The sequence below is a fragment of the Rhinopithecus roxellana genome, chromosome 3 (genome assembly GCF_007565055.1).
Source record: "Rhinopithecus roxellana isolate Shanxi Qingling chromosome 3, ASM756505v1, whole genome shotgun sequence".
NCBI classification, from domain to species: domain Eukaryota; kingdom Metazoa; phylum Chordata; class Mammalia; order Primates; family Cercopithecidae; genus Rhinopithecus; species Rhinopithecus roxellana.
In genome coordinates this window covers 33570493-33714671 of record NC_044551.1, presented here as the reverse complement: position 1 = coordinate 33714671, position 144179 = coordinate 33570493, and the positions used below count along the sequence as shown (strand labels likewise).

The 144179-nt window shown below is 42.6% G+C and overlaps 2 protein-coding genes, 1 long non-coding RNA gene and 1 other non-coding gene across 4 annotated transcripts; 1 reads left to right on the top strand and 3 right to left on the bottom strand.

The window, feature by feature from the left end:
* Positions 1 to 82214: 82214 nt before the first annotated feature.
* LOC104669103 lies at positions 82215 to 113657 on the bottom strand. The gene is made up of 5 exons (XR_748935.2): positions 113153 to 113657; positions 112172 to 112393; positions 97560 to 97649; positions 90674 to 90791; positions 82215 to 82842 (listed from the first exon to the last, which is right to left on the bottom strand). It is a non-coding gene; the product is annotated as an uncharacterized LOC104669103 (long non-coding RNA).
* LOC115896337 (40S ribosomal protein S27-like) lies at positions 101535 to 101751 on the bottom strand. Its single transcript, XM_030926645.1, has one exon. The coding sequence runs from the start codon at positions 101747 to 101749 to the stop codon at positions 101591 to 101593; it is 159 nt and encodes a 52-aa protein (XP_030782505.1). The 5' UTR covers positions 101750 to 101751; the 3' UTR covers positions 101535 to 101590.
* A 4668-nt stretch (positions 113658 to 118325) lies between the features above and the next one.
* Positions 118326 to 130404, top strand: IL12B (interleukin 12B). Its single transcript, XM_030926644.1, has 7 exons — positions 118326 to 118512; positions 121854 to 122129; positions 122677 to 122794; positions 124668 to 124882; positions 126293 to 126450; positions 128375 to 128506; positions 129089 to 130404. The coding sequence occupies exons 1-6, from the start codon at positions 118425 to 118427 to the stop codon at positions 128504 to 128506; spliced, it is 987 nt and encodes a 328-aa protein (XP_030782504.1). The 5' UTR covers positions 118326 to 118424; the 3' UTR covers positions 129089 to 130404.
* On the bottom strand, positions 127021 to 127146 carry LOC115896705. Its single transcript, XR_004056607.1, has one exon. It is a non-coding gene; the product is annotated as a U4atac minor spliceosomal RNA (small nuclear RNA).
* Positions 130405 to 144179: the final 13775 nt, after the last annotated feature.

Below are 144179 nucleotides of genomic sequence, written 5' to 3'. Positions count from 1 at the left end.
TTTTGAGGCACAAAATCCAATCTTCCTGACGATAAGTTCTTTCCTTTCCACAGAACTGGTGGGGTGTGGCGAGAGGGGGTGATGGTACTTCATCTGGGGACCCTGAAGGGACCAGGATATGAGCTGGCTAGAAAAGGGGCAGGTAAGTATGGGGCTTTCCCACCCACAATAGTCCTGCTTCATGTTCTTCTTTCACAATTATTTGACAGGGCGCCCCATGAAATCAAGTGGCTAAGTCAGATTTAGGAAATGGTTTTGAAATTGATAGGTGCAGGGAAGTACCCTTGAGTCAAAATCAGAAGAAAGTGAGTATTGCTGATTAAAGGCACTCCTCTAACCTTGAGATGGGAAGCAGCCATGGGAGGTGACACAGCAGCAGGAGGGCCACACTCAGAACTGTGCCTCACATACATCGGGCACATAGTTGGTGAATGAGTGAATGAATGAAAGAATGAATGCTTCCAGATGGGCATTCTGCACTTCATGTTTTTTGTTTGTTTTGTTTTGTTTTGTTTTGTTTTGAGATGGGGTCTTGCTCTGTCACCCAGGCTGGAGTACAGTGGCGCAATCTCGGCTCACTGCAACCTCTGCCTCCCAGGTTCAAGCAATTCTCCCTGCCTCAGCCTCCTGAGTAGATGAGATTACAGATGCCCACCACCACGCCTGGCTAATTTTTGTATTTTTAGCAAAGATGGGGTTTTGCCATGTTGGCCAGGCTGGTCTTGAACTCCTGACCTCAGGTGATGTGCCTGCCTTGGTCTCCCAGTGCTGAGATTACAAGTGTGAGCCACCGTGCCTGGCCTAAACCTCACGTTTGATTCCCCTTTGTTCTGAGGGTCACCCTGGTGTATGTTACTGGACAACACCTTGGCTATCTGAGCTTCCAAAATGGATGCAGATAGAACAGCAAATGCCCTTGGTGCTCCTGTCGCCCAAGCAGTAGTCTTTGCCCACTATGTAGTATTTCATCCCTCACCCCCCTCCCTCCCTTCCCCCTGAGTCTCCGAAGTCCATTATATCATTATGCTTTTGCATCCTCATAGCTTAGCTCTCACTTATAAGTGAGAACATACGGTATTTGGTTTTCCATTCCTGAGTTACAGCAAGTTCTGTTTTACAGCAGAGTAGAGTAACTATAATTAACAACAATGTATTATATATTTCAAAATAGCTAGAAGAGAGGAATTAAAATGCTCCCAATATACAGGAATGACAAATACTCAAGGTGATGGAAACCCTAAATACCCTGACTCGATTATTACACATTCAATGCATGAAACAAAATATCACATGTCCCCCATTATATATCAATAAAAAATTCAAAAAATATTTTTAAAAAAACAGCAAATGCCCAAAAGAGCATTATTCATTATTGCACATACATGAACAAATCCCTGGCACACCACACTTCAGCCCAACAGCAAATTAAACAAAAGCTAGCCACCTCAGGATGTCTTATAGTCTACTCAGTGTGGGCATCTGAGATGTGTAAGAACCAGTAATCAGAGCTTTGTGGCAGGGATGTAGGAATAAAATGTAATTCCTGCCATCAAGATACTTGTAACCTAGTAGGGAGAAAAAATAAACACAGAGATATAGATCTATTCATACTAGGAAATATGTTTTGAAATTACATTTGGTTGATATACTCATTTCATGCTACAGGTTCCCAAAATAGAAGGTGATATCTTTGAGGATCACAGAGGTGAGGAGAGACTTTCTGGAAGAGATGAGATGGGCTGAGTCATGAGCATGACTCAGATTCAGACAGGAGGTAGCTGGTGGCAGGGGGAGTCCCTGAACACTGAGGAGGCTGCGTTTACATTTGTCACCTTGCTGGAGGATCCTCTGAGAAGACAATGGGGAGAGTCCCAACTAATAATAATAGTTACCACATGTCAGGCATTGGGCCAAGAGTTTGGCATGAATTATCTCAGGGAATCTCTTCAACAACTCTGCCAGTATCATGTGGCAGATACTGCTGGAGTCTCTTCTTCCTCCTTTGTGACAGGACTTCAATTTTGTTTAAGGCAGCTATATGTTCAGGTAAAATATTTGATATCCCAGCTTTTCTTTTTTTTTTTTTTTTTTTGCAAGTAGTGTTGGTCATCTTGGCATAGTGTGTCCAAAAAGTATAAGATGCAGTCAGTGAGTGGGGCTTTCCAGAAAGCTCTCCAAAGGGGAACAGATGTGGCTGGCTCATGTCTTCAGCTTCCTGCCATTTCGTCCATTCCCCTTTATCTTGCCTGCAACCAGGGCAGCCACCCTGTGGCTCTGGAAGATTTTGGGAGCCTGTGTCCTTGATGAGTCCCTGGAACAATGGTACCAACCCTGGCTTGCCCACTTTTGAACTATTTATTACATGAGAAAAACAAACTCCTATTTGGTTAAGTCACTGCCATCTGACCTCTGCGATTTCCAGCAGATGCAATCTTAACACATACAGATAGGTGATGTTCGTACCTTGTTCACAGACTAGGAAACCAAGGCTCAGTAAGTGTCACCACTCATAAGCAGCAAATCCAGTCTTTAAATCCAGACCAATGCGGAACAAGGCTGGTTGGCTCCAAAGCTAGACTGAGAACATGTGAAACTACTCCAGAGTCACATTAAACATGAAAGAAAGAAAGCAAAGCAACCTGTAGCAACTTTCTAACCTCTCACATAACCTTTTCACAACACACCTTTTATTAGATACTGGTAGGTGTCTCTCACCCCCGAAACACTGTTTTAGAATCTCCTAGAAGGCAGGACCAGGACTACAGCTTTAATCATGCTTATAGCACCAACTTCTTCCCCATTTCCCCATGCCCAGCTCTGGCAATGTGGGTACCCAAAAATACTAGATAGGTTTAGTTTTTTAAAAAATCACTCGGGATAACACTCAGGTAAAAAAATCACTCAGGATAACCATCTCTAGGAAAGCCATCCCTTTAGGTATGGGTGTGTGTGGTTGTGCAGGTATGTGCCTGAGGGAGTGTGTCACATTGTGCACATGTGTGTAAATGTGTATCCAAGTGTCTGAGACCAGAGAATTTTTTATTGCTGTCAAATTCAATCCTTCCACTCAGCTCCTGCAGACCTACAGTGACAGCACCAATGATTATATTAGCGATAACTAAACTTTTGTGCAGGACCTGAAAATTTAATTTCCTTGTGGGAAGCGGTAGAGAACTAAGCTTATTTGGGGCCAAGAACTCATGAACTTTCCCAGAAAAGAAAGAGAGAACAGCACATAGAGCCTCTGATTTTTTTTGAAAAATATAAAGGCACAAGCTCATTTTTAAATGCCCCCTTTAGAAACAGCTCCAGATTCTTTTTTCTCTGTACATACCCCACATCAGAGTGGGTAGAAAGACATAGCAGTCCTTGAAAACTCATTGAATTCATTCCAATTTATTCAGTGATTTGTGATTTTTTTTCTTTTTTGTTTAAAGAAGTATAATTCCATCATATTTTTTTCTTCTCAAGTTGCTTGGATGGTCAAGACCCTGTGATATATACTGCATGTTTACCATGTACTAGAAACTGTTTTAAGAGTATTTGCATGCTTTATCTCAGCTAATGTTTCCACTTTGAAGATCATAAATCTGAGGCACAGAGAACATAAGTAACTTGCCTAGGGTCACACAGCCAAAAAATGGCAGAACTGGGATTCAAGCCCAAGCAATGTAGCTGCAATGCCCAAGACCTTAACCATGCCACTGTATAGGCTGATAAGTCTGGAACTCTCCTCCTAGTGTCTGAGTAGATGAGTTCTTTGAATACAAGCAACAAATGCCACCTCTGCTTAACTTAAGCCACAAAAAAAAAAAAGAAAGAAAGAAAGAAAGAAAGAAAGAAAGAAAGAAAGAAAGAAAGAAAGAAAGAAAGAAAGAAAGAAAGAAAGAAAGAAAGTGGAAGGAGAGGAGAGGAACATGATCCATGGTTTGAGAGGCAAAATCCCAGGAGAGCCTCCTTGTCCCCATCTTAGTTGAAGCTCTGGCTGGGCTGGGGACCTAAGCTAACCATCCCAGGTTGCATGTGAAGAAATGGAAGGTGTGCCACCAGACCAAGAGGATATGGATATAAGGCAGGAGAAAATGAGGCATGTATATGCTGCCATGTCACCGAGAAAGGAACAGATCTGGAATGGAAGTTAGTTAATTTGAGGTTGAGTTCTGATATAAACTTTGTGCCATGAGATTGACATTCAGGTATTTTAAAAGTGATCCACCCTTAGAATTCATCCATTCACTCAATCGTGAATGTTCTTTCACTAAATAGTCCTTACTGTTTCCAAGTAAAGTGCTGGGAGATTCACTGTCCCCAAAGGGCTCCCAAAGAATGGTCACGTGGAGACATCAGACATATGTGCCCATTCACGTTCCCAGCTCCATTACACATCATTGATAATCAGATGCAGGGATAGGTTCTGGGCATACAGCAATAACAAGTCAGATACAGTCCTTAACTTCCATGAGGCATATGCTCTGCATGCCTAGTCTTTCAGCAGATAGGACACACTAGGATGAGCATTGTGATAGTGCAATACAGTGGTGTGGGAAGGCCTATAGCAGAGGAAGGCAATTTGGAACATCCTGGACATTTTCCATTTAGCCACTCCCAGATCCACTTTCCACCTATTTCTATCCTTTTTTGTACCCCAGGAGGATCACATTTATGGATCCCAAACAGGATCTTTTTTCCACTGCCTCCCAGCTAGGTTCAACTTGTGGAGGCACTGGCAGGAGACTGGAGAGAAGAAGGAGGAGAACAAGGTGGAGGCATTTATTTGCCCAGCTCCCTCCCTGATAGGTGGCTACAGATTGGCTGCCTCCCTCTGCATGAGGCCACAGATCCCGTGAGGTGCCCTGTCCTACATCCCTACAGCTACCACCACCTTCTCCTGCCCCCCATAACTGCTCCCTTCCTGCCTGTTCTAGCTTAGCAGGGGAATGGCTGCCAGACCTTTTTAGCTCCTACTTTTCTTGTCGGATTCCCTTAAATCTGCCCACACCTTCAGGAAAGCCCCTTTATTTACTTTGTTTGAGTGAACCATGTTTCCTACAGGGGGAAGTAAGGTTTACCTTGGAAGTGACATAAAAGCGGATACATACAATTCAAGCAACAACAGCAGATGATAATGCATTAGGCAACCTGCAGAGCAGTTAGTCCCAAAAGCAACTACCACATGTGTTCTGTCAAAGAACTTTTATTCCTAGTCTTATTAATTCAATATTGTAAATGATATGTTAAAAATAGTGGGGGAATGCCAAAGAAATACCCAGAGTTAATGCAATGAATCCCCCTACATGAGCATTGTGGGATGTCTGCCCAACCCACACAGCCAAGATACGCTCCTTCGGGCATGTCCTGCCCCCGACCACAGCTGACTGAACCACAGGTAGGCAGACACTGGGCCTAAGCTGGGCCAATGTGTTTCTCCTTCTTTGGGGACTGAGACTCAAGCACGTTCCTCCTCCTCTGCTGCCCGCTTCTGAGGATAAGCAGAGGCCAGAGTTCTGGGTCCCACTTGCCATCACTGCACACAAACGTGCAGCAGCAGTCCATTGAGCATGTACAGTCCTCGCTTATTTGTGTGTTTTTAACTCAGTCTCCTGGCAGATGGCAATTACAATATTTCTTGAAGGGGCAGTTTTTCTAATTGGTACAATTGGGCTATGGGCAATTGGGCCATGGGCAAGCCTGGGTATCCTCATGTCATACATCCACCAATGCAGTGAAAGCCAGCCCAGAGAGAGAAGAGACGAGGTAGACATTCAGAGGAGCCAGAGATGAGAGACTGTAGCACCCGAAGAAGTAAGAACCTGTGACAGCACGTCCCCCAGGTGCCTGTGCCACTTCTGGTTCAATCAGCCATTTCCACCCCGGCTTCCCTAAGCTGCCGCTTACAATCAGTTCCCATAATTTGCTGAGGCGAGCTTGAGCAACTTTCTATTACTTATCTAGGGGCATAACGTTTCTAAGCTATTAACCAATGTGCTCTTTATTCTAGAATTTCCTTATACCCCTGGGCTGCTCCCCTTTTTGTGTTCAGCCTGGAAGTCTGCCTTCATTCCCTCAAGGAAGAGCTCACATAAAAGAAAGCAAAGGAGGACCAAAAAAAAGAAGTTAATGATCAACTTTGAGCTTCAAGAGCTTAAGCATAGGCAAATAGGAAGGCTTCATGCACAGACAACATATTTGAGAGAATATGAGTGGAGTAAAGGTAAGGCATCCTATTCCCAGACTAGAAAGATGTCTCTAGGCTGGAGAGTAAGGGGGCAGGAAGAATAGAGATCAATTAGGACCTAATTTGTAGGACTCAAGGACAAGGTGGAAAAGTGTCTAGAGATGGCTCAGGCTCTGCTTGAGTCAGCACTGTCCTTCCATATAGCCCAGGAGCTATGCAGAGAACTGGAGACATACCAGGGTCCATTCTACTGAGCACCATATGTTTCCTGAGCTAAGGCACCTGGGAAAATCCCCCTCCCGTGGGAGCCAGCACCTCACCACTGACTGCAGAAGTGATGTCCATCAGACTCTGGTACTTTCTTTAATCCACTCTGAGCCACCCACCTTCTGTGGCACCTACCGACCAGTGACCAGTTCAGCAAGCACCATGCATAGCATCACCGTACATAGTAGCAGGATCAAGTGATGTGGCCACTTAGAGAACTTGTAGTTCAGCAAGAAATGAGACTTGATAAAAATGTTATTTTATCTTTGTGGGCAAGCTGAGAAAATGAGGGTGAGATGGCAGCACATTTTGGGGAATTGGGAACCATCCAAACAACCAATGTGCTTGAAGCCTGATTCATTACGCCAGGGTCCACTTTGAAAGCAGTCTCTGTCCTCAGCTCTGTCCTCTGTCCTCAGTTCTGTCCTGTTCAGGTGGCAGCTAATCAAAGTAGAGGCCATTTCCTGACTCAGCAGAAAAGAGAGTCACGATCAACGGCAAGGTCTGCCACAGCTCAGACGTGGCACCTGGCACACGCTCCTGCCATTTGCTTTCTCTGCCCTCTACCACAGCACCCTGCCACACCTCTTTTCCTCCTGCACATGGACCACCCAGAAGTCACTCTATGGCTTACTTTTTGTGTTGCGAGTACCAGTAAAGCCACTCAAATGGACTTCAGAAAAAAAGGAAAGGTATATTAAAAGGATACAGGGTATCTCCGAGAAGCCTGGAGATGAGTTCATCTGGATTCTTTCCTAGGCACGCTACCACGCTGAGAAAAATCTAATAAACTAGACAATTCTGTAGTTGGATTTTTAAAAACTCCAACTGCACCAATCCTAGATGGGAAGGAATGCAGCTTGATGCTAGCACATGTGATAAAAACACTTAGGATTTTGACTGCCAGCTCAGAATGAGTCAACAATGTGATGTGACTGCCAAAAAAGCCAGTGTAATCTCAGGCTGCACTGAACAGAGAGCAGTGATGGTGCGACCTTCAGTTCAGAGAATCATGTATCAATGCCCAATGAACAGAGAAGGGCGGCCAAGGAGGACTCAGAATCATGCCCTATGGGGGAAAAATGGGAGTACCTGGGATATTGCTGTCTGGCCTCCTTTTTGGGGATTGGTGGGCATGTTCCGGACCTGAGCTTAGCGGTAAAGAGTCTAGGGTTAGACCACCTGAATTGAAACCCCAACCCAGCTACTTATTAGCTTTTTCCTACATGCCAAGAATGAAATATTTATTCCTCATCACTACCTTCTGAAGAAATGCCATCTTCATCTCTATCATACAGGTGAGAAAACTGAGGCACAGAGAGGTTTAGTAGCTTGCCAAAGGTCACACTGCAAGCAAACTGAAGAACTAGACTTCGAATGCAAGGAGAGTGTGCTTTCTTTGTTCTTCCCCTAGGCAGCAATACAACCTTGAATTTTGTCACTTCTCACTATACTTCAGTTAACCGTAGGGCTACATGACCAAGTACCCCAAAGCATAGAGGCTTCCAGTAAAAACTTATTTGTTCACAAATCTGCCATCTGGGCAGGACTTGGTGGGGACAGCTCATCTCTGCTCTAGTGGCATCAGCTGGGGTGGCTCAAAGGTGGGGTTGGAAGCCTCACTCATGCTCCATTTGGTACCAAACATCTGGAGGCTGGAACAGCAGAGGATCCCTGGACATCACTCTCTATGGAGTCTCTCCACATGCTGTCTCCAGCACAGCACCTGCAGGGTAACCAGACATTTCACATGTTGGCTTGTGGTTCCCTGGCATACATCCTGAGACAGACTGAGAGAGCCAGGTAGATGCTTTCATGTCCTAGCCTCAGAAGTCACATCGTGTGACTTCTATCATATCCTTAATACGATTGGAATAACCACAGTGCTTGCCTATGAGGATGAATTGAGACAATGCAGGTAAAATGCTTAGCACATTGTCTGGAAGCTGGAGAGGATTCTATAAATGTCAGCTGTTGTTATTTAAAAAGTGGCTCAAAAAAGACATCTTAAAAAGACAAATCTGCCACTACTACCAAAAATACACATCACGCACACTTAAGTCCGGCAAATACCTTTTGTCCACTGGTGTCTTTCCTTGCCCTGTGTAGTCAGACACTGCAGCTCGCTGCTCTGGGAGGTCACACCCCACCCTCTCATCCCATCCCTCTGATAAACAAGGCCGGTAAGTGGAACTGCCTGGGTTGGTGCTTCCCAGGAGGTGTACCTTGGCTGACTCAGCTGTGAAGGCATTCAGTGACTCATCAAGTATCAAAAATTGATTAAATGTCCTCATGTCTTGGGAAGGGAGCAAATGCCCAGGAGACCCAAGATCCTCTCTTACCCCAGGACCCCAGTGGTTCCTCCGAGACGAAAACATGGGCTTGAAGATTAACTGGGCCTTCATATGAGTGGAGGTGTTAGTCATTCTGGGCACACACACATCTCCAGCATTAGTAAGAAGTGTTGCCAGCTCCCTTCTGAATATTCAAACTCATGGCTAGTCCCCCTCCCACATCCATTCCCATGGCTTCAATTACCATCTTGAATGAGTCCTAAATCCATATCTCCAATCCAGAATTATTTCCAGAGCTTGAGACCTGCCCTACTCAGATATCCCAAAGGGCCCTGAAACTCAGCATGCCCCCCTAATGTTGGACTCATCTCCTTTCCCTCACCCAGACCACGACTGTCAATGAAGATTTCCATGGTGCACCCAGTGGCCCAAACCAGAAATCCAGCTCACCTTGACACTCCGCTGACCTGTCCCCCATCACAGGTCCTGCAGTTTCCACCTCCTAATCTCCCTCTGCCAAGAGTTTTCTTAGACAACATCCTTGTAGCTTCTGAACCCAACACTATCCTTCTGCAATTTTCCCCTCGCTGCTGTAAGATCTCTGCCAAGTGCAAACATGAGCATTGCCCCTCTGTGTAAGACTCTTCAGTGACTCCCCTTTGCCTTCCAGATAAAGTCCATCTTTTTTAACATGGTTCCAGGGCCTTGCTTGATCCAGCGACTATGCACCCATTACAGGCTGAATTGTGTCCCACAAAATTCATACACTGAAGCCCCAGCCTCCAGTAATTTAGAACATGACTGTATTTGGAGATAGAATCTTTAACGAGGTAATTAAGTTAAAATGAGGTCATGTTTGGGGGCCCTTAATTCAATATGCCTGACGTCTTTATACAAAAAGGAGATAAGGACACAGACATGCACAGAGGGACGCCCGTGTGAAGACAAGGAGGAAAATGGCCATTACCACCCAAGGAGAGAGGCCTCAGGAGAAACCAACCCAGCCAACACCTGGATCTCAAACTGCCTGCCTCTAGAATGATGAGAACATAAATTTCTGTTGTTTTAACCACCCAGTCGGTGATACTTTGCTCTGGCAGCCCTAGCAGAGATGCTAGAGAGAGACTCCTTCACCTCCCTAAACCACTCTCTCCAGGTTATGACACTCTGCGTGCTCAATGCCCTCTCCACTCCAGGCTGGCCCCACTCTCATCTGGGCATCTATGCTGTTCCCATGACTCCTCATCCAGCCAACTCCTTCCTCCATGAAGCCATCCCTGACCTTGATATTTAAGAATCTTCTAAGATACCCGCTTCCTTCCCCTCTCAGAGCCCCGTGTTATGACTATCCATTTACTCTGTGTCAACACCAGACTGTGTGCTACATGAGGACAGGGACCATGTGTATCTTGCTCACACCTGTGCCTAGAACAGTGTCTGGTGCCTAAAAGGTGCTCAGTAAATTCTTTTGGATGACTGGCAATTAATGAAAATAAATCAAATAATTCAAAGTTGATCATATTTACTATTTCTTTTTAAAAATGAAGTTCATAAATATCTTAATAGAGATTCCCCAAATTCCCTTTTCAGGGCTTAAGTTTACAAAGCAAAGCCACTCTCTCATAAATTTGTGTTTCTTTGGCCACCAGAGACTTTGAAAGGAGAGGATGTTTATAAGCCCTAAACAGAAGGCAGCTGATTCAAATTTAGTTCAGGCGCCAAGACCACGCTTTAACATGTAACAACATGGTGAGCTGAAGTCACACTCTGGGTCCTTATCTTTGTTTCAGGAAAACTGAGCCTCAGAAGGCCCAGCTGCTTCCACAACAGACAGCAAGAAGCCCTGCACCTCTACAGGCAACCCGTGGCACAGGGACACATATTCATTTCGGTCTGTTTAAAAAGTTGATGCATAATGATTGTGCACATTTATGGGGTACCATGTGATGTTTTGATACATGTATGCATGTGTAATAATCAGCTCAGGGTAAATAGTATACCCATCCCTGCCAGCATCTATCGCTTCTTTGTAGCGAGAACATTCAAAATTTTCACTTCTAACTATTTTGACATATAAAACACCTTACTGTTGACGTAGTCACCCTACTGTGTGATAGGGCACTATAACATTCTGGTCTTCACCGACACCTGCTCCTGGAAGTGCTGCTCCCATCCCCACCTGGAGAATGGGTCCAGGCTTCTGGGTACAAACCACCTCCCTTACCCCATCAGCTGAGAGAGCACTGATGCTGTGAGTAGCCGAGAGAAACTTCACTCTCATGTCATTTTGGCTCCAAGCATTCCCCTCTGAGGTGTTGGAGCTTTGCCTGCAGTTTACCCCTGAGGAGTGAATCTGGATTCTCTAAATTAAGACCCATTCATTTACAAGAAAAAGAACCAAATTCTAGCTCCTTTTGGAGTGAGAATGATGGTCCATTCCAAACAAATCCTACCCACCTGACCTCCCAGCCCCTTCCCTGGTTTGTTTCCATCCATGTCACTTTCCCCCATCACGTAACTTAGGTATTTGATTTATGTGCTCATCGATTGTTCCCCTTCCCCAATGCCCGTCACCACCAGTCCAGCGAGGGGGCTCTATGAGGGTAAGGATTTACTCTGTTCTGTACCCTGCCATTTCTCTGATGCCTAGCACATTCCTTGGTACATAATAGGTTCCCCACGTGTGTCTGTTGAGTGAATAATATGAATAAATGAATGAATGAATAAAGACACATACTCCCTTCCTCCAAAAACACAAGCAGATGAGTCTCCACTCTCATCACTACCTTGGTGATTTCCCTTCATTCCATGGCAGGGGATCCCCTCTGGGGCACTTTATACCTTACCTTTCTCCAAACAGGACTTCTGTGTGTGTGCCAACATCAGCATCTGGTCCATCTGTGGATATTGCCTGGGGCCCTATAAATGTCTCTCTAGGGTCAAGGCAGTTTCTGGCCATAGAATGAAACCAGTCATGACTCCATTGATTCTAAAACCCACATAAATAGAACTACCAGTGGCCTGGGGTCCTTGTCCCCTGCAGGCAGAAGTTCTCAGGTAACAAGAGCCTGAGGCCAGGACCTTGGCTGTGGTGGTGTTGGGGACACCAGGGGTCCACAAGCAACCGAGGCCTTAGGACAGACTGGAGGAGAGGTGGTGGCCTGGAGACTTCAAGGGCAGCTGCGTGTGGGGCAGCAGGGAGGGTCAGGATCTGGCCTCCTGTTTTGGCTCCACCATCCCTGGTAAACCATTCAGAGCTCCTGAGCCTCACCTATGACCAGCTGCTTTGTGGAGCCATTAGGAGAAACAGTATGGGCTTCCCAAGAGCCCAGCTCTTCATCTGTTCCCCACTCTTTGCCCCAAGAGAGGGAAACAGCACTGCAGTGAGCAGCCCAGGCTGAGACTGAATCCTCCATCTACCACTTGCTCACTACGTGACCTCCCACAGGTTTCTAAACCAACCTCATGCCTCAATATTGTTTAAGGGTCTGGCACATGGTTAATGAACAGTTATTATGAAATATAAAAGAATGCAAGAGATTAATCTGATCCCAAAGTGGGAGTGAGAAGAAAGCTGGGTGTTGTGCAAAGGTAGATTCTTACTGTTGGTGTCTTAGAACTTGAACATTGTCCTGTCCTCACTATCCTTCCCCCTACATTTCCAGGTGGGGAGCATATTGGTGTGCGAACCTCTGGCATGGCTGGGCTGCTGACCCTGGGATCCCCCCAGAAGCCGCAGGTACTAAAGCCTTTCTCTTAGTTGTGACTGAGTTGAGATCCGTATGTGCTCTCTACACTATGGAAGTGGAGTCAGAGAGATGGCAGTTTAAATTACAGCCCTGCCACTTGGCTGTGTGACCTTGGCCAAATCAGTTACCCTCTCTGTGCCTCATTTTCCTAATGTGTAAAATGCAAATAATGATAGGTAGCACCCACCTCATATGGTGGCACATTACTGGATACATCCCCATCCCCAAAGCAAACCCCATGCTCTCCAGTCTCCTTGTCTTTGCATTTGGTGGTTCCTCTAATATTCTCTTCCCTCCTCCTCTCTGCCTGCCAGAACCCAGACTAATCCTCAGAGCCCTGCTCAAATGACCCCGCTTCCAGGAAGTGTTTCCAAGTGTTTCTATCATGTGGGGCCTCCTCTTCCTTCCAGTATCCTGGACAGACAACCTTTCTATGGAAGTCACCCTGGCACGGGGTGAATGATACACATACGTTATTTCTAGCCCCCTTCTTGACTATAAGCATTGGGATCAGATCTGGGTTTGACTCCAGCTTTGCCACTTAATAGCTGTGTGACCTCAGCTAGGTTACTTAGGTTCTCTGATCCTCAGTTTCCCCATCTGTAAAAAAGATGTAACAAAACACCTACCTCATAAGGTTTGTGGCAAAGATTAAGGGAGGTAATGCCTATAAAACCTTCAGCACAATGCTTAGCACATCATATGTGCTCAATAGGAGTTATTATCATTGTAATGATTAGTAGCACAGGTAGGTGTTGAGTCTGAAAGGCTTTCACTTGAAATTCATTCCTTAGGGGCCCCTCCAATTCAGAGAGCTTCTAAAATGCACATCTTGGGGTCAGTGATAGTTGCCAGGGAGGGGCAACTGGTGAATTCTCAGTGAAGACTTAACTGCTCTTTTGACATCAGAACTTTTGGTGCTTAATGGAAGAGCAGAGAAGAGAAGACAAAGAAACAGGAGCCTGAAAGGAGTTCCAAGGAGACCCACATGTTCTGTGTTTAAACCTCAGGACAAACTTTCTATGTCACCATCGATGACTCGAGATTCAGAAGAATTAAGTGACTTACTCAAGGCCACACAACCAGTGGAGGCATACCCAGATCGCTTTTACTCTAGGGGTCACGGAGAGAAGAGGCGGTAGGTGGAGGAAGAGGAGAGAATGCTCATCCACCAAGAGGATGCACTCCCATGACACAGCAGGTAAAGCAATCTGTGGAAATGTGTGGTCTTATTTATGGAAAATTAATTCAGCATACAACTTTATCATAATACCATTTCTCGAAACATTAACTCCCATCAATGTTGTAAAAATCTGGGAAGTTACAAAATGTCTTTTTCTAAAACCTCCTATTATCTATAAACACCCACATTTCAGGCCAAACAAGATTTCCCTCCTCTCCCCTTTGCCCTGTTGGTTTTAAGTCTACAAAGGTCTGGAGTGGCCCCATGTGTTAATGGGGCTTGAGAAAGGTTCTCATCAGCCTGCAAGCCCAGGGGAAAGCAAAGCTCACTTTAACTGCTCTGTAAATTAGAGTCTCCCTTTTTGGTTTAAATCCACGGCCACAGATGTCTTATCTTCACCAGTCCTAGAAACGGTGGTGAAGAATTCTTCTTTCTCTTGTCCGATATCGCCCTCTAGTGATCCAACTCTACTTGAAAACTAGAATGAATCCATGAAATAGCCAAAAGACTCCTTCACTCCCTCACTGGTTCACCCACTCACCTAGCCAGCCTTCCCACCACTCATTTCTCATCATCGGTTATGGGCCTATTAGGCACCAATCAACATGGATTCCGGGATGCCCTAGGTGTTGAATGATTCACTTGCAAAACCTGAGAGTCTGGAGAAAATGGCCCTCATCTGGAATCCCAGCTCTGCCTCTTAAAGCCCCAAAGACCCTGGGAGTGGGAGTTAGTTCACCAAGCTGGACCTGTTTCCTCACCATAGAATGGAAATATCAACTTCTCCATCTTCAAAATACACAATATTACATGTATATCCTCTTAATCTTATCTTTTTTATTATTTGATGGGGGTGGGGTCTTACTAGGTTATGATGCCCAGGCTGGTCTCAAACTCCTGAGCTTAAGCGATCCTCCCACCTTGGTCTCCTAAAGTGCTGGGATTACAGGCATGAACCACTGCACCTAACCTTATCTTTATTTTATTTTCACCACCAGCTCCTGGAGCACTTAGATTTTTTTGTCACAAAGAAAAAGCAGAGAAGCGCCAGGTGCAGTGGCTCACGTCTGTAATCCCAGCACTTTGGGAGGCCAAGGAGGCCAGATCATGAGGTAAGGAGTTAGAGACCAGCCTGAACAACATGGTGAAACACTATTGCTACTAAAAATACAAAAATTAACTGGGTGTGGTGGCATGCCTCTGTAATCCCAGCTACTCAGGAGGCTGAGGTAGGAGAATCGCTTGAACCCAGGAGGCGGAGGTTGCAGTGAGCTGAGATCGCACCACTGCACTCCAGCCTGGGCCACAGAGTGAGGCTCCATCTTAAAAAAACAAAAACAAAAAGAAAAAGCAGAGACGCTATTAGGTAAGCTCAGAAGCCTTAGGTTCAAATCCTGGTTCTGCCAGTTACCTACTTTGTTACCTTGGCAAACTACTTAACCTCTCTCTGTCTCTTTTTTCCTGTCTGTAAAATGAATAGGATTGAGAATAGTTTAGGTTTGCAAACTTTGGCATAAGCAAAATTCCCTGGGGAACTTACTAACAGGCCAGACCCTCCTTCCCAAATTTAACAATCTGGAAAATCTGAAAATGGCCCTGGGCCTTCTGAGCAGTTAACAAGCTGCCTAACAACGTGCAACAGCCACTGAGAGCAAGTGTGAATGAGCCAGTGCACTGGTCCTCAAACTTGGCTGCACACTGAAATCAGCTGGGGAGCTTGAAAATGCTGCTGGCCCCTCACACACCCCCACTAGATCCTGACATAACTGGTCCAAAGTAAAGCCTGGCAGTGAGATTTTTAAGAATTGCTGGGGCAATTCCCCTGTGCAGCCAGGGCTGAAACCCCATTTCCTTAGCCCAATGCCAAAAAACCGTAATAAATGTTGAAGGAAGTCCTACCAATACATCTACATCATGACTCAAATACTATGCTTTTATTCAACATCAACAACAAAATAGTAAGCCTGTATCAGGTGCCAGGCACTGAAGATAGAGCCATCATCAAGCCAAAACAAAAAGACAGAAATCTCTGTGCTCAGGGAGATGGCAATAATGCTGCAGGCCAATTTGTCATTTTGCACTGGGCCCCCAAAATTATGTAGCCAACCCAGTGAGTTGGGGCTGATATCACAGATGGCCTTCCAGCTCACAGCGAGAACTCTTTCTCTCTTTGAGATGGGAAGGATTACAACTCCCACAGTTTTCTGTCTTGGAAAAGAAGAGATTTAGAGATGTCACTGCAGCTTTCAGAAAAGTTACTGCCTGATGATAAGATTTCAGGCAGAGAGACCTGGGTGAGAGAAGACATATGTGAGGCAGTGGGACCGGTCCTGACTCACCGCATCCCTTATGTCTGTCAAGTCCCCTCTGAGTAAGACTGAGCAGGAGATGAACAATCACGGCCAGAAGCTGGTGGCTCCTGCTTCCTCCCCTCCCCCACCTGCTGTCCTTCAGCGTGCAGCCTCCTCCCATCCCAGACTCAGCGGCCAGCTGCTTCCAGCTGTAGAGGCGAAAATACTTACTCACAATCAGGATTTGGGCTTTGCACCTGCTCCCTTTGCTGGGGCTGAGGCTAATTCCAAGGCCAGGGATGTAGAGGGTAGAAGGGAAACCCTTTTGGATTACTGTAGCTACTCAGTCAACCCCCAGCTCTCATTAGCACCTATGAACGAGGCCCAGGAAACCTGGTGAAATCTTGTTAAGCTGCTGAGAGCACGGAAGGAGGGAGGATACAGAGACCTCTCCTGGTCGTTCAATCAAAAATAAATGCCTCCATCACTCTCTCTCCCCTTGACCCTGCATTATCTTTATTCATAGCACCTACTGCGAGCTGACATTTTACTCTGTTTGTTCACTTCTGGTGGTCTTCTTCAAGATGAAAGATGGGTTAGCTGAGCTTACAGGACCCTTTCCCACAGAGTCAAATGGTCTTCTCCATCCCCACCCCAGAAGGGGAAGGGCAGGGACCTGTCTGGAGCCCCCAGATGGGGCATCAAATAAGACCACAAAAGAGCAGCCCAGGCCCAGTCATCAGACCTGTCCTGTTTGGCCTGCAGAGGTGGTGGTGTTGTTTGGTTGGTTGGTTTTTGTTTTTCTGCAAATGGCATGATTCCACGTTTAAAACCCAGGACGAACAACCTCTCTGGAAAAGCTGGATAGCGACGGTGGGTGCCACATCCTCACACAGCACCAGCTGCTTGTTTCTGAGGTGCTTCTGCCCTTTTAACTGGGCTAGGATCTTCGAGACCCCATCCCCTCTGCCCAGTTCTTTCCATTTCCTGCCCAGCCCCGAAGGCCTGGATTGCACACCCCTCCCCTCCCTGTCGTGCTGGGTTTGCCCCTTCTCCCAGGCCTGGGGGCGTCTTTGTCCCCTCTTAGTGGTGGAGCTCAGGTTGAGCTGGGCAGCATAATTTGCCTGGTGGACCAAGCACCAGCTTCACCGTCCCCACCAGTAGCTGCCAGCCTCCCCGACCTCAGAGCCACAGCCCTGATCAGCCAAGGTCACCTGGGAGTTGCCCAGCATCTCTCTTATGCCACCACATGGTGAGCCAAGGAGTTTATTCCTTTCTCTCCTTCCCTGTGCGGTTTCTAAGAATTTGGCCATGAGAGTGATTTTATTCAGGTCACCAACAGCCCCACCTTTTGCTCAGCCTGATAGATATAAACCCCCAGCCATTACTGTCTCTGGTCCCCTCCACCCTTCATTTCCCAACTCTCCCCTTAAATATTTCTCAACCAATCTCATTTCTTTTCATTTTTCTCTGTGGCCTCAATCCTCCAGCCCTGCAAATCTACTCAACTATCTCTGGCACGCAGCCTGTTCCTTCTTATTATTAATAAGACTGAGAATAATGGAGAATAAATAAGACCTTGCTATCAAAGACTCTCATGCCATCGACCCAGAGCCTCACAATTGGTGACATGCAGAGTGTAAGTGACTTGTCTATGATCAGCAGCTAGTTAGTGGCTGAGCCAAGTCAGGAATCTATTTTAAGTGGTATTACTTATGGCTTATCAGGAAATTATCATTTTTAAAAATAAGCCAGTGAAAAAGACAGCTGAGATTTTAAAGTATGCTTTTATTACATTTCAAGGGCAAGATTTATTCCACTCCTTAGTATTGTAATTAAAGTAAATGAAGTAGGATTTGGTATTATATTTGCCTTTCCAACAACCTTTTGGAGACACCTGCATTGCTCTACAAAAGGAAAGCCATCTGCTCATGTATTCATTGCATTAAATACCCACTCACTCACTCAGTCCACAATTATGTGTTGCCTTCCTACTGTGTGCCAGGCCCTGGGCTCAATACAAGACACACACTGGTGAGCAAAACAGGTTTGCCCCTGCCCCCGTGTGCTTAGAGTCTAGTGATAAAGTCAGGTGTTAAACTAAGATGTGCACCAAGAATGTATGACCAGAAACATGCTAAGTGCCAGGAAGGAGAGGCACAGGGGCTCTGGTAGCCTCTAAGAAAGGAATCGACCTGGTCCAGAAGTTCAGGAAAGACTTTCTGGGGAAGTAGCCACTGCCCCAGGAGACAAGAAGAAATGAACACAGGGAAGAGGACAGGGAAGGGAGTGTGTAGGGGAGGTAACAGAATGTGCAGCGCCCCACAGCGCATGGACCAAGCACAGTGCCATCGGGGAACTGAGAGTCATTGGGGAAGTATGGTGTGTGACCAGGCAGCACAGGTAGGTGGAACCAGACTACCCAGTCTTGTGAGCCCGGGTCATTTTATATTGCTTCCCAGGGAGCAACATAAAACTGCTCAGAACAGGGATTGACCTGACTGGATTAAATCTACTTAGGTGCTGGACATTTGGGGTGGCACAGGGAAAAGAATGTCTCAACCCTCAAAGAATTTTCCACCAGATTCCCAGGCATTAATAAAGCTCTGCTCAAAATTAGATCATTGATTTTTCTCAGAAATATGGGTATCACTCTTACACTAATAATGGTTTTAAAAATATATAAACATTAAAATAATAAGCCAGGCATTGACTCATGCCTGTAATCTCAGCACTTTGGTAGGCCAAGGCAGGAGGATCACTTGAGGCCAGGAGATCAAGACCAGCCTGGGCAACATGGTGAGACCCCCATCTCTACTAAAAACAAAAAAGTCTCCAGGCGTGGTGGTTCATGCCTGTAGTTCCAGCTACTCAGGTGGCTGAGGCAGGAGGATCACTTGAGCCCAGGAGGTCAAGGCTGCAGTGAACTATGATCATATCACTGCATTCTGGCCTGGATGATAGAGTGAGATCCTGTCTTTATTCTTAAAATAAAAATAATAAAAATATCTAGTACCTCCTAAGCATTTGCTGCTTTATGTTTTACTTATTATTTCATTCAATCCTTGCCTCAAGTTGTAAGCATTATCACTCCCATTCCATAGATGAGGAAAATGAAGTTCAAGAAGGGATAGTAACTGCCCAAGGTCACACAGCTACTGGCAGATCCGAGGTTCAAACCTGGAACTGTCTGAATGTTGACTCTGCCATCTCTAGGCTTCATAATCTTGGGAATTCCTGCCCAGAAATTCAAGGACAGCCAACATGACAGGTCTAAAGCATTCGTTCCTCCTGAAATGTCAAAGTCAACAATGGGCTATACTTTGCCAAAGCCACTGGCCAACTCTCTCCTTGTCTTACTTGACCTTCAGTGTCAGTGAGCAGATGACCACTGCTCCTTCTTAAAACATGGTTCCTCTTTGATCAGGACCTGGTTGTCCTCCTACCTGCTGCTATTCCTTCTCAGTCTCCCCTGCCTGCTACCCCTCCTCAACTTGACCTTTAATTGTTAGGCTCTACAAAGCTCTGCCCATGGCTATTTTTCTATTTATAATCCTCCATTTGATTATCTCATCCACCCCAGGACTTTAAATTGGATCCGTAAACTGGCGACAAATCCACACCTCCTTCCTCCACCTCTCCCCTGATCATGTCTCCACACGGTTGTCTAATTGACCCACCAAGTTAACTCTGGACACCCACCACCAAACTCTCTCCTGCCCTTAGCAACTCCATCTCACTAAATGGCACCTCCTTGTACTTTGTTGCTGAGGCCAAAAGTCTAGGTCTTATCCTTGATTCATCTCTTTCCCATATGGCTCACCTCCGCTCCATTGACAAGCCCTGTTGTTTTGCCTTTCTTTCAACTATATTCTGAATTCAACCACTTCTTACTACTTCCACAGTGCTATCTTAGTCCAAGCAACTGTTTTGTCTTACCAGGACTATTGCAGTTGCCTCCCAACTGGTCTCTCTGTATCCACTTTTGCTCTCCTACATTCTATGTTTCACACAGTAGTCAGAGATACAAGTGTTCAATTTGTACACTTGAGTCTGACCTGGATCCAAATCTTGCCTCAGCCAGGGGCAAGTCACTTAGCCGCTCGGTTTCCCCATCTCTCAACCAGGGGTAATGAAATCTGTGACAGCGCTGTTTGAGTACTAAGTGAGATGGTGTGTATATCATGCTTAATATAGTTCCTGGCTTGTAATGAGTGCTCAGATGTGTTATTACTACACGCTGCTCAGATTTCCTCAAGGGCAGCCTTGCTAGATGAGCATCAGTTGAAGGTGATGCTGATCAGAAAATGAAGCAGTGCCTAATTCATTATATGTCAGCTTCCCAGTTCCTATCTGACCTATGGTGGCCACGGAGCATCACTTCCCGCCCCATCCCTGGATGCCTGTTGACAATCACGGATGCGCACACACACTGGCCTATGAGCAGAGTTTTGAAATGTGAAGTGAGATGGGATTTGAATAGCACTTTTCTTTGCTCATAAAGAAACCACTCCCTGAAACCACTATCTTCCAGACCCAGATGGGAGCCCTGACATTTACAAGCTCCAGCTCTGAGACAGGGTTTTGCTGTCACAACTTGAAAGAGCCAAAGGCCTGGCCAAGAGAAGAGGTGGATGTGGCCAAGGGTAGAGTCATGATGTTTGTGCCCTACTGTGGAATTTCCAAATTATGAAAACAAAAAATCTCATTCTTATGGAGACACGAGACCCAAACATCATAGGCTGGAGGATGCTTGCCCTCTGGTGAGGAATCACAAGGCAGGCCCCTGCATTCACCTTCTCTCCTCTTTCCTCACCCCTTCCTGGAAAACAGGAGTGAGGCTACAAAGTCAGACAGACCTTGGTTCAAGTTCTAGCTCAGCCACTTTCTGGCTGTGTAACCTGGGATAACTATGAATACTATGAATCCTCTTTGAACCTTGGTTTATTCATCTATAAACTGAAAAGTAATGGTATTACCTATTTCATAAGGAGCTGTGATTGTTGTAGAAATAATAAGTATCATATCTAAAAAGGGAGAGGCAATATAAGATAGCAGTTAAGACTGTGGGCTCTGGAGTTTGAATCCAGCTCTTCCACTCACTGGCTGTGTGAACTTCAGTGAGTTACTTAACCTATCTGATTGTCTAACCTATAAAATGGGGATAACAATTGCTCCTCCCTCCAAGACACATTGTGGGAATTAAAGTTGTTAACCCATTTCAAGAGCCTTGAACAGTGGCTGACACTTAGCAGGTGCCCACTTGCTGTTATTTCTGCCTGCTTCCTAGGGCCCACAAATGACTTGCTGTACAAGAGCTTGGGTGGAAGGGAAGTCCTAAGATCAGGTGGAAGATAATTCCATTACATGCTCCATTATATGTAGACTCATTGTAATTTTGCATGATTCCCAGAAAGCATTGCACCTATTAGCGAACTAACTCCTGAAAATGAGGCTTCTGGGACCTACATGGGACAAGTCTTTCCATGGAGCTGTAAGGGAAGACATGCAGACAGACATAGTTCTTTTGCCATCTACTCCTAATGCTCACTTACCATAAGCACACAAAATGAACTGGCTTCAAACAGCATCTGGCCTCCTGCTTCCAACTGGTTCTCCACTAAACAGCCAAAACAGACTTGGCAGCATTCAGCAATGCCCATCATATCCCTGCTCCTCAGGGACCCCAGAGAGAGTCCAAGCCCCTTACCTGGCCTTCAGATTTTCATACAGTCTGCCTCCAGCCCCCTTCCCTGATGCTTTCTCTCCATAAGATGTTCCCTCCGTCCGCCCACCTCAAACACACATGCCACTGCCACTCTGGACTACTTACTGCCCCAAATGTAAACCATGGGTTTACATCTTTGTGCATTTTTCCATTTGGTTTGCTCAGTCTGGATTGCCCGTTGTATCAGTCCATTCTCTCTATGCTATAAAGAAATGCCTAAGACTGGGTAATTTATAAAGAAAAGAGCTTTAATTGGCTCATGGTTCTGCAGGCTGTACAGGAAACATAGTTGCTTCTACTGCTGGGGAGGTCTCAGGAAGCTTCCAATCATGGTGGAAGGCAAAGGGGGCGTGAGGCATCTCACATGGTGGGAGTGGGAACAAGAGAGAGGGAGGAGTTGCTACACACTTTCAAACAACCAGATCTCAGGAGAACTCACTCACTATCGTGATGACAGTACAAGGGAGATGGTGCTAAACCATTTGTAAAGGACCACCCCCATGATTCAATCATGCCCACCAGGCCACTCCTCCAACACAGGGAATGCTCACTCACCTGTGCACTCATTGCCACATCATAGGTACAGAGGGTGGTCCCGCCACCTGATGAAGGAGATGCACGGGCAAGATATGGCTGGATGCATGGGCAGGACATGTCTAGATGCACAGACAATATGTGGCCAAATGCTCCATGGTACTAGACACAGACAATGAGTTTTCCAAATCCTGGAGGGCTGGGGCCACCTGCTTTTAGGAACTGGGGCCTCAGAATCGAAGGGACCTGGTTTAGTGTCACCCTGTGTTGGCAGGACCCCCAGTCCCCTTTTCTCTGTGTTCTGTGATGGTGGTGAAGAGCACAAGTGTCATGTCAGACAGAACTGGGAAAAAAAACAGCTCTGTAACCCTGGGGGCATAATTTTATCTGTCTGAGCTTTAATTTCCTCTATCTGTCAAATAGAGTTAATGGTGGGACTGATGTCATAGGTTGTTAGAATTAAATGAATCACTCCATATAATGTGCTTAGAATGATGCCAGGCACAACATGTGAATCCAATAAGTGGTCACTGCCATTGTGGTTGGAAATACTTTGGCCATTTTTATTCTCCAGATTCCACCACACATCCAGCCTCTCCATCAGCTGGCATGTGTGGCATGCATTCTCTCGGTGAGCCTCAGAGTCACTGAATAACTGCCCAGAGAGACAAGGCAAGGTGAAAATTACATCCAATCTTATGTTCACAGGGACCAGATGAGCAGATTCAGGGTTGGATTGGATTTGGTCATTCGTTTATTCACTCATTTAATTATCCACAATTATGTGTTGAGAAATTCTTGCGTATCAGGCCCTGCTCTGGCTCTTGGACCCACAGTCAACAGCACAGAGACGGTGGTCCCTACCTTCAAAGAACTCACATTCCAGAGCAGTGCTGTTCAATAGAAATCCCACGGGCACATATGTGACTATAATTTTCTTGTGGCCGCTTTTTTAAAAAGGTGCAAGGAAGCTTAATGATATATTTTATTTAGCCCAGTGTATCCAAAATATAATCATTCTGATATGTCATCAATATTAAAAATTAGTAATTGGATACTTTACATTCTTTTCTGTGCTAGGTCTTCTAAACCCAGTATGTATTTTTCACACACAGCCCCTTCCAGTGTAGACCGGCCACAGTTCAGGCACTCAGTAGCCACAAGGTCTCTGTATTGGACAGAGCTGCTCTCTTGTGTGTGTGAGGGAGCACTATCTAGTTTATTAAATTTTTCATTTTAATCAGTATAGTGAAGAGATACTTTCACTTCTATGCTTCTTGCAGCACACTATGCATAATAGCCAAGATTTAGAAGCAACCTAAGTGTCCAATAACAGACGAATGGATAAAGAAAATGTGGTACATATACACAGAGGCAGCTATTCAGCCATAAAAAAGAACGAGGTCCCGTCATTTCCAACAACATGGAAGGAACCAGAGGTCATCATGTTAACCGAAACAAGCCAGATACGGAAAGACACACATCACATGTTCTCACTTATCTGTGGGAGCTAAGAAAGAAAACAATTGAACTCATGGAGATAGAGGTAGAAGGATGATTACCAGAGGCTGGGAAGGGTAGTCAGCGGAGATGGTTAATGGGTACAAAAAAATAGAAAGAATAAATAAGACCTAGTATTTGCTAGCACGACAGAGTGACTATAGTAAAATAATAATAATAATAATAATTGTTCATTTTTAAATAACTATAGAGTAGAATTGGATTATTTCAACACAAAGGATAAATGTTTGAGGTGATGGATACCCCATTTACCCTGATGTGATTGTTATGCATTGCATGCCTGTATCAAAACATCTCATGTACCTCATAAATATATACACCTACAATTTACCCACAGACATGAACACGCTTTGGTCTCCCCAATCCCACCCCTGCAAAGCTTTCACTGTTTTTCGAATCAAATCTAGGCAAGAGGCAAACCTGGCTTCAGACCCCAGCTCTTCTAATTATTAGCTGTGAAAAAGTGAGCAAGAGCCTTGTTTCATTTGATTTCCTAGGGCTGCTGTTACAAAGTACCATAAAGGGTGGGGGTGCTTAAAATAACAGAAATGTATTCTCTGACACTTCTAAAACCAAAAGTCCAAAATCAAGGTGTTGGCAGGGCCATGCTCTCTCTAGAGGCTTGCAGAGAGAACCCATTTCACACCGTTCTCTTAGCTTCTGGTGTTGACAGAGGTCCTTGGCATTCCTTGGCTTGTACATGCGCCCCTGCGGTCTCTGTCTCCATCATCACAGAGCATTCACCTGTGCGTCTGTGTCCTCCTGTGGCATTCTCCTCTCTATGTGCACTGTCTCTGTATCTCTTCTCTTCTTAAAGGATAACATTCATATCAGATTAAAGGCCTGCCCTACTCCAGTATGACCTCATCTTAAATCACATCTTGATTACATCTGCAAAGACTCTATTTCTAAACGGGGTCACATTCACAGGTACCAGGGGTTAGGACTTCAACCTATCTTTTCGGGGTGCACAATTCAATGAACAACACAGGGTCATTGTGAGAATTCGACAATCCACTGTGTACAAATGCTCTGACATCTCAAAGAGGCTCCTTTTATAGGCTACCTTGGATTTTCTCAGCTGGCATCTTGGCCGCTAGATCTGTGCTTGCCCTTACGGCTGACACCAGCCACCTCTGGCAGCTCCCATCACCCCCAGACTTGCCAGCTGCAGGGCATGTGACTCAAACTAGAAATGCACAAGAGATGACTCCCCATGGAGCAAGCTTAGCTATTGGGGGACTCAAAATGGGAAAGAAGCAGAAGAGGTGTTTGCCCTCCTGTAGAGCCCTGCTCAGGGGGCAGAGGTCCGTAAGACCTCTTTGGGACTGTCCAGCAGGATGGAGCAACCTACAGGGCTGCTGCAGAACTGTGGTCACAACAAGAATGCATTCCTTCACATTACTCTTCTCCGTCACCACCGCACGCCCTTTCCCTAGCGCCTTCCTCCCTGAGGTCACAATGCCACCCTGGCTTGAGCACACGATCCCTCAGGTTTGCTTGTCGAGAGTACCTGGACTAAGATATTCAATAAAGGGAAATTCTATTACCTTTCCAGATTCCGTCAAATGACATCACCTCCACCCCCATTCTGACCCCAGTTCCTTCATGCTCCCAGGGCACCCTGAACACTTACATCTATAGTAGCACTTAGCAGATCATAATTACTTGCTTCCTTGCCTGTCTCCCCCACCAGTCTGTGGCCCCTGCCATGAACTGCACTCTCTTCATGCTGTATCCCAGCACCTGGATGGACTGTATTTTATTCATCACTCTGTCCCAGGCATCTAGCACTCAGATATTTGATAATGACTTGCTGTGATTCAAGTAGCTGGGATCTGCTGACACAAGAGGAGGATGTCTATAAAATCTCTCCCATTCATTCCCACCCTGCCCCTGAGATAACGCTTTTCTATCAGCTTACTGATGCCAGAAACCATTTTTTCCTGGAGACAAAAATCATAATAAGAGATAAGATTTAAATGCAAATATTGCTAAGAGAGAAAGCATAACTCCTTAAATTCTAAAGAAGGTGTAAATGACTGATAGAATGGTTCTTTTCCGATAGGTAATGGGGAGTCATGGGGTGGTAGAGGTAGGGGGACAAAGGTGGGGCAGAGGTGGCCAGCCCAGGACATTTTATTCTCACATAGAATCAACACCATGCTGCCAGTCAAAGAGACAGCTACCTTCTGGGGGCAATCTCAGGGGTGAAAAGTGCCTCTCCCCCAAGTTAGCTCTGCCACTGATCTGCTGTGTGTCCCAAACTCCCACTCCTCCATGGATCAAGTATGCAATGCAATGAAAGAAAACTCACGAAGCCAGAATACTTGTTTTCCCGCTGGCATTTCCACCTGCTACTGTGTGACCTTGGGTGAAGCCTTTATTCACCCTCTCAGTTTCTTTAAACATAACATTAAGATGATGATGACGACGACACATTCTTTGGCTTATTTACAGGGTCACTGGAAAAATAAAAAAAAGTCACATGTACGAACCTGCCTCCCAGTATGTGAAGTGATTTACACATATAAGGCATGTATGTATGTGTTGAATGTATGTATTTGAGACATGGTCGCTCTCTGTTGCCCCGGCTGAAGGGCAGTTGTGTGGTCATAGCTCACTGTAACCTTCAACTCCTGGGCTCAAGCAATCATCCTGCCTCAGCCTTCTGAGTAGCTGGGACTACAGGTGGGAGCCACCACGCTTGGCTAAGTTTTTTGTATTTTTTGTAGAGACAGGATCTCACTGTGTTTCCCAGGCTGGTCTCCAACTCCTGGGCTCAAGCAAACCTCCCACCTCAGCCTCCCAAAGTGCTGGGATTACAGGTGTGAGCCGCTGTGCCCAGCCAAGATAGTTATTATTTTTAGAACTGTGGTGAGGACCTTCTTTCTTAGAAACCTGGAACTCTCAGGGAGGGGAAAGTCAAGGGGCAGAAATCCAGATCTGTCTGTGTGCCTCTCGACCACTCACCCCCATGGGCACCATTCTGCCTCTAGGGTTCTGGGCGCTAGGAGTCCATCTGCCCCTCAGGCGAAGGGAAGCTGTCACTATTCCCCTATGTACTGTCACTCAAAGCTCCTGTTCCCAGCCCCCACAACCCCAGGAGAATCTGAGCTCCAGGCCTTTCTCCCAGAGTCAACAGGCTCCCTCAAAATGACTAAAATTCTGCCTGAATTGGAAGCTATGGAGCACTCAGTTCTCACCTCAGCTTTAACTTGTCAGGGTGTTTGCTAGACACAGGCTTTCCTCTTTGGGGGCAAGTTTTAATGAAGAAATCTGAAAAGTGAATAGGGCCACAGTGTAAAACCAGAAAAGTAAAAGCCACGGCAGTGTCTCCTCCCAGGGAGGGTTTCTGTTCTCTACAGGAAACACCCCAAAACCTAGACTTTTCCTGTCTAACTCTGCATTCCTCCTTGCACACTGACATTTCTGGACTTTCAGTGAGTCGAGGCAGTTACAAAAGCCTGCCCAGGTTCAAGGGGAGGGAACACAGACCCCCGCTTCAACGCAGGTGTGTCTCATAAAAATGTCCCCAGTGTAAGAGCAGCATGGAGGATGGGCTATATGTTGATGTGGCTATCTCTGGAAAATACTAACTGCCACACTAGCTCTTTAATGAGGGGGAAGAAATGTTCATTAAAAACTATTAACTCAGGCTAAAATATAAAACAGAAAATAGTGAATTATTATAAACATTCATACTGCAAGAAAACAGCATGTTTGCCCAAGCATCCCCTTAGAATACATCTTGATAATGACAATAACAATTTGCTAAGAGCTTCCCAGCTATCAAATGTCTCCCCATCATTACCTCCTTCCATCCAGCAATGCTGTGAAGCAAGTACATCCACTTCCCTGTTAGGGAGATGGCAGTCCACAGCAGTACCTCACCCTGACTCACACATTTGTTAGTGTGAGTTTTGGAGACTGAACCCAAGGCTTCTGACTCTAATTATGGTTTTCTGTCCACATCTGACTAGCAACCAGTTTGAGTGATATTTAGGATCCGTTTCATAGAGTTTAAAAGTCAATACGAAATGTCCAGTCTAGTGATCTGGCTGTGGCTTTACCACAGTTTGAGTCTGAGCAAATCACTTTCCTCTCTGAGTGTCAGTTTCACCATCTGTAAATGCAGAAGATTGCACTAAAGGAATTGAAACTTTTTCCATTTAAAGAAAAATGTAAGCAATCACACCCTTTCTCCAGGCGAAATCTTATATGAGGATTCCTACTGTATGAAACATCTGTTCAAAAATAGAGCTTCCCTACCCACCAAAGCTAAACATGCAGCCACCCAGGAACCTTGCAATACCACCCTGGGTATACACCCAACAGAAATATGTTCATTTTTCCCCAAAAAGCCTTTGCAAGAGTGTTCATAGCAGCTATGTTCACAACACCAAAATGTGGAAACAACCCGAATGCCTGTCGAAAGCAGAAAAGCTAAATAAATTCTGGTATAGTCACACAACAGAATACTACACAGCAATGAAAAAGGGTGGACTGCTCCTACAGGCAAGAAAATGGATGAATCTCCCAGACATCATTTTGAACAAAAGAAGTTAGACACAATGAATGCATGCTCTATGATTCCATTTATATGAGTTCAAAAATAGATAATATGAAAATGGTGGTTCTCTTTCATGAGAGCACTGATGGGAAAGAACCAGAGAGAGCTTACTGAGACTTTGGAAAGATTCTTGATCTGTGGTTACATGGATGCATAAGTTTACAGAAACTCATCAGGCTTTATTTTATCTCATGTATCTTTTGAGACAGGGCCTCACTCTGTCACCCAGGCTGGAGTGCAGTGACACAATCAAAGCTCACTGCAGCCTCAACCTCATGGGCTCAAGCAATCCACCCACCTCAGCCTCCTGAGTAGCTGAGACTACAGGCATGAGCCAGCATGCCCAACTAATTTTTGTATTTCTTGTAGAGATGGGTTTTCACCATGTTGCCCAGACTGGTCTTGAACTCCTGAGCTCAAGCTATCTGCCCACCTCAGCTTCCCAAAGTGCTGGGATTACAGGCATGCACCACCATGTCTAGCCTCATCACATGAATTGAGATTCACGTGCTTTATTATACATAAGTTGTACCTCAACAACAACAACAACAAAATGGGTAAAAAGAGAAATGGAAAGACTTTGGTTGATGCAAACCAGAAGGTCTTGAAGACCCCTTTGCTCAGCCTCCCTCCCACTGCCTCTATCCATTCACACCCTTGAAGGACTCTACTAAGCTTCCATGGGTACAGTTTAAAAGGCCATCAGACTAGACCATGTCCAAGGAACTCCCAGCCCTGACAGTCTGTGATTCACCTTTGGGATTCAGATCCAAATGCCTTTCCCTAGAAACCATCTGATATGGTTTGGATCTGTGTCCCCACAAATCTCAGGTTGAATTGTCATCTCCAATGTTGAAGGTGGGGCCTGATGGGAGGTGATTGGATCACGGGAGCAGTTTCTCATGAATGGTTTAGCACCATCCCCGTGGTGATGTTCTCATGAGAGTAAGTGAGCTTTCACAAGATCTGTTTGTTTAAAAGCATGCAGCACCTCCTCCCCTCACTCTATTTTGCTCCTGCTCCTGCTCCATGAAACATCTCGCTCCCCCTTTGCCCTCTGCCATGATTGAAAGCTTCCAAAGGCCTCCCCAGAAGCAGAAGCTGCTTTGCTTCCTGTACAGCCTGCAGAACTGTGAGCCAATTAAACTTCTTTTCTTTATAAATAACCCAGTCTCAGGTGTGCCTTTATACCAGTGCAAGAACGGACTAAGACATTGTCCTATAGGTGACAACTGTTTCAAATGTCCAAATCCCCACTCCATGGTTACCTTATCTCACCCTGTTCTTGTCACCTTCTTCCCTACCCTCCAATGCCCAAAACCCACACACTGACCCCAGGACCACAGCCTCCTACTCAACCCTCCTTAAGCATCACCATCTGCTCCCAAAGTCCCACAGGGGCCCTGCAAGCTTACCTCCTGGTGTGAGCACAGGCTCCAGAGTTCACCCACCTAGATCCAGATCCTGGCTCCTCTACTTGTAGCTGGATGTGCTTTTTATTTACACATTGAGGTTGACTAATGGTACACATCGTTGAACTGTTAGGAAGATTAAGATAGTACCATGGAAAGCACTTCGCACAGTGTCTGATGCATCCTAAGTACTCAAGAAGTGTTAGCTAGTGTTTTGATCATTGTTATCTGTCCCCCTCCTGTTCTATTATCACACACGCATGGCTCGAAGACAGACAACAGCTTTTTAAAAATTAACAACAGGCCAGACGTGGTGGCTCACACTTGTAATCTCAGGACTTTAGGAGGCTTAGGTGAGAGCATCGCTTCTTGAGCCCAGGAATTTGAGACCAGCCTGGGCAACATAGTGAAACTCTATCTCTATTAAAAAAAAAAAAATTAGCCAGGCATGGTGGCATGCACCTGTCATCCCAGCTACTTGGGAAGCTGAGGTAGGAGAATGGCTTGAGCCCAGGAGGTTGAGGCTGCAGTGAACCAAGTTCATGTCACTGCACTCCAGCTTGGGCAACAGAGAGAGTCCCTGTCTAAAAATAATAATAATAACAATAACAATAATCTAGTAGAGTGTTTACCACAGTTTCGCTGGACATCCTCCTCACAGCTTTTTTGAGTAGACTTTGAGTTGTGTGCCCAAAGTCACACAAATGATCAAGGCTGGAGTCAAAATTTAAATTCAAGCCCTATTGACTCCAAAGCCCTAGTCTGAGCCTCCATGCTATTTGCTTAAGAAACTGTGTAACGCAGTTGATGGAGAGGGTACTTAATCTAAAGGAGTGAACATCTGCTGGGGCCTCTGGTGTGATAGAAAGAATTTAGAATCAGACAGATCTAGGTCCAAATCCTGGGCTGTGTGCTTCACCATCTGCGTGGACTTGCACTAACTGCCTTAACTGCTCCAAGCCTCAGTTAGCTCACCTGTAAATTGAGATGCCATTGTGGAAGGCATTAAATGAACTTCATAATGTAGCCAAAAAATTTAAAAAGCTAACCCTGGGGATTTCCAGCATCAGGTGATGCAGATGGAGAGTGATTTGAGGAAGGGAATATATACTTCATCCATGCTTCACCCAGATCTCCCTCCAGTTCAAAACAGAACCCTTCACCCAAGGACAGCCCCTCCTAAGATTGGGGACTTTTTTTAAAAATCAAAAGATGCCTAAGTTGCAAATGCTAACTTTGTGGTTCTGGTCTCTCTTCCTCTGTTGCCAGTTTTAAACAGTTGCTAAAAACTAACATCCCCTCTCACCCTATCTTCCTCTTCTTGTTTGCAAGACAGAGCCTATTAGAGAATTCAAGGCAGTTTTGCTTTCAAATGGTCCATCTTTCTGATTCCCTCTTCTCTCTCAGTCTGAGCTCAGCATGACTTTCCCTCCCTACCTCTTTCTGCTCTACACACACAGCTATGCTGTATGTGAGAGCAATTCGGATGACACCCTAGACTCCACTCCCAGTTTGCAGCAAGAAGCAGGTAGCAGAAGCGGATTCTCAAAGGGAATCAGAAGGGGAAAAGAATTTGGCCGTCAATATGGGTAAAAAAACCCAGACACTTATATACACCCCATCTAAACATAATCCTTCGCCACCCCCAATAGGTAAGTGAGGCAGTCCTGTTCTCTTGCTCACTTCCACATAACTTGCTACAAAGTCTTTTGGCAACACTCCCTTTGTTGTCTTTAATGTGTTTCCTTTAATGACCCACATAATGAGATTGTACCTCTCCAGGCCTGAATAAATGTCATCCTGTGAAGTGGGCATCCTCAAGGAGCTGGGAAGAGCACAGCCTTTCTGGAAGGGCATTTTGGCTAAGAATTAAGTCTTTAAAAGGCTGATACCCAATAACTACAATTGTACCTAGTTTATCAAGGACTCTCAGCTTACCACTGTTTCAAACACAAAATTGCCACCAACTGTGTGTTCTCAAATCCTCTTTAATGGTGCTTGACATCATCTTAGTGCAATTCCATTTATTTCCAGTTATTAAGGGTTATTCAGTGACGTTTTTGTTTCTGTAGGACTCAGTTCCATGCATTTAGAAACTTGAAACTTGTTTTCACATAATGACTCTCTTTTCCTCACCACGCCTAAACACATACACAAACCTAGACTTGAGTTTCTAAGCTGCTTAAAGGTTGTAGGGGAAAGAGTATGGTCTCTTCTCACCATGCCATCTCCTATGCACATACCCTCTGATGTTAGGGCAGGATGGAAAGAAGGAAGGACAGAGATGTCTCCTCATTTAACTGCTTATGATGAGGAGCTGATCCTTTTTATTTCAGTGGTTACTGGTTCCTAGATAATGCAGACTGGGCTTTGACTCCTGCTGTGTGGCTCCTTCATGGGGCTTATCCATTGGGTTCTTTGGAGAACGTTGTAGGGCCGTCCCCTGCATGTTCACCTAAATGGATGGCCTGGATAGGGCTCCAGCTGCTTCCTTTCCTTTTCCTCCCCAACCAGTCTTCCCCATACTTTCCTTCTGCTAGGGGTATCTCATCCAGTGGGCAACCCACTTGGGGAATAATGGCAGAACAGCTCAAGTCTCACTTTCCAAGGTGTTCCCTCGACCCAGGGGAAATGTATGTGTCCTTGACACACCTGAGAAGCCACAGACCCCTATATCCATGTCCTGAGCAGCATCAGGTGCTCCTGCTGGTACAAGACTCAAAAGCCATCAAAGGAAAGATAACAGACCCCAAATTAATGGAGTCGACACTGGAGGAATAGGAATCCCACTTGCCAAATAATTCTCTTTGGGCCTCTCTTGGTTTTAGGGAAGGAAAATGCCCATACCTCCTTCTTCTCTCTTATGGAGAAGTGATGAGAAAAGTCCTATACTAAGGAATTAGTAAATGAATAAGTTCTACGGATGTATTCACAGAGTTGATGGATTATTTTAATGGTATGATATGTTAAACAAAAAGACCAGTGTAGCAGATTGCATTTTCCAACATGGCAGAAACATGGCTACCCATCACACAGGCTCTCATTATAATGTGACCTTGACAATTCTCCTACGAAATGATGGGGTCTTTGTCACCTCCCCTTGAAGCTGGGCAGATCTTAGTGTCTGCCTCAACCAAGAATAGTGCAGAACTAACATTATGTGACTTTCAAGGCTGACTCATTAAAATGCCATAAACTTTCATCTTGCTCTCTTGAGATGCTCACTCTTGGGACCCAGGCACCATGCTGTGACGAGGCCCAAGGCACCAAGTAGACAGGCCATGAGTAGGTGTTTCAGAGGATGTCCCCAGCTGACATCTCAGCTGATGACTTACATCAGCTGCCAGGCGTGTAAGTGATAACCCTCTTAATAATTCTAGCCCTCACCCACGAAGCCATCCCCAACCTCTGTATCTCCCCATTTGAGGCCCCAGACATCATGGAACAGAAACAAGTGATTATACCATGATCCTCTCAAATCCCTGATCTGCAGAACCTGTGGCCATAATAAATTGTTGTTGATTAACCTGTAAGTTTGGAATGATTTGTTATGCAGCAATAGTAACGGAAACAAACAAGATACCAAATTGTCCACAGAACATAATCCATGTATTTCATATAATATATATGGTAGGGTGGGAAATATTTGACACCAACTGCAGATGCCTCTGTCTTCTAAGAGGAGAAGCATAGTTAATATCAATGAGAAAATAAATCTCTATCAGACTCTATTTCACTTGCAGACTGGTGGAGAGACATGAAGAAAATATGGGAATTTCAAAGCCTCCACTTTCTCTCCTTCATTAACAACGGTTGAAACTCAGAGTAGGTGACCCTTGGTGTGAATGGTACTTAATAGTAGATATAGAAAAGAGGTCTAGGACTGTGTAGGGGCTGTAGATCTAAATTGCCTTCTAGGATAAATGAGAGAATTTGAATGTTTTATGGACAGAGAAGGCAAACAACAAGGTAGAAGGCTGGAATCTTCCAAGAAAAGTGGTTGGTGAGAAAAACATTCCCTACAGCAAGGTTGTTAAGGGACTTTTCAGGAGAGAGATATATAAGATCTAATTTTATCTCTTCTTTTAATTTTTAAACTTTTTTCTTCCTTCTAAGGAAAGCAACACTAATACGATCTAATTTTAAACTCGGCATTTTTATGATTTTTAAAAAATCCCTCCTGAGTCCCCACACTGAGTAAAGTTTGCCACGTGTACCTTTCTTGGGAGAAGGGCCTGGTGGGAACAAAACACAAACTTCATGCCAAGTTTGACATGAAGCTCACTCAGTGCCTTGCATAGGGAGAGCATGGTGCCGTCCCTTCATGTGAGACCATGAATTCAGAGCTCCTTGGGGGTGGACATCCAGAACAAACCACGGGACTGTCAGCCCCAGAGACGGCGGGACTCTCAGTGAGCATGCTGGACTTCCCACAGAAAACAGGAGAAAGAGCTTAAGTCACTATTGTTTAAACCTCAAAGTACAGGGCCACCTCAACTGCTGTCTTAATTATAAACAACAGAGTGGCTTCTTGAGTGGCATCTTGCCCAGGGGTTAGCTCGCCAAGTCAGCACACCAGGTAAAAAAGTCAAAAGTCAAAATGCCCTTGAAATCCCTTAGCAGAATGCTACATGGGAGGTGGCCATTTCTCAGTAAGTTTTGCCATGGCTACTGTGTCCCTAACTGTTCAGTTAATCCTTGACTCTTAGTCTGACCATCAGCTGAAGCAGCTAGTTTCAGTGACAGATTATGTCAAACCAAAAATACATCTTTTTAAATCGAAACCCAGAATGTCCATGGTAAGACATTTACACACTGAAAAGTTCACTGGAACTGAGGTCCAAGGGAAGAACAGAAGATTCCTCCCACTCCCTTCTCACACTCACTCCCAGGCAGCCACTTACTCTGTGGGATGGTAAACAGAATCACACACTTTAGATTCTCTCCTCTCCTTCCTCTTCTCTCTCTTGCTTGCAGAGTTGAACTTTATTGGATGTACGACATGGCACTCTAGAAAAATATTAAAAATGCTTATGTTAGGCAAAAATACTGGAAGGGAATACACCACCATCTTAGCAGTGGCAGTCTTTAGATACTCTGTTATTCACATTTTTTACAATATGCACATAAAATTTCTATCATGGTGAGTACCCCATTGGGTAGTTATAGGGATTAGTAGTACTTAAAACAGCGCATGCACAAACAGCAGGCCCTCAATATACTTTATCTTATTATTATTATCAGGAAAGAACAAAGTTTACCTCACTCCTGTGAGTAAGAAAGTGAGGTGGAGGAGATGGCGGTCTACCTGCCAGGGAGTCCCCTCCCCACCCTATAAACCTGTGGGAGGCTTTCATTACCCGCCCCACTCCTGACTGGGATGTTTTGTTGAGTGAAAATCCTGCAGGGTTATATTGGCCAGGTGTCAAGAAGGAGAAAACCCCAACAAAGACTGAGAAAATTAGGAGAAAATGGGAAGGTAGAAAGTGGAGACTAGGAAGTAACACAAATTTCCAGGAGTCTTATCAATGCTGTCACACAGGGCCAGGAAGAGTTCTGGGTAGGACTCCTCCTTGGAGCAACAGAAGGAAGCCTGGCTGGGATTGGATTTGACAGACCTGGGATCTGAATTCCAGCTCTGCCCCTTGAACAAATGACTTAATTTTCCTTTGCCTCAGTTTCCACATCTGGAAAATGAAGGCTGATCGTAACATCCACCCTATCAGAATGCTGTAATAATAGGTACTACATCTGCAGAGTGCTTTAGCACAGTGCCCGGCACATAACGAGATCTCAACGAATGTTAACGGTTGTTATTATCTGCACCCTGAAATTCCCAAATAATTGCATGTGGTTTCTGGGCACTTGAATTGATTCTGTGTGTTTCTATTTACAGACATAGACTACTCCGCTGTTTAGGAGCATATCTTTGCAATGCAAATTGAGATATGCTACCATCTATCTAACTGGCTAATAATGGTGCCTGAAATTGGTTAAAATGTGGCCAAATGGACACATCCTGCTCTGCTAACAGGAATGCAAATGGCTTAATCTCTGGGAAGACTGGTATGACAACATGTGTCAGTCCCTTAAAGATGACCACGTGGGGCCAAGTAGGTGGGCAGAGGGAACCAGGTAGTGGCAAGGGGTTGAGCAGAGGTGGGGACAGGATGGCTGGGAGAGGTGAAATGCAGAAACTAGGATGGACCCCATGGAATCAATATATCTCCAAGGAGTCCCAGAAATTCCGGGGGTTGAGGGGATATTATAAAACACGTGGTCAAACAAATCAAGGCTGGAATTATTATATGAGTGTTAGAGAGATGCTAATTCTTTAAGACTGGAGACACCAAAGAAAAGTACTTCCACATGTTGACTGCATATCCTTACCTGGAGTCTCAGAGGCATCTCCAATCTAGCACACCCACGATAGACCTACCAACTTACCACACCTCCCACTCAAACTGTTCATCTCTCAACATTCCGCTCAAAAAAAAAAAAAAAAAAAAAAAAAAAAAAAAAAAAAAAAGGCACCACCGTCAACCTGGTTGCTCAAGCTCCAACTTAAGAAGCCACCCTTGATTTCTGCTTTCATTTTACCACCACTACCAAGGACATCACATCCAGTCCCTCAACAGGTCCTGTTTCTTCTGCTTCCAGAACAGATCCCGAATCCAGCCACTTCTCTCAGTCTCCATTCTGTCACCCAGGCAGGGGTGCAGTGGTGTGATCATAGCTCAATGAAGCCTTGAACTCCTAGGCTCAAGCGATCCTCCCACCTCAGTTTCCTGAGTAGCTGGGATGAAAGGCACGTGCCACCACATTTGGCTATTTTTGTGTGTGTTTTTTTAGAGACAAGAGTCTTGCTGTTTTGCTCAGGCTCATCTTGAACTCCTGGCAAAAAGTGATCCTCCTGCCTCGACCTCCCAAGTAGCTGGGATTATATTCACAAGCCACTGTGCCTGACAATTTTGCCTATCATTTTACCTGTTGTACTCTTATCCCTTTCAAACCATTCTACAGGTAACAGCTTGAATGCTCTTTTAAAAATAGAAACTATATTGAGTCACTCAATTGACCAGATTAAAACTCATCGATTTCTTCATGTTGTCTACCTCTTTCTCTTTGCCTACCATGCATTTCCCCTTGACTACTAACCCACAGTCAAGTCAACAGGTCTTCTCTCTGTATCCCCAACACAGCATACTCAGGGTTCTCTAGCTGGAGTACTTCTTCTTTGGCTCTTCTCCAGGTCTCTCCTCAAAGAGGTCTTCCTTCACTAGAATAGCCACAGACACCCCTCTAGTCACTATCACGATAATTTGTTATACTTTGTTCGTAGCACTTATCTCCATCTGAAATTCTTTCATTTGTTTACTTATATATTGTTTACATTTCCCCCACCAACACACATATGCAGGACTAGAATATGAGCTTTGTGAGGGCAGAAGCCTGCTTGCCTTGCTCACTTTATCCTCAGCACTTGTTACATGGCAAATGCTCACTAATTAATTGAGAAAAAAATTAATAAATGAATACCTGGGTCATACAAGTTTCTGGACCTCACACTCCAGCTCCCTCTAGTCTTTTATGACTTCAGTGTTGGCGGAGAACAAAAGCAGAGAAGGGAGAGAGGAGCAGGCCACTGGTTCTGATGGAGAGATGAAGATAAATGTTTCTTGTTTAAGCAAAGAGAAAGCCAGAGGGAAGTTCAGGGTTTGGTCTGGGCTTGCAGAGCAAGTTGTTGGCAGATTGAGATGCTAAGGCTTCTAATACTTGGTACTTGTCTAGTTGCCTACTCCAGATGTGTCTTGTCACCATCACTACAGTGCTACGTCACAATGGTGCACAAAGAACTAACTTCATCCCAAAGGAACTCCTCTTGTGACATCTGATCACATGGCATACAGGAAGTTGGTTAATTAATAAGCATTCAAATGATGAAGTGTTCAAATATTACGAGGCTGCCCAACAAAGCTGAAACTTCCTTAACATAGTATCTGCTATAGTTTGAATGTGTCCCTGAAAAAGCATGTGTTGGAAATTTAATACCCAGCTCAACAGTGTTAGGAGGTGGAGCTTAACGAGAGGTGAGTAGGCCATGACAGCAATACCCTCATGAATGAATTAATGCCTTTATTGCAGGAGCGGGTTCTTTATAAAAGAGTACCTTTGGTCCCCTTTTCTCTCTCTTTCTCTCTCTTGCTCTCTCTCTCTGCCCTTCTGCCATAGGAAAACGCAGCAAGACCCTCACCACGTGCAGCCCCTTGATCTTGGACTTTCCAGCCTCCAGAACCATGAGCTGACTGATTTATGTTTATTATAAATTACCCAGTTTGTGGTATTCTGTTGCAGCACCACAAAACAGACTAAGAAAGAAAATTGGCAATAAGAAGTGGAACTGTTACTGTAACAAACACCTGAAAATGTGGAAGCAGCTTCAGAATTATGCAATTGAACAGAAGCTGAAAGACTTTGGAGGAGCAGGCTACAAAATGCCAAAATTACTATAAATGGACCTTGAGGATGATGCTGGTAAAGGCTCAAAAGAAGAGGAGAGCTATAGAAGAAGTCTGAAACTTTACTTAAGTGATCATAATCAGAATGTTCATAAATATATGAGCAGTAAAGGCCATACTGATTGGGCCTCAGATGGAAATTGAAGAATACTTTATTGAAAACTGAAGTCATGGCCATCCTTGTTGTGAAGTGGCAAAGAACTTGGCTAAATTATGTGCATGGTCAAGAGCTTTACGGAAGGCAGAATTTAAGAGCAATGAACTAGGGTGTCTGGTGGAAGAAATATCTAAGCAAAATACTGAAGGAGCAGCATGGCTTCTCTTAACTGCATAAAGTAAAATGCAAGAAAAAGAAATCATTTAAAGACAGAATTTAAAATTAAAAGAGAAATAGAGATTTGGAGGACTCTCAGACTGGCGATATAGTAGAGAATAAAAGAAGCTTTTTTTTTTTTAAGAGAAAAAAATGTTTTAGGAAACCAAGGGTGTGGCCAAGGGACTATTTGACAAGGAGATTAGCATGGATAGAATAAAGCTGGAGGTTATTCATCAGGACAAGGGGAGAAGGACCCCAACGGCACATAAGAGATTACTGATGCAGACCTTCCTATTCCAGGCTCAGAATGACAAGGTCGGGGAAAAGAAAATACATTAAAAGAGAGGCCTGGGGCATCCACGGGGCCTTGGCTCCAGGCCAGGTCAAGTCTCTGCTCTCTGAATTCTGGCACAGCACCCCAAGTGGCAAATCTTAGCAGTATCCATGTGGTGTTGAGTCTGCAGGTACACAGAATGCAAGAGTTGTGGGGACATGGCTTCTTCTACCTAGATTTCAAAAGATGTCTCAGATAGCCTGGAAGCCCAGGTGGAACTTTTCTCTTGGGCAGAGTCACTGCAGACAGCCCCCACTGGGGCAATGGGATCAGAGCTGCTGCATAAAGTCCCTACTAGTCCTTGTGGAGCCATAAGGGTAAGGCCACTCCCAAGACCCCAGAACTGTAGAGCCACCACCACGAGGTAACAGCCTGGGGGAGCTGCAGGCATGAAATTTCAACTCCTGAGAGCTGCTGTACAGGCCTAGCTCTCCCTAACCACCCATAAAGCCATAGGGGCAGGGTTGCCCAAGGCATTGAGGGACCAACTCCCATCCCACTATACCCAAAGGTAGGACACTGAGTCCAAAAATACTATTCTTAAGCCTTAGGATTCAGTATTATTCACCTTATTGGGTTTTGAACTTGCCTGGGACTTGTTTCTCCATTCTTCTTTCCTATTTCTTCCATTTGGAAACGGGATGTCTATCTTATGATTGTTCAACTAATATATTTTGGAAGTAATCTGTTTGATTTCACAGGCTGACAGTTGGTGCGGTTTTAACTCAGGATAAATTGTGCTTTGAGTCTCACCCATGTCTAATTTAAATGAGACTCTAAACTTTGAACTTTTAAATTGGTGCTGAAACAGTTAAAACGTTGGGCCTATTGGAATGGAATGAATGTAGTTTGCATGTGAAAAGGACATGAGTTTTGGGGGCCAGGTACAGAATGCCATGGTCTAAATGTGCCCTCCAAAATTATTTGTTGGAAAATTAATCTCCAATGCGACAGTATTTGGAGGCGGGGCCTAACGAGAGATGATTGGGCCATGAGGGATCCACCTTTCATGAACAGATTAATGCCATTATCACAAGAATGTGTTTGCCATAAAAGGGTAAGTTTGGTCCACTTTTCTCTCTCTCCCTTCCTCTCTTTGCCCTTCCACCTTGGGATGATGCAGCAAAAAGGCCGTTGCCAGATGTTGCCCCTCAAACAGGGACTTCCTGACCTCCAGAAAAGAGTCAACACATTTCTGTTCATTATAAGTACCCATCTCGGGCACGCTGTTATAGCAGCACAAAATGAACTAAGGCAGTATTCGAGGCATGCCACTTTTTATTCTCTTTCCAGATCTGAAATAGCCCACATTAATTTCCCCATCTGTACAATGAAAAGCAAATAATCAGCAAAGTCTCGTCTAGCCCTGATGATTTAGAATGTTTCTCTTTGACATAAGTTCCTTCCTTCAGTCAAACTGATCTACTTACTGTCCTCCCTGTCCCCCAGTCCCATCTACAAATAAGCCTCAAGACATCTGCCTTTGCTTATACTGGTTCTCTACCGATAATGCTGACATTTCCTCTCTGCTGTTTGAAATACTATGCGGCCTTCAATAACCAATAGAATTTCCACTTCCACACTTCTTATTTTTTCCAGCTGAAAAAAACTTGCCTTTTTTAAAATTATTATTAGTTTTAGATGGAGTCTCGCTCTGTCGCCAGGCTGGAGTGTAGTGGTGTGATCTCAGCTCACTGCAATCTCTGCCTCCCGTGTTCAAGCCATTCTCCTGACTCAGGCTCCCAAGTAGCTGGGATTACTGGCGTGTGCCCCCACATCTAGCTAACTTTTGTATTTTTGGTAGAGACAGGGTTTCACCATGTTGGCCAGGATGGTCTCGATCTGCTGACCTCAAGATCTTCCCGCCTCAGCCTCCCAAAGTGCTGGGATTACAGGCATGAGCCACCACACCTGGCCAAAAACTTCCCTTTTATAAACTCCTGGGGCATTTTCTAATCCAGGGATTGGTAAACTACAGCCTACAGGCCAAATGCAGGCCGTTGGCCAAATCTGTTTGTTTTTATAAGCAAAGTTTACTGGAACACACTCATGCCAACTCACATATTATCTCTGGCCGTTTTTTTGCTATGATGGCTGGGTTGAGGGCATGTAACAGAAATAGTGTTGTGTCAGGCCAGGTCTCCATTAGCCACCAGAGCAGTCAGCCTTCACCAATACCTTATTGTCATTCTGATGAACATATACGTAAAACATTAAAGAACTGGAGAAACTGGTGCCTTAGTACAAAGGTTAGAATGTAAAAACAAGTTCATTAAGACTCCACCTGGGCTTTCTCAGACCTTAGAGTTTAATTAAAATAATGGAGGTGCTCTTGCACACCTTGTGCCATGACCTACTTTAGATTAAGTAATTGTTCCAAGCCTCTGAAGTAATTTTCCAGACCCCAGGCCCCACATGTAGGCGTATCAGAGGCATTTAAGCCAGAGCAACTCCATCTTGAATAGGGACTAGATAAAATAAGTTGAAGGCCTGCTGTGCTGCACTCCCAGGAGGTTAAGGCATTCTTAGTCACAGGATAAGATAGGAGATCCACAGAAGATATAGGTCATCAAGACCTTGCCGATAAAACAGGCTGCAGTAAAGAAGCCAGCCCAAACCCACCAAAACCAAGATGGCAATGTGAGTGACCTCTGGTCGTCCTCACTGCTACACTCCCACCAGCACCAGGACAGTTTTCAAACATCATGACAACGTCAGGACATTACCCTACATGGTCTAAAATGGGGAGGCATGAATAATCCATCCCTTGTTTAGCAAGTCATCAAGAAATAACTATAAAAATGGGCAACCAGTCGCCCTCAGGGCTGCTCTACTTATGGAGTAGCCATTCTTTATTCCTTTACTTTCTTAATAAACTTGCTTTTACTTTACCCTATGGATTCGCCTCAAATTCTTTCTTCTATGAAATCCAAGAACCCTCTCTTGGGGTCTGGATTGGGACCTCCTTCCAGTAACATAAGCACTGGAGATAAACCTCTAATTTTGAGTTGGTCTGGTGAGTTACTCTGACCTTCTCTCTGTAACCAGTTGCAGAAATAAACTCCCTTCTTTCCCAGTCTGTCAGTATCTCGTTACTGGACCACAAGAACAGGCAGCAGGACCTCGTTCTGTCCGGGAACAGTGTGGCTCATATACTGTTTAAATATTTACTATCTGGCCCTTACAAAAAAGTTTACCAACCTGTAGCTAATCTATGCTTCTCAAACAAGATCCAGGCTGAGATCCAAGCAGGAGACATCTGAATCCACATGGTCAACATTGTGTATCTTCTTGGAGCATCAATTTTACTAGAAGACTAGGAAGAAAAAAATAGTTAATAGACTATACATGTAAGACATTTAATAGACATTAAAGCAAACACATTTATATTATGGAGTAGAATCCAATATTTTGAATGAAATGATGAGTTAAAATTCCAAATGTGATCAAAATTTCAAGCATGGGGGCGGTCTCTACACATTGTTTCTGTTCCTTTACTGTTATAAATATTTTTGTTAGCCGGGCACGGTGGCTCACACCTGTAATCCCAGCACTTTGGGAGGCCAAGGCAGGCATGGATCACCTGAGGTCAGGAGTTTCAGACCAGCTTGGCCAACATGATGAAACCCCGTCTCTACTAAAAATACAAAAATTAGCCAGTTGTATTGGCGGGCGCCTGTAATCCCAGCTACTGGGGAGGCTGAGGCAGGAGAATCGAACCTGGGAGGCAGAGGTTGCAATGAGCTGAGATTGCGTCATTGCACTCCAGCCTGGCGTACAAAAGGAAGACTTCTGTCTCAAAAATAATAATAATAATCATCATCATCATCATCATCATCATAAAGTAAATGAAATATTTTTGTATAAAATTTTAGAAAACACCCATGTATGTATGCTATTTAATTTGTGATGGAAGTGTTGCAGAATTTTGCTTCTTAATTCAACTAACACCAGGTTCTTGTCACACAACCAGGAAGGATGAGGCGCGCAGACACACTGAAGAGTGCTTAGAGAGGAATTTATTGGGCAAAAAGGAAAAAAAAAAAAAAAGAAACTCTCAGCAAAGCAAGAAGGGATCCTGCCAGTGGGCTCCCATCTCACGGACTGAACACGAGGCCACCACACAGAAACTGAATAGGCCAGGTTCCTCCCTCCTGCAAACGGTGTGAACTTCCCCTGGCTCCACCCCGTTTTCCCAGTGCGCAGGCCAGTCGGAGATTCTCCGGGGACCCCTTTTTCTCTGCCTAGGAACTTGGCCATCTCAGAAGTGCATTTCTTCTGAGTCTTTGTATTCTTGCCACTCTGGCACAGTGCTTGACTATGAGAACTCCAGAAGGGCTGGCATTTATTAACATAAATCCTAAAAGGTCTTTACCTGTTAGAACGGCTTAGAGGAGTTCTGCATGTAGGTGGAGGGATACACCAGATGACTCTGCCTGCAGAGGTCTCATACACTGTGGCTTATGAGTGCCTGTACTGTCACTATGGCAACAAAAAGTCTAATAAGATCTAGTTACATTGATAATATTCACAGCAATGTCATCACTAATATAAAATTCAAATTAGTTCTTCCTGAGTTGAAAACAGAAACAATCTTTATATGAATGAGCTAGTGATAACCTCGTTGTTTTGTTTTTTATTTGCCTTTTTCTTTTCCTTTAAATGATTTATGTATTTTGTAGGGGAATGGAGGTATTAGAAGGTTTTCCGTGTCCCTGACTACCGGCCCAAGCACTATTACCATCCCACTCCATATTCCTCATCCCAAAGCATCTCCCTGACTTCTGAGGTCTGAACAATCACTATTGCATAAAACAGTGACCGCTGGGTTTTGTTGTCTGTTGTTATCTTTGTTTTGTTTTTGAATGCAAATGTGCCTAGGAAAGGATAACATGTAAAGATACCAATCTCTTCTGAAGACTCCGCAGATGGCTTTGGCACTGGTTGGGGGTAGGGTGAAGAAAGGCAGTCCCAGCCTCTGAATCAGAGTCAGATCTGAGGCCAAACCCCAATTCTGCCATTGACTTGCAAAGCTACTCTCAGTAATTACTCGCCACTGATGCACCTTCATTTTTCTTTCCTGTAATATGAAAGCTGGAAACTGGGTGTTCTCCAAGAGCTTTTCCAGCTGTAAAATTCTACAGTTCAAGGCAGCATAATTAATGGAAAAATCAAGGGCACAACCACACGGATAGAAATTAAAAAAGATAAACCTTTGGGAGGGTGAGGCAGGTGAATCATGAGGTCAAGAGATGGAGATCATCCCGGCTAACACAGTGAAACCCCGTCTCTACAAAAATACAAAAAATTAGCGGGGCGTGGTGGCGAGTGCCTGTAGTCCCAGCTACCTGGGAGGCTGAGGCAGGAGAATGGTGTGAACCTGGGAGGCAGAGCTTGCAGTGAGCCGAGATGATGCCACTGCCCCCTAGCCTGGGCGACAGAGCAAGACTCTGTCTCAAAAAAAAAAAAAAAAAGATAAACATGATTGGAAAAGGTTAATTACAGAATGACTTGTATTGCATAAAACCACTTTAACTTTTTAATTTAATTTTTGGAATAGGTAACATAGTCCATCCACATTGGCTACCTCAAAAAAAAAAATAAGAAATATATTTAAAAGTCTTCTCGCATACCTCATCCCACCCCTCTTTCCACATCCCACATGCAAAACTGCTATTAGGTTTTGCATGTAAACTTTCAGTTTCTTTGTGCACATGCAAACAAAAATTAATACATAGGCTTATTTTCCCCTTCATTAGCACAAAAGATAGCATGCTATATATATCCTTCTGCACCTTGCTTTTCTTTCCACTTGATATGTATTTGAAAACTTTCCATATTAGTACAGATAGTGCCTTCATACGATTCCATTACAAGGATGCACCATACTTACTTAATCACTCCCTGTTAATGAATATGTGGACTGTTTCTGGTCTTCTTATTACAAGCAATACTGCAATGAATAACCTTGAACACATGCACTTTTCAACATGTGTAAACATATACTTATCTATAGATAAATTATAAGAAATGGGATTTCTTTTATAATTTTGTGCATTTGCTTTATTTTTAGAGGCAGGTTCTCACTCTGTTGCCAAGGCTAGAGTGCGGTGGATCAATCATAGGTCATTGCAGGCTCAAATTCCTGGATTCAATCAATCCTCCCATCTCAGCCTCCCAAAAGTGCTAGGACTATAGGCATAAGCCACCACACCTAGACTTGTGTATTTGCATTTTTCATATATATTGTCAAATTGCCCTCTACAGAGATTATACCAGTTTACTTACCCACAATCAAAGTTTAAGTGCCTCTTTTCCCTCAGCCTCTTCTATACACTGTTATCAAATCTTGGGTATGGACCTATTTGACAGATTTTTGAAATGCTATCTCAATGTGAAGGGGGTTTTTTAGTGATTAAAAAAAAAATTTTTTTTATTGTAGAGATGGAGTCTCACTATGTTGCCCAGGCTGGCCTCTAACTCCTGGGCTCAAGTCATCCTCCCACCTCAGCCTCCTAAGTAGCTACGGCTACAGGAATGCACCACTGCACCCACCTTCAATGTGGTTTGAATTTTTATTACTCTTTTTTTAATGAATGAGGTGGTGAATCTTTTCTGATGGTTAATAGCCATTTGCATTTTTTTCTCTGTAAATTAATACTTTAAGCTCTTTCTCATCTATATAAATTTTTAAAACATGCATACTTAGTGTTTATAGCCATGAACGTGCATGATGAAGGGTGGGAGGGAAACTCTAACCTCAATTGAGAGGCTGCTGCTGGCAAGGATGGCAGGCGGGTGGGACATGGCAGACAGCAGAGACACAAAAGGATTATCGATGAGGGGGTAACATTTTATTTCTTAAAAAAAAAGAAATCACATGAAGCAAGAAAGAAAATTGAAAAAAAAAAAAGGAAGCAAGGTAGGGAAAGAGAAGACAAGCTTTAAAATCAGTAAAGCTGGGCTTGAATCTCAGCCACAACACATGCTCTGTAGCCTTTCAAAGCTCTCATAACCTCTCTCGTTCTCAATTTGCGCATCTCTAGAATGTAGAGAATTTAATGACTAAAGATAATCCATGTAAAATCATGATTAGCACATCATTGTTGCTCAACAGTCATATTACATTGTTAATTTGATTATTATTCAAATGTATATGATGCCTCAAGCCAAGAGAAAGGGTCTGGTGGCTTTTCCTGGCTCAACTATCTTTTTCCTGTTAGGTTTCCCCAGGTTGTAGACTCTTGTTGGTGACATCAGGCCAGGGGTTTCATCCTCTCTTGACTATTTTCCAAATGTCCTCCCCAGAGCTGCCCCTGTTGGTGTAACTGGCGTGACTGAGAGAAGCAAGGATGTGCTTGAGGTAGGGCTGGGAGGGGGAGTTTCCCCTGTGTCGCAACCACTGTTTCCAAAAGCTGTGACCTCTGTTAGCTGTGAGATTTTGGCTTCCCCTTGTGGCAACATCTGTGGAACCACATCCATAGTTTACCTGCAGCCTGAAACGCCCTGACCTCAGAGGAAGCCAACGCCTCTTTCTCCTTAGTTTGCATTACCTCAACAAGCAGTAGGCTGCCCCACCACACCCTCCACAACCCCCCAGGCTTCTTGATGCCTTGTTTTTCCAAAGCCTAAGAGACCCAGAAAAGTTATTTCTTTGCTATAAACTCCTTTTATCAGAACAGAAATGATTAGAGCAGTGAACTTGGTATACACCTTTTTCCATCTTTGGATTATTTTCTGAGTTGAAACGGTTTCTATTCTTTTTCATTGTTTTGATCCTAAAACATCACAACACTAGAAAGGAGAGAAGAGAAAAAGGAAGAAAAAGAGAAAAAGAAGATTGCCAAGGCAGAAAGAAGAAAAAAAAATAGGGTTGAAACAGATGGCGTCCTGGCAGGGTCACTTCTTAGGCCCTGGAGAGAAGCTCCAGAAGTGATCTAAAGGCCCTACGTTGGACACCACCACGTCCTTCCCTAGTGGCTGAACTTTTGCTCTCATAGGCCAAATAGCTCTTGTATAGCTAATGCCCAGCTATAAGTGAGAGAATGCTGGGTGAGCTTAAAGGAACACCCCCTCTGATAACATCTGGAAGCTTCACCAAACCAGCAAAGACAATGTCCTTCAATTATAATTGCAGCAATGAACCATTAACCCATCAACCAAATCATGAAAATCATGGAGAAAGGAATTACTATTTTTCACAGCAGATGAAGATCGCTTTATCTTTGGCAGAACTGATCTGAAGGGAAATTGTAAGACACATGAAATTTAACTTTTCTGGCATTTGTGAATATTTCTTCTTTTAATGACCTGGATTCCATGAAACCAGGAACCTCTTTCTGTAGCACCCCTCACAGGCCTGCCAGCACATTTACTGCCAGTACCTCACCTCTCTTGCCTTCATCCAAATTTCCCTTTCATTGGCCTAGTTTTCTGGAGCTCTTTGCTGGAAGACAGACAACTGTCTGTTCTGAGAAACCATTCCATTCTAAAGTGATAATGGATGCTGCAATAGGTAGAACAATAACCCCTCCGAATATATCCACGACCTAATCCCCAGAATCTTTGAATATGTTACGACATAGCAAAGGAGACTGTGCAAATGAGATTAAGGTTAAGTACCTTGAGATTATCCCGCATTACCCAGGACAGCCTAAACCAATCATATGAATCCTTAAAAACAGGGTCACTTTTCTTAAAAATGAGTCAGAGAGGTGACAGGAAATAAGAGCTTCTGACTTTGAAGATGGAAGAATTGAGCATGAGTCAAAGAATTCGAGTGGCTTCTAGAAGCTGGGAATGTCCCTCAGTGATAGCCAGCAAGGAAACATCATCTCAGTCCTACAACCAGAGGAACTGAATTTTGCCAGAGACCTGAATGCGCAAGAAAGAGATCCTCCCCTAGAGCCTTCAGTAAGGCACATACCCCTGCTGACACTTTGATTTTAGCCCAGCGAGACCACATCAGACCCAAAGAACTGTAAGAGAATAACTTTGCTTTGTTTAAACTACAATATTTGTGGAAATCTGTTGCGTGTGTGTGTGTGTGTGTGTTTTTTTTTCTAGCAACAGTACTAACATGTGACTCAGTCAGTAGGGATTTCAGCTGGTTTTCTAAAGCAACCATGAAACATGAGGTTTCATGGAAACATGAGGTACAACATGAGGGGAAATAATGTGTGCATTTTGGAGCAAGCAAGTTGTTTTGCCACAATTTGTGGGCAGGTGTGTATACATTCACCTGTTCCATAAATATTGATGGAATGCCTACTATGTACCAGGCACACAGCTCCCTATACATGCTTCCTTTTAGATCATGTCTACATAAGTGGATTCAGTCAGCCAGCAAGTCAACAAATGTTCACTGAGCATCTACTATGTACTAGGTACAAGGACAACTTAATTGGGATTCATTGAAAGGTTCTTTAAGCTGTGTGCCTGGGAAGCCTGAGATTCCAAATTATGCAAAGGAAGACTGGAACCAGACAGCATTGAAGTCTGTTTTCACAACAGCTATGAGATATTGTTGTCTTCCTTTTATAAACAAGAAAACTCATGCATAGAAGGACTAATTGACCAAGTCACACCACCAGTAAGTGATGGAGATGTAATTTTTAAATTAAAAATGAGTAACAGGGCCTGGTGCAGTGGCTCACACCTGTAATCCCAGCATTTTTGAAGGCTCGAGTCCAGGAGTTCGAGACCAGCCTAGGCAACATGGTAAAACCCGGTCTCTACAAAAAGTACAAAAATTAGCTGGGCATAACATAAACGCGTAACACAAAATGTACCATCTTAACCACTAACCACTTTAAGCACACATTTAACTAATGTAAAGTACGTTCACATTATTGTGCAACCAATCTCCAGAACTCTTCTTATCTGGCAAAACTGAAAGTCTATACTCATTAAACAACTACTCTTTCCTCCCTCCCCACAGCCCCTTCTAACCGCCGTTCTACTTTTGGTCTCTATGAATTTGACTTTTCTAGGTACCTCATATAAGTGAAATCATACAGTATTTGTCTTTTAGGGACTGGCATATTTCACTTAACATGTCCATGTTGTAGCAGGTCAGAATTTCCCTTGTTTTTAAGGCTGAAAAATATTCCATTTTGTACATATACCATTTTCTTTTTTTTAGACAGGGTCTTACTATGTCACCCGGATAGAGTGCAATGGCACCATCTTTTTTTTTTTTTTTTTGATTTTTCAAATTATGTATTAAATACTATACCAATTTAAATATGATTTGATAATATTAAATATCACACATATATGACAAATTTTATTTTATTTTTTCTATTCTAACCTACTTCCTTTTTTTTAACTATACTTTATGTTCTAGGGTATATGTGCACAACATGCAGGTTTGTTACATATGTATACATGAATGGCACCATCTTGGCTCACTACAGCCTCAACCTCCTGGCTCAAGTGATCCTCTCATCCAGCCTCCCAGGTAGCTGGGACTATAGGTATGCATTACCATACCCTAATTTTTGTGTGCTTATGCTAATTTTTGTGTTTTTTGTAGAGACAAGGTTTCACCATGTTGTCCAGGCTGGTCTCAAGCTCCTGAGCTCAAGCAACTCACCTGCCTTGGCCTCAACTGGGATTATGAGCATAAGCTACCATGCCCATCCTATATACCACATTTGTTTATCATTCTTCTGTCAATGAACACTTGGACTGCTTCCATTTGGGGGTTCCATTTTGTCAACAGTGCTGCTATGAACATGGTGTACAAATATGAGACTCTGCTTTCAATTATTTGGGGTGTATACCAATGGAGCTGGCATTTGAAAGCAGATCTCTCTGGCTCCGACACCCATTCTCTTTCCAGGGTACCACACAGCCTACAGGGAAATTATGGATTTCCATGCTGCAGCTAACCAGAAACAAAGCATTTTTTGCTCATATTCCATTCTACATGGATCAGATCAAGCTAGTTTTACTCTATGATTATCCAGTGATAAAAATACAACCTGATATACTGTACTAAGAATAAAATTCAAACTCCTTGGTCCTAGTGATCGGGCCCATGCCACCTTTTCCAACCCCATTTCACACCACTTGCTATACTTGCCATGCTGTGTGTATTTCTATCCCTCAACACACCAAGCTCATGCTATCCATTCTCCTTAGGACTTTGCTTAACTGACCCCTTCTCTTCATTCAGGTCTCAGATCAAATATCACCACCTTGAAGTAGAGGCCTTCCAGATGATCATTTGTAAAGTAGTCCCTCCTATCACCATCTATCAAATTATTCAATTTTATTTTCTTAATAACTAGCTAAAAACAATTTATTTGCTTTTGATGTTTTCTAGTTCATTATCTGACTCCCTCAGAAGAATGTACTTTCCACACAAATGTTACCTGTCTTATTTTCCTAATATCCCCAAGCATAGAACCATGGCTGGCACACAGTGGTGCTTATTAGAATATTTGTTAAGTAAAGGAATGTAAAAGAATCTTCATTGTGATGTTGTTTATCATATCCCAAAAAAACCCAAAATAGTATGAATGTCCACCAGTGAGGAATGGTTAAATAAATGAAGGTACATAATGTGGAAATTTCTACAGTCATTCAAAAGTTGAGATGGGCTGGGCACGGTGGCTCAAGCCTGTAATCCCAGCACTTTGGGAGGCCGAGGCGGGCGGATCACGAGGTCAGGAGATCGAGACCATCCTGGCTAACACGGTGAAACCCCGTCTCTACTAAAAAATGCAAAAAAGCTAGCCAGGTGAGGTGGTGGGCGCCTGTAGTCCCAGCTACTCGGGAGGCTGAGGCAGGAGAATGGTGTGAACCCAGGGGGCGGAACTTGCAGTAAGCCGAGATCATGCCACTGCACTCCAGCCTGGGTGACAGAGCAAGATTCCATCTCAAAAAAAAAAAAAAAAAAAAAAAAAAACCACACACACACACACAAAGTTGAGATAACCCATTATTATTAAGAAGCAAGAATGTTTTCAAGGTATGGTTGATTTTCTAAAAGGAAGGTGCGGAACAATAAGTATGCTATAATTCAAGTTTTGTAAGATATCAAAAATACAGGTGTACATTAATGTTTTGGACTATCCCATGTAACGGTGAAAGGGAGGGCTCCCCTTGGCCCTCTGAGGATTTGCTGAAATACCAACTCGCAAAAGGCAGGTTAATTGGAGAAAAGGCATACAAATTTATTTAATGTGCATACACAGGGGACTTCAGGATGAAGAACAAGGATACAGGGGAAATTGTCCATTTTTATGCTTAGGTTCAACAAAGTATGAACAGCCATGTAGAAATAGGATTAGACAAAAAAGAAAAGAAAAGAAAAGAAAAAAAGTCTAATCTAATGCTAATAGACTGAGCAGAGAAACCCAGCGAGACCTGTTGGTTGAAGTTCTTCTTGGCCTCTCTGAGCAGCATTCCTTCCTCCTGGGAATGGGGTGGGACCCCTTTCTGGAATGGAGGTCAAACAAGGTAGATCAGATAATTTCCTCATGGCCAGTTTTTACACAGAAAAGCAGAGGGGTAAGTTGGAGTAATAATTCTAGATTTTATGTCTGTCTTTGGGGAAAAGGGGTTCTGGTTCCTATGACCTACCTTGGGAAAAAGGGATTCTAGTTTCTCTGGATAGCCTTGGGGGAGAAAGGGGCTGAAAGACAGGAGAGCAGAGGTCAGAGAAAAACTTTTTGACTTCTGAGGCCTTTATTTTGGAATATTGTTTTCTGAGTACCAACACCCACCAGCAGTTGTGCCTGGGGAATGAGATTAGAGAAAGTAGAGAAGAGAGATATTTTCCATTTTTCACTTCATACACCTTGTATTGTCAGTATGTTTCACTATTAGCTTCAATTGATTTTGTAATGAAAACAATTCTATTATATTTGCTGAAGTGTTTAGAGAAGGAATATACTGATGTTTGCAATTAACTTTGAAATACAATATATAAACAATAGGATGGGTTGAGAGATGGATAGAGGATTAGGTAGATGAATATGTGATAAAGCAAGCACAGAAAAGTATTCATTGGAGAGTTGAGATGACAAATAGATGGGTGTTCATGGTGTAAGTCTTTCAACTTTCTGATTGTTCAAAAATGTTCATAATAAAATCTGGGGGTGGAAATCTTACTATTCTCGAATGCCTACCATGCATCAGACATGCACCGTAAGTTTCTTGAGTTCATGTCCATGTCGCTGCAATGGCACCTAAATGGCATCACAGGCCACTGTCATGACCCCCCCACCAATTCATGCTGCCAGTTATGCCACAGGCCCCTTGCATCCTACAAAACCAAGACTCAGCAGCACAGCTGCCTACATTTGGATGTGGTGTCCCTGTATTGGACAGCCCAGTGCCTCAAGGGAAGATTGGGTCAGAGGGTAAAAGAATCTGTATTTGTCCAAGTTCTAGCAGAAAACAAGGAGCATCCTCAAAACAGTCAACTGGAGACAGTTTGTTGAAAGTACTAAATTCAGAGGTGTGGCAGAACTAGGGAGTGGCTGGGGATGGAAACGCATGCCGGGAAGCCATTACTACCCCTAGGCCTAAAGGGCTGGGAAAGTGTAAGGTTTCTAGAGCTCAGCCAATGGAAGCCATGGGCACAGGAAACAGATACTTTCCAGGATGCAGTAAAGGGGGCACTGAGGGATTAATGACCCCGCTTCTTTCTTTTCCCACACTCCTTTCTTCTGCTAGTGCTTTCCATCACCAAACCTCACAAGAATCCAGAGAGTGGGAGTGGCCTAGTGACAGTGGCTTTGGTGGTCAGCATTCCAGAGAGCAAGCTGGACAGAGCATGAATCTGGGGACAGAGTAGGAGCAGGGATGGGCAGTCAGAAAAAAACAATAATAATAATAAGGACAATAATATTACAACTGGCAGAGACTTGCATCAAACTAATCTTACAATTCATCATCCAATACAAGTCATTTAGAGAAATGAGCTGGGCACAGTGGCTTACACATGTAATCCCAGCACTTTGGAAGGTCAAGGTGGGCAGATCACTTGAGGTCAGAAGTTCGACACCAGCCTGGCCAGTATGGCAAAACCCCATCTCTGCTAAAAATGCAAAAATTAGCCTGGTGTGGTGGTGCACGCTGTAATCCCACCTACTCGGGAGGCTGAGGCAGGAGAATCTCTTGAACCAGGGAGGCGGAGGTTGCAGTGAGCTGAGATCACACCACTACACTCCAGCCTGGGCTACAGAACAAGACTCCATCTCAAAAAAAGAAAAGAAGAATGAAAGAGGTTGTTATTAATCATTACACCAAGTCTACAGGCAAAGCCAGAACTGCATGGCTACTCTACTTTCGTCATCTATTTCAATCCCTCAGTTTGCAGATAGGGTCACTGAAGAGACCCAGACAGGTAAGGTGACTTGAAAAAGGTTGCACAGCAGGTCAGGGGCAGAGGTGGAAAAAGTCTCAACCGCTGACACGCAGGCTGGGCCCCTTGATTTTTCACCACTTGGTCACAATGATCATGCTCAGCAAAACACCCCTCAGGCTACTACAATATGCTCACATGACTCCAGGGAAAGGACAGCTCATCTGTCTGTCCCAAGAAGCATGTGGTTTGAAGCTTCTTTTTTTCTCATATTTTTTCTTCCCCCTTTTTGTGGTCAAATACTGGGCTGGCTAGAGGGGAAGCACTCAGGTATCAGTGGGGTTTCACTGCTATTTCATTACATAAGTGAAAGCCTGCAACCAGGAGAATGAAATGCAAAACAGGGCCATCTGACAAGCTCCCTGGCTCTTCCCCGAGGGTCTGCAGGGCTGCCTCAGTCACTCCTCATGGTGTCTTCTTGTCTCTGGGGACAGGCTGTTGAGACTTCTGGGAAATACCCGTTCAGTGAATTCCTCATCCAACAACTATGACTTGAGCATTTTTTAAGTCTCTGACACTGTGCTATACAAGGATGATGAGAAAGACATGGTCACTGACCTCATTAAGATCCCATTATGGAAGATAATAGGATATTATGGGTGTTGGTTAATAGACATATATACAAATAAATTAATTACAGATCACAGCGCTAGAAGAGAGTGTTCTGAAAAACAGTAATAATGGCCAATTGTTAATGTCATCCTTTCTCCACAACTGCTCCGTAAGGTACAAACAATTATTACTTCCATCTTATGGAAGTGGGAACTGAGGCAGAGAAGTCAGGTGATTGCCCAAGGTCAATTCACTGGTATGTATCAGAGCCAAACTTGAACCTGTGAGTGGTGTTTCAGAGTCTGGGTCTTAACCACTGTCTACGTTGGGGAGCATATACTTAGAAGGCATGGAAGGCCCTTCCAAGGAGGGGGCAGAAGAATGTTCTAGGCAGAAAAAGGAGCAATGGTCAATGTACAAAGTGGAAAAAGAGCCTGGGGTGCTCTGTAGTTTGTCAGAAGGCCTGGGAGATTGGGGTGGGGGTGGGGTGCACTCTAGGTGCACTTTACAAAGTGTCTTTGCAGACATACATTTTCCTAGGTTACCATCAGAGAGCCTGGTAATCCCAAGTGGGTATGTATTATCCATGTTTTACAGAACAGCGTACATTGTTTTTGGCAACTCAAGGCAAAGGTGAGACTGGCCCCTGTGACTTTGGACTCAAGTCTAGTGCTCTATGTGACCTCTGCTCAGGAACAAGCTGCCCCTATGGTTCCTTAAGTACAACGCACCATGGTAATGCCAGCTCCTCTTGTTCCCTTCTCTGCCTTCTCCCACTCCAGAATTCACCTCTCCAGCTGCCTCAACAACCTAATTTCTAGGGGAATCTGATAAACAAATCTGTGCTCATTTGCTAATAGGTAATAAAAAAAAAAAACCCTGTTGGAAACCTGGAGACAACTTGTCTTTACATCCCTGTGAGAACTTACAACAGCCTTTCCATTTTTCCAGTCATAAGATCAGCCTCAAGCTATTAGACATTTCCTTCTCTGCCAAAGAGGAAGTCATTTGTTGATTAATAGCCTATTCCCAGAGGAATCTAGCCAGAGTTTGAGCCCAGGCTTCTGGTTAACAGGTGGCAGTTTGCAGATGCCAATAAAATAAGCATTGTTCAAAGTAGTTAATCTCTTGTCTGTGAATATGATCTCCTCAGTCTCAGAAACCTCAGTCCCAGGAGATCAGAGCAGCAGGCTCCACACCCCCAGGGCTCTCAGCCCCTCAGCATGGCCCCAAACACTGCCTTCCTCTCTGCCTCAACTTGTACCAAGTCCTACCTTGAACTTGGGGCCCAGATGCCCCAGACCCTTCACAGCTCCCAGAGCACAATATGTGACAGCCTTCCCCAACTCCTTCCCAGGCTGTCTCCTTTACACCTGTGAAACACAACCCAGAGATGCCTCATCCAGGAAGCCTTCCCTGACCGTCCCACCTCTTCTCGGTGCTTCCATAATCATAATTCTCTGAGTGCCTACGATGTGCTGCACACTCTGTTACACACACCCCAGGGATTATCTCAATCTGATAGCAATTTAGAGACACAGAATCTCCCATCCTACTGTTTTATCATCGAAGAAACAGAATCACAAGGCTGTGCCCATGGCCGGGCAGGGAGTGCTGGAGGGGGAATACAAACCCAGGATCATCACCCTCTGCCATGTCACCATCATGACTAACATTTATTGGGCACTTACAGAATACCTCCCATAGCCCTAAGCCCTTGACATACATTTTCCTCATCAAATCTTCACAGTAATCCTACACAGTTTAGTCACTATGTGTTATTAATATATCCATTTTGAAGATGAGAGAGGTTTAATTATTTAGCTAAATCACACATTCAGCAGAGTACACCACAATGCACTGAAATAGCCCAGATTAGCTGACACTGCTAGTAATTTACCCAACATCCCTTCTTCTCCTCTTTCATAAAACAAAGACTATATTGTTAGAGATGACAATGTGCCCAGCTTAAAAAAGAAAAAAATAAAGACTAAACAAATGATCTCCTATCCTCCTTTGCAGATAGGGTTAGGCAATGAAATGTCAGTCAACATCATGGGATAGGGGGCCCTAGGAAAGTGATTTAAAGAGGGTGTACTCTGGCCAGGCACCATGGCTCATGCCTGTAATCCCAACACTTTGGGAGGCCAAGGCGGGTGGATCACCTGAGGTCAGGAGTTTGAGACCAGCCTGGCCAACATGGGGAAACCCTGTCTCTACTAGAAATACAAGATTAGCTGGGCGTGGTGGTGGGCGCCTGTAACCCCAGCTACTCGGGAGACTGAGGCAGGAGAATCGCTTGGACCTGGGAGGTGGAGGTTGCAGTGAGCTGAGATGGCGTCATTGCACTCTAGCCTGGGTGACAGGGCAACACTCTGTCTCAAAATAAATAAATAAATAAATAAACAAATAAATAAATAAAGAGGCTGTACTTGGCTAATACCACTTTGCATTTCTGCCTTTCACCCTCCTCCTGCTTGAGACATGCAGTGTGGATTTCCAGCAGCTGTCTTATGACCACGAAGCAATCCTACTAAACATTGCCACGCAGAAGAATCAAAGGATCTTGGGTTCCTGGTGACATCACAGAGCTCCCAAACCAGCCCTGGGCCACCCAGCTCCAAATTTCAAGGAATTTGGAAAAAAAAGAGACTCTTATTTAAATCTCTGTTGTTTTGATTCTCTATTACTTGAAGCTAAATGCAATTCCTCACTCATTTACTTTGCTATGTGTCTGACGACCTGTCCCCCGAGCTGTGAGGTCCTCAAGACTGAATATGCTGCCCTCTTAGTCTCGGTACCAGTGTCCCTAGCATAGCACCTGCTCATTGTAGTCTCTCAAATCAACCCCTTCTTACCATTCTACTCCCCCTACCCCTGCCTTGGCAAAAGAGGTCATGTTAGGAAAACAGACAACTCCCCTTACATGAGAGGTACCACCACCAAATTAAGGGAAGGATGAAGAAAAGCATGAAGGGAAAGAAGGTGAGTCCCATGTGTGAAGCAGGGGACTGGGAAGGGCCCAGGCTGGCTGAGTGCCAGAGCTCCACTTGGTCTTCTGTCTCAAGCCATGGTGATGTCATTTCCATGCCTGGGAAACCCAGGGCCAGGAGCCAAATCAAATCTGGAGAGTGGAGTCAGCAGAGTACCTAAGCCAGAGCTCAATGTCAGCTTATGCAAAACAGCCAGTATCCCAAGTGTTGCAATTTGAGGCGCTCTGGGGATGGCTTCATGCCCACTGTCTCCACCAAACCTGAAGTCCCTCTACAAGCAGCTGATGCCAGTGGGATGAAAGGCTTCCCATGCTGTGGCCCCGGGACGAGTGCACTGGCTGTTGGGGAAGTCAGCTTCTCAGAGGCTCAGTTGTCTCATCTGCACAGTGGAAGTAATACTGACTTCCTCTGATTCCATACAGGAGCCAGGAAGAGGGTCAAGTATAAAAATGGACAGGAAAGCCCTCTTATAAACACTGAACTTTTACACAAACCCAAGGTAATGGGTGTATATTTGTTTTTCTGAGGTGGCCTCTGCATCCACAATTATAAAAGGCTCCTTCCAGATTCCAAATACTACGTTCATTATAATCTTTTTCTACACTCAAATGTAAGCTGCTGATAAAAGGTTTTCTCTGAAAAAGACATCTTCTGAAATCGAAAAGATGGACATAAGGTGGAGTTCCGTAGCAGTGAAAAGAGAAAGCCAAGAGAATGGAAGACAGATGCATGAGGAGACAACGCTGTTCGCATAATTTGTAGCCCTGGGATGGTGGAAGGAGGGAACTAAGATGGATTGGTTGGTTTGCTTGTTTCTGGCTCCTCTGGAGGTGGAATATTCAAGCTATAGGTGATCTTCCTTAGCTTAGAGATTTACAAGACATTAAGTTAATTTCTTTAGGGGAACAGGCCTGGGAGTTTGAGCAGATGGGAGGAAAAATGACTTTTAAACTTTATGTCTTTCCAAATATTTTTGTTTTTACTACAATGCATTTTTTTTTAACGAAGCACACTGATCATGAAGTCAAGAGATCGAGACCATCCTGGCCAACACAGTGAAACCCTGTCCCTACTAAAAATACAAAAATTAGCTGGACGTGGTGGTACACGCCTGTAGTCCCAACTACTCAGGAGGCTTAGACAGGAGATTCGCTTGAACTGGGAGGCAGGGGTTGCAGACAGCTGTGATCGCATCACTGCACTCCACCCTGGTGACAGAGCAAGACTCCGTCTGAAAAAAAAAAAAAAGTATTTATAGGCAGAGTGTATTGGCTCACACCTGTAATCCCAGCACTTTGGGAGGCCAAGGTGGTAGGATCTTTTGAGCCCAAGAGTCCAAGACCAGCCTAGGCAACTGAGCAAAACCCTATCTCTACAAAACAGTTTTTTAAAAACCAGCTGGGCGTGTAGTCCTAGCTACTCGGAAGGCTGAGGTGAAAGGATCACTTAAGCCCAGGGACTGAGGATACGGTGAGCCATGATCGTGCCACTGCACTCCAGCTTGGGTGTCAGAGTAAGACCCCTCTTAAAAAAACAAACAAACACACAAAAACAAATGAAAACTAAATAAAAATATTTGTGTTTATTCAGAGTTTAGAATGTGATTAACCAAAATATTCATAAATGACTTTAAGATTGCCTAGGTTTTCACATCCCCACCCCCTTCATGGGTCTACCACATGATACAGAAATCCATAGTGTTTAGCCAAGTAATTAGGCTCTGGCCATTGTATTGATGCTACTATTAAAAGGAATTGAGGCTGGCTCACTTGCCAGTTCTGTCCAGCCCTGTCCCTGGCATTGAGAAGACCAAGAAACTGCCTGCTAGGGTGTAGTTGCAGGGATGCTGAATTCCCATCATTTGTCAATCCTGTGGGTCCAAGATCAGAAGGGATATGCTTTAACCCAATGATAGCATTAAGTCATGAGAGGAATTGCCCATTAGCTAATTTACCCATTAGCAGAGGTTAGCTTATCTGATGAGCTCATTGCCACCATCGCCTACTCCTGCCAATAGAAAGCAGAAACTGAAGATAAGCAAGGGATGTGCTCATTTTTACGTATGGCAAAAAAAATTTAAAAATTAAACATTAGCGCTCAAAAAGACCTGAAGGATGATCTAGCCAGGAGGCTGTAAACAGGAAAGCTCTGGCTTTACGTATTCTGTCTACCAATGTAGTGGTGTTTTCTTTGAATCTGAAAGTCTTTATATGCACTTTCCCTCTAATCATACTCCTCATCCAGTTATTCTATACCTGACTGCCTCTAATAGTTATGTTATCTGCTTGGTTTCCAAAGTGACCCTGCCAGGCCTCGAGTCTAGCCTTTGGTACCTATCCTGGTACCCTTTGGTTAGGGCTAAGAATCTAAAGGGATTAAGAATAGATGAACTAAAGAGGTATAGGGCACCTAAAGGAGAAGGAGATACAAAAATAAATAAACAAAAATAAAAGTTGGACAGACAGCATAATGTCTCTGAATCTCAGAAATCTCTGAATATCTCCTGTAGAATGGGGTTAATACTGCCTAGCCTACAGCTAGGGAGAATCTGACCAGAGAAAGCATGTGAATTGCCTTCTCTTATTTTTAAAGAATATTCCTGTCCTTTAAAGAGTGGTCTTTAAAGAATGTCTCTGTCCTTTCCCTCCCAGAAGACTCAGCATGCTCTCCAACACTCTTGCCTCATGATTCCACATCCCTTACCTAAAAACACTAGGTAAGGAGCAAATATGATCGGGGTGTTCCAGAGAGGTGAGCCAAGGCAGAGGATGAGAAAGTGACCTGTCCTTCATTACTTGAGCAGGTGCCTCCATCCAGCAGGCACCCACTTAGCCCATAGCAGCAGTTGGAGCTATGTCACCAATTCCACCCAAAACTTGTGCAGTGGAAGTGCATGGTCTTGATACCACTCATCTTGGTAATTGATTCCACACAAATGGGCTAACAGAGACCAGTCATCACACATATGCCAACAGCTTGCTTACTGGTTGTTTTTCCCTGATTTTTTTCTTTTGGCAAACGAAACATCCCTCAGACAGATTCTTGGCTTCTAGGTTGTCCCTTGGATCTGATAACTGTTGGTTCATGGACTCCAACCTGGCCTGTCATTTTAGCAACCTAGCTAAAACTTCAGTCAATGGAGGGAAAATGATCATTTGATGGCATAAAAAGCCACCATCCGGGGGCAGGCCACGGTGTGGCCTTGTGAGCTGGGTTCCCTAAAAGACTGTCCAGTTTCAGTAAACTGCAGAACTCCTGTGTCCTGACCCCATCTGTTGTTGCTGAACATTAACTTGACTTTAAATGACTAAGTAATCACATCAAAATAGAAACCAGGGCAGGGGCCCCCCATTGAAATCTTGGCATTTTGGTGTCTAGTAAGCAGTGACCTTCCATCTGAGCCCACCTCTTCCTTCTTTTCTTTCTTCATGATATTATCTTTCTTTGGATTTTCCATGGAGTTTCCTTTCTTAGCATTTGGTTCCTTGGGTTTTTATCACTTTACACTAATTTCCTCTTTGTCACTAGCTTAAGACCAACTCTTCCCTCTGCCTCTGCCTCCTCCACATTACCCTTTCTTCCTCCTTTTTCTCCTCCCTGTCTCATTTCGGTAAGCATTCCTTAAAACCCTTCTACTTTTGATAAGAATTGAAGACCCTGTCAAAGAGAGAGAGAAAGTAGACTTTATTAGTTCAAAGCAAGAACTTTGGTGGCGGCTCTGAGTGTGACACCAAGATTTGCCCTTAGCAATTGTGTAGCTTTGGGCACACGATCTAGCCACCCGGTGCCTCAGTTTCCTCATCTGGACAACAGGTATAACAACACCCATTTCATGGGATCAAACATAACGCTGTGTATGTAAATGGCTTTGTTAGCTAAAAGCCCTACCATATGATATATTCTAAATAAAATTTAGCTTAGGGAAAAAAGGATTCACACAATCTTTGCTCTCTGTCATGGTTTAAATCAGTAGGGTCCCAGCTATGTTCCTTAAAGAGCTAAAGCTCCAAGACTTACCTGGGATGGGCGGAATGACAACAAGATGAGCCCTAATTACCCTCCTTTTTTTTTTTTTTTTTTTTTTTTTTTTTTTTAGATGAAGTTTCATTCTTGTTGCCCAGGCTGGGGTGCAATGGCACGATCTCAGCTCACTACAACCTCCACCTCCCAGGTTCAAGCCATTCTCCTCCCTCAGCCTCCTGAGTAGCTGGGATTACAGACACCCACCACTACACCCAGCTAATTTTTGTATTTTTAGTAGAGACGGGGTTTCACCATGTTAGTCAGGCTGGCCTTGAACTCCCGATCTCAGGTGATCCACCCGCCTCAGCCTCCCTAAGTGGTGGGATTACAGGCATGAATCGCCACGCCCGTCCCACCCTCCCACTTTTAAAACAGTTTCTATTTTCTCTCTTTTGCATATTGGATCTCTGAATAATATACTGAAAAAACGGATTCCATTGCAATGAAAATTTTTTCTGAAATTGATTTAAGCTGATTTTTTCACTTGTTCCTTTGCCAGAATTCTTCTATCTTTGTTCACTCCAAATGAGAGGTACTTGACACATAGAACCTGCAAAGTCATTGTTCCACTCCTCGTTACTTCCTTGCAGTTTGAAGCCCTTCTCTCTATTTTAAAAAGTATGACTGACATTTCTTTTCTGTAAAGGAGCGGTAGAGGAATTTAGCCCTCCTGTCAGACTCTCTTGGAAGATCTTTTCACCAGCCTCCGACTGTCAGATAGTGAAAGACGGTTATTAGGTAGTTGGTTTCATTTGAAGAAAACGGAGTGCCTGTTTTCTTTACTATTTGAGAAATTTTGTTACACCCAGGATTTCACGCAAGAACCTGTGGTAATGAATTGAATCTGACAAAGCATTCTCTATACTAAGTAATATTGTTTCACTACCTTAAAAAAATATATATCTTAAAAAAAAAAAAAAAAAAAAAAGGCAGGGCGCTGTGGCTCACATCTGTAAGCCCAGCACTTTGGGAGGCCGAGGCGGGTGGATCACCCGAGGTCGGGAGTTTGAGAGCAGCCTGACCAACATGGAGAAACCCTGTCTCTACTAAAAACACAAAATTAGCCGGGCCTGGCGACGCATGCCTGTAATCCCAGCTACTCGGGAGGCTGAGGCAGGAGACTCGCTTGAACCCAGGAGGCGGAGGTTGCAATGAGCCGAGATCGTGCCACTGCACTCCAGCCTGGGCAACAAGAGTAAGACTCCATCTCAAAAAAAAAAAAAAAAGTCTGACCTTCCTGAAAACAGATCAGAAGTAAATGTTGCCTTTATTCTCTCAAGGGTCGCTTAGAGGTAGACTCAGCCCCAGTCTCCCACACATCCACCCCCTCCCCTGTAGCTGATGTTCACAAATGTGTACACAGAGTTCAGTGAGATTCTGTGCTTTTGGCAGGGACGTTTGGGTGCCTCCTTCCCGCTCTATATCCATTTTGCATTCCCCACTTACATCTCTAATATTTTACTGAGGAAGGTGGGGAGTTATAGGGAAGGTGCCCAGGACGAAGACAGAAAAGAGAACGACAACTAAGATGGAGGCTCCTCGACCCCTCCATCGCCCCGGTTGTGAGCCCAAGTGAAAGTGAGTGTGGTTGGGGTAAGCCGCTATGGGATAAATGTTCATGAAAGATGATGTACAGACAGAGCTACCTCAGGACCCAGGAAACCAAGAGGGACATTTGATTGAAAGCTCAAAGACAGCAGAGCTCAGAGCTCATGACAACGTCATGGGTGAGTGTATTCCCAGTGCCCAACATATTGCTGACACATCGTGAATCGAATCTGATAAAGCATTCTCCATACTAGGCACACAATAAGACACAAAAGAAAGAGCTGTTGGATGAATAAATCAATGAATGAAAAAATAATTTGGAGAAGAGCCATTCTCCCTCCCTCCCCCACTACCTGTTCCACAGTAGTCCACATTGGAGCTGATGGCCTCTCTGCTTCCCCTCCTGTTGGCAAATCCATCCTCCACTGTAGCAAGAGTGATCAATTCAAAATATAAATGTAAATATAAAATGTAAATCAGGTCTTCTCCTTCCCCTGCTTCAAATCTTCAACTTAGGACTTAAGATGTAACCAAAGCCTTTGCCTGGGTGATGTGGCCCCAGCTAGCTCAGTGGCCCCTCCCTGGCCCTCATCCCTTCATTCTCTGTACTCCAACCACTGTAATCTTTTGCTTGTTTCCTGAACAAGCCAAGCTCATTCCTGCCTCATGGCCTTTGCACTTGCTGTTCCATTAGCCTGGAACACTCTTCCCCCAGATCTTTAAATGAAAAGATAATTTCCTATCATTCAAACCTTTAGTCAAATGACAACTCTTCACAGAAGCCTTTCTTGAGCACCTAAAGTCACTGTCTATTCATTTGTGATCACACCACCATTTTCTTTTTCTTCATAGCATTAAGCTCTCAGGAATGATTTTGTTCATTTATGTGGCTTCATTATCATTGTCAGTCTTGCACATTCTAATATAAACTTTTTCTCTATGTTGTTTGCAGCTGATGAGTCCCCAATGCCTAGAACAAAATCTGGCACACAGTGAGCCCTCGATAAATATTTTCTGAATGAATATTATTAATATTATGAAATTATGAATATGTATTATGCAGCCTTGGCATCCTGAGGGCTCTGGGCAACACCAAGTGAATTTTCTCAGGAGTTAATGCATCAGAGGCACCAGATAGATGCTTCAAATCGATGCATCAGGAAGAAAGAAAGAAGTGTGAATGATGGCAGCTGACATTTGTAGAACATTTATTATATGCAGAGATTTTTTTCCAAGTCCTCAATGTTTATTATCTTTTATAATTCTTGCAGCCGCCCCTGAAACGAGGTCAAATTATTATTTCTATTTTATGGATAAATAACTGGAACAGAGAAGGGAAGCAACACCCCCTAGGTCACAAGGGTAGTAAATGGAAGATCAAAGATGTAAATCCAGACTATTCACCACTACACTACACTGCTTCTCTCAAACTGACTTACTGAGAAGCACACCTTCCCTGGGTGGAGGCTAGTGGAGGCAGGAAGAAGTATGAAGCAAGTCAGGTATTGACATCAGTGTGAACACAGAGGTAGCTCCAGAATGGTGAAGCCTGAAGCCCAGGGCATACATAATGAATGGTCTCACACTGAAAGGAAAATGCTCTGGAGTCTGCCACTTAGCCCTCCAGCAAAAAACACGTCTGGTTAAATTCCAGGTCCACAGCTGCAGCAGTGCCTCAGGCAGTCCCTCTGTCTCCATTTCCGCCCCTGAAGCTCAGAGCCTGAGAGCCAGACCCAATCTACAGACACAGTTTGCTTCATACTCACAATGTGGCCTGTATCATATATATTTTTAATTATAATTGTGGCCAGCCTTTAAAATAGCTACTTCACATTTAAATTCAGTTTTCCAGCTCCTCTCTAAACATCACAAGAACTGTGATGCCTGTCTTGCTTTCACATCTGGCACAGTAAGCTGGATCTGAGGAGCGACCTCCCTCTGGGAAAGAGCACGCGCCACGGGTTCACTGTGGTCCCCACCACTCCCTAGCTTGTCCTCAGTCCTGAGCCTTGCCTCCCTGTCTATGTGTATTCGTTTACACATGCTGTGTCAAGCCTAAGCACTTGAATTAGTGATGTCTGGTGGGCATTCATTGCTACACCCCTGCACCCCTGGGACAGCTCTGCTGGACCTCCTGCCTCGAGTCTCACACGGCTACAGCACCATCCTTCATAATGCCATCAGATTCCAGCATGATCCCAGCCACGTCACCAGAACTCAAACTTGAGCTCATCCCTGGCACTGCCACTTGCTATGTGGCTTGTCCTCTCCACCTCAGTTTCCTCACCTGTAAAATGGGGAGAATAATCATAATAATAATATCCACTGTCTTTGTTTGTCCCTGCTACTATAACAAATTACTATATACCAAGTGGTTTATAAATAGCAGAAATGTATTATTTACAGTTCCAGAGTCTGGAAAGTACAAGATCAAGGCTCTGACAGATTCCATGTCTAGTAAGCCTCTGTTTCCCCATAAACAGTGGCTTCTTGCTGTGTCCTTACATAGTGGAAGGAATAAGCCAGCTCTCTGGAGTCTATGTTATCAGGCCACTAATCCAAACCAGGAGACTAAAAGGCTCTACCTCCCAACATTATCACCTTGGGGGTTAGGAGTTCAACACATGAATTATGGGGAGACACAAATGTTCAGACCATAGCATCTACCTTGGAGGGCTAATGAAGATTTTAAAGACTTACAAATTTCTTGGAATGTGTGTGACACAAGACCTAAAATTAAAAGCCCATATTATATGTTGCCTTGACATCTGGGAGAAGCTGGGAGGACCTCAAATGGCATAACCACAAGTTCCCCTCCCTACCCTGCTATAGCAGATAAGGACTCCCTGCCAAAGAACCCTTTCCAAAGGGAACAGGTGTAGTGCCTGCTTATCTCTTAGTAGCGGGTTTTCATTCTGTGTCAGTCCACAAAATTGGCTCAAACGAGCCAATCACATCCTCCCACAGGAACCAAGGAGCACCACAGCCTTGTGATACTACAAAGCCTGCCTTCTACATACAATCCCTGCTAGTTTACTCTGTTCCACAGCATAAGTGCTACCTACCACGTGGTGTCCTCCTTCCCTGGATGTGGGTGCAGTACGTGTGACTGACAAGCTGCTGTCAATCTCATCTGTTCAGTGTCAAGTGTCACATGTCGGCCATCCCTGTAATCCTAGAGCAGGAATTCCTGCTTCAATAATCGGGTGAGTATGAGCTAAATAAAATAGCATAATGAAGTGCTTAATTAATGGTGGCTGCCAATAACCCTTGAATAACGACTTTTGTAAGAAGAAAAAAATAACATTTCATTTCACATTCTAGAAAGTTTTTCATATACATCATGTCATTTAAATTGCTCAATGGCTCAATGAAATGTGTTACCATCCCATTTTACACACAAGGAAAAAGGCTCAGAGAGGATGATTGGAATCATCCCAATGTCAATTATTTATGCAGCTCTAATGATGAATGCCAAGCATTATGGAAATATATGATCTTATATTCTCTCCAGAGTGCTGCAAGATAGGCATAATTACGCCATTTAGCTAATAAGTAAGCTACAGCTCTTAAGGCTTATATAACCCAAAGTCACAAAATCTTAGTTGACAAAACCAAAGATTTATACTCAGTCTTTTCTGGACCTAAAGTTAGCTCTTTTCACCTCATTGTGTTTTGTATCAGTAAAATCAGAACTAAAATCCAGGTCACATGGATTTGAGATCTCAATAGTCGTTTCTTTATATCACATTTCTCTGTATCATGTTATTCCCTTAATAGGAAATCAGTCAATCCATCAATCAATAAAAACTGTTCATGTCCAAACCTCTCAGTTTGGCTTTCAGGCCCTTCCACTTGGTATCTATCTTGTGAATCACTACTACTTCTGCTTTCTCATCATTCCCAGGACATTTAACCAGTATTGTCATATTACTTGGTGTATTAGTTCATTCTCACATTGCTACAAAGAAATACCTGAGACTGGGTAATTGGTAAAAAGGGGTTTAAAGTTGGCTTACAGTTCTGCAGGCTGTACAGGAAGTACTGTGGCATCAGCTTTGGGGGAGGCCTCAGGGGACTTACAATCGGTGTAAGGCAAAGGTAGAGCTGGCACTTCACATGGCAGGAGCAAGAGGAAGAGAGAGAACAGGGAGGTGCCACATGCTTTTAAACAACCAGATCTCTTGAGAACTCTATCATGAGAACAGCACCAAAGAGACGGTGCTAAACCATTCATTAAGGTTCCACCTCTATGATCCAATCACCTCCCACCAGGCCCTGCCTCTGACATGGCAGATTACAACTGAACATGAGATTTGGGTGGGGATAGAGATCCAAACCATATCACTTGGCATCCATGGAGACACAGACATAAGATCATTAAGCTTACAAATGCAACTTTAGAGGCATTTGTGGAATCTTTCCACAAGGAAAGATTTAACTCATAGGGTTGTGATGCATTCAATTCAATTGACCTCATGGTTTCCAGTCCTAAAGAGCTTGTTCTCATATTAGTGGAGGATAATTACAGTTAGAATTCCAGATAAAGTTTACTTTAATATAGGATTTAAAAATATAAAAGTGGCCAGGCACAGTGGCTCATGCCTATAATCCTGGCATTTTGGGAGGCCAAGGCAGATGGATCATGAGGTCAAGAGATCGAGACTATCCTGGCCAATATGGTGAAACCTCGTCTCTATTAAAAATACAAAAATTAGCTGGGTGTGGTGGCGCATGCCTGCAATCGCAGCTACTCGGGAGGCTGAGGTAGGAGAATCACTTGAACCCAGGAGGCAGAGGTTGCAATGAGCCAAGCTTGTGCCACTGCACTCCAGCCTGGTGACAGAGCGAGACTCTGTCTCAAAAAAAAAAAAAAAAAAAAAATCCAATTAGACTTTGATTATCTACTAAATTCACTGAGCAATAATTGCCTTCAAATGTCCAGCCCATTAAATATTAAAACAGTCACTAAAAGTTTTGGTGGGAGAATACCATAGCAAGTTTTAAATACCTGATTCATTTGAAATGTGCTTTATATAGTGCTTACATGATGTATACTATGTTTCTGAGTACAACAACTTTGGCCCTGACTGATTTCATATCACCACATTTTGATTCTGACAATGTCAATAAATGAAATGACTTCAAGCATCCACTTAGAATATACAAAGAAAAAAAAGGAAGCTGAGGCCACTCAAACTAAATATAGATATAGATAAAGATATATAGATTAGATAGAGATATAGATATAAAAATACACTTCACCCATGAAAGGTGAGGGGGTTAGGAATATTGACCCTACTGTGCAGTAGAAAATTTATGTATCACTTTTGACTCAGCCAGAACTTAACTACTAACAGCAGTCTATTGACTGGAAGCCTTATGAATAGTATAGCCAATTAACAGATATCTTCTGTGTTATATGTATTATATACTGTATTCTTACAATAAAGTAGCTACAGAAAAGAAAATGTTATTAAGAAAATCATAAAGAAGAGAAATATATTTACTATTTATTAAGTGGAAGTGGATCATCGTAAAGGTCTTTATCTTCACCATCTTCATATTGAGTAGTGATATGGTTTGGCTGTGTCCCCACTCAAATCTCATCTTGAATTGTAATTCCCATAATCCGCATATGTTGTGGGAGTGACCTGATAGGAGGTAACTGAATCATGGGGGTGGGTTTTTCCCATGCTGTTCTCGTGATAGTGAATAAGTCTCACAAGATCTGATGGTTTTATAAAGGTTCCCCTGCACACGCTCTCTTGCCTGCCTCCATGTAAGACATGCCTTTGCTCCTCCTTCACCTTCCACCATGATGGCGAGCTCTCTCCAGTCATGTGGAAATGTCAGTCCATTAAACCTCTTTTTCTTTATAAATCATCCAGTCTTGGGTATTTCTTCATAGCAGTATGAAAATGGACTGATACAAGTAGGCTGAGAAGGAGGAAGAGGAGGCATTGGTCTTGCTTGTCTCAGGGGTAATGGAGGCAGAAGAAAATCCAAGTCTAAGTGCCCTCATGCAGTTCAAACCCACACTGTTCAAGAGTTAACTGTAATCTAAAAACTGATTTTTTAAAAAGTCTTATCAGAGTGATGAGGTCATTAGACAACTAGTTGAACTGAGGGACTAATGAATAATTTTAATTGTGGCAGAGCATGAGAAAAAGAGGTGGAAGCTATAAAGGCAGGTAAAAAGAAAAGAACTGAAACATTCATGAATTCTTAAAGGTTAAATGTCTGCTGGCATGAAGTGTTGAATCCCTAGGAGACACAGACATGAAAGAAGGCCACACCCACTTCACAGTTCTTCTCCATGAGCCTCTACTGGGTACTCATGAGAAACACTGGGGACAGGTAGAAGACCTGAGAGACACTCCTTAGTGGTGTGGGAGTTCTGAGCCTGCCAAGGTTTGAGAAAATAGCAGGAGCATCCAGAGAAACTCATTCATTTCTGGGCACTCTATGAGTACAAGGTAATAATTAGCCTAGAGGATAAGCATGAAACCCACTTACACCCCAGAGTCTTCTCTGATATGGAACAAAAGCTGCCTACTGGCAGGGTAAGGGTAAGAAGAAACTTAGTCGTGCCTCTGTTTTGACACAAAGCAAAAGCTGCCAGGGGAGAGACTGGAAATTCACTCATACCCAATATCCCCTGCTGATACAAGGTAGAGTTAATCTGCCACAGGAGAAAAAGTTATTATATTAGTTTTCTGGGCTGCCATTACAAAACACCACAGACTGGGTGGCATAAACAACTGGAATTTATTTTCTCACAGTCCTGAATGCTGGAAGTCCAAGATCAAGGTCCTAGTAGGGTTGCTTTCCTCTGAAGCCTCCCTCTTTGGCTCACAAATGGCTGCCCTCCTGCTGTGACTTCAAATGGTTGTCCCTCTGTGCATGTCTGTGTCCCAATCTCTTCTTATAAGGATACTAGTCATATTGAATTAGGGCCCAAACATTAATGGCCTCGTTTTAGCTTAACCACCTCTTTAAAGACAATATAGCCAAACACAGCTATATTCTGAGATACCAGGGTTGAGACCTCAACATATGAATTAGGGGAGTGGAGAGTGACACAGCCTATAACAGTCAGTAAATGCACTGCACTCAATCCTGAACTGAGTAGGTGCCAGAGACTGCCTGCAACTAGAAGGAGGAGGAATACTGAGAAAGCCCAACTCCTGAGGCTTAGGTGCACAAAGTCTGCCTAAGAATGAAGCTGGAGCAAGAGATTCAAAAAATGTCTACCATAAGCCTTGCACTGAGTACCATAAGCTTTGCACTGAGTAATAAGCAGTGACAATCTTTCATTGGAAGAGGGCGAAAGAGGGGAAAGGGTGTGGTGAAAGTTGAGGATGGGGCAAAAGACATGAGAAAAACTCTACAGGACTTCAGAATTTATACTAAACATTTGTAGTGCACTAAAGGTAATAATAGCAACAACAGTAAAAGAAACTCAGCTCAACAACTGAGTCAATTGACTCAACTCCCCATACTAAAGATTTGACAGAAGAAGAGATATGCCCATTCTGGACATTAGTTACTATTTCACTTAGTCTCTAATGTTATTTTACCCATAATGTTCAGCATTCCATTAAAAAGAACAAGACGCACAAAGCAGTTGAGAAAAAAAAAATCCTCTTGTCAAGAAATAAAGTAGGCAAAAGAACAAAACTCAGGATGACCAGTCATAGCAAAGTTTCAGGATACAAGGTTAATCTTGTATGAAAGTCTATTGCTTTCTAATACACCACCAATGAACAAGTAGAATTTGAAATTAAAAACATAATACATTATTTACACTATCATCCAAGAAATGAAATCCTTAGATATAAGTATTTGTACAAGATCTAGATGAGGAAAACCACAAAACTCTGATGAAATAAATAAAAAACGAACTAAATAAGTGGAGAGATATTCTGTGTTCATGGATGGGAATACTCACTATTGTCAAGATGTGAGTTCTTCCCAACTTGATCTATAGATTCAGTATAACCCCAATCGAAATCACAGCAAGTTACTTTGTGGATATTGACAATTGGGTTCTAAGGTTTACACGGAGAGGCAAAAGACCCAGAATATCCAACACATTGAATGAGAAGAACGAAGTTGGAGGACTGACACTACCCAACTTTATAACTTAATATAAAGCTACAGTAATGAAGACAGTGTGGTATTGGTGAAAGAATAGATCAATGAAACAGACTAGGAAGCAAGAAATAGAGCCACATAAATATAGATCAACTAATGTTTGACAAAGGAGCAAAGGTGAAGAATGTCTTTTCAACAAATGATATTAGAAAACTGAACATCAACTAGACACAGACCTTACAGTTTTCACAAAAACTAATTCACAGACCTAAATATAAAATGTGAACCTACAAAACTCCTAGATCATAACATACAATAAAATTTAGATGATTTAGAGTTTGGTGATGACTTTTTAGATATAACACCAAAGATACAATCCATGAAATGAAGAATTAATAAGATAGACTTTATTAAAATTAAACTTTTCTGTTCTGCAAAAGCACTGTCAAGAGAATTAAAAGACAATCCACAAACTGGGAAAATATATCTGCAAAGGTCATATTTGATAAAGGACTGTTATCTAAAATATTAAAATAACCTTTCAAACTCAGAAAACATAAGGAAACAACCCAACTACAAAATGGGCTGAAGCCCTCAACAGGCACAAGATATACAGATGGCAAATAAGAAAACATACAGATGGCAAATAAGCATATGAAAAGATGCTTCACATCATATATCATCAGGGAAATGCAAACTGAAACAATAATGAGAGTAGTGTGATCAAGACCACTGACTAGACATAGGTCTTTGTCCATAAAGTGGAACCAGGATAGTAAAGTAGATACTCATATTTCAAATAGATCATCTAGGAGAGAATACTAGGATTCACCAGAGAAGTGATGGGAATCACCAGAAGTGAGTGAGGAGAGGATTCAAGGCAGCTTGCCAAACAAGGGACTAGCTGAGAGCTGAGAGAGGCTCCTGGATGTGGGGAAACAGTACGAGAGTAACCCCCAGGGCTTCACACTCCAAAACAGGCTATTACAATCTTGGCTATGGGAGAATCCTCCAACCCACCAGGGCCTCAGGCCTGACATAGACAGCTGCCTAGAGATTGCACAGAGGCATTGCACCAGGAAGGGAACACACACAGAATTCCACAGACAACTAAGCCTAGAGCAGCTTCAGCTGGACACCATTTTGAGAAGCTAAATACCACAGATCTACAGACATGGCTGCTGATCCTGCACTTCTTCAAGGAGGGAGAGGCGAGATCAGGCACTCCCACGCATCCCATGGGAAAATGCCTACCACTCTGCGCAGCCTGATGTTGAGATTGAGACATGAACAGACTGCACCGCCCACAGCTTGTTGTTCATGCTGCTTGCCTGGGAGGGGCCCCAACCTCTCTACTCTCAAGGCCAAAGCATCAATTTGAGAGTTTAATGCTGGGTTGTGCCTGACCTCAGGCCAAGTTGAAGGTGACACAGCTGCCGCTGCCACCCAGTCAGAAGAGAGACAAGATGGACCAAGCTCTCCTAAGCATACTTAGGACAATACCCACTACCCTGCTACAGGCAGCTGTGGGACTGAGAACTATCCCAACCAATCCATGGCAGCCACCAGCAACACCAACATAGACTAACTGGGTCTAAGTGGGTTGGTTGCTCCACCACTGCTACTGCCATAAAGCACACCACACAAGCTGCCCAGGGGTCTGAGAACCTGCTTACACACCCAGCCCACTGTTCCCACTACTAACTTCTAAATAAGCCACCTGGAAGCCAAAGAATCAACCCTCCAGGGCCCACGAACACAAGAGCCAAGGTAAGCTGCTCTGGGGTTTAAAAACAAGCACACTCAGGCAACTGCTGCCACTGCTGGAGCCCGAAGACTGACTCAGTTGGTGTCCAGGTGCCCAGCAAAACATTACCACAAACTCAACTAATAACTACTCTAAGATACCAAGAAAATCACAGGTACTATTGACCCTTTTTCCTGCCAAGAAGTCAAACAAAGATCAAACCACCACAGGCATCTAAAATCAAAGCCAAAGTATCCTACTCAACCAACGACATATATACATCTAAAAAAAAAAAAAAAAAAAAAAAAAAAAAAAAAAAAAAATCCTCCCCTGCAAAAGCAATTTCAAAATATTGGAACAGGCAACTACTACAACAGATGTTCAGATATTAGTGGAAGGACACATGAAACATGAAAAAGTAAAGACCACAACAATTGTACAGTCATAGATCCCAATCAAAAAGGATTCCTTGAAAAGCCAGATAAATCATTCAAAATATTAATTTTAAAGAAGTTCTATGAGATGCAAGAGAAATCTGAAAATTCAGATTTCTTTGCATTTCAGAAATCTGAAATGCAAATAAATCAGAGAATCAATTGAGCATATGAATGAGAAATTTACCAAGGAGATAGATACAATATTTTTAAAATTCTGAAAATAAAAAATTTATTGAGAGAAATACGAAGTACATTAGAAAGCTCTGACAATACAATAAATCAAGCAGGAGAAAGACTTTCAGAACTTAAAGACATGCCTTTTGAAATAATCCAGTCAGGCAAAAGTAAGGAAAAAGAATAAAAGAGAATGAGCAAAGCCTTTGAGAGAGTGGGGCTACATAAAGTGACCCAAAGTTATGAATTATCAGTATTCCAAAGGGAGAAGAGAGATTAAAAAAAAAAAAGTTTAGAAAACCTATTTAAGGAAGTAATTGATGAGAACTTCCCAAGTTGAGCAAGAGAGTCACACATCCAGATACAGAAGACTCAGCAATCCCCAGGCAAATCCCCTTTGAAAAAAGGACTTTACCTCAGCATATTATATTCAGAATATCTAAAGTGAAAGTGAAAGTGAAAGAAAGAATTTAAAATTAGTGAGAGAAAAGTGGCTAATTACCTATAAAAGGGAATCACATTAGACTAACAACAGACTTTTCAGTAAAATCTTTACAGGCTAGAAGAGAATGAGATGGTATTTTCAAAGTGCTAGGGGAAAAAATAAAAATACCTATTAGTCAAGAATGTTACATCCTGCCAGAATAAGCTTCATAAATTAAGGAAAAATAAAGTCTTTCACAGACAAGCAAATGCTAAGGAAATTTGTGACCACTAGACTGGTCCCATATAAAATGCTGAAAGGGGTCTTAAGCATAAAAACAAAAGGTCAATATTCACCATCATGAAAACACATGGAAATATAAAACTCATAGATCTTATAAAACAATCACACAAAGGAGGAAGAGAAAGGAATTAGGCCAGGCACAGTGGTGCACTCATGTAATTTCAGCACTTGGGGAGGCCAAGGTGGGTGAATCACTTGAGCTCAGGAGTTTGAGACCAGCTCAGACAATGTGACAAATATAAAAAATTAGCCTGGCATAGTGATGCACACCTGTAGTCCCAGCTACTTGGGAGGCTGAGGTGGAAGGATGGCTTGAGCCTGGGAGGTTGAGGCTACAGTGAGCCATGATCATACCACTGCACTCCAGCCTGGGTGATAGCATGAGACCCTATCTCAAAAAAAAAAAAAAAAAAAAAAAAAAAAGGCCAGCCATGGTGGTTCACACCTGTAATCCCAGCACTTTGGGAGGCTGAGTGGGGCAGATCACTTGAGGTCAGGAGTTTGAGATAAGCCTGGCCAACATGGCAATACCCCGTCTCTAATAAACACACACACACACACACACACACACACACACACAAATTGGCTAGGCATGGTGATGCACATCTGTAATCCCAGCTACATGGGAGACAGAGACAGGAGAATTGCTTGAACCCAGGAGACAGAGTTTGTAGTGAGCCAAGATCACGCCACTGTACTCCAGCCTGGGTGACACAGTGAGACTCCATCTCAAAAACCAAAAAAAGAAAAGAAGAAGAAGAAGGATTTAAATGGCAACACAATAGAATTTCATCAAATCACAAAGACAAAAACAGAAATAGAAGAATTTATAAAACAACTTGAAAACAATAAACAATGTAATAGAAAAAACTTCCCATATCAAGACTAACCTTGAGTGTAAATGGATTAAATAATACTCTACTTAGAAGATACAGATTGGCAGAATCATTTGTTGTTGTTTATTTCAATAGTTCTGGGGGTACAGGTGGTTTTTACTTACATAAATAAGTTCTTTAGCGATGATTTACAAGATTCTGGTGCATCCATCATGCAAACAGTGTACACTGTACCCAATATGTAGTCTTTTATCCCACACCCCTCTCCTAATCTTATCCCATGAATCCCCACAGTCCATTATATCATTCTTATGCCTTTGCATCCTTATAGCTTAGCTCCCACTGATAAGTGAGAACATGCAATATTTGATTTTCCATTCCCAAGATACCTTATTTAGAATAGTGGTTTCCAGCTCCAATCACGTTGCTGCAAAAGACATTATTTCATTCCTTTTTATGACTGAATAATATTCCATGGTACATATGTACCACATGTTCTTTATCCACTCATTGGTTGATGGGCACATAGGTTGGTTTTATATCCTTGCAATTGCAAATTGTGCTGCTATAAACATGCACATGCATGTGTCTTTTTCATACAATAACTTCTTTTCCTTTAGGTAGATACCTAGTAGTAGGACATCTGGATCAAATGGTAGTTCTACTTTTAGTTTTTTAAGGAATCTTCATACTGTTTTCCATAGTGGTTGTACTAGTTTACATTACCACCAGCAGTGTAAAGGTGTTCCCTTTTCACCACATCCACTCCAACATCTATTATTTTTGACTTTTTAATTATGGTCATTCTTGCAGGAGTAAGGTGGCATCTCATTGTGGTTTTAATTTGCAGTTTCATGATAGTTAGTGAAGTTGATCATTTTTTCATATGTTTGGTAGCTGTTTGTGTATCTTCTTTTAAGAATTGTCTATTCGTGTCCCTTACCCACTTTTTGATGCAATTATTTGTTTTTTTTCTTGCTAATTTGTTTGAATTCCTTGTAGATTCTGAATATTAGTCCTTTGTCAGATGCAAAGGAAAATTTTCTTCCATGCTGTGGGTGGTCTGTTTACTCTGTTGATTATTTCTTTTGCCGTGCAGAAGCTTTTCAGTTTAATTAGGACCCATTTATTTATTTCTGTTTTCATTGCATTTGCTTTTTTGGGTCTTAGTCATGAATTCTTAGCCTAAGCCAATATCTAGAACAGTTTTTCTGATGTTATCTTCTAGAATTTTTATGGTCTCATGTCTTAGATTTAAGTCTTTGATCCAATTTTTTTTTTTTGAGATGGAGTCCCACTCTGTCTCGCTGGAGTGCAATGGCGTGATCTTGGCTCACTGCAGCCTCTGCCTCCCACACAGAACTCAGACCTGACCCAAGCCATAAGCTTCCCCACAGAGACAGCAATACCAGCTTTAAGGCCATTCCCTTCCCCATCTGCCCACAAGGCAGGCACCCAGCTTCTGTGTTTGTGTCTGTAGCACATTTCCTGCTCACTCCTGGATTCTGTTCAAGAGAGTTTGTCCCCACTCAAAATTATATCACAAAATTCAGTTGGGAGCTTCTTTCATCCTGTGATGCCTCCCTGGGTTCATTGGCTAACTTCCCCAAGGGCGCCTGTGGGAAATAATCAGGAATGGCTTCCCTGGGCTCATGCTGCAGATTGTGAATGCCTACAAGACACTTCCCACTGCTGCTTCTACTTTAATATTTCACGTTTCTCCCTAAATTCGTTCCAGCTCTCAGTAGGGTTAAGTCCTTCTCCCATGATCTGGGTTTCCAGATTCCCCAGTAGGGATGTGTGTTTGGATGCAGGTTCCCACCGTCACACTCTGGGAACTTATAATTTTTCACCTATCTCATGGAGTAGGCTACAGCCTGCTGCTTCTGGCAAAGGCTCTGTGAATTCTTTCGGTTTTCCTGACAAGTTCCTGTGGTAATTCATGGAAAAAAAATCAACAGTGTGAATCTCCACCCACTATTCTGTCCTTTCAAGTGGGAGAAGGACACTAACACTACCTCCTATCCACCATCTTGAAAAAAAACAGAATGGGTTTTTTTAATGAACCAAGAAAATGCTGTCTACAAGAAAGTCATCTTATCCATAAAGACACACATAGACTGATAAAAGTAAAGGTGTGGAAAAAGATATTCTAAACAAACAGAAACCAAAAGTGAACAGAAGTAACTATACTTATATCAGATAAAACAAGCTTTAAATAAAAAATGGTAATAAAAGACAAAGAAGGTAATTATATAAAGATAAAGGGATCAAATCAGCAGGAGGATATAACAAACCTAAATATATAGGCACCCAACATCAGAGCACCCAAATTCACAAAACAAATATTACTAGACCTAAAGAAATAGATAACACTATAATAACAATGGGAGACTTTAGCACTCCACTTATAGCACTAGACAGGTAATTGAGACATAAAATTCACAAAGAAACATTGAAGTTAAATTGGACTTTAGACAAAATGAACTTATCAATTATTTATATGACATGCTACCCAACAACTACAAAATGTACATTCTTTTTATCAGCACATGGAATATTCTTCAAGACAGACCATGTTTAGGCCACAAAGCAAGTCTTAATAATTTTTTAAAAATAAAAATCATACCAAGTATCTTCTCAGACCACAGTAGAATAAACCTAGAAATCAATACCAAGAGGAACTTCAGAAACTACACAAATACATTAAAATTGAACAGTATGCTCCTGAATGATTACTGGGTCAATAAAGAAATTTAAATGGAAAATTTAAAAAAAATGAAACTAATGAAAATGAAAAGACAACATACCAAAACCCATGGGACACTACAAAAGCAATGCTGAGTACATTTTACCATCTTAAATGCCTACACCAAAAAAGCAGAAAGGTCACAAATTAGCAACCTAATGGCACACCTCACAGAACTAGAAAAACAAGAACAAACCAAATCCAAAGTGAGCTGAAGAAAACAAATGACAAAGATCAGAGCAGAACTAAATAAAATGAGACCAGAAAAAAAAGATCAATGAAATAAAAAGGTAGTTGTTCAAAAAGATAAATAAAACTGATGAACCCACTATCTAAATTAATCGAAAAGAGAGAGGATCCAAATAAACACAATCAGAAATGTAAAAGGAGACATCACAATTGATACCACAGAAATACAAAAGATCATCAGAGTCTATTATGGACAACTATATGTTAACAAACTAGAAAACCTAGAGGAAATGGATAAATTCCTGGAAACATATACCCTTCCAAGATTGATCCAGGAAGAAATAGAACTCCTAAACAGACCAATAATGAACAGTAAAATTTAGTCAATAATTTAAAAAATCTCCCAACAAAAAAGCCCAGAACCAGATGGATTCACATTCAAATTCTACCAACTATACAAAGAAGAATTAATGTCAATCTTCCTGAAACTATTCAAAAAAATTGAGGAGGAAGGAATTATCCCTAATTCATGCTATGAGATCAATATCACCCTAATACCAAAACCAGACAAGGATACAGCAAAACAACAACAACAAAAAACTAAAGATCAATATTCCTGATGAATATAGATACAAAAATCCTCAACAAAATACTAGCAAATCAAATTCAATAGCATATTACAAAGATAATAGTCACCAGGCATTGCAGCTTACACATGTAATCCCAGCACTTCGGGAGGCTAAAGCAGGAGAAGTGCTTGGGGCCAGGAGTTTGAGACCAGCCTGGGCAACATAGTGAGACCTTGTCTTTACTAAAAGTTTAAAAAGTAGTTGGGTATGGCAGTGCACACCTATAGTCCCAGCTACTCGGGAGGCTGAGGCAGAAAGATTGCTTCATTGCAGGACAAGCCACAGACAAAACCCCTCAGACACCGAGTTAAAGAAGGAAGGGCTTTATTCGGCCAGGAGCTTTGGCAAAACTCAAGTCTCCAAAAACCAAGCTCCCTGAGTGAGCAATTCCTGCCCCTTTTAAAGGCTCACAACTCTAAGGGGGTCCACTTGAGAGGATCACAATCTACTGAGCAAGCAGCGGGTACATGACTAGGGGCTGCATGCACCGGTAATTAGAACAGAACAGGACAGGGATTTTCACAACACTTTTCCATACAGTGTCTGGAATTTATAGATAACGTAACCAGTTAGGTCAGGGGTCCATCTTTAACCAGGCCGAGGGTGCGGCGCCAGGCTGTCTGCCTGTGGATTTCATCTCTACCTTTTAGTTTTTACTTCTTTCTTTGGAGGCAGAAATTGGGCATAAGACAATATGAGGAGTAGTCTCCTCCCTTATTCCCCTGCTTTGAGAATCTCACTCAATAGTGGGAGTTCTCACTTTCATTTTCACTATCTATGTCTTCTTGCAAGACAGATCAATAGTGATTCATATAATACACTTGTGCTGAAGCATTTTGGTGAAGTAAGCTAGCAATGAAGCTTTTTATCATTTGAAGAAGTACAGGTAGCAAACAAGGGAGCAGTAAGCAGGGTTTTTATTACTATTATAACTCTTTTAAGAGTTTTAAATCTTTTTAGTGCTGGGAACCATTTTCCAAACATGGCCTTAAGGTCAAATCCATGCCACACTTGCACGCCAGTTTTGTCATATTTCTAACTATGTCTTCAACTACTTGCCTTTGATCACCTATGTGTAGACAGCAATTAGTAAGGTTAAATTTTCTATAGACCCCTCTTTCAGGTGCTAGCAAGTAGTCGAGAGCTAATCTATTTTGATAGATAGCATTTCTCATCTGAGTTTCTTGCCAGGCCAGAATAGTCAAGGCTCTGCCAGTCTTATTAGTGATTATTTCTAAGACAGCTTGTAACCGTATGATTCAGCTGAGCATGTAAATGGGGGTTGGGTAATCTCACGAGCCATCTTGTGCCCAAGTGCCAGGAGTATAATATGGTATGATTCTCTCAGGGGGCCATTTATCATCTTTTTAATTTTTTATAGCTATGCTTCTCTTTTTGTGGGAAGCACAAACAGGGAAGCCCAGCAGTTCACCTGTCTTTATGGGCAGTAGGAAGAAACATGGTTTAATAGTGCCAATAACACAACCACCTGCCCACTGGTTGGATAATCTGGTGTAAACTCTAGGCCCATATATCCAGTAAAATCCAGTGGGAGCTGTCCAGTCCTGGTGGGACTCTGGGTGGGTTCACGCAGTTTGCAACTTTGGGAATTTACTAAATGGATTTTTCTTAGTGTGGTTTGAACTCCACTAGGTGGCTGTTTTTGTAGTAGTATCATACAGTTTTTGCCCAAGGCAGCTGAGTCTTCCTACAGCAAGGGTGAAGTCCTTCCTCAGTTTTGCTATACAGTATTGTCTAATGATTGAGGCTTTTACGACCCAGAAGTTATCAGGGTGATTCTTCTGAGCTGGGAATTCATCAGGAACTGGGTCTGTGGGTAATAATTCTCGGGCTTCCTGTGGCCATTGATCTCCTATTACAGTTCTTCTACATACATAACATAAAGCAACATTGAGAGACTGGGATACATGCTCAGGTAATTGCAAAAACAAATTTCTTGTTTTTCCTGGAATTTCTGGTACTGGCACATTCAGTTTATCACAGAAGGTTTGAAATACTGGCTCAGGAGAGCATTTATAAACTTCTCCTCAAACCACAATATTTACACGAGGATCTAGTCCAGCCCTATTGATTCCTAGGATTACACACTTCCCTTTCTTCCAGCGAGGATCAAGGGGTTGGTTATTACTAGTTCTAAGGGGTTACACTGACCACTGGTACAGGAAGGGCCACTTTTTTTTTTTCTGAGGGTGGACAGGTTTCTTTTTATTTTTTATCTAAGTAGCCTAAATGACACAAGACCAGTATCCACATTAATTTTTACACAGTCCTAGTTCATTGCAAATGTACTTACTTTCTGCCACATAGCCTCTTTTTTAATTAAGAGAACCACATCTTATTTCTAACTTATTACTATATTAATGACAGCACAGGCATCAAACTTCAAGGTGACTTGTTAGGGCACCCCTTTTGCTTTTGTTTTGGCTAACACTTTACTCGTATCATTTATGAGCCCTTACCAGTCCTCAGTCCTTAATCTTATTTCCAAAACTGTGGTCATGGGAGGCTCAGATGGGTCATAACATACGTCAGGTTGGTCATTTCCTGGGCTACATACCTTGCATAGAATAGCATTATACAAACAAGTTTTTTTTTTTTTTTTTTTTTTTTTTTTAGAGTCGCGGTACACTTATAATAATCATAAAATAATAGAATTGTAGCAACTTTTTGTCCTACCTCAGTGACTTGATATATACACTGCGAACAGTCCTCAGTCTGAGGAAGATCAGTTGAAGTCCTTACTGTACAAGTCCAAATTTTAAGGAAAATGTGTCCCGCAATGAGTTTCCTCATGTTTTGGCCGTGCATGGACCAGTCAGCTTCCAGGTGTGACTGGAGCAGGGCTTGTCATCTTCTCCAGAGTTACTTTGCATGGGTTGGCGAAGCTGCTCCCGTCCACATACCGCTCACAGTCTACTGATGTTCAAGGATGGTTTCAGAGGTTGGGGCCTGCTAGAATAAACTGAGTCCAACACATCTACACAGTTATGTTCAACTGGGCTCTCTGACACTGGGAGCAAGGTGGCGGGGTTTAGGGTGTTGCAAACTTCAGTGGTTATGCGGGGATTTTCACATAGCGATCTTTGATATTTGGTTAATCTATCATTTGTTAACCAATGATGTCCTTTGGTAGTCATTAAAGTTACCACAGCATGAGGGGCCTTTATATTCAGGGTTTTGCCTAAGGGTTAGTTTATCTGCTTCTTGTACTAACAGGGCAGTTGCTGCCAGGGCCCTTAGACATGGAGGCCAGCCTTTGGAAACCCCGTCTAGTTGTTTTGAGAGATAGGCCACTGGCCTTGGCCAGGGCCCCACAATCTGGGTTAAAACTCCAACTGCCATTTTTCTTCTTTCTGACGCATAGGGTATAAAGTTTTGTCAGGTCAGGTAGCCCCAGGGCTGGGGCCGACTTGAGTTTTTCTTTTAACTCATGAAAAGCTCATTGCTGTTAGTTGTAATAGATGTAGTTTATCCAATTTATATTTTATTAACTGTCACCCACCAAAATACTGACTGAAATCTTGCAGCTATTTGATTTCAAGCTTTAAATTGATCTGGTATTCCCCGTGGGACTCTAATTGTGTCTAAACGGATGTGAGAGTCAAAAGACCAATAAGGGGCTTTTCTTGCTTTACAACACCTCATTTTTCCTCCCTCTGGTTGATGAAATGCGAGGGTGAAAGGGATAGCCAACTGGACTGAAGTACAAGTGCCACTCCAGTTATTTGGCAGAGTGCCCAGTCAAGGTCCACCACAATACCACCACACATCCGCTTGGGGATGAACAAGGGCTGACTGATTGATAAGCTCTTGAAAATTTTTAAGCTCACCATATCCCCTCAGGTCTCCAAGGAATGTTATGTTTCCTCCCTGTCGTGAGAGACATGAAGTGAACTTAGTGTTGGGAGACAGAGGCTGGACGGCCCTTGGGGGCTGACTCGCAGGGTGCCGGACTTTGGGATATAGCAGAGAGAAGTTGGCACAACTTATTACTCCAGGCTGTAGAATCTTGGAAAAGAGCTACCATGCAACCCACGCCTGGTCGACTGGAGGACCACCTTAGTGGAAAGGGGACAATCTGGGCCTAATTTTTAAATCTCTTTAAGGATGTTATCATTAGGATAAATTGAATAAAAGGCACAAAGGAATTTTCTGTGGCATTTTATACAAATGTATGTGAATTTACAGTGATTTCAAAATAAAAAGTTTTGAAGAAATAAATATTTTAATTATGAGATTTTAAAAATCTCCTTAAGAGATGCACAAAGAAGAAAAAATGAGAAGAAAAAGGCTTACACTAAAAATCTGAACTTGGGAGGAGTGTGGATCACAACCATGAGTTCAGATTTCGAGATGATTTACCCAAAGTCATATTCATGTGAGAGATGAATACAGCTTCTTCATTCTGAGGTTGCTCAAGTTGTCAACAGAAACCTGCTGCCAGTGATGACTCAAAACGTTCCCCAAGATTTGAAGGAATCCCACAATCCTCAGCAACAAACCACAGCTTGAGGTCTTTCCCCAAAAGCTCATGGTGGCAGTTCCTGCCGAGAGTCAAGTCAATCTGCAACCATTCCAAATCTCCCAGCCGTACTTTCCACCAATGAAGAAGACCAATCCAGGACAAGTGGCCTTGCCAAATGAGAGACTGGTGAACCACAAAAACACTTCCCAAAAAATCCACAGGGTCACAAAGTGGCAGAGCTGTCCATGACAGTTGATGAAGTTCCTCTTTTGGGTTCCACATATGCCTGACAGACTTCCTCCCTTTGGTTCAGCAGCCTCAGCTCCATTAACCACAGGTGGGTACCACTATGGACTAAGTGGGGTGGGGTATTCTGGCAGGAAGCAAATGGGTAAACAGTCAAAGAGAGTTTGAACTTCAGTTTGGGAAAAAGGCCTCTGGACACCCATCTAAAAGCCAGAACTTGATTTTCATCAGAAGACTTGAGTTTCATCTCTGCTCAGTTATTGGAGAACCTTACAAAAAGTTCTTTAACCTGTTTCCCCATCTCTGTTGGTGATAATAATACCTCTCAATAAATATTAAGATGACACCTCTCAAGAAATATTAAAATGCAGTGAGTTCATGGATATTCAAAAACTGGATTTTTCCTTTTCCTTAAGTCAGTGTTTCCCAAGGTATAGCCTACAAACTATTAATGGTATATAAGAAAATTGTAGATTAAAATAGACTTTTTAATTTTAATCCTTATGAACTTGACTTAAAGGATATTAGAAAAAAAAATATAACTAGCTTATCTACCTTGCTAAGATTAGGTTAAGTTTAAAACTGAGTCAAAATAAAATCTACATTAAAAAAAACATTAGGTTAATAATTTCTAGCCAGGCACAGTGGCTCATGCCTGTAACCCCAGCACTTTGGGAGGCCAAGGCGGTCAGATCACTTGAGGTCAGGAGATCAGGACCAGCCTGGCCAACATGGTGAAACCACGTCTCTACCAAAAAAATATAAAAAATTAGCTGGGTGTGGTGGCGCCCACCTGTAATCCCAGCTACTTGGGAGGCTGAGGCAGAAGAATCACTTGAACCCAGGAGGTAGAAGTTGCAGGGAGTTGAAATCATGCCTCTGCACTCCAGCCTGGGTGACAGAGTGAGACTCTCTCTCAAAAAATAATAATAATGATAATAATACTAATTTCTAAAATTTAGTAAGTATATATGGCAGAAATAATAAAGACAATTGAAATTTGAGAAATAATGCTTCCACCTATAAGAACTAGGCCTGTGAACCTCATCCTTGGGTCTCCTGGAAGGAGGATCTTCAGGCATTTTGTATTTTATAATACAGTGAGCTCTTTATAAGAACCCAGGGACACATTATTTCTGGACATAGTATTAGATGCAGTTGTACTTTTCCTAAACATTTGTCTTGTGGACATTGTAAAACTGTGTAATTGGTTGAGTTTCTCTATTTGCATCGACAACAAGAAAGCTTAAAGTCCAACTCAACTTGGGGCTAGTTGTCAAATACATATAGGACTGTGTCACATTCATTCATTTTTTAATTTTTTTTTATTTCAATAGTTTTGGGGGTACAGGTAGTTTTTGATTACATGGATCCATTCTTTACTGGGGATTTCTGAGATTTTGATGCACCCATCACCTGAGCAGTATTCACTATACCCAATATATGTAGTCTTTTATTCCTCACCTCCCTCCCACTCTTCCCTCTAAGTCCCCAAAGTATTCTTATGCCTTTGCATCCTCATAGCTTAGCTCCCACTTACAAGTGAGAACATACAATATTTGGTTTTCCATTTGTGAATTATTTCACTTAAGATAATGGCTTCCAGCTCCATCCGAGTTGCTGCAAAGTCCATTATTTTGTTCTGTTTTATGGCTGAGTAGTATTCCATGGTGTAGCATATTCATTATTTATTAGCCTTATTTCTAACTCCATTTAATGTCCCTATCTTATCATTTTTGGGTTTTTTTTCTACTTTATTTTATTTATTTTTGAAACAGAGTCTCACTCTGTCACCCAGGCTGGAGTGTAGTGGCACAATCTTGACTCACTGCAACCTCCATCTCCCGGGCTAAAGCGATTCACCTGCCACAGTCACCCAAGTAGCTGAGACTACAGGCATGTGCCACCATGCCCGGCTTTTGTATTTTTAGTGGAGATGGGGTTTCACCGTGTTGGCCAGGCTGGTCTCAAATGAACTCCTCGCCTCAAGTGATCCGCCCAACTCGGTCTCCCAAAGCCCTGGGATTACAGGCATGAGTCACCACACCCAGCCTCTCTTCCACTTTTAACTTAAATTGTCTTCTTATATGTTTATATTCTTTTAAGCTATCTTAAATCTTATTTGAAATATGGCAAAATGTAAAGTTTTATATGTCCTAAGTTCATTTTCTTTTTTTGTTTATTAAGGATATATTTCTCTAAGTTTGTCCCAAAATTCAAAGGATTGTTCTTTCTGAATCTTCTGCATCCCTAGGTTAGTACGGATTTGAGTATGCTTTGATAAGAGTGGAACAATCAATCATTTGGTATAATTTTCAAATTATTTAATCCTTATCAAAAACCCATTCTTTTCAGAGTTACATCACTACAGTATAAAAGAGATAGTTATTAACTTGTTTCAGACCTGGGCAACCCCATGGACCTAAAGTAAAAAGGGAAGTGGGTTCTGTGGTGGAATTGGACTTCCTCCTTTTTCCTCAAAAGCCAGGATTTTACTGACAAAAACAACAACAACAAAAAAACCCAACCTAAAATGATACCAAAATCTGGTGTCAGAACATTCAGAATACCCTAAGAGATGGGAAGCTATTTTATTCATAGTTCATATACTGAGTCTTCTAAGTCAGTAGACTTTTCATGACCTAGCTCCTTGTACCTACCAATGTTTTCTCCAGTGAGAAAAGATCTGATGTTTGTTTTGGATTAACTCCTACACCTTTTTAGTATCTTGGTTACATATATTTTCTGAGCCTCATTTTCTCCCTGTAAAATAAAGATAATTTTTATTCTTCCTACTTCAATATAAAGTCACAGTGAAATACTAGTCAGGACTCTCAGTTGCATGTGACAAAAATTCAACTCAAATTAACCAAGAGCATAGCTAGATGGCGGTGGTAGTGGAGTTATTAGAAGTTATTTAGATGAAGATTGAACAGCCAAAACAGTGCATAAAGGTGGAGCTCAGAGACCAGAAATGGAAATGCCCCCTTTCTTTCCTTGTGTCTCTCATTTCTATTTCAACCCCACAGGGCACCTCATTTTTTCTTAGAATAGACCAACCAGGAACGTGGCCACCCAGAGCTCTAGTACGTTAAATCTTACAACACAAAAGCAAAACCCATAGAAGTATTGAGATTCACTTTTTCTAGTCTCAAACTCAAATATCCTACCAATTGATAGAATTGACCAATCCTGGGTCAGGTACTTATCACTGAACTCACCAACTGTGGACATAAGTTTGAGTCTTCTGATTAGCCTGGACTAAATCAAGTGCCTGGCTCTGAGCCAATCAACACTGTCTAGGAGAAAGAGCTCTAAAAAGATGGCAGCTCCCATTCAAGTCACATGATTAGAGTGAAAAGCAGCAGCATTTTTGCAGAGAAACAGAAGACGGAAACAGGTGGACCCTTATGGGCAGAAAAAAGAGACGTATAGGTTTTTAAAATCAGGATTATTAGACACATATAGTACCTGGTTTCCAAGTGACTCGAGACTCATACAAGTGCCAAGTACTCCAAGAATCCTTTCCTGGTAACTATTTTCAGTTATAAAACCCTTCCCTCACTGGCCTACCCATTATAGTTATGCAAAATATAACTTCCACTCAGTTGTATTTAAGTTCTCATTTGATTATATATTATGTTAAATTGCTTTCCAACAAACTATTTTAAATTCATCTTCTTCATTTGGTTATTCCCTGATGATAGAAATCAGCTATTTCTTGCTGGTCATAGTGATCGTGTTAATTTATTTTCGCTCCCAGGAAGGATATTTGTATTTTACCTGGGTCTATCACAGGCAAAGTCTTAACCCAAAGGAGTGACTGTGACGCTGAGAATGTTAAACATATACAACAGAACATCTTTGGGATTCTACACTCAGGTCCAAATGCTGTGAGATCATTAATATAACCCTACTATATTAATATATTCATTGTCATCATCTATTGTGGGCTGCTGATAGACCTAAGGCTATTATACGTGCAGAATATATGATCTGGGAAGAGGTAGGTAGCATTGTGCTGTGGTAAAGGCCACAAGCTCTGAAGTCAAACAGACCTGAATTTGGCCTGAGTTCTTCCACTTACTTGTGTGACTGGAGACAAATTACTCCACATCTCTGAACATCAGTTTCCTCACTATAAGGTGAATGTAGTAATAGTATCTCCCTCAGGAAGCTGTTTTGAAAATCAAATGAGATAAGGTATTCAAAGCTTTTACTGTGCTACTTGGAATACAATAATTGCTCAATAAATGGCGGCATTCTTTTAAAGGTTCTAATTCAAATAATAAGTCCCATTTCCCCAAAAAACATACATATCCATCAAAACACATGATACAACTTGCAGTTAGAAAATGTGCTAATTGTACCTAAACTCTATGTCAAAGGGGCTACAAAATAATAATAGTATCGTCAAGCATATTCCTATGTAAACTGTAAAATCTTTTGCCAAGATAGATTTGTACTGTGGTAGTCTAATAAAACTTTATTAAATTTATCAAAGTTGTTTAACTAAGACTCCCTAAAAAGTCCCCACATAGGCATGTGAAATAATAACAATTATCTCCTCCCAACCCCTGGAGAGTACTATGGAACCACAGAAGACTATTTGGATAAGAAATTAACGTTTCCTGATATGCTTCTGAGAATTTGAGGTTGTTTTGTGCTGCAGTGTAACATAGCCTAACCTGGTTAATAAAGAACTTTTTAATTTTTTTCCCGGGCACCCACTTAGAATGACCTTTCCAGCACTCCCCTCCCCCTAGTGCTCTAGATATTTGCTCCACCAAAACCTACCCACCCATATCCCATGTCATCAGTGACAATGAGTTCATATATTAATTACTGCTCACATACTAATGGCAACAGAAGTTTAAAAATGTTATCCTTTCTAGGAACAAATGCTCATGTTTTAGCTAGAGCCAAACACAACAAAATGTCCAAAATGTTCCCAACAAAAATTCTCCCGAGAATTTTTATCACCAAGGAAGTCCAAATAGAAAGAAATTTGGGATAAGCAGTACATTTTCTGACTATAATATCAAAAATGTCTATGATGGGTTTGTATACTTCATAAAGTACTTTTACACCCAGTATCTCAGGGGCAATAATTATTATTCCACTATACCATTAAAGGAATCTAGGCTTAGAAAGTTTCATTTGGTTGCCCATGGTCACATGGCTAGTAAGTGGCAGATTCAGAACTATTTAATCCAGATCTTCTAATGCCAAGTACAGAATCCATCACTCAAGTATTTATAAATCATCTACCATGTACGACACATTTTGTGGGCTTTGGAGATACAGAAGTAAATAAAACAGAAATAAAAATCCTTATCCTCATGAAGTTTATATTCTAGAGAGAAAAGAAAACTTGGTAGCCAAACAATAAACAAACATGTAAATTAATTTTGTGTCAGTTGGGAAGTATCATTATGAAGAAAAATAAAGTCAAAGTATGGGTGATAGTGCTAGAGAATGCCATTTTATACTGCGTAGTCATGGAAGGTCTTTCCAAAAAAGGTGCATTTCAGCTCAAACCTGAATGAAGGAAGAGGAAAAGCCTTTTGGCTATTTAAAGTATAAACCTTCCAGATGGGGCAACAGCAAGGGCAAAGGCTGTGAGACAGGAGTGTGTTTGATGTTGTTGAGGAACAGTAAGGAGGCCAGTGTGGTTGGAGCAAGGTGGATAAGGGGACAAATTGTAGGAGTTGACAGCAATTAGGGAATAGGGGCAGATCATGGAGAAATGAGTGTGCCAAAGTAAAGATTTTGGGTGTTATCGTGAATGGAATGAGAGCACTTTGCGCATGAGGAAGACTGGGTAGTCTGAGAGGAGCTAGCAGTGTGACAATCAATCAGTCAACAAATTGATTAACTAACTAATTATTTTGGGGAATCCAACTAAAGTCATGCTCATAGGGCAACTTGTAACCTTAAAATGAATATGTTAAGAAAGAAGAAAGGCTGGGGAAGAAACAATGATCTATGCTTTCATCTCAAGAAGTCAGGAATAGACTAATAAATTAAACATATGGTAGATTACATGTATTGATTTGTAAATACCAAATATAATAAATTTATGATATTGGGTATCATCCATGTGCCAGTTCTGTTCAAATTGATCTACTGATACAATGTAATCCTAATAAAATGTCAATAGGATTTATATGAAAATTGACAGGCTGACTCTAAAATTGATATGGAAATGTGAAGGATCAACGATAATCAAGACACTCTGAAAGAGAAAAAATAAGACAGAATGACTGCTTCTACTCATTAAAAGATTTTTTTTAGTCCAGGTGCGGTGGCTCACCCCTATAACCCCAGGACTTTGGGAGGCTGAGGCAGGCAGATCATCTGAGGTCAGGAGTTCGAGGCCAGTCTGGCCAACATAGTGAAACCCCATCTCTATTAAAAACACAAAAATTAGCCCAGTGAGCTAATCTGGAGGCTGAGGGAGAAGAATTGCTTGAACCCAGGAGGTGGAGTTTGCAGTGAGCCGAGATCGCGCCACTGCACTCCAGCCTGGGTGACAAAGTGAGACTCCATCTCCAAAAAAAAAAAAAAAAGATTTATTTTAAGATAATATAGTATTGGCACAAAAGTAGACGAGTAGATCAATGGAGAAGAAGAGATGACTCATGAATGTATAGATACTTGTCTAATGATGAGTCACTGCAAACTAGTGGACAAAAAATATCTTTTCAATAAGTGGTACTCAGTTAACTGCATATCCACATAAGAAAAATGAAACTTGACCTTTACTTCACATTACACATAAAAATCAATTATATATCTAAATTATATATCTAAATCTGAATTATATGTGAATTATATATCTAAATTACATATCTAATTATATATATTTAGAATTATATATCTAAATCTGAAAGACAAACCAATAATGCTTTAGAAAGGAAGCATTACCCTATGGTAATAGGAGAATATCTTCATAATTTTGTAGTGTGGAAATAGTTTTTATTTTTTATTATTTTGTATATTTTGAGACAGGATCTTGCTCTGTTGGCCAGGCTGGAGTGCAGTAGTGCCATCATGGCTCACTGTAGCTTCAACTTCTTGGGCTCAAGAAGATCCCCCCACCTCAGTCTCCCGAGTAGCTAGGACTACAGGCACGAGCCACCACGCCTGGTTAATTTTTAAATTTTTTATAGAGATGGGGTCTCCCTATGTTGTCCAGGCTGGTCTCGAGCTCCTGGGCTCAAGCAATCCTCCTGCCTCAGCCTCCAAATGTGCTGGGATGTGAGCCAGCCCAGGAAACAGTTTTTAAATGAAACAATACTAACCTGAAACAAAAGGATTAATAAATTAGCCTAGATTAAATGTGAGAACTTCTAGTCATCAAAACCTACCATGAAGAGAGTGAAACAGCAAGTCCCTGAGTGGGAGAAAATATTTGCCACACATGTAACTGATAAAAAGCTCATGTCAAAACTAAGGGCTTCTACAAATCAATAAGGTAAGACAGCCAATGTACAAATGGATTAGAAACTTAGCATAACTGATAGACTGACAAGGTGCCTGGCTTCAAAAATAATCAGGGATATACAAATTTAAATGAGAATGAAATAACATTACAACCTCATCAGAATTACTGAAATGTAAAAACTACTCATTCTTTTAATTTATTTCTGGCAAAGATGTAAAGCAAAGGAAACCCTCATGTGCTTACTTGTAGGAACATGTGTTTATACGCACTTTGGAAACCAGTTTGGTATGTCTACCAAAGTTGAACATACAAATGACCCTATGAGCTGGTTGTTTCATTCCTAGAGAGGTATATCAAAAAGAAATGCATAGCCTGTAACCCCAGCATTTGGGGAGGCCAAGGCAGGAGAATCATTTGAGCCCAGGAGTTCAAGAAAAGCCTGGGCAATAGAGTGATACCTCCGTCTCTATAAAAAATTTAAAAATTAACTGAGTGTGGTTGCACATACCTGTAGTCCCAGCTACTCAGAAAGCTGAGGTGGGAGGGTTACTTGAACCTAGGAGTTTGAGGCTGCAGTGAGTCATGATCGTATCACTGCATTCCAGCCTGGGCAACAGAGTGAGATCCTGTCTCAAAAAAAAAAAAAAGAAAAAAAGAAAGAAAAGGAAAAAGAAATATGTACGTATATTTGCCAAAAGAAATGTACAAAAATGATATGTCAGTATAATTTGTTATAACCAAAAACTCAAAATAAACCCAATGTTCATCAGCAGGAGAATATATAAATAAACTATGATATATAATCCTACATTAACTTAACTGTTTGAATATGGAAGTGACTTGGAGCCACATAAATAAATCTTGCTGACCTCAATAAAATATATCCTCAACTCCCCTACCCTCAGAGTCTAAGGCTTGGACAAATCCCAAAAAACATCAATAGCTATTTCATTACCACTTAACAAAAGGCAAAATGTGAGGGCAGGAAAGTCAGAGTAGAAAGCACCACCACCTTAAGTGGTTATGGTCAAAATATTCTCCTTATATAAAATTTACAAAAACACATAAAAATGATGACAAATGACCATAGGAACACTTGACTGGGCACTCCATCCCACCTTAGGGCTTTGGAAGAGGTCTGTGTAAATAAGGGCCCCTATAGCTTAGGCCGTATTGTCTTAATGGTAAATCCAACTCTGGTTAGAAGTGAGATGATCACTTTCAGAGGAAGAGAAGGATACAGATTGGGCAGTGGCACAGATGGGACATCTGGAGTACTTGGCAACATTCCATTTCTTGAACTGAGTAGTGAATGCATACGTGTTTGTTTTGTGATAATTTATTGAGCTATACATTTATACTTTGTGCATTTTTCTATATGCGTGCTACGTTTAAAATTTTTTTAAAGCTTAAAAGGTAATTATAAAAGGTGATAGATATGTTAATTTATTTGACTGTAGTAATCATTTCACCATGTATAAGGATATTAAAATATTATGTTGTATGCCTAAAGTATATACAAAAAAAATTGTTCAATAATTTAAAAAGTAAAACGTTTAAAATTACTTTCCCAAAATAAAGTAATTAAACTTCCTAAAGTGGCTAATTAGCAAGGCTTGCTACTTTACACATTTAACATATTGGAGAGACAGTTTGCAAGCATTATTTCTTTGGAATCAGATAAACCAGGTTCAACTCCCAACTTGTATCACTGAATAACTCTATAACGTTGCACCGTTTCAATAGGGTAACCACCAGCCATAGTGGCTATTAGGCACTTGAAATGTAATTATTTCAATTTAAGAGGTGCTAAACACCATGCTCCTAAATAACCAATTGGTCAAAGAAACAATCAAAAGAGAAATTAGAAATACTTTGAGATAGAAGATAATAAAGATATGGCATACCAAAACCTAAGAAATGTAGCTGAATCACTGCTCAGAGGACAATTTAGAGCTGTAAATGCATATATTAAAAAAAGAAGAAAGACCTCTAAGCAATAACCTAACCTTAAAACACTGGAAGAAGAAAAGCAAATGAAACTGAAAGCAAGCATAAGGATGGACATTATAAAGATTAGAGTGGAAAATGATAAAATAGAGGATAAAGAAACCATTACAAAAATTGATGAAATCAAAAAGTGGTTCTTTATAATGATCAACAAAATTGACAAATCTTTAATTAGACTGCTGAGAAGAAAAGAGAGAAAACTCAAATTACTAGAACCAGAAACAAAAGACGGAACATTACTACCAACCTTATAGAAATAAAAAGGATTATAAAGGATTCAAAATAATTATAATATTCTTATGAACAATTACATGTCAATAAATTAAATAACTTCAACCACTTTAGACCAACAATCTCAGTAGACCTCTAACAAATAAAGAAATTGAATTTGTGATCAAAAAATTACCCACAAAGAAAAGCTCAAGACCAAATGGCTTCACTGCTGAATTGTACCAAACGTTTAAAGAAGAACTAATGTCAATTTTTCACAAGCTTTTCCAAGAAAATAAAAGAGGAGGAAACACTTCTTAACTTATTCTATGAAATTAGTATTACCCTGATACCAAAACCAGACAAACACATCTCAAAAAAAAAACTACTGACCAAAATCTCTTAAGAACATGGAGGCACAAATTCTGAACAAAGTACTAGCAAACTAAATCCAGCAACATACAAAAAGACTGCATTTCATGACCAACTGAGACTCATCCCTGGAATGAAAGATTGGTTGGTTTAACATCGAGAAATCAATCAATATAATACACCATATTAATAGAATAAAAAACAAAAGACACATAATCTTCTCAATAGATGCTTTAAAAAGATTTTACAAAACCCAAAACTCTCCTATAATATTAAAAAGAATAAGAACTCAAAAAACCTAGGAATGGAAGGGAATTTCCTCAACCTAATAAAGAGAATCTGTGGAAAAACTCACAGCTAACATCATACTTAGTGACGAAAAATTGGATGTTTTCCCCTAAGATCAGAAACAAGACAAGAATAGCTATTCTCACCACTTCTATTTAACATTATACTGAAAGTATTGGCCAGTGCAATTAGACAGTAAAAAAAAAAAAAAAAAAAAAAAAAAAAAGGAATTTAAAGGTATTCAGATTGGGGAAAAGAGAAGTAAAATTATCTCTATTCAAACATGACATAATCTTGAATATAAAACATTCTAAGACCAGCAAGCAATTATTTGAGTCAACAAGTATAATTTATTAGGGTTTCCAGAGAAACAGAACTGAGAGAATGTATATATATTACACACATACACACACATACACACACACACACACACACACACACAGAGAAAGATTTATTATAAGAAATTCACTCATGTGACTATGGAAGCTGACTAGTCCTAAAATCTGAAGCCTACAAGCTGGGGACCAAGGGGAGACAATGGCTTAGTTCTAGTCCTAGTCCAAATGTCTGAGAACCAGGAAAGTTAATTTTTTTTTTGACTTACAAAAGAATTCTGTGGCATATATATATATATATATATACATACATACATACATACATACATACATACACTTTAATTTCTAAGGTACATGTGCACAACATGCAGGTTTGTTACATATGTATACATGTCCCATGTTGGTGTGCTGCACCCATTAACTCATCATTTACACTAGGTGTATTTCCTAATGCTATCCCTCCCCTCGCCCCCCATCCCACGACAGGCCCCGGTGTGTGATGTTCCCCATCCTGTGTCCAAGTGTTCTCATTGTTCAATTCCCACCTATGAGTGAGAACATGTGGTGTTTAGTTTTCTGTCCTTGCGATAGTTTGCTCAGAATAACGGTTTCCAGCTTCATCCACATCCCTACAAAGGACATGAACTCATCCTTTTTATGGCTGCATAGTATTCCATGGCGTATATGTGCCACATTTTCTTAATCCAGTCTATCATTGATGGACATTTGGGTTGGTTCCAAGTCTTTGCTATTGTGAATAGTGTCGCAATAAACATATGTGTGCATGTGTCTTTATAGCAGCATGATTTATAATCCTCTGGGTACATACCCAGTAATGGGATGGCTGGGACAAATGGTATTTCTAGTTCTAGATCCTTGAGGAATCGCCACACTGTCTTCCACAATGGTTGAACTAATTTACAGTCCCACCAACAGTGTAAAAGTGTTTCTATTTCTCCACATCCTCTCCAGCACCTGATGTTTCCTGACTTTTTAATGATCACCATTCTAACTGGTGTGAGATGGTATCTCATTGTGGTTTTGATTTGTATTCAGGAAAGCTAATGTTGTAGTTCTAGTTTGAACGCCAGCAGACTCAAGACCCAGAAAGAGCTAATGTTTCAATTCAAGTCCAAAGGCAAGAAAAAACAGATGTTACAGCTCAAAGGTAGTCAGACAGAAGAAATTCCTTTTTATTTGTGGGGAGAGTCAGCCTTTTTTTCTCTTCAGACTTTTAACTGATTAAATGAGGCTCAGCTACATTACGAAGGGAAATCTACTTTACTCAGTCTATCAATTTAAATGTCAAACTAATCCAAAACATCCTCCCAGAAGCACATAGAATAATGTTTGACCAAATATGTGGGCACCTCATATCCCAGTGAAGCTGACACAAAAAATTGACCATCACAGCAAGTTTGCATGAAACCAGATCAATATACAAAAATTAATTGTATTTTTATACAATTGCAATGATCAATATGAAAATTAACAGGAAAATTCATTTGCAATAGCATCAAAAAGTATTAAATACTTAGGAATAAATTGAACAAAAGAAATGCAAAAGTTACATCCTGAGAACTGCAAAACATTGTTGAGAAAATAAAAAAGGTCTAAATAAATGGAGAAAACCCTATAATCATGGATTTTCCAATCCTTGACATTGTTATACTCCCCAAACTGATGTGTAAATTCAACACATTCCCTATCAGAATCCTAACTGACTTCTTTGTACAAATTAACAAGTTGATTTAGAAACTTATATGGAATTAAAAGAGACCTGGAATAGCCATAATCATCCTTAAAAAGAAGAATAAAATATGAGGACTTAAACTTCTCTACTTCAAAACTTACTACAAAACAACAATAATCAAGACAGTGTGGTACTGGCACAAGGATAGGCATACAAATCAATAGAAGAGAACATTGAGAGCACAGAATTAAACCCGTATGTCTACGGTCAACTGATTTTGGCAAGGATGCCAAGACCCTTCAGTGGGGGAAAAATGGTCTTTCCAATAAATGGTGCTGGGATAACTTAATAGTCACATGAAAAAGAATAGGGACATCTATAGAGATTTAAATTAGATTAGGGGTAGTTTATGGCTGAGGACGGGGCCAGGGTGGTAGGTGAGTGCTAGTCAAACGATATGAGATTTCATCTCAAAGGGATGAAAAGTTTCTAAAATTACAGTGGCTCACACCTATAATCCCAACATTTTGGGAGGCTGAGGTGGAGGATCACTTGAGCCCAGGAATTTAAGACCAGCCTGGGAAACAGAGTGAGACCCTGTCTCTACAAAAAATTTAAAACTTAGCCGAGTGTGGTGGTAGATGCCTGTAGTCCCATCTACTCAGGAGGCTGAGGCAGGAGGATTGCTTGAGCCAGGAGGTCCAGGCTTCAGTGAGTTATGATTGCAACACTGCACTCCAACCTGGACAACAGAGCAAGACCCTGTCTCAAATAAATAATATTTATATATCAAATAAATAAATAATATACATTTGCATAAAATTTACACAATTGTGTATACACAATTACACATAATTGTGTATATTATATGTGTAACCATATGTGACTATACTAAATTTTATACAGTTTTAAAATTGTGACACATATATGAATATATTAAAAGCCATTGAATTGTATACTTTAAATGGGCAAACTGTATAGTATGTGAATTATATCTCAATAAGGCTATTTGTTTAAAAAAAGAAGAAACTCTAAATTTTAAAGACAGTATGAAAAATACACAAGGTATCTCATTAATTTTTACATTGATTACATATTAAGATAATATTTTCTATATATTGGTTTACATAACATATATCATTAAAATGAATGTAATGTTTGTTTTTATTTTTTAATATGGCTACTAAAAAAATTCAAAATTACATACATGGTTCACTTTATATTTCTATTGGACAGTGCTGCTGTAGAGATTTTACACAAATGACTTAAACACTCTGAATCCCAACTTCCTTATATGTTATAAGGCTGTAATTGTAGTACTGGCTTCATACAGTTATGGTGAGGATTAAATGGTTTTTAAAGAACTTAGCAGGCCGGGCGCGGTGGCTCAAGCCTGTAATCCCAGCACTTTGGGAGGCCGAGACGGGTGGATCACGAGGTCAGGAAATCGAGACCATCCTGGTCTACACGGTGAAACCCCGTCTCTACTAAAAAAATAACAAAAAACTAGCCGGGCGAGATGGCGGGCGCCTGTAGTCCCAGCTACTCCGGAGGCTGAGGCAGGAGAATGGCGTAAACCTGGGAGGCGGAGCTTGCAGTGAGCCGAGATCGCGCCACTGCACTCCAGCCTGGGCGACAGAGCTAGACTCCGTCTCAAAAAAAAGAACTTAGCATTCGGATGTTAGCTTTTATTCTAAGTGTTAGTTCTGATTATCAGGGAAGCCCCTGGGTACCACTGAGTACAGCAGTCACATAAAAAACTTCCAGTAGACTCCTTGGATTTATTTTACTATTATAAAATTATTTTTAGAAATGAATCTTAGAAACCATCACATCCAGGAATCACCAACTGTCACCCTGCCAAACTGTTGTTTAATAACCCCATGGTTTTCAAAACTTGAATCTGAGTATCTTTATTGTGGGACTGTGCTCTCTACTTTGCTGTAGGCCTGACCACTCCCTATTCCCTTAGCAGAGCCTCACACCTGAGTTACCTCCTTGGTATTGGAGGTATTTGCGTTTATATCTGATCCTACACTAGTCCAAGCCCCTTACTTTACTGATGAAGAAACTGGGGCACATGGGAGGGACACTAATTCAGCCTGCAGAGGACCAGGCCAGTCCTCACACCTGCAATGCATTGTCCAGAAGACCCTGACTAGCAGGGACTGCAATACAGGCTGTGCAGCTTGTATACTAACACGCTATCCTTGGGAGTCTTGGTGGGACTTTCAAAGTTCTTTAGTTTATTGCCACTGGAGAAATAAATCATTACTGGCACTCATGATACCTTTAATGGAGACCAGTGGCTCTTTCTGATGCGGAGGGAGAGAAGATGGTTTTTGGAACTCAGAAATTCCAAATAGCCTGGTTTAACATACCCGAAAAATCCAGTTCTGTGTAAATCTGCCAATTAGCCATCTCTGCAACACTGATCTTCTCCCTTTTATTTCCTTCCTCATATTTGTTTATCAAATAACACTTACCAAAACTCAATCATTTGATTCCCAGGGTAAGCCCAGAGAGAAATGCGACCTGGGATAATTATTCCCATTTCATTGTTGAGGAATCTGGGCCTAAAGAATACAGGAATGGAGGCTGGGCGCGGTGGCTCACGCCTATAATCCCAGCACTTTGGGAGGCCGAGACGGGTGGATCACGAGGTCAGGAGATTGAGACCATCCTGGCTAACACGGTGAAACCCCGTCTCTACTAAAAATACAAAAAATTAGCTGGGCGCGGTGGCGGGCGCCTGTAGTCCCAGCTACTCGGGAGGCTGAGGCAGGAGAATGGCGTAAACCCGGGAGGCGGAGCTTGCAGTGAGCTGAGATCCAGCCACCGCACTCCAGCCTGGGCGACAAAGCGACACTCCGTCTCAAAAAAAAAAAAAAAAAAAGAATACAGGAATGGGACTGCTAAGCAAGAACCAGAAGAGAGTTTGGCAAAGTTCACTGAATGCATATTTTGTTTTTGCCATATCCAAATACCACCTGCATTATTTCGTTATTATCTTTCTTTTTCTTCTTTTTTTTTTTTTTTTTTTTTTGCTCTGTCACACCAATGCAATGGTATGATCATAGGTCACGGCAGCCTCGAACACCCTGTCTCAAGTGATTTTCCCATTCCTCCCACCTCAGCCTCCTCAGCAGCTGGGACTACAAGTATGTACCACTATGCCTGGCTTTTATTTTTAAGAGACGGGGTCTCACTACGTTGCCCAGACTGGTCTCATACTCCTGGCTTCAAGTGATCCTCCTGCCTTTAGTTTTTATTTTCCTTTAACAGGCACTTACTGTTTTTATGTAAGTCAACTGATGTCGAAAGGAAATTTTACTTCAATGCCTTCAGTAGAAAACTAGTATCACGTGCCATTAATAGAAAGTTAATAAATATAATACAAAACAATTCTAATTAGAAACTGTTGTCTGGAGAGCTTCTAAAAATCCTAATGCCCAAGCCAGACCTTAGAGCTATTAAACTGGAATTCCTCTGGGGAGGAAGCAATCAGGCATAAGTAATTTGTAAAGCTCTCCCCAGGAAATAGCATCATGCAGCCAAGGATGAGACCCTCTAGAATAGATGCTATTGACTGCTAATGCCTCTGAGGCTGAAGAATGCTTGTCCTCCTTAAGAAGAGAGATCAACAAGTGATAGAGAGGTATTAAAGAGGCACTAGCCTAAAACCGACACTTTCTCCTTAGCATCAGAAGAACTCAAAAGTAACTTTGAAATGGGAAAAGTTCTCATTGGTGATTTGTAACTGTTGGAGGGGTTGCTCCTTTGCAGTCTAAAACCAGTTCACATGGCACTTGTCCTTTGGAAAACACTGGATCAGAAGACCCCAAGTGGTGTGGTTTCTATTCCTGTGCCCTTTCAGCTCCAGCAGCTAGTTTCCCAGCCAGAGACTCCCACAAGGTCACTGGAGAACCCCTACTCACCTCTGTGTGTTCTCCAGCAGGGATTCCAAAATGCCTGCATTTACATCACACTGTCAGACACATATTTCTATTTCAAAATGAATCTTCTCAGTGGTTCACATTAAAAAACCTTAAGACAAAACCGCATCTCTGTCTCCTTTCATTTCCTCTAAAGAAGCCCCTTGTTTTCATCTAGGAATGTCTGGCCCTAGTGAAGGCTTTAAGTCAGCCCTGCCCTTTTGGATCTTAAAAAGAGGTATCGCTAGGGAAGAGGGAGAAACACGAGACTTGGTGCAGATCCCCACATGACTCTGAGAAGGTCTTCTGCTGTGAAGTTTCTCTTTCATCCCACACCTCTGAACACACACAAGACTGTTCTGATGGAAGGATGCATGAGAATGAAAGCTAGACTTTGGGGTGGGGATTCCAGATCTCCATAACATCATTTTCTTATCTGGCTTGGGGCATCACTGCAAGAACTGGGTACCTGCCTGTGTGGACTCGGGTTTGAAGAGCTGCCCCAGAAGGACTAAGTGGCCTCAAGAGCAAGCAGTTTGGCTCACTAGGCAGGTTGTTGAGCAAACCTCTGATCTGCTCACTTCCCACATTTACAACCTAGAATGCTGACAGTGCCTACCACCAGACGAGCAGGCTGCTTTACTGTCTTGTCAGCAGAATCCTTCTCTCTTGTTTCCCTTAGAGCCTAAGGTCCTGCTTTGAGGTCTCCTCCCTATTCTCCATCTCAGAGTTACACAGTCCCACCCCCTAGCCTTAGCTCTTTTTGTGCCCATAGTCCAGAATGTTCTTCCGCCCCATCCCTGTCTGTCCAAAGCCTACCCACCCTCAAAGCTGATTGTAAATGTCACCTCCTCCATAAAGCTTAAGATGATTCCCCTGGTCAAATAATAACAGTAATGGAATTAACAAAAAATAACAGTAATAATAAAAGCCTAGCATTTACTGAGTGCTGCTGTGGGCAGGCAATGGGCTAAGATCTCATATGCATAATCTCAACCAAATTGTATACTAGACATATCACATTATCCCTGCCCTGCCATTTTTGATACCAGCTTACTTGTTCTCTCTGTGCCTCATTTTTCTCAGATGTCAATGGGGATTATAATATGTCTTCCTTGTGAGATTGTTCTAGGTATAAAATAAGCTAGTGTATATAAAACATCAGCATAGTACCTGACACCATGGTTTTGGCTTAGTGAGTATTATTACTTCTTGTAACAACTTAAAGGTCTGTGTTTGTACTGATAAGGACAGGAGGAAGGGAAATACTGGGTAGAAGAGGGCAAGGTCCCTAGCAAGGACTCCACCCTCAAGCCTGGACCCGCAGCCCTAGATGAGAACTTCACATCCCTGTTTTCCCGCTAAAACCACCTGGCCCACCACACCCCCCCTCCCCACCCTGTACCCATAAAAACTCCAAGTTCCACTGGCAGAGGAGCAGAGCAGTGCAGCAGAGAAGGACAGAAGGGAAGAACTGTCTGAACATCAAGAGGAGAAGAGGCAGCTGGACATTGGAAGCTATGGTTGGAGAGGACTTTGGCCAGGAATGGCTGAACTCCAGAGGAAGAGTATCTTCCCACTCCATCCGCTTTCCAGCTCCCCATCCCACTGAGAGCCACCTCCACCACTCAATAAAGTCTCTGCATTCACCATCCTTCAAGTCCGTGTGACCTGATTCTTCCTGGACATAGGACAAGAACCCGGGTATCAAGAGGGCAGGATGTAAAAGGCTGTCACCCCGACCCTCCACTGAGCTGGTAAACACTTAGCTGTCAGTGGACAGCAAATGCTAAAAGAGCATTGTTTGTAACACATGCCCTCTTGGGCTCCAGAGGTCACAGACAACCCCTAGATGCTGCCACGGGCTGATACAGGTTTTGTCCCTAATGGTGTCCAAAGGCAATCACCCCGGCTCCTGCTCCTGCTCTCCTGTGTGCTCCCCCTCCTGCAAGGGGTTTGAGTGAAGTGGCCAAGTAAACAAGCCACCAATGTCACAAGTCCCATGAGGAGGTCAAGGGAACTCTCCCATCTCAGTATTATTCTCATCTTACAGATGAGAAAACTAAGCAATAGAGAGAGGTTGAGTAAACAGTCCAAGTTCAGTGAGAAGCAAGAATTTTACTTCCCTCTGGTCTTCACTGAACTTTGCTCATCACAAAGATGATGTAAGGATAATCTATCAGTTGCCATGGGAACTCATTTCATCAGCATCTCAGCCATCCTGGAAAATTTGCATACATGACTTTATGCAGAAAGAGAAAGTTAAACTGACTTGAAGTCAACTGGCTCTACTGGCTACTGTCCTTTAAGATACTGTGATATTTGCATTGCATCATGGTTCTAGGGTATTCCAAAGACAGGTCTGCTCATTAATCCTCATGCTTTCTCTCATTCACCAAGAATGTGATCCAGCTGAGGAAACGGATGAGAGCAACCAAGGAATGTGCTGGTGGAGCAGGTGTTGAATTCCTTCTCTGCATTTCTGCTCTTCCACTCTTTTTTTTTTTGTTGTTGTTGTTGTTGTTGTTATCCAAAATGTGTTTATTGAGATGGTTTCCCACTCATCTTGATTCAGAGTGCCTTTAGTGCTGCTTCCTCCTAAAGGAACATCCTTCTGTAAGCCTTGCTTTTCCTCCTGTAGGTTGGCAGAGGACAGTGGAGCAGCCAACACACAAAACTACCGTTTGTGCATGGCGAAAGATCATGGTGATTTTATAGCATCCTGGGCATTTCACATCCATGAAGTAGGAACGAGAACATGCCTCTCGCAAAGGATCTTCTTCCACTCTTTAATTGCCTTCTGGCAGGATGTTCCTGAGGCAACACCTAAAGCTTAGCCAGCTTAACTGCAGGTCTGCACAATAACAAACCCTTCAGAATTTCAGCACTCATTTCTTCATCAAGGTCCGCAAAATTATGGTTGCGTATCACCTACTCATTTCCTCTTGGTTCAACCTCACATGCTTTCATACTACTGCTGACCATCTGTACATGTTACTCACCCCTTTCCTCCTTTCCTCTATTCAAATAAGCCAGGCTGGGTTAGCACTCCAGAGGTATCCCTATTGATGGTTGGACAAATAGGATACAGGTTCCAGAAAGAGTGACAACTTTCCTTCCTGGAATCCCTGCACAAAATGCAGGGTCACATATGGCCCTGAGGAGGTATTTCGTGGCAAAGAGATAACTGAGTTTAGTAGTTTGAAAGTACTATGGCTAGCTGTGGTTCCAAACTCTCTACCAGGTCACCCTAGGGTAGCATAATAAATTCACAGGACTGTTGTGAGGTATTCTAAATTTTCCAAGGAAAAGACAGGATCCTCCATATCTGCTGAACACTGCACAAACTCGGGGTTGTTCATGGTTTCAACATTAGATTACATCATATTCCTTTCAATGATGGCATATTTTGGTGAAGCCATGTTTTTGGCAGTTACTGTGACAAAAAGCAAGTGTCACAAGGAAATCAGTGTGGAAGAGGAAATGAAGGTGGCAGGGTCCACTCTGATTCCAAAGTTTAAGGAGCTGTACAGTGTCCAACAGGCCATCCATCCCATGAGTAAGTAATTGTGATGATTTGAGAATACAAAAAATATATATATTTTTTCAATGTATCATTTTTTTTTAAATGGCCAATAAAAAGTTGTTAGCACATAAAGACTTTTAAGTGATTTGACCCTAACTACTTAATCAATGAATCTGTTTGGTATTTCTTTTGGCCAACAGATGCCATGAAAAAATTACTGAAGCCCTAAGCGTTCTGCGACCAAGGAAGATTTGGAAACTTCAGGTCTGGTCAAGTCAGCCATGTTTCACAGCTCCCAAGAACTTCACTGGTACCTGATCCTATGACAAAGCATACTTGGGTCTTGGTTTTGGTTGTCGTGGCTGTTTCATCTTAGAGGCTTTTCCATATTTTCGGTGCTAAATGTGCCCACTACATGGGGCCTGTGCAGCCACGTGCCTCGGCCAGCACCTGCCTCAGCCTCCCTGGGCATCTTTCCCTTTCCTCTGTGCTTAAGTCACACCAACCTCCTTTCCGTTCCTCCAATCCACCAAGCCCTGTCCCACTATAGGGGCTTCTTACTGATTCTCATCCTGGTTCACCTGTAGGTCCCATCTTAAATGCCATCTCATCAGAGAGCCTCCCCACCCTGTGATTCTCTGTCTCACCACCCATTCATTTCCTTCATAGCATTTTGTCCTTTGCACATACCTATTTAGCTCTAGGAGGACAGAGTCCAGGTCTGATCTGCTTACTACATTAACAGAATTTAGCTGGGTGCCTGATATGTAATTGTCACTCAATAAATAACTGCAAGGTTAACAAGTGTCAGTTTAAATCATGCACAGGTATTTTAACTGTGGCCCTGTAGAGCCCAAAGCATTTCAGAAGGCTTTTCTGGCAAACAGCCCCTCAGATGGACACGTGGGACAACTGCATCACTAGCCACAGGCAGAGACAGTCAAGGGCGGTGTTTGTGATCAAGAATTCCAGCTCTGCCACCTCCTTGCTGGCAGAGATTGGGGAAGTTACTCATTCTGCCTCTACCAGTCATGACTTTGCCTAGAAAAAGGTTGTTAAAAGGACTAACTATAAAGCTCTTAAGTAAAATCTGTCAAGAAACAAGCACTCTAAATAAAAGTTAGCTGCTTTTGTTAGGACAAGGACAGTGTTCAAGGACTATCCCATGAATGCCCACACACTATTCTGAGGGGAAGGTTCTGCCTCAGAAACTGACAGGTCCGATGCCTCTTGCTTGTTTTAGAATAAAAGCCTCAATTCAAAATATGATACATGGACAATTAATTCTCAGCCCCATTGGCATCCCCCACACAATTCATAATTAAAACCAAAAAGAATCTGTTATGGAACTTTGATTATCCAGTTGGACAACAGAAATGGAGAATGTCAGGCAGTGATTGCCAATTTGTCTAGACTCGAACAGCTCTATGGCACCAAGCACATGGTGGAGTGTGTGTGCCCAATCCTTCCAATCTTTTGCTTGTCCCCCTCTAACCAGCTCTCTTCATGTTCTAGGCTTAAAAGTAAGCCCAGTGTACCCTGGTGTTGTTCCGGTTGTACCTGGGAAGCTCCAGGGGCCAGGGACCGCTCACAATCGCGGACAGGAAATGCCACATGGCTCCTCTCCTTGCAGCAGGAAGAAGCATGAGTACCAGCCTTCATCTGTCCACACCTTAGTTACTGTTGCTCTCTTTCCTGGATCTCCTTCCCCCAGCCTCTCCCCTACCTGATCCTCATGCCTGGATGCCTCATTTTCACAACCCCCTGGAATCACATCACTCTTCTCCCCAAGAGCTATCTACACTTCCTATTTCACGCATACCCACATCTTAGAAATCCATTTCTCCCACTGGCTTCCTATAGATGTCCTAGCTAAGGGCAATGTCTTTTCTGCTAACCAGAGTTGCTGTCACTTTATAAACATTATATAGGATGGTCTTACAAGACAGATGGTACTGATGAACTCAAATACGTGATGTGTTTCAATCCCAGATTCTCCATCTACTAGCTACGTTTTTCATGGCAAGTTAACTTTACATCTCTGAGCCTCAGTCTCCTCACCTGTAAAGTGGGCAGAATAGTTTCCACCTCATAGCTTTGTTGTGAGTACGAGACGAGAAAACTCACACGAAACACACACCACAGTACCTGGTCCATAAGAAACATACCCAAAACAGTCTACTATTGTGGTTTCTCAGGTCAACCCCTCATTTGGCAGGTCTCAGCTTAGACATCGTCTCTTCTGGAAAGCCTTCCCTCACCGCCACCCCAAAGATGTGTGTGCATCTAAAGCACCCGTGCCATGATTGTCATTGCAAGGTGTGTCACACTGCCGTGTCATTGCCGCTTAGCATTTTTTTCTTTTTTTTCTTTTCCCCCTAGAATACTGTGAGCATATTAACTGGTGGGGTCAGTGTTCCTTCTACTGTGGCAGAGCACCTGGCACAAAGTAAGAGCTCAGGACATATTCTGGTCATACTAAAAATAGCTATTTAAACAAGCAATCTAATAAAGATGAAGTTTTGCTATGTTTTACACTTATTACTGCTACTTTGTAAGACTAGACTCCCTTGGCAACCAAACACATTTCTTTTTTATATTATTTAATTTTAATAAGAGTTACCATATATTGATCCATCTTCTATGCCAAATGTAACTTAATCCTTCTATCAATTCTCTGAGGTAGATATTATCAGTAGTCCCATCTTACAGATAAGGAAAATGAGGCTCAGAGAATTGAAGTAATTTGCCCAAGATCATCTAGCTAGGAGAACAGAGCTGCGACCCAAACCCAAGACCGTTCATCTCCAGTGTCTGTTTCCTTTGCTGTCCCCAACAAGACTAAGGATGCCACTTTCCTTTATGTTAAATTTTCCGGCCTCCCAAGTACTGTAGAGTGGCATTTCATCATTATTGGCACCTACGTAACAAACATGGTAATGCCTTTGATGTAAATTCCTTTGGTGACTAATCAACCCCACCTTGCCATATTTTTGTCTTTGGCATTATTTAACTTTCGTGCCTCGTCAAGTCTCCTCAGCTGGAGCATAACCAGTTGGTGATGGTGCCCAGGTCTTAAGATTCTTTCTGTCTCCCCAGGTCTAAAAGGAACATCTCTCACCTACTAAAAAACATAAACGAAATTGAGTTTCTGTCTATTTGGCTGTTTCATGTTTAAGTAAAATGACTAGAAGATCATCACCAAGTCTGATGGGTATTGGGGACAGCTTGATTTGGATCTGTGGTATACACAACTTTCACACTGGGGGACCAGAGAGGCACCTCAAAAAGACAGATACACTTAGTAACCTTTGTACTATTTGATTTTTTTTTTTTTTTTTTTTTTTTTGAGACAGGGTCTCTCTCTGTGACCCAGGCTGAAGTGCAGTGGTCCAATCACACCGCACTGTAACCTCAGCCATCTGGGCTCAAGTGATCCTCCTGCCTCAGCCTCCTAAGTAGCTGGGACCACAGGCATGTGCCACCACACCCAGCTAATTTTTTAATTTTTTTTTTTTTTGTAGAGGTGGAGTTTCCCCATGTTGCCCAGGCTGATCTCAAACTCCTGGCCTCAAACAATCCTCCCTCCTCAGCCTTCCAAAGCACTGGGATTACAGGTGTGAGCCACCATGCCCAGCATGGTTTATTTTAAACTAGAGGCATGAGTTACTTTTTTAAAGTACTATCAAGAATAAAGGTAGGTAGGTAGGTAGGTAGGTAGATAGATAGATAGATAGATAGATAGATAGATAGATAGATAGATAGATAGATAATTTTCGAAGCCAAAAATTAGAGAGAAAATGACAGGGCAGAAGACCAGGGGTCATAGTTATTTTCCAGAGCAGATTTCCAGCACAAGATACAATAAAAGCCTGATGAATATTAATATAAATTTTCTCTGAATGGAGAAACAAATGCAGCCTTAAATGTGAGTCCCAAATCAACTGTCGCAATGGAGGATGCTCCAAATTGCAGGCTCCAATTTTTGGTCAATCTATTTCTCTCCAGGAGAATTCTATGTGCTCTCGGGTGAGTAGCAGCAGGAATGTATTTGTTGGATGGTACTTTAACAATTCATCCTATAAATGCAGGGGGTGCTGGTTAATATTCAATAATTGTTGGTTGGAGTTGATGTTGATAGGGGACCCTCAGACAATAGATGACACAAACATATGCCCACTCCATGTTGTTCCCACCTTGCCTTGTTCTACCTGTCTCTACTAACAGCAAGACTAGACCAACTGTTCTCATAACTTTCTAGCATAAAGCATTTCTACTTCTCAGCAATCCTACAACCTAGGACACACCCACTTCCTTCCAGTTGCCCACACACCCATTTGTTTCACTGGGATTACCAAAGAGCTGCATTTAGAGAGGGAAAAAAAAAAGGTTTCCATATGCAAATGGTAACATCAAGGTCAAAGTGGAACACTTGCTCTGCAGTCAGTCCAGTTGAGCAGGCCAAAAATGCCCACTGGGATAATGAAATTCAGTAGTGACTGCATCTACCACCCTCTGTCCTTATCATGGGCCAAGGGTGGAAGGACGATATTATGAACATGTGATGAGAGTCATCTTTGAAGGGGAAGAAATTAGTGAGGACATTGTAGGCCTTTTGAAAGTGAAGCTGATTCTAACTGCCCAGTAGGTTCTCCTTGAATCCCTGCTGAGACAGAACTGATTTATCCAGACAGGGGAGTTGCAACAGAGAAAAAGTTTAATTCATGCAGAGCTGGCTGTACAGGAGACTGAAGTTTTATTATCACTCACATCAGTCTCACTAAAGGCTCAGGGGTTAATGGTTTTTCAAAGATAGCTCAGTGAGTAGGGAGCCAGGGAGTAGGGAATGTTGGTTGATTGAGTTGGAGATGAAATCATAGGGAGTGGAAACTGTCTTCTTGTGTTAAGTCGGTTCCTGGGTGGGGCCCATCCGGTTGTCAGAAATGCAAAAACCTGAAAAGACATCTCCAAAGGCCAGTCTTAGATTCTAAAATGGTGATGTTATCTGCTGGAGTAATTGGGGAAGGTGCAAATCTTTATACCACCTAAGTAATGGCTGGCTAGGCATACTTCCTAATAGAATTCAGACCCTCTCATCCTCCTAACTTGGTGGCCTTTCATTAGTTTTAAAAGGGCAATTTAGTATCTGGGAAGGGCCATTATCATTTAATTAAATTTCTCCCAAAGTTAGGTTGGCCCACACCCAGGAATGAGCAAAGATACCCAGAAGCAAGATGGGGACGGATAGGTCAGATCCCTTTCACTGTCATGATTTTCTCACAGTTATAATTTTTGCAAAGGCAATTTCCACTCTAGGAATCTTTTGCAAAACATTAAAACAAAACAAAACAAAACAAAACATGTATTCGAAGGGCCACTGAAAAACTGAAAGAGCTAACTCAAGCAGTTTTCTGCCTCCAGGAAATACCACACCTAAAACAGATACTTCCTTATCACCATCCATAAAAGTACAACATTTCAGCAGTGACCCAGTAACTTGCACCCATCCCAGAAGAAGGTTCTCAGCTATGAGCACATGGAATTATATTTGAAATATGAACTATGGTCTAACTAGGTCTGTCAGATTATAAAACACAAATTCTTGATCCACTACATATTCTGCCTTCTGTATGTGCTTCACTTATCTCTTCTTTCAGTAACTTTTTTTTTTTTTTTTCTGATTAGAAAAGTAATACAAGGTCATTGTAGACATTCTGGAAAATTTAAGAGATCACTAAAAAGAAAACAAAAATCATTTGCCCCCATACCATTCATATGTTAAATTTTGTGCTCTAGAACCTTCTGTTACCACTAGGGAACGTATCCAAGTCACGTGGCACCAAAATCACATGGCACCAAACTATGTTAGTGGTGGTGAACTAACCTCAATTCTTGCCTCCTCATGAAACATGAGGTTTTTCTTGACCCCTTCGTAGTCCTTGTGACAGGAGTGCCTCGCTTACTCGGCCCACAGCTCTCAACCCCTCATGGGACGGGGAGCATACAGGTGAGCAGGAGCCAGAGCTGGTGCTTTCAGGCACCAGCAGGACCAAAACTCTGTGCAGGCCCCACAGCAGCATCTAGGGTGGAGTACCCATGACCCCTGGAGCCCCAGAGGGCATATGTTACAGCGCACTTTTTTAGCTTTGCTGTCCATGGATGGATGAAGTGTTTAACAACTCAGTGAACCCTCTGCCTTTTTGCAAGGCCAGAGGGTCAGTGTGACAGCCTTTAGCGTCCTCACCCATGGTACCTGAGATCTCGTTCAGGAAAAATCAGGTTGCATGAACGAATGAATGGAAGGGTGGTGAATGTGGAGAATTTTATTGCTGATGGAAGTGGCTCTCCGCAGGAAGGGGAGCCGGAAAGGGGAGGGACCAGGAAGGTATTCTTCCCCTGAAGTCCTGCCGTCAAGTCATCCCTCTGAAGTCAAACTGCTTGTTTCCAGCATTCAGCTGCTTCTCTCCTCCCCTTCTCTGCTCTCAGCCAGTGGAGCCTGGGGTTTTTATGGGTGCAGGATGTGGGGGCGGGGTGGGTCACAGGTGGTTTGGGAAACGGCAACATTGGAGTGGGAAAACAGCAACACATGTTCTCACTTTGGGCGGCGGCACCAGGCTTGAGGGTGGGTCTTTGCGAAAGACCCCCACCCTTTTCTGCCTAGAATTTCTCTGTCTCCTGTCCCTATTACTCGGAAGAAAGAATTTGACCAAAGGGCTTAAGACAAAGTGAGATACCCAGGCAAGTTTTAGAGCAGGAGTGAAAGTTTATTTAGAAAGTTTTAGAGCAGGAGGCCGGACACAACAGCTCACGCCTATAATCCCAGCACTTTGAAGGAGGCCAAGGCAAGTGGATCACTTGAGGTCAGGAGTTCGAGAACACCCTGGCCAACCTGGTGAGACCTCATTTCTACTAAAAATACAAAAATTAGCCAGGCGTGGTGACTGTAATCTCAGCTACTCAGGAGGCTAAGGCAGGAGAATGGCTTGAACTCAGGAGGCGGAGGTTGCAGTGAGCTGAGATCACGCCACTGCACTCCAGCCTGGGTGACAGAGCGCAACTCCGTCTCAAAAAAAAGTTTTAGAGCAGGAACAGAAAGAAGTACACTTGGAAGAGGGAGGGTGACTTGAGAGATTCAAGTGTGTGGTTTAACCCTTGATTTGGGGTTGCATATGCTGGCATGCTTCTGGGGTGAAGCTTCCCTTCTCCCCTGATTCTTCTCTTGGGGTGGGCTGCGCACATGCACAGTGGCCTGCCAGCACTTGGGAGGGGCCACATACACAGTATGTTTACTGAAATTGTACACATGTTCACTTGAGGCATTCTTCCCTTACCAGTTGAGTGTTCTTAGAAGCTCATACACCAGTTAAATGCAACCATTTTCCCTCCTAGTGCGCATGCTTGAGCTCATTCGCCCAACTCCTAAGATCTTATCGGGAAGCTGCTGATCACCAACTTCAGGTGTTCTATCTATTGGGAGACTGCCTTTCCCCGGTACCAGCTGTGACCAATTACTCTTTTAGCGAGACAGTTTAATAACCATCTAACCCTCACCTGATGGTTGCCTGACATTCCTGGTGGTGGTGGGTGAGGGGGGGGGGGGACCCTCTTCTGCCCTGCTCATGTCTGACTAGCTATCTGCTGTAACACTTACACTCTTTTTTTGGTAAGAGCATGTATCTATGAGGCAGGAGGTAGAAGCTACTTCCCATACCCCTAGGCTAGAAGTATCCTTTTCAAAAGCAACTGACCATTTGAGGGAAGATGCCTTAGTTTTCATTATCCACACAATTGTCCTATTTCTGCACTTCACTGGCCACACAAATCACTTGGGCTCACCTAACAGACACATATGACTGTATCCATAATAGGTTCATTGCCCATTGCACACTGCAAGTCAATACGCCGAGAGGCCAGGTTGCAGCAAGAAAGAGGTTTCATTGTAGGGTCACTGAATGAGGAGACAGGAAAAAACCTTAAATCTATCTCCTTGTGGCATTTGGTGATAGGGTTTTCAAGAGTTTGGGAGTGGGCTGATGTGTTGGAGATGGTTGATTGGTTGAAGAGTGCAGGGTGAAGTCATGGGACAGGGTGAAGCTGTATTTTCATGCTGATCTCCTTTCTTTGTGGGGGTTTTCAAACTGAAATGGGGTAGAATTGGGGACCTGAAAAACAGCTTAAGTGATTCTTAAACAAAAACGTTATGATTGTAATGTCAGAGATCCCATCTAAAGGAACAATAAGGATACAAATCAATTCCTACAAAATCTTATTACCCTAATGTCAGAAATCCTATCTATAGGAATCATGCGGATGCAAATGGTCAGGATCTAGTGCTACGTGACTTTGAGCAACAAGGAAGTGGGCCAACGTGCAGCCTAATTAATGCTTAATTATAACTATATTTCTGTCCAGAACCCAGCATGCAATTCTTGTCAACCCTGTGAGGGTGGTTTCATGACTCTCAATGGCCTACCACTTTCCACCTAGTAGGGCAAACCTGCCTTGTCTATCATTTTCCTTGTAATAAGCCCATTCTCCTTGTCAGGGAATGGTATACAGGTGATAAGCAAGACTTCATGAAAAGGCTATGGGAGCTTGTAGGGCAAATTATTTGCTCCTAAGAGACATAAACAGGAAAAGATAGACCTTTCTTATTCCAGATGTCATCAATCCTTAGTGGATTGATGCCTGGAACTGCAGAGCTCCTTGGAAAACTACACCCAGGGCAACCTAATTGACGCAGATGTGAAATCTGTTCAAGTGACCTCTAGCAAGTCACCGCAAGTGACTGAATACAAAATAGACTGTTGCAAGAAAAGAGCAATTTGCCGAACAATATGTACAGTATGATCCCATTTATACAGCCAGATAGATATAAATACATAGAGAAGCATTGAGAAGCTCTGCAGGAATGCTGGCAATGGTAACCTCTGGAAGCCACAGGAATCAGGGCTTCGACGTTGTATTCTATGTATATTTGTATTGTTTGAAGTTTTTACAGTAGGATGCATGCAAGTATTGCTTATGTAATCTTCTAAACATTTTAATTGTTATAAGTACACATAGCTTCTCCTTTATTTGAAATGTGTACTAGATGATCAAAGCATTCTTCTAGGAGAAAATACGTTTTTGTGGCCAAAAAAATTCTTGAAGTTATTTTTGGTTTTTAGGGGGTTTCCTCCATCTCACAGCTTAATCATCAGTCACATTAACCTTGCAGCTCAGCATGCCCTCTGTCAGCAGACCTTCCTCGTCCATAGGGTAAGCCATAGAAAGCGTATGGGTATTGGTTCATTTTGCCTGGGGTCAGGGTCTGGATTGTGAAGTGGGACATGTTGATAAACCTCTTCTCCAAAATCAGGTCAATGGGCATTCAGCTGTTATTACCAGAACGCTGGCTGGCCGTGCAGGGTGTCCAGAGATGAGTGAAGCATAGGTTGTATCTGGGCTGTGGCCTCCACATTAGAACAACCTGCCAGTAACCACATTAGAACCTCCACTGTTAAAATGCAGGTTCCTGAGCCCAATCCCATATCTGAATCACGATCCCCGAGCATCAGCCCCAAGAGCCTGAATTTTGTTGTTATATGCAGAGAAAGTACGAGAACTACTTCCTCTGTGGGTGAACTGGACTTACCAAAGTAGTCAGTCCCGAGGGGCAGAGATGGCATAGATGCCAGTTCTTCTTTTTCATCCTAGATGCTCAGAGTCAAATTCGTGGCTCAGCTCTAGCCAAGTGATTTCATTGTGGGAGGACAATTCAGAGCCCTGTTCCAGGCTCCTCACATTGATTCTCTCTGTCTTCTTCCACTCCTCTTTGTCATCTTTGATGTCCCCTTGTGAGCTACCAAAAGACCTTCTGGGACACGATAGGATAACAAAATAAATAAGTGCAAGCAGCCATTCATTAAACATCCAGCCAGGATGTTACTTTAACTGCATCCCATCGTATCTCATTAATCTTCACACCAGTCCTAAGATCAGGCACTATAATTAACCCGATTTTACAGATGTGAGGAACTCAGGCTTAACGAAGGTAAGTAACTTGCAGGTGTGAATATCCAGCTCTCTAACTCCAGAGCCTATCCTCTTAAAACCCTATTACTTGTCCCTGGTGGAGGTGAACACTGGGGGCCCTTTCATATCGGACTAGCTTTTGGGCTGCAATCTGAACAGAAAAGGGAGGATCACGGCACACTTTGAAGCTTCTTTTGCATAACTGGTGCTGGATTTTTACTGAGACTTTACGTTACGGTTTTGTTTGTTTGTTTTTTAATTTTGAAGGTGCTTTTATGAACACATGAATAAAATATTTGTGTCATTTTGAACCTTATTTGTCTTATACATGTATTTATTTATGGGGGGGCACAAGGACTCATCTGTAGTGGTGCAGCCACTGTAAATAAATTAGTGAAACTACTTCACATCAATTTCATATAAAGTTTTCTGTTCAGTACACTTCAGTGACGGATGGGAGGAAATTAATACATGTTTACAAAAAGCCCCTCCCTCAGTTGTTACATATGCCACAGAGATACCAGTTGTGAAAAGTGCAGGTGCACTTACACATATACACACACACTCACACCCCACAAATGGTGTCATACAAACAACATACCTGCAATCTGCTTTGTCCACTTAATTGTATATCTTGGATACAGAACTTGTTTCACTGGAAGGCTAAAAGGCAAAGTCTGGGGAGGCCTAGAGGACACAGGGGATGGGAGGAGGCACTCTGAGCTGGAGGTAAGGTCTCCACCCCCCGCCAGAGCACAGGGTCGGATAACCAGTGGGACTGCCGGCTTGGCTGCCAGGGCCCTCCCCGGCCGGGACAAACGGCTGGAGGGAGGAAGTGTGCGGCTGGGAAGCTCCCCTGCTCTCGCCCGGGTTTCCTATTTCCCCCTCCCCGCGCTGAGACGGCGAGGAAAGTTAGCCCGGAAATCTGCACCCGCCTAAAACCCGGCCTGGTCCCAGCCACCGCCCCAGGAACTTCCCCCGCTGCAGGGGCCGGGGTCGAAAGCAGAGATGGAGAAGTGGACCCGCGCGGGTGGACTCCGGGGCGCGGTGGGACTCCGGGGTGCGGGTGGACTCCAGGACGCGGGTACCGTCTCGCAGCGACCTCTGTCGGCGGCTCTGGGGATGGCCCGCATCTGTCTGCTTGTACCTGGTATACGTGCAGGTACGTGTTCCTGTTCACGTGCAGACTGGGCGGGGGATGGGGGGGTCCACACCAGTGTACACTTTTGCATACCTCTTGGCACCTTGAAATTCCACCACGAGAGATATCTTTATTCCGCTATTCCTGTGCATCTGCGTGGAGGCCCTAGGGCCATAGATTTGTGTGCAAATGAAATGAGGATGGAGTCTGGGTGCCCAAGAGGGGTGTCTTGAGTGTGGTTGTCTGTATGCCTCCTTGAGGGTATTTCACTTTCTGCTCCCATCCGCCCCTATGAGCGAGTACCTATGAGCACAGGATGTGCACATATTTGAGTCTTGTTAGTGGTACACCCAGTTTTATCATCTCCCCGGGGTTGTGTCTGTATGAATGTGCATGGGTGTGTGTGTGCACGCGTGTGTTCCCACTCGGGGAATGTGGGCAGAGGTGCATGGAGCCAAGATGGGTGGTAAATAATATGTTTCTGAAATTAAAGGACTAATGTGGAGGAAGGTGCCCCAGATGTACTAAACCCTTTGCCCTTCATCTCATCCTCTCCGACTTGGGAAGAACCAGGATTTTGCTTTTAAGCCCTTGGGCATACAGTTGCTCCATCCTGACAAGAACTTAGCCTCCCATCTGACCGCCCCTTGGCCTTCCTTCTTCCTCGATCTGTGGAACCCAGGGAGGCTGCCTAGTGCTGTCTCTAAGCACCTTGGCCATGATGTAAACCCAAAGAAATTAGCATCTCCATCTCCTTCCTTTTTCCCCACCCAAAAGTCATTTCCTCTTAGTTCATTACCTGGGATTTTGATGTCTACGTTCCCTCCTCGTTATTGATACACACACAGAGAGACAGACAAAAAAGGAACTTCTTGAAATTCCCCCAGAAGGTTTTGAGAGTTGTTTATAATGTTGCAACAAGTCAGTTTCTAGTTTAAGTTTCCATCAGAAAGGAGTAGAGTATATAAGCTCCAGTAACAGCAACAGCAGCAGAAGAAACAACATCTGTTTCACGGCCATTGGACTCTACATCCTGCCCAGAGCAAGGTAAGCACTTCCCAAGCCCCTTCCTCCCTGCCCTCCCTGTGGGCCTGCAGCTGTCCAGGTGTAGAAACCGTTAGTGTGCTACCCCAGCACCTGGCAGCAGGGAGTTGGTGGATTCCTGGAAGCATCCCTGGTGAGTCACATGCTGGAACATTAGTGAAAACTTAGTACTTTGGGGACTGATGTACAGTGTCCATTTTAAAAACCAACTAATAATAACTGTATAGCAAGATCTGTGTGTATGCATATTTTATGGAAATGTTTGTTTTATTTTGAAATGGTATGTATTGATGTATAAAAGTATATTCCTAAATATTAATGCCCGTCAGTGAAAGGATTGTACAGAGCTAAAGTGAGTGGTGCCTGCCTTACTATCGAAACTCTTAAAAAAGCCTTTCATGCATTCCTTAAAGTAATTGAATTCGTAATTATATCTTATAACAATGTTCCAAATCAGACTTGCTCCCATATTTGTGATGGTCTTGATCGTCAGTTGTGATATCAACCAAATTGATAGCTGGGTTCCCCATTCTTGTGGATTAACTAACTTTGGCCCCACTTAAAACATGAAAAGCTGTTATTACTTCCTGAAAAGTTTTTAAATCTGTGAGAAGGGGGGAAAAAAATAACCTTTACTGTACTGGTATCTGATACTTGCCCAGGTAAAATTGTGTGCAACAACAATGCCATTTTAACAAAGGCATTACTAACCCCCAGGTGATGACCCACTTTTTCAAACAAGGAATTTCAAGATACTAGATGGAATGTGGGTAACCTCTTAGAGTTTGTTTTACTGGAGTCTGAAATTGTACGATTTCCGTACATTCCTTCATTCTACTAATAAGTCAGGGAATCCCTCTATGCTGGACTCTGGGGATAAAGTGTGAAACAAGATAGACATGATCCATGGCATAAGAGAGTTCACTCAGTGTGGCAGAGAAGACAAACAGTAAAAAAGAGACTGTATTGTGGCCATTGTAGTAAATGCTATGGGAGGAGGGGAGCAAACAGTGGGTCCTGACTTCATCTAGGCACCATGACACTTTACATGAATTATGTTGCTAACTCCTTACTACAGTAGCATGCCCATTTTACAGATCAAGAGTGTGGGGCTTAAAGAGACCAAGTGACTCACCCAGAGTCACATAGCTAATAAGTGGAAGAGCTGGGATGACAGTTCTAGAAGTCTGCCTGGCCCTCAAACTGGGGCTCTTTGCATGTGCCACCCATGCCATCTGTGACTATATCTTTTTATTTTTTAATAATAACTCCCTTTTCTAATTAATGGTAACAAACAAAATAAAACTTGAAAAAGAGATGCCCACCCAAGTGTCATTGGCATGCTGATGTTGGCACCAGTGTTGGGAAGCCCTTAGCATACCCCAGGAAGTAGGAGTGTGTAACGTGGGGTCCCTTTGTCCTTCATGCAAGGGTTTCAAGAATTTAGAAAACCTATGAAACTGCACACACAAAAATTTGTTTTAATCCTCAAGACTCTCAAACTTACCATGCTGAGGAAATGTGGGCTGAGGGATGGCGCTGCCTAGTATCAGCTGATCGCCAGAGCCAAAGGAGGTGATCCGCCACCATCACCTCTCCTGGACAGTGCTCTGTGGTTTCAAATGTAGGTGATACTAAAATGGGAGTTGTTTCTTAGAACCATGGCCAGGGTTCCCTTGACCCTGAAATGCAGTTCACCTGAGATTGTCAAATGCATCTGAGCCATGCAGAGGAAGGGCTGGGCACACAGCTAGTGGGAAAACCTCAGCGTAAGTGGGTATAAAGGAATCACCAGGAGATACCAGGAATCTCCACTGTTTCCCTTCCAGTGTGCCAGCCTCTGGGTTTTACAGGCCCATGTAATTGCAGTACCTCTGTGTGCATTTCCCTACTGCCTGGAATGACTTTTTTTTTTTTTACTATCCATGATATATAAAACACAGAAATACCAAATTGTTCCCTCACCTCTTCCTCTAGGTTCAAGCTAATATGTTATTGGTTGCCTTCTATAATATGTTGTCTTATTGCCTTTCCCAACAAGCCTTTGAGATAAGTATTATGTCCTTTTTATAGATGAAGAGACTGAGGCCCAGAGAGTAACTTGGCCAAAATTCAAGCCTGTGTCTGTTTAACTTCAAGCCTGTGAATGTACTCACTGGTGCCCTGTGCCAGCTAGTACTTTGCTACAGTCATAACCTAGACTGAAGTGATAGCCATGCCCCTAAAACTTCATGCTGCGGTGACAGCACTGAGCAGTGTCTAAGAAGACTTGACTTCTAGTCCTGTCTCTGCCACTCACAAACTTTATAAGAAAAAAAGTACATAGCAAGGTCCCCCTAGGGTGAGCAGCAGTTCTGACAAAGCTGTGATTTGTCAATGTTCAGTCACCTAACCCAGGAATGCTCATTTTTAAGGTATTTGGCTGTAACAGTTGAGCATTGCCCTTCATATAATTTAAAACAGTGGTTTCAGAACCTGTGTTCCTCCAGACCATGGGTGCTCTGCAAGGTGAATGGAGTTGTTTCAGAATGTTTCAATAATCATCTCTACCTCATTTGTAAGTGGCATGTCATTGTTGCAATCTGAAGATTTTCATAAATTCTGGATACTAACCTAGACTGGTTTCTATATCAGATGGTGGCTGATTTAACACAAAATTATGCATTTCATTATTTCATGGTGGATATATCAATCTGTTGTGGTCTTTTCCCAATGAACACTTTGATTTGCAGGGGTTCTGAACCCTGAACATGGGTTAAACCAGTGGTTCTCAAGGTGTGGTCTCAGCGCCAGCAGCATCTGCTTCACCTGGAAACTTTCTAGAAATGCATATTCTCAGGCCCTCATCCCTGCTGAATGAGACACTCTTGGGGTGGGACTCAGCTGTCTGTTGTAGCAATGCTTCCAGGTTATCCTGACAGTCACTCAAATTTTAGAACCACTAGGTAGGTTCTCTATGTGGGAGAGAGTAATCTTTGAACTTGGAGAACAAGAGAAGCTAAACCCCTACAGCAAGGGCTGGTGACCAGGTCGTTGCCAGAACTTGAAGGTTTGCCTCTGTGTTACCTTTCCTGTCCCTAACCCAAGTCCTTCAGCTCTGGGTGTCCCAGCACACACTGCCTTGTGCTGCCGTGATGCAGATGTGTGGCTCATCTCCCCAGCTGGCGGGGAGGCATCTAACACACTGACTTAATAAATATTTATTGAGTAAAAGTATTTGCTCCTAGGAAGCGGGATCCAGGTAAGCCCTTTTTTTCTCTCTCAACTGCTTCTAGCCCAGTGCTCTTTATGTAGTAAGCACTAAATAAACAACTGCTAGATGTTGATCCAGAAAGCCACATTCCTTCTATAAGCTTTAAGTTTCTCATCTTAAAAATAAGAGGATTGTATCAGACGGCTTGCCTTAGGTCTCTTTCAGCTCCAGAGCCCCAAATACCCTATGGTTCTCTATTTGGAGATGTTCTTCCCCAGAGACTGCCATAGAACTCCTGTAATTTACTTAGTATTTGCTTGACAGTATGGAGAAGAAAGGGGAGAATCAAGATTTTATTTTTTAAGAAAAAGTAGCTAGAATGTGTATATGGTTCACAAAGGTAACAAGAATTATTGACATTCTTTCTTCTCTTTTTCCTTCCTCTTCCTTCTCTTTTCCTCCTTCTCTTCCCCCTGCTTCTCTCCCTTCTTATAGATGTGTCACCAGCAGCTGGTCATCTCTTGGTTTTCCCTGGTTTTTCTGGCATCTCCCCTCATGGCCATATGGGAACTGAAGAAAGACGGTAACCAGCCTCTCATTATTCTCCGTGGAGGCCCCACTTCTAAGCCAGGACTCCTGGGCAGCCACTGGTGGGAAATCAAACTGAAATAGGCAACCATGCACTGGGTCCTCTAGAGAAAGCCATCACTCTGGGAAAATGCAATGCCGTATCTCTCTTTTCCACCTTGATGGTATCTATATTGTTTGGTTTTCACATTGGATGACATTGGTACACTATGGTAGGAAAAGACATATGATATTTTCTAGTATTACTAAAAACCAGCTGTTTCACACAATTAAAATTCCAAAGTGGAGGATTTGCAAAGTATAACAACTGTGTTCATTTCTCATTCCACCACATGATACTGCCCCCTCAGTTGGCACTGTGATGACTTACCTCTGACCAAACACTTTGGGGGGAGCATAGGATTCAGACTCACATTGACTTGAGTTCAAGCCCTAGGTCTGTCAATGATTGGTTATGTGACTTTGAGCTGGGTCACCTCTAATCCTGAATTTCCTCAACTGTAAACTGGATGTTACAAAGCGGATGCCTACCACATGGTTTATTCAATGGGTTAATGAATGCAAAATACAACTCAACAGATAGAAAAATGAAAGTAAATGTCAGCTAGTGTTACTATTTTGGTTGTTTAAAATATCTCTCATAATTCAAGAGATACTTTTTATTATCCCAATGATCAGTAAAAATTATTAGTTGACTAATAGAATAGTTAATGGTAAAATAAAGGTTTCTGCCCATCCTTCTAGGATCTCACACTCAGTAAATGTGCATTCTGGTCGTTGGCTGTACCTGAAAGACCCTCAGATGTTTATCACTGAAGCCAACATCATGATGTTGGCAATTACTATCTTTAATTGTATAAAATAATAGTTCGTGTTTATTGAGGGCAGTGTCTCACTTAATTCTCACAAGACCCATATGAAGTAGAGACTGTCTGTATCCCATTTTATAAGATGCTGGAAACTCAGGCCAGAGAGATTGAGTAACTTGCCCAATGTCACAAACCTGGTAAGGGTAGAACAGGGACTTGATCCCATTTCTGTCTTGCTTCAAAGCTGGTGCACTTAAATTTGTGAAAAAGTTTTTACAAGGACATGAAGTAATTTTTTCCTGGGTCTTTGGAGAGCTGAATAAGAGGAAATGGACATAAATTCAGGATGAAAAGGTTTCAGCTGATGATCAGAAATAATCTTTTGATATTCTGGAGAGTACCATCTTGAAATGGGTACCTGAAAGAAATTTGGGACCACTCCTCTCTTCTCAAGAATTTTGGGAAGACAGCAATCCAGCCACCCCTTCTACATGAGGGTTTCAGAGATTTAGACACTCTCTTAAGTAAAGCCAAAGGCCTGAGCCAGGGGTATATGGCAGATCCCTTCCAACCCTGGGATTGTTAGTGAGCTCAGGAACCTTGGCCCTGGCATATTTGACCCCTTAGTGACTTCTGATTTGGTAAACCACAGAAATTCCAGAAAATCAATGCAAGAAACACTCCGAGGTGTGACAGGAGGGCAGACGATGCAGTGAGGCTAAGTGCCAGGTTCTTGATGCTCCTCTTCAGCTTTCCTCCTGCAGCTGTTTACCCTGCTGTTGAGCAAATGTCTTCTAGGGCTTCCGAGCCTCAGTTGGCACAGGAAAGTAACCATGCTGTTCAGGTGTCAGGGGGACAAAAAAAACTAGAAAAAGTCAAACGTGCCACATGGTTTTACATCAGCACAGCTAATCATTTCCCCAGAGTTGGACCCCAAATGCTTTTGACCTCTTATTTTTGTGATCCATTCAGTTCTTATAATCTAATTGATGTAAAGTGAAAACTTTATATATTCTACAATGCTTTACATCCGGAGGCCAATAACAAGAACCACCATTTATAAAGCATGTAAGAGCACTGTGTTAAACTCTTATGTCAATAAGCTTATAGAATCCACATATCGACCTTCTAAAGCAAGGGTTAATATTTTTCTTATTTTAAAGATGATGACACTGAGGCTTAGAGTAGTTGAATGTCTTGCCAAATGCCACAAGACTGGAGTAAGGGCTAGAGCTGCTTCTAAATCCAGGCCTCTGTCACTCCAAAATCCAGGCTGTCAACCACTGTGACTCATAAACTTGAGCAGGCATCAACATCATCTGGAGAGCTTAAAAACCAAATGACTGAATCCATCCCAAAGATTCTGATTCAGCAGCTGAGAATTTGCATTTCTGATCCATTCCTAGGTGGTGCTGCTGATGGTGTTTCATCGATCATGCTTTGGGAACTACTACATTAAACAATTCTATTCAGTTAATAATTTATGCATGGATAAAAACATGAATGAAGCTTTGCTATAACACACTCTGAAATACTATGCTAAGTCATTCCTCAAAGGCCAGTTTAGACACCAGCATTAGGCATCCCTTGCAAAGCCAAGAGACAAAAGGTCTGTGATGTAGCCCTTGTACTTCTGACTTGATGTGACCACACTTAGATCCTTGGCCTCAGTACCCTTCTTCATTAAATGGGAAGACTAAGATCTACTGGATTGCTTCATAAGAGTGTAAGATAGCTAAAAACAATAATACTAATACAGAGAGAATGAAAATCTCCATTGGTAATTTAAAACAGAGGAAACTAAATCCTTAAATATCCATGGAAAATTGTTAAGAGAGTTTCTCTGTACAGCTGGCTGACTCTTCAGTCTATAAATAACAATAACTAACACAGAATTTACTGTGTGGCAGACACTGTGCTAAGTACTTTACATGCTTTTTTTTTTTTTTTTTTCATTTAATCCTCAGTCAAATGTATGGCAGATACTGTTATTATTATCATTTTACAGGTGAGGAAACTGAGGCTCATGATAATTAAGTACCTTGTTCCAAATCCCCCAGCTGGTTAGTGGAGACAGGATTACAGTCTTGGTTAGTTGTTCTCGACACTCTGAGCTTTTAACCACTATGTTATTCTGCTAAATATTGTACTCTGCCGTATTCTTTATGAAACTGAAATTGTGCTGGAAGTTTCTCTCCCCTAGACCTTTGGCAAACAGTCTTGTGCTGTTTGCAGTTTTTGGTATATTAAGGTGTTTCCAATTTGCTGAATAACAAAAGGTTACTATTAAAGGCAGCCTTCCAGTCAATGAGTTGATGGCAGCTATAAAACTCTTTGTTTCTCTTTTCCATGACCTTGAGCCCAAGCAGGGTCTAATGCCTTGAGATCATCTCAGCAAGCATTTGTCAAATACTTGTTGTGAAAAAGGTTGTGTTTAGGCAGTGGGGATGCCCAAAGGGTTAATGAAACACAGTCCCCAGAGTTCCTGGAGCTTACAGCCTGGTTCTTTACTTCCTGTGCATTCCAGTTTATGTTGTAGAATTGGATTGGTACCCGGATGCCCCTGGAGAAATGGTGGTCCTCACCTGTGACACCCCTGAAGAAGATGGTATCACCTGGACCTTGGACCAGAGTGGTGAGGTCTTAGGCTCTGGCAAAACCCTGACCATCCAAGTCAAAGAGTTTGGAGATGCTGGCCAGTACACCTGTCACAAAGGAGGCGAGGCTCTAAGCCATTCGCTCCTGCTGCTTCACAAAAAGGAAGATGGAATTTGGTCCACTGATATTTTAAAGGACCAGAAAGGTAATTCTATGCCCTTGGATAGTATCAATTTTCTCTTTCGCCCATAAGAGATAACAACAACAACAACAACAACAACAACAAATTGAAAAGCCAAGTCATGATAAGTGTAGTTAATGAATTAATATCAAGTCTCTTATTGATGTTAACCTCCATTTTCCTTTGCTTTCCTGGACCCTTTGGGTTATTAACCATCAAAATCTCATATTAAGGGAGTTTCATGGTCAGTCTGAATGCTTAGCCTAATGTTTTCTTTAAATAATGGTGGTATTATTTAATGGCTAATGGAAATTAACCAATAGTGTATCGCTCTGCACTGGGGTGATAGCCTTCAAAAAATGAATGCCTCTGCTGGGCATGTTAGGTGTGTAGTGTACTCTGCAGAATCAACACCCTACTAGGAGACCCTCCCAATCCTGATGGAGCTACCCAAGAGGGAACGCGTGGAAGAACTTCACCCTGTACCATCTGGTGACCTGTAATTCATCACAATCAAAACCTTTCTGCAAAAAACTCCTAAATATTGAATTTTTGTTCTTTTCAAATCCAGAACCCAAAAATAAGACCTTTCTAAGATGTGAAGCCAAAAATTATTCTGGACGTTTCACCTGCTGGTGGCTGACGACAATCAGTACTGATCTGACATTCAGTATCAAAAGCAGCAGAGGGTGAGTGAAACTGCTCTGGTTTCTCAGCATTTTGCTAGAACTATTTCATTAAGAAATTAAGGGCAATCTCTCAGTGACCCATCAGTTAATGAAAAAGTGAAAAACAAAGTCAAACCCATATTTTTTCAACCGCCCTTCCTTGTCTACACTGAAGAAAGAACATGGAGATTTTAGCCAATCGCTTGAATAATATATGTGTTAGGGCAGGATATTATTGGGAACTGAGAATAGTCTCTGCTGTGTTTAAACCCACTCATCCAAATTGCCTGGCCATGCTTTCTGATGGCTCATAGCACCAAAGAAAGGGATAAAAGGAGAATTCAAAGCTACAAATGACTTGCTGAAATTGCACCTGGAGTCAAAAATAAAAACAAGAGCTCCAGGGTGTAGATCTTAGGGGCCCTGAAGCAGACTCCAGAACTCGATGAGGCCTCTCGAAATTTTCCCAGGGCCACCTCAACTCCTTTTACTTCTGCTGACACCACTAATCTGAAGTTCGCTGTTGCTCCAATGCACTTGGACTTTCCCTAAGAAAGCAATTTCTTAGGGAATAAATAAAATAAATACAAGACCTATGCGTTAACCCCCATGTGACTTACTTTAATCATCACCTAAGCAAACCCCAGGTGACCATCCTGAATTTACTATTATTTCACTGAGTAAATTAAGCATTGGGGTCTCACTTTTTCATCTTTAAAAGGAAAATGCTTACTAAAGAAATGTTTCTCCAAGTGCATAAAGACATAATCAGCAGAGGAATGGTTAAATAAAACATGGTACACTATACTCTGGTTTAATGTGCAGTCATTGAAATGGATAACCCAACCTATATGTTTTGTCATGGAGAGCTCCCCATAATATGTTCAGAGGGGAAAAGGGTAGTTACATAATCATATGTATACAATTTGATCCTAGTTCATAAAAATAAAATCCATATGAATATTTATAGGTAAAATATATATAGTGGATATATATAATGTGGAGATATATATTACATGGATTATATATATAATGTATTTTATATATATATATATATATAATGTGGATATACAATTATCTTGAATATTCATTGAAAAAGTTCTGGACAGGCACAGTGGCTCACACCTGTAATCCTAACTCTTTGGAAGGCTGAGGCAGAATGATTACTTGAGGCCAGGAGTTCAAGACCAGCCTAGCCAACATAGTGAGACCCCCGTCTCAGCATACTAAAAATAAAAAAATTAGGTGGGTGTGGTGGCACACACCTGTAGTCCCAGCTACTTGGGAGGCAGAGGGAGGGGATCACTTGAGCCTAGGAGTTTGAGGCTGCAGCGAGGTCTCATCCCACCACCGCACTCCAGCCTGGGTGACAGAGCAAGACCTTGTCTCTTTAAAAAAAAAAGAGAGAGAGAGAGAAAGAAAGAAAAAGAAAAAGGAAGGTCTGGAAGGATACAACAAGCTATTATTAGTACTTATACCTGTGGAGAGCAGTTAAGGCTGAAAGAGGCATATATTTCTTTCCTTTATATGGATCTTTATCATCTTTACTTTTATAATTAGTGTGTATTGATTCGTGTATTGATTTTATAATTAAAATGGGAAAAATGAATTTAAGTTTTTAACAAAGGGGTTTAATAATCAGGGATTCTAGATCTAAAACAAACAAACAAACAAACACACAAAAACTTCCATATTCATTTAGTCCAGAGACATGTAAGTGCTCTTGAAGCTAACCTTTTTCTCCTGGGGAGGGTGGTTTCTTACCTTCTGGGTAGAAATCAGCCCAGTTGGAGAAACTGTGTCCTTGGACAACAGTTGAGGCCTTACCTGCCTTACTGGCTACAATCACTCTCCCTAATGTGTAACACAGGCTAATTTCTGTCTTTGACTTCAGCTCTTCTAACCCCCAAGGGGTGACGTGCGGAGCCCCTACACTCTCTGCAGAGAGGGTCAGAGGGGACAACAAGGAGTATGAGTACTCAGTGGAGTGCCAGGAGGACAGTGCCTGCCCAGCCGCTGAGGAGAGGCTGCCTATTGAGGTCATGGTGGATGCCATTCACAAGCTCAAGTATGAAAACTACACCAGCAGCTTCTTCATCAGGGACATCAGTGAGTGCTGGATGATTATATGTGCTCCATAAAGAAAGATACCATTTGTCACATGTTCACAATGCCCCATGCACTGGGGTAGGTGGTTGACAAGCATTATCTCTTTTATTCTGCATCCAAAAACAAAATACAATGTAGATACTATTATCTCCATTTTAAGGAGGAGGAAATTGAGTCTTAGAAAAGGTAAGCAACTTGCCCCAGATCTCAGATCTTACAGCTAGCAGTTCTAATCCAGATCCGCTCCACTAGAGCTGCTCTTTGCTGCACTTTGATTCAGCTGCCAGATAGTTTCCATGATGAATCCCAGAGCCTAATCAAGCCTAATATTCATATTCAGAACCAGGGCTTCCCTACTAGTGGCAATTATTCCCAACCAATCTTTCCTTAGCATTTGAAAAGGGACTTCTTTCTTAGAATTTAAACCCTTCCAAAATGGACATCTATTTGTCTTAATTGGCAGATAGGGATTTCACTGTAAGTCATTTCCTTTACTATTTATTCATGGACCAGGCAGCATGATAAAGTGTAACAGAATCAGAGAACTTGCTTCAAAACTTATGGAGGGTTTGTACTTGGTGGGTGGGGTCTAGTTCACATAGGGTGGCCAAGGAAGGCCTCTATGAGGAAGTGACATTTAGCTGACACCAAAAGGAAAGATGTCAGTTGTGTTAAGAGCAGAGGGAAGCATATTTGCGAAGGACCTACTAGGAGCTGTGATCTTTGTGTGGAGCAGCGCCAGGCCTACAGAGCCCAACCACATACCCTAGCATATCTCCCCCTCCTCTTATCTAGAAGACCTAATTGAGGAAGGAGTCTTTGTGAAACTCACTGCTGTATCCTTCATGCATAGTCCAGTGGCTGGAACATAATGGGTGCTCGGTATTTATGGAATAAACAAGCACATTGAGCATAGAGACAATTGACTATAACTGCTCCCAGACATGTCAGCACCAAAAGCTATGAAAAGACAAAAAAAAAAAGGGCAGTAAATAGAAAATCTATCTTCTCATCCCCAGGGAGAGGCTCGCCTCAGTTCCATGTTCAGTGCAAAGTGAGGGATTAGCACAGGGTGGTCCTTCAGTGCATGGCCCATAACCATTAAAGCAGAGGTCTTCTCACTGTGCAGTCCCATCTGATTGTTCAGTGATGAGGATTCTGAGCATCTCTCAGATCCTGCAACAAATGTGGATCTGAGATGTGGCCATTGAGAGTGACTGCCTTCCATAGTCAGCGGCGTGAGCACCTGCAGCAGAGGTGCCGCACACGTGCCAGCCAGGTGCTCACAGAAGTTAAGTAACTATCCAGCGGACTCAGAGCTGATCAAAGGTGCAAAGGAGATCATAAGCTGAAACCACTGAACTCCGAAGCCTTATTAGTAGAATAAAGCATGTTTATCCTCTTCCACAGTCAAACCCGACCCACCCAAGAACTTGCAGCTGAAGCCATTAAAGAATTCTCGGCAGGTGGAGGTCAGCTGGGAGTACCCTGACACCTGGAGTACTCCACATTCCTACTTCTCCCTGACATTCTGCATTCAGGTCCAGGGCAAGAGCAAGAGAGAAAAGGTAAGAAGTGATTCAGGTGCAGTATATTCCTTGGTCAGTTTTATGGAGACCCACCATAAAGTGAGAAGATGAATGATGATAATAACAACTACATCCATGTATCACTTAACAACAGGGATACATTCTGTGAAATTCATCGTTAGGCAGTTGTATCATTGTGCAAACATATATGGTATACCCACACAAACCTAGATGCTATAGCCTACCACACATCTGGGCTTTATGATCTAGCCTGTTGCTCCTAGGCTGCAAACCTGTACAGCGTGTTCCTGTACTGAATACTGTAGGCAATTACAACACAATGGTTTGTATATCTAAATAGAAAAGATACAGCAAAAATGCAATATTATAACAATATAGGACCACTGATCATATATGTGATCCTTCTTTGACTGAAATGTTATTATGTGATGCATAATTACTTTTTTTTAGCACTTTTCTATGTGTCTAGAACTGTGCCAAGGGTTTTCCATGTTTATTTCACTTAATCTACAAAATTAACCCAACAAAGGCAGCTGGTGTTATTCTTGCTTTTTTACCCCCTTTTTCTGTGAAAAAGAGGTTTTCCTTTTGTCCAGAAACTGTGGCAAGGTAAAGCAACGCTGTAGCTGATGCAGGAATTTTGTGTAGGTGTTAGCAGCACTGCCCTCACTATGTGCTCATTGAACAGTAGCCCAACCCCAAGAAAAGGGTGGTTGGTAGCCAGTAGTATTATCATCATTTCACAAGTGATTGAAGACTCAGAGAGGTTAAGTGACTTTCCCAAGGTCACCCAGCTCGGAAATGACAAAACCAGGACACAAACTCAATCTGCCAGACAGAAAGGCCATGCACCTAACCACCCCACCACCTCTGATATTGGTCATTGATCTTGGCACTCAGAATCAGTCCTGATAGAGGAGACCTGGGCTTCAGAAGTCTAAAATTGCTGTTTTAACTGAGTCCATGTAGTGAATGATAGGACAGGCAAGAGATATTACCCCCAAAATAGATAGCTCCTGGCTGTTCCAGATATTATAAAATTATTTTATTAAACAGAATATCTACATTTACAGAGGCTAAGATATTGGCTTCTCAGTTTCCTCGCCTTACGGCAGAATTCCTTTGCCTACTGCAAGGTTCCAGAGGCCCTTTTGTACAGCCCCAGACTCTTTTGACCCCACTTTTAAAATCAATGGACAAAGCCCTAATTCAGCCTAACATTTAGCATGTGGTAGAAATTCAGTGAGCTAGTTACTCTCTGGGAAAAAAATTAGGTGGGGAGGCTATTCTGGAATAGATATTTATCTAAATATTATTTTATGTCTTGGCAAGTACTTTCCCTATTTAAGATCTGTATGATTAATAGGTGATATTGAGTGCTTCCTATGTGCTAAAGACTTGCTAACAGTTTGACATGATTTTTACCTTGAACTTCTACAATTCTATGAAGTAGGCATTATTGTCATCCCTATTTATAAGTGAGGAAACAGACACAGAGAACCTAAGATATTTTCCTGAAGTTACACAGCTATTAAGTAGCAGTGAAAGGATTTGAAGGCAAGTTTTCTGATGAAATGATCAGGATATGGTATTTCTGAATATCTCAGGGATGGATAGAGCAAATCTGTCTCTCTCTCACCATCAGCTCAGGACTGGGTGACTGGCCATGGGGCCTTGAGGCAAGGCAACTGTGCTAGAAAGATGAAAGCTGGGTCAAACGATTTCTCTCTCAAGGGCTTACAAAGTACAAAAGCTGCACCTATATGTGGAGTGTCTGCCAGTAGGTGGTGCAAGTTCTACGCACTCCTCTGTGAATTGCAAGCGTAGTGTCTTAAGACCAAGATGGACTTGTTTTGGGGGAGTATGCGTTGCAGAAAGAGGCTTGGCTTACCCTGTGACTATGTTGCCAAGGGGCCTTCACAGCTTTCCTTCTCTTTTGCAGAAAGATAGAATCTTCACAGACAAGACCTCAGCCACGGTCATCTGCCGCAAAAATGCCAGCTTTAGCGTGCAGGCCCAGGACCGCTACTACAGCTCATCTTGGAGCGAATGGGCATCTGTGCCCTGCAGTTAGGTGAGCAGGCCCTCAAAGCCCAGTCCAGACCTGCACTCTCAGTACACCTGGGTGCAGGGATATGATTGGGGGCTGCGTTGGAGAGGGAAGGGGGATGGGGTGGCCGGCACCCAGTTGCCAGAATCAGAAACATACATTTATTCACTAACAGATATTTATTTGGTGCCTGTGTTATGTAAGACACTGTGCTGGCCACAGGGATATTGCAGGAAAGAAAACAGACCTGGGTTCTGGCCTCCTAAAGAGAAAGGCAAAGAAGAGAGAGAGGTAGCCAGGAGGCAGAGCATGGAGGACTTGCAAGCTTGCAGGACTCAGAACCTTGTTCTGGGAGCCCTGGGCCCTGAAACCCACTGAAGGGTTTTCAGCAAGGAAGTAACACAATCAGATATTCTTTTAAGAAAACTCTCAAGAAAGCCTCTGGCAAGTGTGGTACCAGCCAAATTCCAGGCCACAGAAGGAAGGCCTAGGCCTTCTGGCATGAAATCCCCAAAACCCGCTTGTCCAGGATGATGTGTTGTGAGAAATAAGAAGAGTTTGCTGTTGCAATGTCACCCCACATAGACTTTTGGCATTCTTTTCCAGGTTGTGATCCCAGGATGAAAAATTGGAGGAAAAGTGGAAGATATTAAGCAAAACGTTTAAAGACACAATGGAATAGACCCAAAAAGATATTTTCTATCTGATTTGCTTTAAAAAGTTTTTTTTAGGATCACAATGATATCTTTGCTTTATTCGTATAGGTAGATGCTAAATGCTCATTGAAACAATCAGCTAATTTATGTATAGATTTTCTAGCTCTCAAGTTGCCATGGGCCTTCATGCTATTTAAATATTTAAGTAATTTATGTATTTATTAATGTATTACTGTTATTTTAACATTTGTGTGCCAGGATGTATTGAATGTTTCATACTCTCATGACCCAGTCCATCAGGATCAGTCCCTACTACGCAAAATGTGAATTTAATTTTATTTATACTGACAACTTTTCAAGCAAGCCTGCAAGTACATCAGTTTTATGACAATCGGGAAGAAGGCAGTGTTCTGATACCAGTGCCATCATATACTTGTGATGGATGGGAACACAAGAGATACTTAAATGGAAACCTGACAATGCAAACCTGTTGAGAAGATCCTGGAGAACAAGATGCTAGTTCCCATGTCTGTGAAGACTTCCTGGAGATGGTGTTGATAAAGCAATTTAGGGCCACTTGCACTTCTAAGCAAGTTTAATCTTTGGATGCCTAAATTTTAAAAGGGCTAGAAGAAAATGATTGACCAGCCTGGGAAACATAACAAGACCCCCGTCTCTACAAAAAAATTAACAATTAGCCAGGCATGGTGGCCCATGCTTGTGGTCCCAGCTATTCAAGAGGATGAGGCAGGAGGATCCCTTGAGCCCAGGAGGTCAAGGCTACTGTGAGCCGTGATTGTGCCACTGCATACCAGCCTAGGTGACAGAATGAGACCCTGTCTAAAAAAAATAATAATAATAAGATTGAAATTAAAATTCAGGTTTAGCTTCAATGGCAGTCCTCACCCCCACCTCTCTAAAATACACAGGAGGATGGCACAGAAACACCGTAAGTGTCTGGAAGGCAAAAAGATCTTAAGATTCAAGAGAGAGAGGACAAGTAGTTATGGCTAAGGACATAAAATTGTCAGAATTGCAGATGGCTTCTTCACAGCCATGTGAGAAGCAGACAGATGCACAGAAAATCTGGAATCCCTTTCTCATTAGCATGAGTGAGCCTGATACACAATTATGACCAGAAAGTATGACTCCATGAAGGTGCTACTTTTAACTAATGTATGTGCTTTCTGTAAAGTGATTACATTTGTTTTCTGTTTTTTTATTTATTTATTTATTTTTGCATTCTGAGGCTGAACTAATAAAAACTTCTTTGTAACCATATTTTGGGCATTCTCAGCTGATTTGAGTACTCTGCTTGCAAGTCTACCAGGGGTGCATTTCTTCCCCTGTCATTTAAGAATTGCCCTTTCTTGAAGTGATCCCATTCCAAATTTTGCAGAGTCACTCTTTCCCCTTATAGTATTTCCAAAGTCAGTGTCTTCCTGACTTTGGGGGATGTCCCTGTAATCTGACCAGGAAGGATCCTTAGCAAGGGCACCGAGCTGCATTGTGCCTTTTTTAGGGGTGGATGCTCTCACTTCTTCCACCCTCTATCCTGGAATCGACTCTACTGGTTTCCCCAGAATCATGAAATAAAACTCTAACCTGGTGCAGCCATGGACATCTCAGCTCTTAGGTCCAGCTCTAGTATTTATTGAGGGTTTGCCCTATATATGGACATGTGCTCACCCTCGGGGTTGGGAAGTTTCAAAAAGCCTTGCATTGTGTCTCCCAAACAGTGCCCACTCCTGACACTGCTTATAAGACAAGGATGAAAAGTTAACTTCACTACCATTAAACGCTGAAATGTTCAGGGTATATGGTATCCTGGGGTGAGAATGAAAAAGAAGGATCTGTGTAACCCAGCACCATCCAGGAAGACTCGTCAGAGAAGAAAGGGTGCCAGCTTTGGGCTAAAGAATGGACAGGGCCTGCCAATTCCCCTTGGTGCTTCCCACGGAAGGAGCAGATGGTGGGATCTTAGGGAATGCACTCCAATTTCCTGCTATCCCAAAAATCCAAGTGTGCACATTCAGGCTTCCTTGCAATGGCAGGGTAATTACAAAAGGGGTGTTTGTTTACATTCCTGATTTTCAGCATCCCCTGGAGCCCTATGCCCCTATGCTCCTGGCCTAGAGGAATGCTGGGTGGCTTCTGTCATTCTACTCCAACCTTTGGAGCATATGGTCCCGTGTCATAAGCCCACACTTGACAGCATACGGTTGTTAATAACAAGTGTTCATCCCCCTACAGAGTCTTTCATCTACAGTTACCAAAGTATTTAATGGACATTTAATGAACAACACTAACCAGATTTTAAAAAATAAATAATCACTTTTCATAAGCACTGAGAACTGGGGACCTTTCCCCAAATTTCTGGCCAGTCTGGGGCAGAGCTGAGATGTTCTGGCTCCCATGATGCCCAGTGCTTTTGCGACATGACCTCTTGCAGTCGATAAATTTCAATGCATGCAATGCAGTTTTTCTTCTTTAAAGATAGTCTCCAGGACTGTCCTTTTTATTGTAAATCTAGCCACTACACAATGTATTAGATGTCTAAGCCAAAGATCTCAGGACTGGGAATCAGAGGAGCAGACTCTAGTCCCAACTATGGTTATGTAACAAGTCTGTTACATAACCATGTGACTTTGAGCAGAGTGTTGGACACAGCCTGCTGATTTTCCAATCAATACTCATTCCCAACTGTTTTCTCCCCTGATGCCCTCTTCAGCTGTAAATGTTTGTAAGTTTAGCGACCACTTTTTCAGCCACCTTTGTTGCCCAGTAAAGCCAAAACACCCAGTCCTGGCCAATGAAATATAAGAAAATTCTGCTGGGAGAGTTGCTGAGAAGCTTTGGCTTTTCTGATGAAAAACAGAGCCATGGCTAGCATCACGCTTTCCCTCCTTCCTCCTCTCTTGAGCAGAAAAAAATCTCAAGAAGCATCAGAGGACACTTGTGCCCAGCATGAAAGCCATCATCCAAAAACTCAAGCTAGAGACTCCAGGCCAGACGCTGTGGCTCATGCCTGTAATCCCAGCATTTTGGGAGGCCGAGGTGGGCAGATCACCTGAGGTCAGGAGTTTGTCACCAGCCTGGTCAACATGGTGAAACCCCGTCTCTACCAAAAGAAATACAAAAACTAGCTGGGCAGGGTGGTACACTCCTATAATCCCAGCTACTCCGGAGGCTGAGGCAGGAGAATCACTTGAACCCAGGAGGCAGAGGTTGCAGTAAGCAGAGATCACACAATTGCACTCCAGCCTGGGCAACAGAGTGAGACAAGAAAGAAAGAAAGAGAGAGAGAGAGAGAGAGAGAGAGAGAAGGAAAGAAAGAAAGGAGAGAGAGAGAGAGAGAAAGAAAGAAAGAAAGAAAGAGAGAGAAACAGAGAAAGAGAGAGAGAGAGAAAGAGAGAGAGAAAGAGAGAAAGAGGGGGGAGGGGGAGGGAGGGAGGGAGGAAGGAAGGAAGGAAGGAAGGAAGGAAGGAAGGAAGGAAGGAAGGAAGGAAGGAAGGAAGAAAGGAAGGAAGGAAAGAAAGAAAGAAAAGAAAAGAAAGAAAAGCAAAAAGCGAGACTCCAGACCCTCATGGCATCATGGAGCAGCTGAACCAACCACTGTATCTACCCACCCCAGATTTCTTGACTTCTTGACATGTGAGAAAGACAGACCCATATTTGTTTCTTTTTTTATTGTGGTGAAATATTCATAACATAAAATGTAGCATTTTAACCATTCTCAGGTGTACAGTTCAGTGGCATTAAATACATTCATATTGTTGTGCGACCATCACCCCACCCATCACCAGAACTATTTAATCAGTCCCCCATCTATGAGAGACTGCTGGGCAAGTCAGAAAAAGGACCCATGCCAGCACAGAAAGAAACCTGGGGTTTGGTGTCAGAAAACCTAGTTCTGCCCCTCACAGCTGGCATGGGCCTGGTGAAGACATGGAGCACTCTTTCCAGTGACATCAGGTGGGACTTTGGTGATACCCTGCTTCGCCGACCTCTGTGAGGTGTAAAACAAGTGAGGACATAAACCTGCAGGCCCCCCTTTGAAATCTTCAAGTGTCATACCCTTAGGAGTCCACCTCCTCACTCCCATGCTCAAGAAGAAAGTGAGAAAACTAAGGGCCAAATGCAGCCATAGAAGCTGCCTCACTAGGTCCCTAACAACCCTGCGCATTATTACAGATAAGGAAACTGGCTAAAGTCCCTGTTCCAAAGGCAGCCGGAGCATCAGCAGGACTCACCTGAAGGCGGGAAGAGGTTGGAAGATCCCACAGGAAAGCACCTCTACTGTCCTTTCATTCAGTATTTTTGGAGTCCCTGGTAACATCTGTGTCCCTGGCACCATCCTCAATTTTTTGGATACAGGGGTGAATAAGCCCCTGCCTTCCCATGGTTTCTTATCTCCAAAGGACCAAATGCTTGGGATTCTAAGCACTGGAGGCCACTTCTTAAGGATCAAGGGCACTATTAAATGAAATAAATAATTGGTTTAATGTGATGGTCACTGTGCCTGGCTCACAGGAAGCACTCAGTGAATGGCAGCTATGTCCACTGACTGGCTGTGGTCTTGAACAAGTTATTTAACATCTTCAAGCCTCAGTTTTCTCATCCTTCAAATGGAATGATAGTACCTACCTCATAGTGTGGTTGTGAGGATTAAATGAAATCATGTTCAAACATTGCTTTAAAGGGAACCTGATCCAATAAGTAAAAGCTTGTTGTAAAGTAAAATATACCTGATCCAATAACTAGAAAGCTTATTGTTATTAGTTTTTTTGTGCTATTTAGACCCTGAAAGAAGCATAATTCTGGACCCTGTGCTTCTTGCAAGGTTTAGGGGACGAAGGGGTGGTTTTTACCCGGACTTGGTGTCTCTGAGAACCGGGTTGGCATGGAGGAATCATTAATCAGCCAGTGGGGATGAGAAAGCTGGTCCAGTCTGTTAGTAGATGTAAAAGCCTCTCCGGTGTAAAATCCCTTTCTTATAAATAAAATCGCCAAAACGTCCCCATATGGGGGTATCAAGATGCCATGAACCCCGTTCTTGCTTTCAGGGCTTGTACAGTCTGGCGAGAAACAGAAAAGGGAATTGGTGGTGAATATAATAAAATGTAACCTGGCTGCTGGCTGGGTTAAATGTATGTGCAACATAAATATTTCTTTTCACAAAGGTTTTCATCTCCCGGGAGGAGCCCTTTCATTCCCTTTCACCTTCTCTGGATGTAATAATTTGGCATAAACCTACCAATTCACCTTACCTATAAATCAGACTTCAATCATCTCTGTTTCGTTTCAGTATAGCCCTTCTTGTAGGACGGTGTTTGGGAGCAAAATGTATTTGGACAAGACTTTCTCCAGAGGGTCATATTATACCAAGGAAATGAATTCCCTCTCTCAAGTTCATAAACCGCAAAAATAAAATCAGCATTCTGGCTGAAGGAGGAGGAAACCAGGCGCGCATACAGAAAACCCTCCTTCTGCGGGAAGCGCTGGGCGGAGCTGATTTGCATTTACCTTCACGCAGGCCTGGGTTCCGCAGGAGGCGCAGAGCGTTCTGGCAGCGCGCCCGCCCGCCGCGGTCGTGCGCAGCCGCTCCACCCGGTGGATGCTAGCGTGTGACAGGCCGCAGGGCCCTGCAGCTGCTTACTAAGTTCCCCAGTCTCCTTTCATAAGGAGCACCATCCCTTCATTTCTATCTATGGGGCTGCTTGCAAAAAGAACTAACCAGGGCTTGGGGGATTCCAAGGAACTGAATATTCCGCCAGTGGCTCTGGGGTTTGGTGAAGAGGGAAAGTCGAGGGACAAATTTTGGGTAAGCCACAGTGTTCAGTGAGCTTCCACCTTCCCACGACCACCATACAGATAGGTGTAATGAAGCTAAAATGACAGCAAGAGCAACATCTGGAAGGAGTCCAGAGCGCATGAGTGTAAACTTGATCCTGAAGCAAGGAGACTGGGCTCACACCTGGGCTCACCACTTACCAGTTCTGTGCTCTGAGGCGATTCCTTATCTCTTTGTGTGTGTTCTTACCTCTAAAACAAGTATGCTAATAGTGCCACCATCTACTGGGTGCTGTGGGGGTTAAATGAGTCAAGGCTCACAGGACCCAGTGCTCCATCGCCCAGGCTGCAGTGCGGTGGCACAATCATAGTTCACTGCAGCTTCTAACCTGCAGCCTCAAACTCCTGGGCTCAGTCGATTCTCCCGCCTCACCCTCCCGCGATTGTTTTTCTCAGAGCGGGCCAACAAGGAGAGGCAATCCTAAAGCCCACTTCTTGCCTCCCCATGAATATGAAGGTTGACTTTGGACATGTACAGAAGCCTCCCAGTCCTAACTCAGAAAGCTATGTCCTTCCAGTCACCAGCCCTTTGCTGGGCATATAGCCAGCACACAGCAGTGACATCTCCCTGGAATCACAGCACCCAGAGCAATGCCCTATTTTACCAAATTATTGTATGGGTTTCTGCTCAACCTTGTCAAACATCCTCCAGCCATGGCTTGTCCATTTCCCTGAAACTCCTCTTCATTGAGTGTTTGGGGTGTTGAAGGGTTAACCAGCCCAATGGTCCCCCAACTTATTTGAGCTAGGGTCCCTTTGTTCAAACGGAAATCTTAAATGCAATTCCAAGATACACAGGAATTGGGGAGTATGGTGACCAAAGGGGCTTTAGTTACATCTGCAACGTTCTAATTTCTTACAAGGAAAATATATTAGTATATTTTTTGCATAATTAAAAATTAATTTTTTATAAAGTTCTATATATAAAGTAGGCAAAAGCAGAGCTGCTCTGGCTGAAGCCTCACATCCACTCATTCCCTGTCCCCTATTCACCACTGAGAGCCCTAAGGCCTCTTCTCAACAGTCCTAAAGTCTGCAGGACACAGTTTTATAGATGATGAAACTGAAGGACAGAGTTTGGTGCCATGTCAAAACACCCGGAGTCTGATTAATGCCAGGGATGAAACTTGAGCCTGGGTCTCCTGACTCCCATTTTGGCTGTTCCTGTTTGTAATTCCCAGAAGATTGCCAACTAAAGATACTTTTGTTTGGACGAATGGAGGCAAGATGGCGCACTTTCCGGTTCTTCTTCACCAACTTTTCCCACGTGCGCGAAAATGCAGCCCGCGACCTGGGAAGGTGCAGACCAACCCGGCATGCGCCAGGTGACGTCAATCCGAAGAGACCAAGATTTACCTGGTTGCACCTGCGGAACGCCCCCTGACACGCCCGTGCCCCGCCTATTGCCCTCCCACTCCTAGAAAAGCTGCTCGGGACAGACGCCACGCGCGGACTTCCCAGCCCCACTCCTGTGGGGATGTCGGGACTGCAGGAACTCCTTCCTAGAGCTCTACGGGGCGACTCTGCCGGCCTCCTTTGCTGGAGGCTGACAGACCTCTCCCCCACACCTTAAGTGACCAAAAATAAATTTGCAGTTTTGCTCCTACCCTTGCCTACTCGCTGGTTCTTTTGTGCCCGCTCTGCTGGTCTTAGAAAAACAAATCAACTTTCTTTTCAACTTTTCATTCTGAATTCATTTCAGACTTAGAAAAATATGGCCAAAATAGTTCACAGAAGTCCCATATTACTATCACCCGGTTTCTCTAATGTTAACATAAACATGGTATAATTATCCAAAACAGGAAATTAACATTGGTCAATACTACTGCCTAATAGATAGATCTTATTCGAATTTTGCGAATTTTTCCACCAATGTGCTTTTCCTGGTCCAGGATACAATCTAAGACCCAACATTAAATTTAGTTTCACGCCCTATAATCACCTCAAGTCTGGGGCAGTGCCTCGGTCTTCCTTAATCATGCATTACCTCGACACATTTGAAGAGCTGGGAGCAGTTATTTTGGAAAATGTCCCTCAAGTGAGATTTGCCTCATGTTTCTTCATGATTAAATTTGGGTTCTACATTTTTGTCAAGAATCCTCCACCAGTATACTGTGCCCTTCTCAGTGTATCTCATCAGGAGGGGCATGAAATCAATGTCTCTCAGTACTGGTGAAATTAACTTTGATCACTTTGTTTAGGTGGTGTCTGACCACCAGTATTCTCCCCTGTAGTACTCTTCCTTCTTTTGGAATTAACATATCTTGTGGAGAGACACTTTAAGACTATGTCAATACTGTTTTTCTCATCATACATCTACCAACAGATTTTGTCATACTTAGATGATACTTGCTTGCAAGCATCAGTAATTTCGCCTAATGGTGATTTTCTATTTCCATCCTTCTTTCTACATTCATTAGTTTGAATTCTACTGTAAACAAGAATTCTTTGTTCTTCCTATATTCTTTTTAGTAAAACATTCCTAACTTTTGATGTTATCAGAGACCATCATGTTGACTCCATAGAACCCTTGGTATCTGACTCTTGGGTCTGCCCAGTTTTGAGGTATTCACTTCTGTGCCACCATAAGGAAAAATGCCTTCTTTATTTTGCATTTAAACCTTATTATTTTAGTTGCCATTAATAGAATTTTTGAGAGAGGAGTGTGCTACATGCTTTGCAGGGTGAAGAGGATGTTTTAATTATTCAAGAAAACTGCTTTTATGCAATTCGGATGTACCCATTTACACATAAAAATTAATGCTAAATAGATATAATTTCCATCTATTCATTAAAACAAATACCAAAGCAGTCCAGAAATCCTTAGTAGCCTAATGTTATTCTTAGCACTTGGAAACAAAACTACTTTTCTTAAAGAAGGAAAACCATAACCTGTGTTTTATAAAACACTTATTCCCACTAATGGTGGCCTTCTTGCTCCTTTTTTCCAAGTACCTTCCCTGTTTCCAAGCAACCATTCACTCAACAGTATTTTACTGAGAACCTACTGTGTGCCAGCCCCTTTTCTAAATTCTGGGGCCAAATCAGTGGACAAAACAGACCTGAACTCCCTGCTTTTGAGCTTCCAGTTTATTCGAGGGAGATAGACTACAAACAAATTCTTTAAGTGGTAGCTGCTTTGCAGTGACATTAAGAATCACAGGGGCAGAGAAACCTCTAATTTAGATAGCATGAACAAGGAAAGCACCTCAGAAGAGGTAGGTGTGGTGAGATTTGAACAGAGAACAGAACGAAGTGAGGGAGAATCTGTGTGTCTTGGGGCAGGAGGCGCATTTCAGGAAAGGAGCAGCAAATGCAAGCTTCTGTTTTAGGGGCAATGATTGGGCTGCATTTGCTAGTGGGAGGGGCTGTTGTGTGTCCCCTTTTGCTGTAGGTACACAGCCTTCTTTTGCTAAGTCTTTCATTTTTAGTGTCTTCCCATCTACTTCTCTCTGCTTAATTTTTTCAACATGTAGTTTTGAATATATTTCCTTGAGGTCTGATATAGGGATAGATAGATAGATAGATAGATAGATAGATAGATAGATAGATAGATAGATAGATAGATAGATAAACATTAATATAATGTATATATAGAGAGAGTCTGACTCCTTTTTTTTGATATGTGACTGCGGGCAGCTTTTAACCTTGCTCTCCCTCTTACCTCTCTGTACCACACCCACACCTGGGCAAGCTGCTCAGAAAGCCTGGGTGTGCCCTCCTTTGGTAGAGCATCTGAGCCAAATTTGGGGTAAAGATTCACAACACACACCCATCTCTGCTGGTCAGTACAATAGGCGCCAACCATAGCTATTGAGCAGCTCAATTGGAAACATGGCGGGATGTGCTATACATACAAAATACACTCTGGATCTCAAAGACAATATGAAAGAGGCTGGACAACATACAGACCCTGTCTCTACAAAAAACGAAACAATTAGCCCAGCGTAGTGGTGCATGTCTGTTGTCCTAGCTACTTGGGAGGCTGAGGCTGGAGGATTGCTTAAGTCTGAGAGGTCTGAGCTGTAGTGAGCTATGATCACACCAGTATATTCCAGCCTGGGTGATCCTGTCTCTAAAATAAATTAAAATGATAAAAAACAAAGATTATATGAATGAGTGTAAAATATCCTGTTAATAATTTTTAAGTTGCTGGGCATGGTGGCTCAGGGCTATAATCCCAGCACTTTGGGAGGTCAAGGTGGGTGGATCACCTGAGGTCAGGAGTTCGAGACCAGCCTGGCCAACATGGTGAAACTCTGTCTCTACTAAAAAATAAAAAAATTAGCAGGGCGTGGTGACAGGTGCCTGTAAACTCAGCTACTTGGGAGGCCGAAGCAGGAGAATTGCTGGAACCCAGGGCGGAGGTTGCCATGAGCCAAGATCGTACCATTGCACTCTAACCCGGCCCAACAACAGCGAGACTCCGTCTCAAAAATAATAATAATAATAATATTAAAGTTGATTGTATGATAACATAATATTACATATATCAAGTTTAAAGTATTATTAACATTAATTTCACCTTTTTAAATATTTTTTAATATGAGTACAATATTTTTGTTTTGTAGAGCTAGGGGTTCTCATTACGTTGCTCAGGTTGGTCTTGACCTCCTAGGCTCAAGCAGTCCTCCCATCTTGGCCTCCCAAAGTGCTGGGATTATGGGCATGAACACTGCACCTGGCTACATGAAAATTTGTAATTAAATATGTGGCTCATATTTGTCATTCACCTTCTACTTCTGTTAGACAGCATTATTGTATACCAAAGTAGTAACAATGACTATGTCTTAGTTCGTTATTTTTTTTTTAATTCCTTCTTTTGGATTCTTTGTATTCTCTGAGCATGCATTTAAAAATAAAAAGACGTTTCTTGGAGTTGGTGGTGGTGGAGGTAGGAAGGACTTTTGGAGGATCTGAGAAGGAAAGTTCTCCCACCCAAAAAGTCCAGAGAGGGAAAACATTTTCCAATCAGTCATGATTCTGAAACTAACATCTGCCCTCTCTCAACTGTTTAATTAATCTAAACTTGACCTGAGGCTGCCTCTGTACCTTGAGTCCCTATGTAATGAACTGCAACCTAACTTGGAATGAACTGACTGAAAGCTAATTTAATATATTTTTGTAGCTAATAGCTGAACCTCAGCAGTAAAACACAGCAGCAAACCTCCAATCAGTCATAGGCTACCAACTGATCAGACCATGCCCAAATAAATCAAACACCTAGCTGTAACCAATCAAGCTGTCTCTGCACCTCACTTCCGTTTTCTGTTCATAAATGCTGTCAGCCCATATTGTGGAGCAGAGTTGTCCGAACTTCTGCTGGTTCTGAGAGCTGCCCCACTGACAAGTCATTCTTCGCTCAATTAAATTTGGTTAAATTTAACTTATCTAAAGATTTATTTTCAACACTGCACATATACTGTTAGAGACAAGCAGCTTCTCTCTACAAGTATTGGAGGAAATGACTTTCTAATGCTGACTCTGGAGTTTGCAAATGCATTGGTGTGCCTTGGCTTGCAAGCCCTGGCTCCTTAGCACTGATGTGCTGCTGTCATCACCTTCAGGCATCACCTGAAGCCCAAGGTGTGGCTGACTATGACTTCCCTGTGTGCATCTCTAGGGTTGGCATTTGTGCTTAATCCAATCCATATCTACTCTCTACAAGCCCTCAGTGTCCCAGATCCTTGTCCATGAACCTGGAGGACCAAGCTGGGGATGGCCGTCCAAGCATGGATCAGCTTGCTTTGCAGCCTGCTTTGCAGGGTAATGTTTTGGAACAAACTGTACAGACTTAATCATGCAAAATGTTATTGTATTGAAGAGGTCAGAATTCAGAACACACATGGCTGATCCAGCAACTGAATTTTACTACTACAGACTCTGATGAACAGAAAACAACCCTGCCACCTGTACACAGGCAGTCAACTCTTTCTACCAGGAGAGGAATGGACAGTAAGAGAAGGCAGAACAGGGGGAAGAAATCAAATGGATTTAACTAGATTGTCATATAAAAACTGCAAATGTCCTCTCATTTTTCAGAAAGAGTCAATATCTGCTTTCAAAGGATTTTACTATATGTATTTTCTTTACACAAGTACATTTTAAAATTTAAGTCTGAGTAATTTCAGTTCTGTAAATTTTGAAATTTCAGTGAGTAAGAAAAGTACTGACTACTGACCCTCAAGAGGCAAGTCTACACAAATAGGCAAATTTGTAAGTTTATTGCTGGGGCTCTGAAAATGATACCCCAAAGTATGGAGCTTTCATGCAGAGTGCTTTGAACTAAGAGAGAACCAAAGCCTCCCTGAACTTCTGCCCTGCTGTCTCTCACCCTCGTTTCAAAAGCACAGGGAAGGAAGGGTGCTCCCTGAACTTGCCTTATCTGCCTAAAGATAGATCTTCCAAAAAGGCACTCAATTGTCATGAGTTTCCTCCCCAGGAATCTCATTAATTAGGAAAAATTAACTGTATCACAGGAGGAGAACAGACTGAAGGTAAGTGCCACACCCAGACATTGTCACAAACTATCACCTATTCTTCAGAGGGCTGCTCCAAGACAAACTTTATGACTCGGGAGACTCTTTATCTGCATAACAAGACAACTTTTATTCACCATGCATTTCCTCTCCTTACCCTCCCATAATTTTTGTTATGCCCCACCCCCAAATTAAGCTCCAAGCCCCAATTCCTTTCTGTAGCTCTGGATGCTATATAAACTTTAATCATCTAGCCTTTCTTTGAGTCTCATATTTTGTGAGATTCCCATGCCTATGCACATAACTAAAATTGTTTTTTTACTGTTAATCTGTCTACTGTCTATTTACTTCCCAGACTCAATGATCAAAGCTTAAGAGTGTAGAGAGAAAGGTTTTCTCCTTTACATTACATTCCACCCAAGATCCACAAAAAGAGAAAATTTTACTTTTAGATAACGAAAAAGTTACCCAAAATATACAAACCCTCATATCTGACTTTACTCTTCTAACTCTGCAAACTGAAGCCACCACTAGCTACTACAATTTGACCACCAACGTATACATTTTTCTAACAACTGTAATGAGGTATAGTTCACATACTATACAAGTGACTCTTTTAAAGTGTCTAATTCAATGGCTTTTATACACTCACACAGTTGTGCACCCATCACAATAAATTTTAGAATATTTTCAATACCCCAAAAAGAAACCCAGCACCCCTTCATCATCAACACCTGATATGGTTTGCATACTTGTCACCTCCAAATCTCATGTTGAAATTTGATCCCTAATATTGGAAGTGGGACCCGATGAGAGCTGTTTGGGTCATGGGAGTGGAACCCTCATGAATGGCTTAAGCCATCCTCTTGGTGATGAATGAACTCTTGCTCTATTAGTTTACATGACAGCTAATTGTTTAAAGGAGCCTGGGACCTCTTCCCTCTCTCTCACTTCCCCTCTTGCCATATGATATGCCAGCTCCCACTTTGCCTTCTACCATAATTGTAAGCTCCCTGAGGCCTCACCAGAAAGAGAGCAGATGCTGACACCATGCTTCCTGGACAGCCGCAGAACCATGAGCCAAATAAACCTCTTTTCTTTACAAACTACTCAGCCTTAGGTATTCCATTATAGTAATACAAACTAGACTAACACAACTCCCAATCCCAGTATCCCTCCTCCTCTGCATAGTCCTAGGCAACCACAATCTACTTTCTGTCTCTGTGGGTTTGTCTATTCTGAACATTTTATATAAATTGAATTATATAATATGTGGTCCTTTGTGACTTTCTTCTTTACTTAGCATAATATTTTCAAGGTTCATACATGTTGCAGCATGTATCAGTACTTCATTCCCTTTATTCCTGAACAATATTTGATTGCATTGATATGCCACATTTTATTTACCCATTTATCAGTTGATGGACATTTGGGTTGTTTCCACTTCTTTACTATTATGGCTAATGCTGCTATGAATATTCATGTACCTAAGCATAATTTTAAATTTCAGTAATTCTTGCCTAAGGCTTAGGATACATCTCCCCAAAAATGAGAATAAAGCAAAGTTTTACAAAGCAGCAAAGCAGAACTTTACTGTATCAGTGATTGCCACTCTTAAGTCACCTTTTCCCATGGAAGATAGTCCTTAACAGCCTGATTTAGGAACATCAAAAGAGATCCATCTAAAAATGTTGTGTTAGGCAGATTCAAACACACATTCTTTTATTTTTTTTATTTTTGAGACTGAGTTTCACTGTTGTTGCCCAGGCTGGAGTACAAAGGTGTGATCTCAGCTCACTGCAACCTCTGCCTCCCGGGTTCAAGTGATTCTCCTGACACATGTTGAATAGTGAGTTCTACATTTCTCTTAAAAGAATCAGCATGTCAGTATGTTCAGGTCTTTGTTCTCCATTTTAAAGTTTAACTTCCTCATTCTCCTTGCCCCTAGTTTCAGTAAACAACTTGTTCCACCAGTTCTAATCAGTAGTTCACATCTGTTCCCCTGGTCACCTGCTCCATCCTGAGTCACCCCAGGTCACCTGCTCTGACCTTAATCATCCTGAGTCAACTTTTCTGTAACTGTCCTTCCCACCAAACTACTCACCCCACCACTCTGACTTGTACCCCCGCTCTCTTTAAAAGAGCTAATCAGAATTACATTAGACTGTGCGGTCCAACCCTAGCCAATAGGGGAACAAGACAGCAGTGGGGGCTACCTGCATCAGGACTAAAAACCCCCTCTACTCCCTTGTTCAGGTGTGCTCTTGCCATTGCTTCATCTGCAAGTCACACTCTTCTATAGAAGTAAAATTGCCTTGCTGAGAAAATTAAATTTATGTTTGAGTGCTATTTCTTTTGCTGCACCAAAAATTTATTTATAACACTCAGCTTCCCAAGTAGCTGGAATTACAGGCATGCACCACCATGCCCAGATAATTCTGTATTTTTATTAGAGCTGAGGTTTCATCATGTTGGTCACCCTGGTTTCAAACTCCTGACTTCAAGTCATCTGCCTGCCTTGACCTCCCAAAGTGCTGGAATTACAGACATGAGCCACTACACCCAGCCTCAAACACATGCACTTATTGCATGTCTAATGTAAGGGAGAAAAAATCATTTTTCTTCTACCTTTCATGATTTTTAGCTGATGTAACTAAAATTCCTATAAGAAAAGACAGATTAACAACAGAAAAACAAACAGAAGTTAAT

What these genes read in the sequence shown, in the direction of transcription:
- LOC115896337 (XM_030926645.1), bottom strand. Translation starts at nt 101,749, where the DNA reads ATGGATGTGAAATGCCCAGGATGCTATAAAATCACCATGATCTTTCGC.
- IL12B (XM_030926644.1), top strand. Translation starts at nt 118,425, where the DNA reads ATGTGTCACCAGCAGCTGGTCATCTCTTGGTTTTCCCTGGTTTTTCTG. An exon ending in AGTATCAAAAGCAGCAGAGG is followed by an intron (nt 122,795 to 124,667) that starts GTGAGTGAAACT and finishes CTTTGACTTCAG; the next exon opens with CTCTTCTAACCCCCAAGGGG. An exon ending in GCAAGAGCAAGAGAGAAAAG is followed by an intron (nt 126,451 to 128,374) that starts GTAAGAAGTGAT and finishes TCTCTTTTGCAG; the next exon opens with AAAGATAGAATCTTCACAGA.